Below are 144,179 nucleotides of genomic sequence, written 5' to 3' on the forward strand. Positions count from 1 at the left end.
GCTATACTAAGGAAGGGGTGGTATTCACCAAGCTATGAGGCCATTTTTGACTCTATAAACTCTGTAAAATATACCAATATGTTTTGACGCAAAAGATAGAAGATATGGATTGTAGATTGAGGATAAGATTGAAAATTGAGTTGGGTTAGCATCACTATATATCTATTTATATAAGTTAGAATTGCATTATTACTCTATATATTTACATAAGCTTGCACAAAATTGTAGCTCCTATATTGAGATGGATACACAGGAACATGGCAACTTGGTATGGGTACAATCTTTACTCATCCTGGTGTAAATATATTCTTTTTATTCTATAACTTTCTCTAGAAAGGTTATAAATGTACTTAGCTGGGGCTTAAAATGAGCCAATGCACGTTGGTGATGCTCTTATATATATGAATTATGTAATGATATGAGCTAAAGGTTGACAGAAACAACTTGATGGTTACATCGTTTAACTAAAATGGTCTAATAAACAAAAGCAAAATGAATGCTATTGAAAAATAGACGTGATTTACAGTGACCACAATATACACCCCATTGAGGGTCACTTGACACCTTTAAGTGAGCTATTTCAGTCAATCATGGTTATTCCAGGTAAGGTGATTTTAGGTGGGGATTTTTTTATTATTTTCTCGAGTGTCCAAGGCTAGATTTATCAGTGATCACTCACAGGCAGAATAAACCTAGAATAGCTAAGGTGCTAGATGACTTCCAGAAGAGTTTCAGCCTGGTGAATCCCTTGAAAAACAAATTTCCAGATCAGTAGAAATATGTGTGTGTGCAAGATATGAATCAGCAGCCACGCTAGATTTTTCTTAATATCAATTTAACTCAATATTACCCCCCAGGGTGCCTGGGGTGAGCTGGTCACGTCCCGGCACACGGTTCCTGTGTGCCCTGGATGAGAACAGCTCGTACTGCACCCGGCCTCCCTCCCACACACCCCAGTCGGGGATAGAAGGGGAATCGCAGGACAACCCTTGCTGCAATGACAGACCCGAGAGTGAAAAGGTTTTAGTGCGACCTCAAAGGATGCAGACACATAGAAAAAGTAAAAAACAAGGAGGAATAAAAGTATTCCTCCGTGTTGTGCCATGCTAATGCTACCACTGTAGGGGCGTTAGATTTTGGCACTGCCTCAGCTTTACGAATTCTTATAAATCTGGGGCAGCGTCAAAAGCAATGGGTGTTGTGGTGGAATGCCCACTGCAACACCCATTGCATGCCGCTCTGATGCAGAAAACTGCGTCGGAGGGACCCATATTTACCAGGAGGTGTAAAGTCACAAAAAGTTTGAATATGGAGAAGTTGTTAGCACCACCAGAGCGTCTCAAAAAGTGACCCTCCGGTAGTGCTATGTCCTTGTAAATATGGTCCTTAGTTCTACCCACGTAGATCACACTTTATATAAGAACATTAACAAACTAGACACTAACTTCAAAATGCTTTGTGGCATTCTGGATTATTTACATTTTATCCTTATCTGCTCATTGTTACTGTTTGAGCCAAGGTGTTTTATAAATACACTATTTGCAACATCCCTTTGTAAATTTCCTTGGGGAGAAATTAATTTCAACTCACAACCATGACAGTCATGCAAATTCAAGTGGTATTGGTACAGTGTTTCCTAATGTACCATTTATCAAAATGTTTCCTTAACAATTCTTGTAGGAAATATGCAACCAAATCAATCCTCATATTGATGAGGGATAAAGAAAACAGCTGCCTTTGACCATTATCACTTGCTCAAGTATTTATTTAAAATGCAAAATTTATCACGCCTAAGGTGTCTTTATGTGAGAGATCTTACTTGTTTTTGTCTCAGAAAAGAGTCCTTCAAATCGTGCAGAGTTCTGATCAATATTATTAGTCTAGGTGCTTAAAAAGGCAGATTTTACTATATAAATTAATTGTAAGAGAACCATAAAACCACTTTGTAAAATGGCCTTGTGTTTTAGAATGTACTTTGTCGTAAAATGGCTCCCGATGGAACGCCAATACGCCAATAACCAAATGCCCACAAGATTGTTAATGGTGCTACATAAATATCATTGTAATTTTTGTTGTAAAAGATGGCAGATACAAGATTGTAGTGCAGGGCAGTGGCGTAATAAAGGTACCCGCAGCCCTGTTATGCGGGTGCCCAGAGCTCCATTGGGTCCTCTCTGCACAGTGACCTGAGAGCTCCGAATGAGTTTAGAGGGGGCACCTCCATGTACTTTGCAGGGGGGCCACCTCAAGTTTTTCTACGCCACTGGTCCAGGGGAGGCCGGTGGAATGCTGCTGGGTGTAGGTCAGAGGTTCAAACTTCGCATATACATTGGGTGTGTGAGATGGCACTGGGCCTCTCTTTCTCCTCTCCCACTGGGCTTGTTCTTTGGAGGGCATTGTTGTGTTCCACTCTGGGCTCATTCTGTGGCATGCATGTTTGATGGGAGGTGAGGTTGAACTCCCAATTATAAAGCATGTTGGGGTTGCCCTGGACCTATTCCTCCACAGGGGAAATGCTGTATAAAAATTGTGTTGCTCTGCTGGGCTTGGGGTAAACCTCCATATATTTAGCATATATTGACCTACATCCCCACTTGCGTTACCTTACCGTTTGGGTTGGTGTTGGTTCTGTGCTCCACAATGGGAGTACTTTGTGGTAGATATGGAGTAGTAGTCGTAGTGGGCCTGACAGGGTTGTCGTAGTGTGTTTCTTGGTGAAGCCAAAGGGTTAAATCCAAGGGGTGTTCCATTGCTAGGGTTTCTAGGGTTACCTCTTTTATTGATATTATTATTAGTTATGATTATTAATTTTGTACTTAATACCACTAATACGATTAATGTTACCAAAAGTAATAAATAATAGGAAGAAAAAGAACAAAAAGAAACACTGCATATCCTTCCATAGGTATGTTCTTATATGGCTTTTTACAGCCTACTCATTTTTTACATGATTGTGTGCTCAACATCTCAGACCACAGTTTAATTCAGCATTTGATAATGTGTTCTAGTGTTTGGCGTGTTTCCCATTCTGAGAGAACTGTGACACACAGCTCTGTTTAGGGAATGGTATGAAAACCCCATGTGCACCATGTGTGGGGGCAGGACTATGGCTGTATTCATCAACTACGACTGACCTGCGGGTTGCAGCGGACACGATAGAAGAGCTTAAAACACATGCATGGACAGAGACGGCAAGTGTTCCTGTTGCAGTGTAAGTAGTTCATTTTATATAAGATTCTTTTTTAATTTTGGTATTTATAATGTTGATTTCATGAATGATATGTGATAAACAGGATTAGTTTGAGTGTGTTTGTGTGTGTTGGGGGTTGAAGGGTGTTGTGAAGACGCCATGAGTCAACAGAGCTCTCAAGTTTACATATTTCATGCATGAGCGACTCATCCAGCCCAAGGTTTTTCTTTCCATTCTGTAGCTCTTCATTTATATTTGGATAAAAACGACTACATGTACCAGAATACAAAGAAAAAGCATGAACTGCATAATCATCTCATGCCTGAAAAAGATAAACCTGAAATCTCTACATGTGCAACATGAGACAGTGCTGCAACATGAGACAGTGCTGCCAGGGCTTTGTTCTTAGATTGGAACTTAATTTATGTTGCATAATGCCTGGAAGGCTAGTTGTTCCTACTCGTAAAACCAATAAGTAACAAGTTGTGACTAACCTGTTTTTCCGTGCTTAATTTTTACAATTCAACACAACAAAATCATGGACGGAGTGCTGAAACTTTTCAAACACTCAGCCCCAGTCACAGATGTGGGTTAAGTCCATTGTTATTTTGCTCACCATGCCACCCCAGTTTGGACCAAGCCAGATGCAAATTAGTCTTGAGCCTGTCCCCGATGTGAACAGTCCAACCCGAACTGCAAGGCCAGGTCCCTAGATATCTATATTTTTTAACACTTTAATATCTCTAAAACTACTAAACGGATTTACATCAAAGTACAAAAGGCACAATCTGCACACCAAGATCTAGTTTCCTCAAAATTTGGTGTAATTCAGTTGAGGCTGTAGTCATGTTTAAAGACCCTATGAAAATTATGTTGGGAAATGCACTTTTATTTACAGCCACCTTTTTCTTGGCCCCCGCTTGATGGATTAACGGATCGTGCCAAAACTTTCTAACAAGAGGACACTTTTTTGAAAAAGTTGTGAAGATTCGTCAAATGGTGCCAAAGATATATGCAAGTCAAAAACCACTTTTCATATGGAAACTAAGTCCTAACTAAAACTACTGTGTCCTGGTGGTATAGCTTCACCAAAAAAAAACAAAGATTACAGGGATGTTATAGTTAGGATATTGATTTAAAAACAACTTACAAATTCACTGAAAAAAAGGATACAGGGATGTTATTGTTAGGAAACAAGTTAAACAAACCTTACAAATTCACTAAAATACCAAAGGTTAGAGGGATGTTATAGTTAGGTTCAGATTTTACATGCACACAACCATAGAAATTCAACAGTTATAGTTATACTTATCTCAAGACACTATAACTTCTGCTTTAAGGTAGCTATAACTCGTGCCCCTGCCATGCACAGTTTTCTCATCAAAATTTAATTGCAAATGTTGCAGTGATATTATCAATGATGTCATAGAAGATAACATTACTGATGTAGTTTGTGGGGTAAGTTGCAGTGCATGGCGACGGCGCAAGTTATAGTTACCTTGCAGCAAGAACAGGAGAGATCCCCCTCATGACAGTCATCACAGATGAAATTTAAGGAGGACTGCATGGGATCCTCAATTCCCCTGCAGTCTCATTGCCATTGCACACAGGGAGCAGCATGCAAGTGCAATTGTTTCATCTGTTTTCCTGCCCGCTGTCAAAATAGAGGAAACGTCTGCTCCCAGTGAGCAGGAACAGTTTTCCTGCTCCTGCCCCCACTGGGAGGGTACTTACAGTTTGCTCTCAATTGGCGGGAGCTGTGATAGCTCTCACCAAGTGACAGCAAACTACTATGTCCCGAGGATGGGCACCTCAGGACATATAAAGCCGGCCATGGACGTGCAGCATAATTGATTGATTAATTTATTTTATTGTATGATTGCTTAAAACAATTACAACTTTGTCAAAGCTCGAGATGAAACATGATAAAATAAAAACATGAGTATTAAAATCAATTCATAAAAATTATAAAGGAGAATTAATTTGAAAGTGCAACAAGCAGGATATTTCAGGGCCTAGGTGTGTCATACTACAAATTAGCAAGGTAGTTCAGTGAGTTTACCAGAGCAATAGAAGCAGGAGTAACTGATTTTATGGGCTGGGAATATGTTTATTGAATGCTAGACTGATCCTTATTAAGAGGCCAGGCAGTGGCTGACGGTAGATCTGTGTTTTCCTGAGACTTGCCCTTTAACAGGAAATGGGCCTGAAATATAAATTTCCCAAACTTGGCCATATCGCTAAAGTTTCCAGAGTATTATTGAGCCTCCTCAGCCGGTCGAGTGTCCTGGTGTAAAAAGATTGCCATCAAGAGGGTGCGACGGGCGTGCTTAAGAGCCGGGCAGAAAAATAATATGTGAACCAATTATTCCCTTCTGCGATTGCAGTCCGCAGCAAGTGACTTTTCAATTGTTTTCCAAGCCGGGTTCAGTTCTCTAAATGGAAGTGGCTTTACGCTTGCCCAAAACATTTGATTTAGAAAGTATTTTCCCAAGACCTGGTGAAGGTGTGATATTCATGACTGATTTATTTGAGGTATCCGTAGAGAATCGTGTAGGCCCTTTGCAAGAGTAGCTCCCATATCCAGATCGCGTGAGCGGAGGTGCAGTTGGTTTTTACTGACGTTTTAATAGCTGTGCAGTTAATGGTATTTGGATCCCAGTCCTAATCGGCGAATTGCAGTGTGTCCCTCACGACTATGAGATTAGTGGACAATGAATTGTTCCTGTTTGTGAAGATTGTTTTAAAAACTGCCTTCATAGTATTAGGGTTGTTTAGATAGGCTGTCCAATTTTGTGCAATGCTTGCCTGAAGAGTTTGATTTGGCTGTGTTTGTGTATAGGGAGCCAGTGACGCTCTTTGAGATGTGGTGATATGGGGGTGCTACATGTGGAGTTTAGGATGAGTTTTTCCGGGGTATTCTGGATGGTCTGGAGTCTGTGTAGTTGCTGTTTGGAGATCCCGGCAAAGAGGACGTTGCTGTGGTCAAGTCTACTTGTGATGAGTGATTGTGTGACAGTACGTCTGGTTTTCTGGGGCAACGATTTAATGATCTTGTGTAACATTCATAGGATATGGAAGCAGGAGGAGCTAACTGTGTTGACTTGTGCTGTCATGTTGAGTTTATCATCCAGGCTGATTCCTCGGTTTCTGGTGTGGTCAGTGGGTTTGGGTGTGGATCCTAGCTCTGATGGCCACAAGGTAGAGTTGAAGGAGAGTTCTTGTTTCTGAAGACTGGCACTTCCATCTTGTTTTAGTTGAGCTTCACGTATCTGTTTCTCATTCATTCTGCTAACCTGATCATGCATTGGTGAAGCTGTTTCTGGTGGTGGTTGTCTTGTCTGTCAGAGATTGCATACATTGGGTGTTGTTAGCGTAGGATATGATGGTTATGCCTTGGGATCTGATGATTTTAGCAAAAGACGTCATGTAGATGTTCAATAGGGTGGCACTGAGATATAATCACTGAGGGACTGTTAAGATCAGTTTCTTGGATTCTGATATGTAGGGTCCCTGTGTTCTTCCTGTGAAGAAGGAACCTATCCAGTTTAGGGCTGCCAAGGACAAGCAAGACCGGTGCAGTTGTCTCTCCACATTCCAGTATGGTTTGAATGTCATCTATGGCTGTGATAAATTACATTTGGGTGTTATGGTTCTGAATCCTGATTGGGTGTGGTCCAGGAGGTGGTGTAGTTTCAGATGACTAGTGAGTTGTTTGCTGATGGCCTTCATTATTTGGTTGGGTAGGTCAGTAGTAAGATGGGATGGAAGTTGCTTAGCTCATTTGGGTCATAGGACTTTTTTTAAGGAGGGCATTGATTACTTCATGCCTGCAGTCTTCTGGGAAGTGGCGGATCTGATGGAGATGTTGATGACGTGGGTGAGGGTGTTGCTGATCAGTGATCTTCACATTTTGTAGATGTGGTAGGAGAATGGATCTGTTGGGGCCCCGGAGTAAACCGTTTGCATGATTGCTGCTGTGTCTTCCATTCGGTTAAGTGTCCTCCATGGTTGATAGAGGGTAAGTTGGTGATGAGGTCTCTGGGGTGCAGTTGATGTTTGAATTTATTGTAGATGTTTGCTACTTAGCTGTGGAAGAAGTTTGATAACTTGATGCAGATTTGCTGTGAGGGGAGGATGAATTCAGCTAGTGTTGTTTTTTAGTGTTTCTTAGTTGCTGGTAGCAGTGTCTGAGCACCACCATGTATGGAGTTGTAGCAGTGGTCTTATGGTTGGGTCTCCATATCTTTTCTAGTTGTTTACAGTGATGTTTAGACTCTCAGAGGTTATCTCTGTACTATCTATCATGTTTGTTGGCTATTCTTTGCCTGCTGGTTTTGACGGATGCAAAGCAGTCTGCACAGTTCTTGATCCATTCGTTGACGATGGTAATATCCTCATTGAGGTTACCTGTGATGTTGGGTTGGTCCACGTTGAGGAGGTTGGGCCAGCCTGTATCTGAGATTTTTCCCCAGTTATTGCTTGGTAGGCGGATGCTGGTGGGCTCATTGATTCGTGGAGTGATGATTTGAAGTGGTTTGTAGAGTGTTCTGTTCATGTGAGTGGTGAGGTGGAGTTGTGTATAATCCAGATGCACGTGCGCAAGACTATGGCCCTCATTAAGACATAGGCGGGAAATGCCGTCTACCACCACGGCGACGGCCGCCAAAAGACGTCGCCGTGGCTACCAGCCAACCGCCATGTAATGACCGTAGACAGAATTCTGCCATAAGGCTGTTGGAATTCTGGCTACAGTCATGGCGGCGGATGGCGGTAAGGGGCTCTGCTGCCAGCATCAGTGCACGTCAGTAGATTTCGGCAGACCATATCATGATCCATGATACAGCCTGGTGGTGTTTTGCTGGTGGAAGCTGCTGCTGGCATCAGCCCCCATCCCGTCTCCTGACGGAGGACCCCCTGCAAGCAGGTAAGTTGGGTGCTCCAACAGGGGAGGGGTTGGGGGGCTTGTGTGTGTGTGTGGGTGTGTGTGTGTATGTTTCTGTGTGCGTGCATGCAGGTGTGGGCTGTGTGGAATGCGTGTGTGCATGAATGGATGTGAGTGTGCGTGTATGTTGTATTGTGTGAATGCGTGTGTGCTTGTATGTATGTCAATGTGTGTGGATGTGTGTGCATGGATGTATGCATGCGTGGGTGAATGTCTGTATGTGTGTTTATGCATGTGAATGTCTGTGCGTGTAGGTGTGTGTATGTCGGGGTGTCAGAAGAGGGAGAGGGAGGATGGGGGTGGACTCTGTGGAGGGGGGGAGGAAGGGGGCGGGGGAAACCCGCTATCAGTGCCAGGGAAGAAATTCCCTGGCACTGATAGTGCCTACTGCCATGGTGTTCGTGGCAGTAAGAAAGCCACGGAAACCATGACGGTGGGCGGGGTCATATTCCTGTGGGCGGCCTAGTGACGGTCACCAGGCTTGAGACTGTAGTCTCCAGCCCAGCGGTCATTACCGCTGTGGCGGTCGGGTGGTACAATAGCGGTTTGGCTTTTGCAAACCGCCATTGTCATAATATGACTACCCCCATTATAACACCGACCCCCTATGTCCAGTGTTTGTCCTGTGGTGTTTGTCGGTTATGTGATGAGGTGGCTGAGACTGATATTGTTCAGGCTTTAATGGAAGGGTGTGGAGAAGAGGTCCGTTCAGGTCTCTGGGTAAAAAAATGAGATAGTATGAAGTCTCTAAAGTTGACAGTAGAGGGGGTGTTGAAGTCTGTGATAAGGCTCCTGAAGTTGGATTTCAGTCTAGGTGGTTGGTAGGTGAAGGTTCCCCTAAGAGTCAAGCTGTCACTGACTTGCAGTTTGAAGTACATCCTTTCCATGAAAGGGATGTTGTTCTCTGTGGATGTAGAGCATTTGATGTTGACCTTGTGCATGATGATCAACCTTCTTTGTAGCCTGTGAAGGCTGTTCTGTTGTGTGATCTTGTAGCCCAATGGAATAGCCACAGCAATGTTGGGTGCTGATGTGGGGTTGAGCCACGTTCCTGTAAGGAAGAGAAGATCTGGAGCATTGTTGCTTATGAGATCCCAGATCTTTATGTTATGTTTGCTGAGAGATCATGTGTTGGGAAGCATGCATGCAAGTGGCTGTTGAGGTGCAGGTTTTGCATGTTTAGTGGTGTTAAATTGAGGATGTGTTGGCGTTGTTGGTGCTTGAGGGGTGTGTGCGGGTATGCTTCTGCAGAAAAACTGGCAATGGGTGGTGTTTAAAGCTCCTACTGTGGTGTGTAGCAACAGCAGGAGAAGAGGTACCTCGGACACAGTGATCAAAGGCCCACTGAGAGGAGGGAGGACTGGAGCGCAACAAGAAGGCCTGAACTGAGGAGAGCCACAAGCAGAAACCCAAAAGCTAAGGAATACACAGGACAAGTGCAAAAAATGGTAGGATGGCAAAGGTTGAAAAAGGTGAAAAGCAAAAAAGCAGATGGAGACAAGAGTAAAAGAGTGAAAAGATAGTTGGTGGGAGCACAGTAAAATGAGAGCAAAAAGAAGATGCAGACAAGAGTGAGCGAGTGAAAACAAGCTCAGCTGGAGCAAAGAAAAATGGGAGCAAAGAGCAGATGAAGGCAAGCTTGAGAAAAAGAAAAGAGGTTCAGGGAGGACAAAAGGAAGAGTGAAAATTGGTGAGAGATAAAAAAGCAATCACACGAGAGGCATGAGGGAGAGAAGGAGTAGGAGGCAGGTAAAAGAGCTTGACAGAGGCTAAGAGCAGGAAAGAGAGAGGAGAAAAAATGTGAAGAGAACGAGGCAAGGTGGGAGCCTCAGGCAGGAGGAGTCAGGTACAAACCAGCCCTGAGTGGTCAAAGGGCCAATCACAGTAAGTGGGTGGGGGACTGGGCCTAGGTACCTGCTCAATGGGGTTGCACAGCGAGGGCCATTAAGAAGGTCCTGAGAGTGGGAGGAGCTCCAAGGTGAGGTGGGCAGGGCTGCTAAACAAGGTAAAGAAGAGGTGGGAAGGCTATGTGGGAGGAGCAGGTAAGGAGCCGGGAGGCAGGAAACTGCATGGAATGGAGAGAAGGGCTAAGGGGAGTGGTCCAGAAGACCTGAACAGGGGGGAGAGGCCCAAGCAGAAAGAAACCAAAAAGCTATGAAATGCACAGAACAAGCACAGAAAGCGGTGAGGGATCAGAGGATCAGAAGTGTGAAAAAGCAGATGGAGGCAAGCGTGAAAGCCTAAAAAGAAGCTTATCGGGGGCAGAGAAAAACAGGAGCAAAGAGTGGATGAAGACAACAGTAAGAGAGTGAAAAGGGCGAGAAGGGGGCAAAGAAAATGGGAGCACAGAAAGGATGAAGGTAAGAGTTAAAGACAAAAGAGACTCAGAGGGGGGCAAAAGCAAAGGTGGAAGAGATAAAAAACAGTCACACGAGAGGTATGAAGGAGAGAAGGAGCAGAAAGCAGGGAAAAGAGCTTAGCAGAGACTAAGGACCAGATTTAAGAGGGCCTAGTGCTTTCCTGTCCCACATCAGCGTAACTTTTTTATGTTAATGTGGCCCAACGAGGCCAAAACCACTGCGCCAGATTTACAAAGTGTTACAATGCATGCATTGTGCCAATTTGTAACCCCTTGCGCCACATTCTGCCTGCGCCAGGCATAATGTATGCTACGGGGCTGTCCCTCCATCAAGGGGGCCAAAAAAATGGCACAAAGAAATCTGAAAGATGTCTTTGCGACATTTGTTTCTGGATTTTTAACGCCTGCTCACAGCATGCGTTAAAAGGGGGCACCATTGGTTACAATGGGCTCCTGTGTACTGTTCAGGGTTAGCGGCAACATTTTAGTGCTAACCCTGAACAGTGAATCAATAGCGTCAAAAATGTTGATGCTATTGCTCCCAACTCTGCGCCATGCTGGGCCGTATTTTAAATATGGCGCAACATTGTGGTGGTAGGAGGGTTCTAAGCGGCACAAGAAAAGTGCAGTGCCACTTTTCTTAAATCTGCCTCTAAGAGTGGGAGGGAAGAGAGAGAGGGGAGAGAAAAGAAGCTGGGGAGGAGGCGAGATCGGAGCCTCAGGCAGAAGGAGCTGGGTCCGAATGGGCCTCGACTGGTCATCTCTCTATCTCGCCTTCCTTCACGTCTCCTTCACACTTGTATTCTCTCACCTCATCTGCATTTCTATTCCTGTCTCTTCTTTACTTTCATGGACGCCATTGCCATCTGTGTGGAGCAGCCACTTCAGTCGTTTCCCTCTTAAGGTACCCTTGGCTTGCATGTCACAGAGTTTTATACCTTTTCTATGAGTATCCATTTTTTTTTTATACACTCATTTGCAGAGGGATCAGAATCACAAGTTGCACAGTATTTACCACATCCTCCGCAATTTTCCCCAGATACATTTTGGCAGGTCAAACCTGCTCAAAGTTACTGAGGGAAAATGCCCTGTAATGCAGATTTCTGTTAGGAAAATAGCAGGATTTGAAGGTTACTCCCCATTAGTGGAGGAAAATCTTGTTATACGAGTTATTAGCCCTGATTAATACTGATGGGACGGTATCTATATCTGGGACAATAACCCCTACTGCGAGACTTGGAAGGAGTGCATTAGGGATTTCGAAAGTTTGCCCCATGAGGGTCAGTGCTGTGTCTGAACCACGATTCCAACATGGGTGCTAGTAGTTTGGCAATTGCTGCAGACGTTAAATAAAAAAAGGTACACAAGAATTGATACATGAAGCCTTTAAACTATTCATTCTATACTGCCTGAATGAAACTCGAGAGATTACATAACCGTATGAAAACCAATCATTATCTGTAACGTGTTGCATTTACATGCAATTCATTGACATAGAATGTCAGTTATCGCAACCAAATAATGTAATATCTCCATTGGTCTGCTCCCTCTAACTTCAACCCTCCAGTGTTTCTGCATGCAGAGCCCCAACTCCACGTCGTAGGAATAGTGCCAAGCCATTGGTGAGGCATGAAATCTTGCTCTGCTCAGGCCCATGTGACATCTGCCAGCATGCTCCAGGAAAGCTTGTCCTGCTGATTGTCAGGTGATATATATTTAATATGGATCCTCTTCACAAAGATTTGGTGTGACTTACTTTTCTAGTGCTCCTGGAAGCCGCAGTAAACCGAGAGTGTTCCAGTCTTAATCCTGGAAATGAAAGGTAATCCAGGAGTACTACAACTTTAAGTGACATCTACTCATAGCAGAACCTTAGTTAATTGGACCCTGTCTTCAGCTTTAAAAATATTTTAGCAAAACGAATGTTAAAATTATTGACTTTGGCAATCTTTATTTTTATTTGGCTTTTGTCGTGTACCCTAGAGCCCAGTTTTGCACGTATAGCGCTGCTATCCTTTACTGTGGGCCTTCTCCACTAGTGTAGTTTAGCACGAAAATATTTTACCCACCCAAACTACCCTGGTTATTCCATAACAAAATATTTTTCTTGTTCTGACTTTTCAATATTTATTTTTGTGGGGCGTATGATTTCTTTGTGGACAACATGGGTGTTCCAAAACATTGACCTTTTCTTCTGTATAAATTCATAGAGGTAATCTAAACATTGTATATTAAATTTGTTGCACTACTTCACGCCCATTACGTGTTTTCTGGCAAGAAAAAGATTGTCTCTTCACTACTGCTCTGACTTTAAAATGCTGTAAACATAACACAGATTCCATGGGTTTTGCCATATGCAGTTTATTATGCTGCACACTATTTACAAAACACGTCACGAGTTCTACAGACAGAAGCACAGCCACTGAATGGAAGGAGGAGCTGTTCAGTATAATGATCTCAGACCTGCAGGAAACTAGAGCCGAGATGCACTAAGCCATTGCAGAAAACCATATCGATAGCACACTTACAATTAGCCAGATAACAATAGGAATGTTTTTTCCAACACTTAGTAAATGATCACTAAGGGTTAAAATGAACATCAAGTATTAGTGTACAATTTACTTACTTAGGGGGTCATTACAACCCTGGCGGACGGTGTTAAAGCGGCGGTAAGACCGCCAACAGGCTGGCGTTTTTTTTTAGTATTATGACCATGGTGGTTACCGCCATGGTCATCCGCTGCTTCTCCGTTCCGCCCGCCAGGGCGGAGACGACTGCTGGGCTGGAGACCTGGGTCTCCAGCCCGGTGGCCGTCACAATACCGCCGCCGGTATTTTGACCCGGCTTACCGCCGTGGATTTCCAGCAGTAGGAACCGCCATGAAATCCATGGTGGTAAGCACTATCAGTGCCAGGGAATTCCTTCCCTGGCACTGATAGGGGTCTCCCCCACCCTGACTCCCTCCCCTACCCCCCCCACCACCCCTGCCACCCACCAAAGGTGGCAGGGCCCCCCTCTCCACCCCGACCCCCGACATTACCTTACACATACAAACCCGACACGCACGCAGGCACCACCAACACACATACACGCACACACACCGACATACATGCCAACATCCACACACACAGTCAGACACGTACACCGACATTCACACATTCACGCACACATCCACACAGACATACCTACAGACATACACGCACTCATTCCCAAAACACGCAACACCCCCGCAAGCATACACGCACTCACACACACCCCTACATACACAGACGCACACACCCATGCACCCACACAACACACAACACACAACACCCCCCGCCCCCCTCCCCTAACGGATGATGGACTTACCTGTTCCGTCGATCTGCTGGGAGGGGACGGGAGCCATGGGGGCAGCTCCGCCGACACCACACCGCCAACAGAACACCGCCGGGCAGAATCACAGGACGTGATTAGCTGGGCGGTGTTCTGTTGGTGTGGCGGTGGAGGTGGAGCAACCTCCACTTCCCCGCCGCCTGCAAGTATGGCTGTTGGCAGCTCTCTGTCAGAAAAACGACAGAGGGCAGCCAACGGTCATAATACGCAGAGTGGCAAACCGTCACTACTGGCGGTCTTCCGCACAGCGGTCCCTCGGCGGTCTTGTTAAAAGACCGCCGAGGTTGTAATGACCCCCTTAGTGTACATTTCCTTAAGGCAGTGAACAAATTGTGAATCCCCAATTATTTATGACAAGGTTTCAAAGCATGTCTTAAATTATCCCCTCCAAGCACAAACATCTGTTTGTTCATAGCTTTCATGAAGGCTCACATACCAAAACGCTCCACACTGCGATTTATAAGGCATAGTTGTTGATATCACTGATGACATCTCAAATGGCATCATTGATGACACCACTAATTATATCAGTGATAACACCATAGTCACACACAACATAGATTTACTGAGGACATCAATAATGTAATTTACCCACATCATGGTGAATTTGAATATTGGTTAAAAATCCAACTTTACCAATTCATTGTACTTACGGTAATTATTTTATAAAGTCCAAAGATTACCTCTGTAGCTGTTTCCTATGTGGAGATAGCTAATGTTACATTTATTCCTACATCCTAATGCCTCCTTGTGGAACAGCTAACCCTGCCACATTGAAAACAGCTTGAAGGTTTTTTTCACTGTAAGCACATGTTTAACATTAAAGTTTTGCATGCCCTACTTTTAAATACCATGCACCAAGCCTTATGGGCATTTAATGACATGAAAAAAGGAAGGTCTAGGCCTGTTAAAAAGGATTTTTTTGACAGGTTGAATTTGCAGTTGAAACCTGCACAACCATGCTCCTGTTGGCCCGCCTGCAGTCATGTTTGCATTGCCACTATAGTGGATGGGACAACGAGTTCTGCAGTAAACTTGTGACATGTATCTAACAGGGCCTGAGGACACTTTACTATCATACACATGCCATTTTCATCATGTTGATAGGGGGACCACAGACACTTTCCTCTGGTTATCAGGGGTAAAGTGTACTGAGTTCCACAGCCAGTAAAAACAATCAAGGCAAAAATACAGGATGGCACCAGGCAAGATAGGCATTTCAAACACTTTGATGCAAGTTCCTTTGTTTGCCTCTCTGTCGATTGAAGGGGAAGATACGTGCTTGTTGCACTTGGCAATCAATGTCCCACTCTTAGAGATCAGTAAAAACTCTCTGAACAATAAAACGATGTCGGTCATCCCTTTCAGCACCCCATCCTCTATACTTAATATTGGTAAAATATTGCATCTCATCCGGTTTTCCATATCTTCCATTTTGTAAATCAGACCTTGCCACTGCTTCTGCTGATCGTATTTGATCTCAAATAACTAAAGTAGCATATTCTAGTTTATTTGTTTTCTTCTACCTCAGCAATTTGAGTACCAAACACAGACATTTGAATAGATATCTTCCACACTATGACCTGAGTTTTTAAGTTGATCATGTGCAGGCACACAATAAATCATAGATTGATGCCATTGAAGGTTCCACTGATTTATTGTCCGAATTACTCATGCCAGCAGGTAAGATTTCATCTGGCCTGACCTCTGAGATGGTTTGTGGTTTCATGACATTTGGAGTAGGAGTGAGCTGTTGGGCAGTATTGTTTTATAGCAGAGCATCTTTGCTACTGTTGCATGCATCACTATCACTCTCACTCGACTCACATCCTCCACTGAAGACCCGTCCTGAGATTCCCCCAAGATGCTGCATGTTGAGCAAGACAATCAGTTATGCCTGTATCAGTTTTAGCCTCCAAGTCTGTTTTAAATCCCTAGTCAGAAGCATTGGACACAGTGAAAAGGCACCCCGTGGATCTACCATCTGGGCCTGTGATACCGCAGACCGCTCCAATTCAATTTTTCCATTTCACTCGAAGCTGACTCAAGACTGCTGATAGTATTGTGTTATCAAGTCCATTCATATGATTGGATAATACAGTGGTTTGACTTTGTAACAGCCTTTCACAAAAACCTGTGGATTGATTAGGAATGTTGATACCAATGGGGTTTTCATATAAGAGCGTGGTACTCTACAATTGTATCAGGCACAAAAGTATCTTAAGAGATAATAGGGATGATACCTGTATTAAAAGCAGTGAAGGGAAAAGTGCCAGAGTGTGCAACCTTTTGTGGAACCTCTTGTAAACATTCAAGCTAGAACATAGTGGGAATAACAGAGGTAACATTAAGGCCAGAAGCTCAACCATTATTATCTGTGCACACTATAGTCTCATCTCTCTCACAGTCTAAGTCTCTTCTCTGAATTTCTTTTGTTGTCTGCTTGGTCGTGTAAACAGAAAAGACCGTGGAGACGGTTGTCAAATTGTGCTCATTTCCATTGTCCCATGTAAATTCTGATTCTCAAAGGAAAATGTTTGGGAAAGAGTTTGGTTGAACACAGTCTCTGAATTCTGACCCTGCTGAGGTGCTCTTCACCCTGCGGCTGGAGTGGGCACTTCAGTTGTTCTTAGCCAGTTCTGTTCTGGGAAGAAGTCAATCATAGAGTTCCCTTTGCTGCTCATACATGGCACAGACTATGCTAACTCTGACTGACCAGGCTGGGAAGCATTAGCAAAAGGACAGAGTCATAACACTTGTTTAGATCTAACAAAAGCTGCAGCATCCTGCTCTCTTGGTAGGCAGAATTTGAATGATCCGAGGGGCTCCAGTGGGTTCAGGAGTGATTGCAATCTGGAGGAGTGGAAGGCTTGTAACAGTGAAAATCAAAAGTGGAACCTACATCCAATATGCATTCTATGTCTGAACACAGATCTGAACCCAGACCTGCAGCCTAGTGCACCCCAGACCAGAACACACTCCTCCAACTGAGAACAGCAAGGAAGAGCAGATATGGATGGCCCTAATCAACAACAGCAAATTTCTAACCTACCGGGGATGGTGGACGATTAGCAGGCAAACCGAAGTCCTTCTGTTATGAGGGAAAATGTATGTGAGTTAATCAGCAAAGCACTGTATCTCTCCACTCAGCCATAGCTCCACTAGAATTCTGTGATCTTGCTCATGCATTGGCAGCTCTTGATTAACTACTTAGTCCTAAATTTCTGATGAACCCCTATTTTCTGAAATTTGAGTGCTCTTGTAACTATACTCATGTACAGGTATTGTGGTTTCCTTCTGTATACCCGAGTATAGAGTAGCCCATGGTTCATGTGGCTGTTCTACTTTCTTTCTTCAAATTTAGGCAAAGATGAAAAAATGGCATCTGCAAAAAGGTAAGCTGATTCTAGAAGTGAGGGTCACAGTTTATTTAAAATTTAAATAATTTCCTCAATCAAGGTGTTCGTAAGAATTTGCAGCATTATATTTAAGTCATAAACATCAATATTTGCTTTACAGCCCTGTGGTGCATTAAGAGGTTTCCTGACATAACAAAAATAACCTGAACTAGGACCTGTGCTGAATCAATTAGCATAGGACATATGTATTAGGATTCCACTTCCTTTAAACTAATTTATTGCACTGTAGTACATTGAAAAGGTATTTTCTGGCATTTATATATAAATGCATATTGAACATAGGAATTTTGCCAGTTCTAGTTCTCACCAAGATTCATATGCTATTTTCCATAGAAGGAAAAAATTATAGATTCCAATGGAGAAATTAAAACATTTTCAACAACGATTTTATAGTGTAAATATATTAGTAATAGTACAATAACGCCCTGATTAGGAATGGCCCAGAATGGCATAAGATATTGACAGCACCAAGTAACTACATACACCACAGAATCCGGCCTTTACTTGGACAGTAGCTACCTCATATTTGTAGATTTTCCCTATGCCTTCCTTATAGATTTTGGCAGGTTAGAGTTGTTGAAATGTACCTTGGGGAACCTATACATGTTGTGATGAGCAACCTGATACTCATAATTTCAAAGCAAAACCTAGCCCTCTACACATATTGAGGATCTAAGAGTACAAAAGTCCCTTGTTTGGAATAAATAGCCATTTATTTTTCCAAGTGCTGTATTTTTAGGTGGAAAAACTGTCTGACATCAATTTTGAACTTGAATGGTGACAATTAAGTGAACGAAAATAAAAGTGCTTATGGCGCGGTACTTATGTCTCTAGTGAGTAAAACCCAAAATATTTAATAGATATACATTAAAAACACAATAGCTCACACAGAAAAGATTAATAGAACAATCGTGGTTGTTATATTGGATGTTTGCTGTAATAACAATATGTGGATGTCAATATGCCAGCGTTTCAACCCAACAGGTCAGTAACAGGATGATGTTTTCATTAGGATAGGAAGACAAGACTAACGGATGTCATAATGTTATACAAAGATGTGAATAATAGTGATGGGCCAATGTTTTAATGTTTGATTAATTCGCAGAAAAACTAAAATAAAAAATTAATAATGTTTTGCTGAAACCTGCTAAAAACGTTTATTGGTGCAGACAATAAACAGAAAAAGTAGCAATATGTATTTTCAATAAAATGGCACAGTACAAAAGCAGACATTTAATCTATAAACTGTATCTGATTACAGTTTGTAAGTTTATCATGCTGAATAATTATAGGCCATTTATCCGCCAGTTGATTAATGAAAGCATGCTAGCCAGTCTCCAAACTACCACGATGCTGGTACCCCATAATGGATTTGATCTAATTGAGGTGGATTGACTGGAGATGTTGTCTTCTTAAACACAGATTAAGCATAATTTAATGCCTGGATGGCCAGACTTGAATAGGACTGTGAAGGATTTAAATAATTGTGTTGGCGGTAACATAATTATGTCAGCAGTACAAGACCTGACTACATTGATTGTGCCTAGGATGAATTCATCAGAAGTATTTGATTTTATTTACAACAACACAGCTGTGCCAGAAATTAACGCCCAAGAGTTGGATACTTTTATTGACCAACACCAGTTTTGTATGTTGCAAGAAACCTGGCCTTTGGAGCCGTGCTAAAGCTAGGCTTTATTACATATAGTAATAAAGGGCTTTCATCCAACATGCGCTAAATGAGTCCCTTTTTAAATCTATTTCCTAACTATGACATCCCTGTAACCATTGCTTTTTTCAGTGAATTTCTATGTTTTTTTAAACGTACAGTAATTTTCTTTACTATACGTTAATCCAACCACTGCTGCACACAGCCTTCGGCCATGCGCAGTGGCAGTTGGCTGCAGGGCCTAGCCTGTGGTTAGGCCCTGTGGCCAGCCCCCTATAATTTCAACCTTGAGCTGTGCATGGTCTTTGGCTGCAGCCACCTAACTCTGAGAGAGAGAGAAAGTGAGAGATTGAGAGAGAAAGCACAATTTAGGCTTTGATGAATGATATGCTTAGACTGAGATATGTTTGGACAAAGTGAAAAGAAAAATGTTTTTGTCAATTAAAAAGAGAGCGATCACCTTTCAGTTTGTAACTTAAATATTTATAGGTCAAAAGAAGCTAAAGCAGGTATTGACCACAGACACACCTTGACAAGAACTCTTAATCTTTAGTGTCTATATCTGAGACCTTAACCACTATGCCAGAGGTGACTCCTTACTGTGCAGTGTCCAGACAGCTATGACATTCAACCCAAAGATTTTGAGGGAAAAAGGATTTCAATGTTCCATGACTAGGAAGGTTTAAGAGTGAAAACACTAGAAAATAAACAGACACACTGCTAAGCAATACTAGGATTTGAACCTTCAGCCTACTGAGTTACAGTACAAGACCTTGACCATTAGGCCAGATGTGATTCTGTTATGATTTACATCAAACTTATCAATAACATTCTTATCATACCTCTTGCTAGCTTGAGTCTTTTAATTCATTGTATGAAGAGATCATTGCAATAACATCCTCTTTCCATTATGGGATGAAAGAGAGAGAGAGACACACACACAGAGGAAGTGGGAGATTGAGAGAGAGGGAGAGAAATTAAGAGAAAGAGATTGACAGAGAGAACATGAGAGGGAGAGCAGTTATTTTAGGCTTTGATTAATGATATAAAAAGGATGAGATATTTTAGGACAAATTAAAAAGTGTATTTGTCATTTAAAATGAATGAGATCACCTTTCAGTGCGAACCTTAAACCTTTGAAGTTTAAAAGAAACTAAAGAACCACAGACTCACCTGGAGTAGCACCCTCAACTTTCAGTGTGAGGGTCTGTGAGCTTAATCTTTAGGCTATCGGTGACTCCTTACTGTAATGCTTCCAGACATTCCTATGACAGTCAGCCCACACATGTGACTGGAAAGAAACTTGAATGTTCCATCACTAGGAAGGTTTAACAATCAAAACACTAGTAAATAAAGAAGATATACTAGGATTTAAACCTTCAGCCTACTGAGTGACAGCACAAGACCTTGACCATTAGGCCAGAAGTGACTTTGTTCCACTCCACATCTAAACGTAACTATAACATTTGTACCAAACATCTCGCTAGTCTGACTCTTTGAAGTGATTGTATGGAGAGACCATTGCAATGACAACCTTTTTCTCTCTCTCTTCCATCCCATTATGGAGTCAGAGGGAGAGAGTGACAGGAGCACAGGGAGAGCCTTGAGGTCCGCAGCCAGCTCCCTGAATCCTGCAGCTTCCTGTTTGCAGGAGCAATGTTTTCATCTATGTTCCTGCACGCATAATTGCATGCAGGGAAGCAGATGAAAACTTAACGTTCTGAAAGTGAGAGCTGTTTGACAGCTCTCACTTGCAGAAAATGAAGTGTTTACTCTGACTTGGCGGGAGCTGTCAAAGCCCCCACCAAGTCAGAGCAAACAGGCATGTCCTGAGGTGGGCAGCCTGTGACATAGCAGGAGGTGACCCCAGGACCATCATTGGTTCCAACTTAAATAGCCCCGGGGAGGTGTTGGTCCCCAGGGTCGGAGCTCTCTAATAGACTCCCTTAATTCTTTGAGTTGTGCCCGGGCGGTGGCAGTCCCTGGGGCTGCATGGGGGGCCAGGCAGCCCCCCACAACTGTTGACAATGTGTGCCCTGGGGAGGTGGTGGTCCCCCCGGGCTGTGGGGAGGGGTTAGGCAGCCCCCCAAATCAATTACTTTGAATCTCCTTGGAGGTGGCAGTCCCCAGGGCTGTGTGGGGGCAGGGCAGTCCCTCTGCATTCTTTTACTTTGAAGCTCTAGGGAGGTGGCAGTCCCTGAGGCTGTGGGGGGACCAGGCCCCCTGCATCTATTTCCTTTGAAGCCCTGGGGAGGTGGCAGTCCCTAGGGGCTGTGGGGGGTCCAGGTGTATTGATTTCGTGTAAAACCTCATGAAGGTGGCACTCTCCGGGGCTGCACCCCCCCCCATTCAAAATGTAAATACCCCCAGGACCTGACCCACTTGGGGCTTAACTGAAACAAGTGCTGGAGGTGGTATTTCTTATTATTTTAATTTTCGGCAGATCTGCTGCAGCTCCCACCAAAAAAAATGTTTTAAATGCTTTTTTGCTCTGGGATGGGGGGTGTTCCCTCTGGGATCCCAGCACCAGAGCTAAAGGGTCAGGGTGTCCCTCCCTGGCCCCTTTTCTTTTAAATATCTTTGTTTCTGGGACTCCCAACATGGCTGCCAACACTTCCTTGTTGAGGTATTTGCAGCCAATCAGATATCAGCACGAAATCTGGAAGATTTGTGCGGCCTTAATGACCCTATACATGCAAATGTGTTTAATTTCTCAATAAACTACTGAACGCATTTACACCAAATAACAAAAAGGGCTCTTTCTGGACCAAGAGCTACCTTTCCGCCAAATTTGGTGTAATTTTGTCCAGTGATTCAGGCGCTATTCCTGTTCAAAATCCCTACGGAAAAATGCGTGGCGAAAAAGTGTTTTGGGACCTCCCTTTTTTTTGGCCTCACCTGACAGATCACGCCAAAACTTTCCAGACAGACGGAGAAGTGAGCATCATATTTTCTTGGACAATATTGTGAAGAATCATTAAATGGTGCCAAAGTTAATAGCAAAACAAAAAACACTTTTTCCATAGAAACTAGGTCCTAATTATAACTACCTAGTGGCGACCCCCACTAGCTAATATATATATATATATATAAATATATATATATATATATTTATTATTAAAGCAAAGTGGTCCAAAAGTGATGGGCTCTGTCTGCTGGTGCCAGCGTTAGGACGTGACTAAAGTCCTCAGACATAATTCACCAAAGAGTAAAGACGCTGCACTCTCGTGGAGCTTAGATTCAAGTCGATTTATTCAAAATCATTATTCCATCACCTATGCGTTTCAGCCATTATGGCCTTGTTCACAGTGTCAAGTCTGTATATATATAGGTCGAAACGCGTTCGTGTTAGTTGGTGGGGTGTTCTTTTATGTAATAAAAGAAGATTGACGGAATCCTGTGAGTGCCGCATCTTTAACTTTAGTGTTAAACTGGTGGAAAGAATAATGGGAGCAGGTCCTTCCCTGATGCTGGCACCGACGAGAAACAGAAGCGCGCCTTTCTTGGACCTGTTGGAGTTGATATATATATATATATATATATATATTCTCCACCAAATGACACAAAGTCATATATATATATATATATATACAGGGAGTGCAGAATTATTAGGCAAGTTGTATTTTTGAGGATTAATTTTATTATTGAACAACAACCATGTTCTCAATGAACCCAAAAAACTCATTAATATCAAAGCTGAATATTTTTGGAAGTAGTTTTTAGTTTGTTTTTAGTTTTAGCTATGTTAGGGGGATATCTGTGTGTGCAGGTGACTATTACTGTGCATAATTATTAGGCAACTTAACAAAAAAAAATATATACCCATTTCAATTATTTATTATTACCAGTGAAACCAATATAACATCTCAACATTCACAAATATACATTTCTGACATTCAAAAACAAAACAAAAACAAATCAGTGACCAATATAGCCACCTTTCTTTGCAAGGACACTCAAAAGCCTGCCATCCATGGATTCTGTCAGTGTTTTGATCTGTTCACCATCAACATTGCGTGCAGCAGCAACCACAGCCTCCCAGACACTGTTCAGAGAGGTGTACTGTTTTCCCTCCTTGTAAATCTCACATTTGATGATGGACCACAGGTTCTCAATGGGGTTCAGATTAGGTGAACAAGGAGGCCATGTCATTAGATTTCCTTCTTTTATACCCTTTCTTGCCAGCCACGCTGTGGAGTACTTGGACGCGTGTGATGGAGCATTGTCCTGCATGTTTTTCTTGAAGGATGCAGACTTCTTCCTGTACCACTGCTTGAAGAAGGTGTCTTCCAGGAACTGGCAGTAGGACTGGGAGTTGAGCTTGACTCCATCCTCAACCCAAAAAGGCCCCACAAGCTCATCTTTGATGATACCAGCCCAAACCAGTACTCCACCTCCACCTTGCTGGCGTCTGAGTCGGACTGGAGCTCTCTGCCCTTTACCAATCCAGCCACGGGCCCATCCATCTGGCCCATCAAGACTCACTCTCATTTCATCAGTCCATAAAACCTTAGAAAAATCAGTCTTGAGATATTTCTTGGCCCAGTCTTGATGTTTCAGCTTGTGTGTCTTGTTCAGTGGTGGTCGTCTTTCAGCCTTTCTTACCTTGGCCATGTCTCTGAGTATTGCACACCTTGTGCTTTTGGGCACTCCAGTGATGTTGCAGCTCTGAAATATGGCCAAACTGGTGGCAAGTGGCATCGTGGCAGCTGCACGCTTGACTTTTCTCAGTTCATGGGCAGTTATTTTGCGCCTTGGTTTTTCCACACGCTTCTTGCGACCCTGTTGACTATTTTGAATGAAACGCTTGATTGTTCGATGATCACGCTTCAGAAGCTTTGCAATTTTAAGAGTGCTGCATCCCTCTGCAAGATATCTCACTATTTTTGACTTTTCTGAGCCTGTCAAGTCCTTCTTTTGACCCATTTTGCCAAAGGAAAGGAAGTTGCCTAATAATTATGCACACCTGATATAGGGTGTTGATGTCATTAGACCACACCCCTTCTCATTACAGAGATGCACATCACCTAATATGCTTAATTGGTAGTAGGCTTTCGAGCCTATACAGCTTGGAGTAAGACAACATGCATAAAGAGGATGATGTGGTCAAAATACTCATTTGCCTAATAATTCTGCACTCCCTGTATATACATATATGCATGTATACACAAATATATTTATATTCTTTGCTATTTATTATATCAATTCATATATTCGAATAATTCATATTATTAATAATATTGATGACAATGATAATACTCATTGTGTTTAAAATATGAGTATTGTTATTATCATTGATAATAATAATAATAACAACAATAATAATAATAAACATAGTATCCCTAGATTCTTCTATAGTTCCAAACGCAGTCTTAGGCTGTTTGAAGGCTTGAGGTTATAGAGAATTGGAAGTTTATCAAAGACAGGCTAGCAATAAGAAGTGTGTCTTCAGAGCTTCCCTGAGAGGGAGATGGTTCAATTTTCTTGACAGATAATGGGAAACAGCTTCTACATTTCTGGGGACTCTAATGCCAACATTTCTAATTCAGTTTGATTCTTGGACAGTGTGGTGGAAAGGTTTCAGTACGGGTGGCGTAGTGGTTTGTTCTGTGAGCATCTCAGTTTAACAATCCTGCCAGTACATTGGGCTGTTTAAGTGAACCGCATGATGTCCATTTGAAGTGTTTCAAATTCAATCCGCTTTTGCTAGAAAAGTCAGCAAACGCTGAAACGTTATTTGCATTTGGACTGTGGGCCAGAGACTGAGGAACAATCTCACTGATCAATCTGTCAGGGCCCTTACTAAAAGGAGACATTTCAGAAAGATTCATCATTAAAAAAAACTGTCCCAAATATAGAATAAATATTACAAATTAACACAGTAGTTTTGGCGTCACAAATGAAATCATTGCTTAAGGTATTAATTTCCAGTCTCCTAACAATCATATTATTCTTCTGAAAACTAATAGTCATGACCCTCTTTGATGTTTCAGCGTTATGCTATTCTGCTCAAACGTCTTCTTTCATGTGTAGAAATCGACATAAAAGTATAATAACCCTTTTTCAATGGAAGCATCATTTAGTACCTTACAATGTGTATAAATGTGGCACTTGTACTGCACGAACGTAACAGAAAGACAGTAGACAGTTGTACAGAGTCAAAATCATAAATGCAAACAGAGCGTCGATTTAGGTGGATGGTGCTGGGTTCTGAGAGGAAAGTTGTGTTTACTGTGTTGAAATATAGTGAACTTTAAAGGGGTGTGTCTTCACCTCTTTTCTGATGTGAAGAAGTTTATGGATATGTTACTGTATAGGGCGAGGTTGCATCAGATCCTGGTTATGTGAATGAAGAAGGTCTTTTGCCCATTTATTTGATTTTTTCACTTTTTGTCTCTAGTCTTATGGTGTCACTGCTGCAGGCATGCCAAGTGCCCACGAAGAAGATTACATTGTCAGCTAGAGAGTGAGGGTTCAAGTCATATTGGCTTAGCAGATGACACAGCTAGCCTTGAAGGTGGTGCTTGCGAACAAATGGATTCAGTAAAGTTCTATTATAGTGTGGGATGATGCGGTCATATTTCTTCGGGTCCTTGATGAGGCTTTCTGTGGTGTGCCCTTAGGGGGGTTCATTGTGAAGTCTAGAAGGCCACAGAACACGGTAATGTTATGTATATTTGTAAAGTACACAATCACCCGTGTTAGCGCGTCTGGCCTTATTTTATCTTTTATAATTTATTTATAAGGGGATGCGTTAGGGGTTTGATGAACCTTTTGACTACACGTAGAGTGATTCCACCATGTAAACAATCTTTACTCATCATCGGACCAACAACAACATAACATGTTCAACGAATACATTTTTCAGAAACTTTGAGTCAGTAATCTTTCCCACCATGACCCATATGGTTATGAATAACCACGCCTTTTACTAAAATTAGAAAGTTTATTTCCCTATATTAACATTGCTAATATCATGTAAATTAGTCTCAATACCAAATGATAAGCATATACAAACAACACAGGCTGACCACAGCGTTGAAAGAATCTCAATTTAACTAATGCATTGATATTACACATTCAAGGGTTACCGTACACATTAATAACATCAATAACTGAACAACAGAGATAGCATATATCTAGATTCAACAGATGAATAAAATTATTTTTTTTGTTAATACCATTTGTCAATACATTAGACATATTAACTAACTCTCCAATTAGAATAGCATGTTTGCGCTTCATGTAAAAACAATTTAGCCCAAAGTTAATTTGGAAAACATCTAACAGGGATCTATCAAAATTAGTGGTTGGTACTTAAAACAAAGAACAAAATCTACAACAGAAAAAATTGCATTTCATTATACCTCTCCACAATGGATCAGCAAGCTGCGATTTCTCTTCATCAGTTGGACATCCGCCTGGTCAGCATCAGCAACGGGACAGTGAAAGTGATTGGCTCAGCCATGGTTGGGCTCTAAATTAACAGAACATCTTAGAAAACATTAAACTAAGGAAGCAGCATCACCACAATTACTCTATAGGGATAAAACTATGAAAAAAAACATCTGGAACTGCAGTGCTCCATGGACAGGACTACTAAGGGGTAGAGAATGGGATAGAACAACCAAACTGACTGACAAAAGACAGGGAAAACAATGTAGTCTGGATATACTAAAATCCATAAAGCTTTTTATCAACCCGTCATTGGTCAGAAAATCGTACGTTCACAGAAGGACCAATAGTCTCTAAAATCTAATTCTAAAATATAACTAGACAGTCTTTCACATGTCGATTATAGGCTTCTCTTCTCCCATTCCCATCATCAGGTAACTTTTTAGTTCCAATCCTAACTCCAGTCAGGGTGGCTATTGTCCAGGCCTGGGAATGTAATCCTTTCATGCATCAAATCTACAAAGTATCACCTTCTGGTACAAGATGTTTCAGTAAGCAGTTCTCATGAGAAAAGTTTAAGACACTTGCAAAGGTCAGTTCAGTGTGACCAATGAACAATATTAATTCTCTGCTTTCACAAGACATTTACGAACATTTATTAGGCCATGGAACTTAACATGAATCTTTGTCAAGTAGGCCCAAACCTTGAAATTAATCAAAGCTCAATATTATTTAAGCAAATACATAACATTAATATTAGTATAACCCATTAATACATTTTATTCTACATGTGCACATTATTTAAACTATAAATGTGAATTATTTATTGATTTTGATAAGTTGTATGATGGCCACTCAAGTGGGCACATTCTCTGAGGTACAAATTATTTTATATGTTAGCCTAATTCATGTAAATTTCTTCAGTATTAATCAATGTATATTTATTAGTAATTAATTCAGCTTTCACACCAGCAAGGGTATCCTGCTGCTGAGCAGGTGTGTGTGCCTAGCCCTGGTAGCCTTAAGGTGGTTTGGTTAGTTAGTTCCTGTGGAATTCAAGAAGAGAGGAGGAGATTGTCATTTGGAGTGAGAGGCAGTTTTAACTTTTAGGAGAAATGTAAGAGAATGTCCATCCTCCTGATCTGGTTCTGGGTATGCATGGGGTTTATATGAATAGGAGTCCTGTGAATGGGGGTGTCTCAGTGGTTGGTGGAAAGAGATATTACTGTTCAGGTCTAGGTTGTATAACGCCTTAGATGAGTGAGTGAGGAGTTTGAAATGAGCACCTTTGTGTTTCCGGTGTAAGTGGAGCTCCCTACGGTGTGGTGTGATCCGAGTTCAGTGTGGGAGGTTGAGGAGCAATCTGGCTGCCAAGTTCTGGATGGTTTGCAGTCTTCTAGTGAATTGCTTGGTGACAAAATCTAGAGGGTATTCCTGTAGTCCAACTTGCTGGTGACTAGGGTGTGAGCGACAGTTTTTCTAATGTTGTTTGGGAGCCACCTGAAGATCTTCTTCAGCATCTTCAGGGTGTGGAGGCACATTTTCAGATATAGTAAGGTGGTGATTCATCCAGCTTTGCCAGTACCTCCAACAATGTCAAGTCTCAGCTTTGGATAAATGATGGCAAACCAACTGCCCCCCCTACTGTGGCTGATCCTCCACTGTGTCTGTCAGTCTTAAGCCTTCTACAACCCTCCATGAAAATTGCACCAAACCTCATGAAAAGGTCAGTGTGTTTTCCTCTACAAGCTGGGTCCCTGTCAGACATGTGACTGAATTCATGAAGATTGAAAATGCATTTCCACTTTGTGGTACATACATATACATACATATATAATGCCTTTATTTGGATACATTTGCAGTATATTTTTTCCCTAGAAGTGTTTTCCCAAACCGGTTCCTTCATGGGTGCTACAACATCTGGTGCATAAACCTCTGCTGCCCTTGTAGAAAATATTGTTGAGGACAGATTTGCCTCCATATCTTTGGCAGATGTAATGAAGCCCCGCCAAGGCAGACAGAGTCCACTAGCCAAACAAACTCTACTTTGCAATATAAGAAGATTCTAATTGTCTGTCATATATTTTTGTCACGTTAGACAGACCTTCTCTGTACTTGTTCTTTATCTGGTAATTTTCATCTGACCAGGTATCATGATCCTTCCCTTTCACTTGACTATTCCTGAGTTAGGTTTGCATGGTGGATCTGGAAATGTTACCTGGCATTTTCCTGAACTAACTCTAATACTTTGCACTTTAATTGAATACTTCTGCCTTTTAGCTATTCTGCACTATAACAATACCACATATATACACCTAACACAACACCAGAACAATATAGCTGCCCACCTTTGCTCATAGACATCATCTTCTCCGCCAACCAGTTTTAGACTGTATTCATGCATCTGAGCCTGTACAGAGCTCTGCTGCCTTTTATCTAGGTTCCCATTACACAAATGCCACATATTTAGATACATACATGTATACATACAGGTTGTGTGTTACATTAATTGTAATTCTTCTTCTCCGTAGCACCCTTTCCTCCTTTGAATTTTATGGGGGGATAATTCCCAGCTTGAGAGGTTTTTACTTGATTGTATGCTTCTCCTATGAACTTACTTCAGACGTGCCCAATTTCTTGTTGCAGCTCACTGGGATCATCATATCTATATGTCACCATCTCCTCCAAAACAATTGTTCTCCAAACAGTCATGATGAGTAGTGCAAATGTTCTCCAAGGACATGACATATGACTGCATAGGCAAAACACATCTAATCTGTCAGGAAGTATGAGACCTCATTTTCCTGGGCACTAATCCTTATTTGAGCACAAATGGCAGTGTGTAACCAAAAAAGGATTACATCTAGTGCAAAAATATCAAACTTGTTCCTCAAAGACATTTTGCCAGAAATATTGTGATGGAATTTGGCAGGGACACTTTGTAGCATCCCTAATATTGCAACTCGGAATTTAGGCAAATGTGCAGCACTTCTGCTTTGTCCTCCATTCTACTGTGTGAACCATCGAATCCCCCACCTGTAAATAATGCATTGCGCACTTAGAATGATATCTCTAGCACATAAACTTTTTTCTTGCAGTGTTAAAATTGGTCCTCAGAAAGTGTGGTGGTTAAAAAGCATTCAATTTGTACAATAAAAGACAGATGCATTTATTTGTATATATGTATCATAGACTGCAACCTCCTGCAGGTAAAAGTCTCAGATATCAGAACAAACACCATTTGTTGTAGTGGAAAGTGGAAGGTGGAAGGTTATTTGGTGTTAGACCTATGAGCCTTAGGGTATTCTTTCTTCAACCTTTTTGTCTTCACACTCTTCTGTTGCTAAATTTGTTTTTTATGGCGTTAGGGCTCTGTGCACTTTACCATTGCTAACTAGTGCTAAAGTGCATGTACTCTCTCTCTAAAACATTATAAATTGGCTTACACCTGAGTGGCATACTTAAAAGTCCCTGTTAAAATGGTATGTCATGTAGCCATGGCCTGTAAATTGAATGCTTCTATTGGGCCAGCAGTACCTATTATGCCATCCGCTTAAGTAGCCTCTTAACACATGTCCCAGAGCTGCCATTGTTGCGAGAATGCATTTTTAAGCTGCCAATTCCTCTTGACAATATATCCCCCTTGCCTAGCCTTAAACTCCTCTTCTATTGCATAAATGGCACCCCTAATGTAGGCCCTAGGTAGCCCATAGAGAAGGGCGAATTGTAATGAAAAGATTGGACATGTACATTCAAGTCTTGCATGTTTTTGACTACTGTGAGGCCTACCTGTCCCATAGGATAACCCTGAAGTGCCTTATAAATTTAATAAGTGCTAACCTTTGATTGGGACCAATGAAGCATTTTGTGTTTGGTGTCTGAGAAATTGAATTTAAAAATCCTCTTCAATGGTAAAGTTGGATTGTAACTTACAATTTTGCAGCTTCCACTATTAAAAAGTTTACATGATCTTATCCTAACAATTTGGCACCTATACCTTTTTTCTGGGTCAAACAACTGGGTGTATCTGACAATTGGACTTTGCTTATTCCTCCCAGACAGTCACACAATACAAGGATTACGTGTGCCTGGATGGGTCATTACCTGACAGGATGGGGGGGACGGAACTGGGCACAGCCACACTTGCAACGGAATGTTCTATTCTACTCACTTGTCTTGTAGAGCATATGGCTACCCAAACAGGCTTTCCAATGCTTTTGGTCCTAGCTAGAGTGATGGATGTGCAGGACAAAAGATAGGTTTTCAAATGTTTGCTGAAGCTCATTCTAATCTCTGGCAGGTAGGTCGTGAATTCCAGAGTTTCGGCGTGGAGATATTTGAATGTACAACCTCCGCCTCTAGCTTTCCTAACTCTTAGGACAACAAGAAGACCTAAATTATTTAACCTAAGATCTCTATTCGTCCAGTGGGGAGTGACTAACTGATGAAGACTGCATGGACCCACTTTATATTTTGCTCGATGTGTGATGCATAGTGCCTTGAATTGTATTCTGAGGTTTATTAGCAGCCAGTGAAGGGCTTTGAGTGCTGTATGTGCTGATTAATTTTTAGGAATTCCCAGCACTAGTCAAACCGCACTATTCTGGAGAATTTGAAGTTTTTAATGACAAACATTGGGCTGCCCAGATAAAGGGAGTTGCCATAATTAAGGCAAGAAATAATTATTCCTTGAATCTCTGTCCTTCGGGTCTCCATTGAACTATTTCCGATGCTCTAAGGATACCGAAGCAGCTAGCTGCAGCCTTCCTTGCCTGGGAAGTCATGGAAACCTATTTATCCAGAGAAATTCCCAGATTTTTTACTTCCAACTTGGGGGATGGACGTTCTCCTAGGGACAGAGGCCAGATAAGATGATGCCAAAGTATTGGATTTTTCCCAACTACCAGGACCTCTGTTTTGTCTGTTTGAAACCTTCTTCAAGCAGCTCTTAAGTCTAAGAGAGAAAGGTCCTACATGGGAGAATTGAGAAACAATAGTCTGCGTATCATCTGTGTAAGATACCATGGTAAAACCTAATGAACAAATGATATTGGATAGACGGTGGACATACAGATTAAAGAGCATAGGGCTCAGATAGGAGCCCAGTGGCATCCCACATTTTAGCTGATGACTTGTGGAGAAGAAAGGCCCCTTAATGACCTGGAAGCTCCTCTTGTCCAGAAATGGCACAGCCATTTTAAGGCGCTACCTGTAATACCTACTTCTTCCAAATGACAGCATAGGGCGGGATAAGAGACAGTGGCAAATGCTGCACTTAAGTCAAGTACAATTAGTGCCAGTGATCCACCCTGATCTAAGACCTTTTTCAGATCTTCTGTGGCAATTAGGAGTGCTGTTTCCATGCTATAGCCTGTGCAAAATCCTGTTTGAGTGGGATGGAGTATATTGTTAGCTTTCAGGGATTCTGAGAGATGCCTGTTTATTGTCTTCTCTAAAATTATGCTGACCCATTGAAGTAGAAATATAGGCCTGTAGTTTTCAACAACCTCCAGATCCAGTGTAAGTTTCTTCAATGAGGGATGTATAATGGCATGCTTCCATGCATCAGTGGCACTACAATTATTCAGGGAAGAATTGTAAATATCTGTCAAGGCAGAGAGCATCACATCCCTCCTTTCAATAAAAATATCTCATGGGGCAGGGTAAAGCTGCAAACCTGATTTAACTGTGCTTGCAACAGCAGTAACCTCCTTTTCATCTAACTGAGGGAAGGTGGAAAGCTCATCTTTAGCTTTGTTCAGTGTGGGCTTTTCATCTGTTTTATTATTATAATCTGTTGATCCCAATAGGGCATCATAGATGAGCCTCACTTTCCCAAGAAAGTGCTTAGTCAGTAGTTTGCAGTGTGCCTCTGAGGGAGGAGGACCAGCATCTGCTGTGTTGGATTTTAAAAAAGACTTTACAATAGTGCACATTTATTTAGAGGAGTTAGAGGATTGGTTAATCTTCTCTGCAAAATCATTCATTTGGGCTCTGCGAATGGCATGTTGATATTTTTCAGGGCCTTTTAATAGGTCTGTTTACAAATGTCTTCATAATTGGCCCTCCACTTCCTTTCACATCTTTTACACACATTTTTAGTTGTCTTAGCTGCTGTGAGAACCATTTGATTTTATCCTGCAGCCGTGTTTCTTGCTAATGTTTAATGGGATTAATCTATCTAAGACCGTGCTATTCCATTTCTTAAATTCAGTGTAGAATGTAGAAACATCTCTATCATGAACTAAATTTATCGCTGAATTCCGGAAGACCAGTTCTCAACTGGCTATGTTCAGTTTGGACTATTGTCGCATAAATTGCCTTGGAGGTAGTCTTTCCTCTTTTGGAATGGAAATTGGGATCAAATAATGATCCTTTCAGCTGGATGGCAGAGGGGCATTAACAGCCAAGCTGGTGATGTTCATAAAAGTTAGGTTGAGTAAATGACCCTGGTCAGCTGAAACAAATGCATCACTGAGGAGTCCTGTAAAATAATTGACAGCCTGAGTACATGATATGTCCTCAAAATGAATGTTCAAATCACCTAATAAAGTGAAATTGTCTGTCTGCTGTGTACCATCAGAATGTCCGGCATGGCCTGCACACATTCTGATACTGATCCCGCTGAATGCTAAACAAGCATCCCTGAAAATATGTAGGTTTGAGAGAGAGTTTAATAGAATATAACAGGCTCTCATCACCTGGAATTGTGATTGGAGTGAACTTGCATTCAAGAATCTTTACGATTATGGCAACCCCTCCCCCAACTCTATCAGCCCTGTCACACCTGACGATTGAGTAGCCAGGTGGTATTGCTACTGCTGTGCCTGACCAGCTATCTTCCTTTAGCTAAGTTTCTGTCAGGAAGAGCACTTATGGATGATTTTCTTCTAGAAAAATAAATAACTCTGCCTTATGTTTTGGGAACGATCTGCAATTGACAAGAAACATGTGCCGCTTTGGGTTGGCTGATTTTGCTCTGTTTGGTTACTAATCTTTGAAAATATGGATGGCTCTTCTGGTGCTTTTACCCCTGTCATTTTTTAAATGGATTTACAAATAGGACACTCACCCGGTAGACTATAAGGATCCTTGGAGTAATGACAGGCTTCAGCAGGCACCTTATTAATGAGCATCATGGCGACTGAGGAGTAGCTTATCCTGTCTGTCCTAAAAAGGGCAGGGGTACTGGCCCCAGCTGGACGTGGATGGGCGCACACGGGCTGACCTTTGGCACACCAGTGGGCCGTCCACGCACGGCCCCCAATTTAATACTGCAGCCAGGTGAGAAACTAGACTGCTGCCCAAAATGGTGCCTAGCTTGCAAGGCAAAAGAACTACCAGCATTGAACATGGCCAAGTAGTCAAAAGATGCAAAAAAATGCCCTGAGCATCAGAGTTGCCCCAGTATAATAAATGCACTTCCCCAGGCAGTGTTAAGAGCTGCTGTATGTCAATGCCCAATATTAAGGTGCTGTGTGCAATGAGCCGGAATAACAGTAAAAACACTGTGCAACATGATTAGTCTTCCATAAAACAATCAAAAAACCTACTCACTTTTAGACTAGCTTTCAGACTAGGTTATGCTCTGTCTTCACACAAAAGACTTGTCACCCCTGCATTGTTCATGTGGCCAGATTGGAGACAGGGCATGGGAGTCAGGAAATGTTAAGTACTTTAAGAGGAATCCTCTAGAAACTGTTCCTGCTTCAAAGGAGGCACCTCAGGTAAAAAGATGACCCTCAGAACCACACTTCGGTTTACTTTCTGGACCTGTAGAATGACTCTCAAAAGACTGCCTGCTCTGTGTACTGTTGCACACTTTAGAAGACTGCCTTGCTTCACCTGAAAGGTCTGTGTTGCTGCCTGATGTCTACCTTGAGCCATAAGCGGCCTGTCCTGCTATTTCAGTCCTGGTCTACTGCTGAATGCAGTACGTCCACAGGGTTACATGGCTGGCCTCCTCATCAGAGCCTCAGGGACAGAAAAGGCTCCAACCATTTTGAACTGGTGCCTGGACTCAGTCTGAGTCCTAATTGCCCAAATGGTGCCCCAACCCACCCCACCCCAGACCTGCACCCTTGGGAATAGTACTACAGGTACCCAGATTGCCAGAAACCAAAAATGTGCACAATTGTTGGCTAAAAACTGCTTTGAGAACTGAGAGAAGACCACAACCAAACTGCGTGTCTGGCTGCCCCAGGTGCATCGTCTGTAGGCCTGACTTCATCCTTCATCAAAGGGGTAATCGGCCTCCTGGAACTCTCATCGGCAAGCCTCCAGCTTGGTCCTGGTGAAGATTTTCAACTTCCAAAAAAGTGACTAAGGGCCTGATTTAGAACTTGATGGACGGTTTATTCCGTCACAATGGTGACGGACATCCAGTCTGCCAAAATCTAAATCCCATAGGACATAATCCTGAAGGATATAATGGGATTTAGATTTCGGTGGATGGGCTACCTGGAGTAACCCATCCGCTAAGTTCTAAATCAGGCATAAAGTCTGCATGTACAAATCTTCAGTGTGACTTTGTGCAATTGCTCCTAGATGACAACGCTTCCTCCTCAAGCATTGCCTGCAGCCTTGTTCCTCTAAACGTTATCTTCTCAGAACATTTTCTCAGAGTTTGTTCTAAGTCTGACATTAAGTACTGACAGGCCCAATCTACTTTTTGCATCCATCATGGTAGATCATATTTTTAGACTTTGACCCTGTCTTCCACAATTAGATGTCCATGGTTGGTGCTTTGATCTTTTAGGCACTAGTTTTTACCTTATATTTTCACTTCATAATCACGGTTTTATTGATTGGATTTTTGTTGCTTTGGGGTCAAATAATGGATTTAAATTTACTCTCTGTTTCTAAATTGGTGTGGAACATTCTTGTTTTGTGTTTTCACTTTTTGTACTGTTTGTGCACTGCATAAATACTTTACACATTGCCTCTATAACTATATGCCCATTTCTCTGCTGCCTACTCTGTCTAAATTCTTAGAAAAGCACCTGATTTTACAGTTAATTACATATTTGAAAGAGCATGACTTGTTAGAGCCCTCTCACTTTGGTTTCAGAAGAAACCATGGGGCAGAAACTGCTTTAGTTTCAATTGTGGTTGATGCAGGGAAGGCAGCGCCATTGATCCATTTGGATCTATCCGCAGCCTTTGATGCCATTGATCCTTTTGGATCTATCCACAGCCTTCAATACCATTTCTCCAGCCCTACTTGCTGGCCGGCTGTGGAATCTGGGGATCGCTGGTTCAGCATTGGAACTTTTAACCCCCTTTCTTAAAGATCGGTCACAGACAGTAATTATGAACCAGTTTTAAATCCAGCCCCATTATTTTGCCGTGTGGTGTGCCTCAGTGTTACTCTCTGAGTCTGACACATTTCAATCTCTATGTCTCCCCACTGGCCAAGCTGCTACGGTCCTTTGGACTAGAGGCCCTGTCATATGCCGATGACATGTAAAAAACTGTGTCCGTCTCTAAGGATACGGAGGCCATTGCTGCCATTTTTAAAAAAATGTATGCAGGCAGTTGCCACCTGGATGAGTAGCAACTACCTTAGACTGAGTGGGGACAAGACTGAGGTCCTGGTATTTTGTAACCAACCATCCATCATGAATAATTCCTGATGGCCAGACACATTAGGAGCACTGCCCTCTATGACAGATTTCACTAAATATTCTTTGGGAATGTTAGTTGATACCAAGTTGTTGTTTGATCTTCAGGTTAATCATAATGTATCTACATGTTTTTGGATTATTAGAACATTGAGGAAGGTATTCACTTTTATCCCTCTGCAAGCATGCAAGCAGGTAGTTCCTGCCCTGGTTTCTTCTAGGTTAGACTATTGCAACTCTCTTTATCTGGGGATCAACAAATCAGTTATAGCTAAGCTACAGCTTGTACAGAATGCAGCCGTAAGACTGATACTTGAAATTCCTAACTATCAATCATTCTCAGTGGGAAACTCCAAGTTGCACTGGCTTCCGATTAATAAATGCATCATGTTTAAAGCTTTATGCATTGTTCATCGGGCGGTAGAGAATACCTGGTCCAGAGGACTGACAGCTATGGGCCTGATTTAGAACTTGGCAGAGGGGAATACTCTGTCTGCGGTATTACAATCCCTTTACAACCTATGGGGACTGTAACACAGCAGACAGGATATCCGTCACGTTTGTGACGGAGTATCCCCTTCCACCAAGTTCTAAATCAGGCCCTATGCTTCAGAAGTATGTCCCCTCTAGACAGCCTCGGCCTGCCAGTTACAATCTTGTAATCATTCCCAAATTCCAGAAGACCAGGTGGGGAGGCAGAACCTTTTCTGTGAAGGCAGCAAAATTGTGGAATTCTCTCCCATGATTTATCAGTGATCTGCAGGGTCATAGTGTGTTTTGAAAAGCCTTGAAGACCTGGCCTTTCACCCTTTAATCAATTGCTAGACGTCCTCCTATTCTCCTATTCAGATACGAGAACTTTGCTTTTTAGGTTTCCTCTTTGGAGCACTTCCTTTTTTGCACCTTGATGTCTTGTGGTAGATGTTGTGCTCTTATAACTTTATGTAATTTAATTTTATTTAATTACATTTTGTGTCATTTCATCTCTAAGTTAAGCCTGACTGATTTTGTGCCAAGCTACCAGAGGGTTAAGCAAAGGTTAATTTTGTGACTTTTGTGGTTCACCCTGACAGGGATTGCGGCTGTTGTTTGAACAGGGGTCAACCCCCTTCCACTCAACCAACATCCCATTTTCACACAGTTTGCTTTCCTCAGAGTGGCTGTGCTGTTGATTTATTTCTAGTTTATATAGTTAACATTTATATTAAGAGTATCCCCGAGTGAAACTCAAGAAATTTTCTTTGTGTAATTTGTGCAAATGCCCAAAAATTTCACAAAATTAAGCATTAGTTTGAGAAAGGCTGGTCGAGTACTTGGCTCTATTTTTCAGCATGCAATGCATCTTTAAATCCATTTTGGATGAGACGACACAATTCGCTCTAAACAATAGCTCAGAATTGTGAGTCATGCAAACAACATTTGTTCGTGTTCACTGTTTTACATTTCCCAGTGCTCTTGCCAGAGGACTTTTACCCAAATGAAATCTCAGTTAAATGACATGGTGTTATGGTCCTATAGTATGAACCAAAAATGTTTATATAAAAATGTTAATTTAAATAATGAGCATGTAACATTTCATGGAATATTTTCGATCGTGGCTCAAGCACAGAGGAAATGGAATGCAAGCTATCAATTTAAACAATTCTTGAATATGCCCTTTATGGTCTGGACATCCGAATATTTCAACAGACACAGATAAAACATTGTTTTTAAGTATGTGAAGCCAACATTTCAGGGACTATAGAGCAAACAGGAAAATCCACATAAAACGGGGCAGCTAAGCTTTTAGCTTGTTTCTAAAGCAATAGAAGTTGATTTAGAATTGAGTGGTAATGGAATATCGTCATATTTAAAGAGGAACTGCTAAATCTGGAATGTCCCTTTCTTCTTTGTTGAAGGTACCTGGGATAGCTGCCTTGTGCTGGATTTAATACTACATGAAGACTACAACTAGTTTTGACCAAGTAAATTCGACAAAGTTACAGATAGCCTTGGCCACAGAAAAGCCTGTGAAAGATGCGTAGCATCTTTAATCAAAGCCTTACTTTCCCTCTAGCCAGATTAACCAATGTTTTTTGCACTCACTAGTTTTTAACATGGTAACTTTGTTTTTCTTCGAGAATGTCCCACCACACAAAGCACAACAATCACAAACGTGGAGACTTCTTCGTAACTGTCACAAACTGGGCATCTGTTTTAACATGTATTTGTGTATAACACGAACACGTTAACAACAGGTGGACTGGGACCCTTGGCAGCATCACCCAATGCCCAGATAAAGATAAGAAAAGCACAACATCTACACATATGGTGAAGTCTTCAAATGGGATTCATGTCTCCTATTCCATTCATTATTTAGTGCGGGCGGTCTGTACGGCCTGCTACTTATTCATTTCAGGGAAGAAGAAGAAAAGCATTGCTGGTACTACAACGAGCCCAAGACTTCTACCAGCATTTTTTTTTTTTTTTTTACTATTTTTATTTTTTTTTACCAGTTTTTAACATTGCATCCGCAACACATCAATCATCACAGCCACCTTCCCTGACAGATGGCAGCACATGGAGGTTAGACCCCTTCCTCAAGAAACCCTCCTCTAACCCCACTGATCTAAAAAAATGACCGCTCCATCTCTCTGTTCCCCTTCTTCGCCAAAGTCCTTGAGAAGGCCATCAACCGCTAACTCACCGAACACCTGGAGAGAAACAACCTGCTGGACACCTCTCAATTTGGCTTCCGCACAAAGCACAGAGACTGCACTAATCACCAATGACATCAGAACACTCCTGGATCAGAGGGGTGGGAGGGGGAGCGGCTCTGATCCTCCTTGACCTCTAAGTTGCATTTGACACTGTATCCCACCACACACTAGTGACTCCACCAAATCGGGATCCAAGGAGACGCCCTGAAATACATTGCATCATTCTTCAGGATGAACCCAGAGAATCCGTCTACCACCCTTCACCTCGGCACCCAAGAGCACCATCTGTGGCGTACCTTAAGGGTCATCACTTAGCCACATTCTATTCAACACTTACAAAATGCCCCTAGCCAACATAGTTAGAACCCATGGCCTCAACATAATTTCCTACGCAGACAATACTCAGCTCATCCTCTTGCTCTCAGAAGACCTCATCGCTACGAGGTCCAACTTCCACAACTGCATGACAAGTGTCGCCAACTGGATGAAGGCCAGCTGCCTGAAGCTCAACGTAGACAAAGCTGAAGTACTGATCTTTGGGAATAACACCTCTCCGTGGAATAATGCCTGGTGGCCTTCCAAACTTAGAGCCACACCACAGACTGTGCCTGCAACCTCAGCATTATTCTGGACAGCAATCTCAACATGAAAGGCCAGGTCAATGCAGTCTCCTCCACCTGCTTCCACACCCTCCACCAGCTCCAAAAGATCTTCAAGTGGCCCTGCACCAACATCAGGAAACTGTCACTCAAGCCCTAATTACTAGCCGCCTGGACTACGGAAACTCACTATATGCAGGAATCACCACCCAACTACTGAAGAGACTCCAGTCTATTCAGAACGCAGCTGCTAGACTCATTCTTGACCTCCCCAAATGGACCAACATCACCCCCCCTTCAGGAACCTCCACTGGCTCCCCATTCATTAATGATGCCACTTAAAGATGGTCACACATTTCTACAAGGCCCTTCCAGCAAGCCTCCAGATACCTGCGCTCCACCTCCCTTGCACACACTCCCCGCATCTGCTGCATCTACAGTGGACAAAAATCCTTTTCCTATCTAAAAGCCAAAGCCTGGAATTACCTCCCCTCCACAATCGAACAGCACCATCCCTGCAGGAATCCAGAAAGGGAGTCAAAACGTGGCTTTTTTGCATCTAGTCACGGTTTATTAATCTAGGTTGATTGATTGATTGATTGATAGGAATCATTAAAGTAGAGGATGTTGTAAAATCTGTCAAGATTCACAGTCACGTTCTTGCTTTCTTAACTCACATTCAAAACGAGAGCACTCACATTTTAGTTTTTTGTAACTTGGTCTCTATGACATTGTTGCGTAGCTGCACCGTGGGCAAGGGTGGAGGTGCTGTGCGTGGCAGGAGATGCCAAGGAGATAAATGGAGGTTCCTGTATTTACAAACGTGTATTCTTGAGTCGTTTGTTATTGTTATTCCCCAATGGCTAGAAAAGCATAAAAGAATTGGTTCGTGGAAAACACTTTTACGCTATGTTCTTCATTCTGGTACGTAATATTTATATAAATAAGACCCTTTGATAAAGTAATGATATGACAAAAAGACCGGGAGACCTAGATGAAAGCGAAAGATAACTATTCCTGAGATGTTCGAGCAATAGCATACAAATATGAATTGCTCACTATTGAGAAATCGATGAGAACACATACTTTTAATTTTTTTAAGTTCCTGTTTTTTTCAGTACTGGTGTGCAGGAGGAACCAGATGTGAGTCAAACAAGCGGCCCTGTCCCTAATAGTACATGACTGTTGTGTAATTACGTTTTCGGTGAGTCATCTGTTTAACACCCTAGGTTGTTTTACAGGGGTAACATCTGGTCACCATGTGCACAGTGGTTACTCTGCTGAGATTGTCCTCTAAGTTTCCCCTAATAAAGTCAGGGTGTTGCAGATGGGAGGCGCAGCCCTCTTCCTTTGAATGCCGGCAAAAGCAGAGCCCTTTTTGGACCAACATGCTGAAACCTGCCCTCCAAGTCAATCCACAAATTCCTCTCACTCTCCATCCCCATAACTCTAAAAGGTGCCGAATATTAAACGTTCATGTGTGAAAAGTAAATTCAGAAAGTGACTGGAGTTTGGGATTATATTAATAAAACATTGATTCAGAATATTGGAATCTAGTCACAAAAAGTAGTCCTTTGCGAATCACTGACATATCCCTTTTACTTACAAAAAGAAAATATATGAAAATGTTTGATTTGTGTCCGGAAGGCTATCCCTAAAACGATGCTTTCCCGATTGCTGAATATCTGCCGGTAAATGGTTATGCTTGAAGAGCAAATGCATCTTGTATCTCTTTTTTTCAATTTTTTTGCACGTGAAAATTATTTTCCGCATGCACAAATGCACCTTACTGTGGAAGTTTACTTGAGTCGATGCGTGGAGGGGCATAGATGCCCAAACTGGGTTAAAACACACATGGGCAGTTTGTGACTGTCTCTGTTGACTACTTTCACTCTGCTAGCACCCTGACCCCACAAGCCCGGAAGTAAGGACTTGTAGAAAGTCTGCGGCCTTTCAGAATGTGTGCTGTTGTGAATTCCCTCTGCTGGCGTAAATGTACAATCGGTACAAGACCTGCGCTCTGGCTGATGAAGCGTATTGAAGGTGCAAGCATCCATGATGCACAAAATGTATTTTGCTTTGAAGAAACAGACAATGCAAAATATGCAAGTTATTATGAATGAAAAACATATTCTGTTTGTCTTTCGAGTCTCACAATATTAAATATGCGGGTAGAATTTAAACTTGTCATCATAGTATTTTTTGAACTGTTCAAACCTTTAACTTCGACCAGCATCTTCAAAGTTGTTTCAGTTTTGCTACTTTTGCTGTCTGTTTCTTTTTCATTTATTAACAAAACACACCACTTACCCATCTCCTCAGGTGTGGTCACGAACCTCCCGTTTAATGTGGCACATTTAGTAAATCTACACTGTGGCCTCCTGGGCGCTGCCCGGGGAATTTTATAATGTGGTTACATGCCCTGTTACCCATAACGTAACTACCTTACTTTTGGTGTTTTCATACTTCTGGTACAGCCAGGTTGCTGATTGTTCCACGCTACTAAAACTAGCTGGAGCGTTGAATAAATATGACACACATTCCAGTTGGCCAGTACACTGTAACGTTATAAATGAATTCAGTTTATGCACACAGCTCGTTCTGCTGTTGCATGGAAAATGTGCAATCACCATGATGGCATATCGAAGAGGCACTGAGGCTTTTTCAACAGTGGTATACCACCTTTTATTGCAGTTTCATGGAGACATTAAAGCTTGAATTCAAAAAGTTGAAATAGGTATTTCCGTTGATTCCACTTAGCCGTCTCAAGTGACATCAGCCTTGTTGATTGCAGCTATCTGTTGAAACAATGGAAAGCCAAAATATGTGAGCTGGGCGAACTCGTTTTCTCTTAGTTCTGCAAATCAAAAATGTTCAATTTTATAGCAACCCAGTTTGAACAAATATGGTTCTCACTACTCAAGCGCACTTTTGTAAAACTTGTCTGAAAACAGGTAGGTATCTCACGGAACGGAATTCTGCTGCCCAGATTAAAAGGATTCAACACGCAATCCATATCAATAAACATCCAGGTCAACAAGGGGGGTTCCTCGTGTCAAAGGTCAACGTGCGATCTTGCACAGTTTACTACACTGGGATCCAAGTTCCTAAAGCTTGAGACAGAGCAACACTCATCTGTGCACACAATATTTAAGTGCCCAAGAACAGCAAAATATTATGGAGAGTTATTTACTAAGGATCGCTTATTCACCAAACTAGCACAAAGTGACTCAAATCATTGCATTGAGTTACTTACTATTTTGTGAGTCTGCATGCGCAGTGGAAAACTGAGATCCTGTGCAACCCTTATAGACCTGTGTTTTCTCAGCATCAAAATTATGCGCCTTCGCCCACACCACAGACTGCGCTGGCAAGCTAATGCCATTTAGCTTTTCCTGGTGCTCGTCAGGGCACTTTGGGCACGCAACACTAAAGTGGTAAATAGACTTATCAGATTGGAGTTTGTAAATGACCATCAGACAACTAATAGCGTGGGATTTCAAAACAGTATGTCGAAAGCTCCAAAAATTCCATTCAACAGGTTCCATACTCCTAAGAGCCAACTTAGGTGGTGATTCAACAAAAGCACAGGAACGTACACTTCTCCATTAAGTTGTGTGCTGTCAGAACTTGGTATCCAGCCTCACAACCAATATATATTCGCATCCAGTACCTCTGCAAAGGAAGTAGATCTGGGAATGTGAAGATGTGACCCATACAGATAAGAGAAAAGAGAGCAAAACCTCAAGCATCCATTATTATTGCACAGTGGTAATGCATGATTGAGATGTCAATGGTGTGCAACTCATTAAACACTGATCGTATTCAGAGATGACACACTTCTTTAAAAAAAAAATGAAAAACTCGCTGTGTTTCACCCCATTTCCGTGGAATACCCTTACATTTTTATCCACTGCAAACCAGGACCCTTCTAAAAGGCACATCAAAACAGACATAGATGCATATGCTCCAGTCCAGGCAGCCGTAGCAATATAGTAGCAGACAATATTAATATAACCTCTACTATCCTTATATGTCCATACTGTAACTACATATTAAAGAGCATTGTAAATCAATGTAAGCAACTCCATAATAAAGATTAGGATAAATCAATCTGGTACCCATACCTGACTGTTCTTCAGACTGTATGAAAATAATGTAATAAAATTACCATGGTCTATAATATAGATGCTCACCGTGGTCTGCTTGGTGGCACACCTTTAACACGGTGTTCTATGATCAGATCTGGTCAGTACACCATATCAGAATGAACATGCTGCTCCAACCATGTGACTGTTCTCTGGGCTGTTCATTAGTGAAAGGCGAACTGGCTGATTACAGTACCAAGTCAAGCTTTCACAGTGTAAACAGTGTAGGAAAGTACCATCTTGCCTGGCATGTTACCCCCATTTTTCACTGTATATATGTTGTTTTAGTTGTATGTGTCACTGGGACCCTGCCAGCCAGGGCCCCAGTGCTCATAAGTGTGCCTGAATGTGTTACCTGTGTTATGACTAACTGTCTCACTGAGGCTCTGCTAATCAGAACCTCAGTGGTTATGCTCTCTCATTTCTTTCAAATTGTCACTAACAGGCTAGTGACCAATTTTACCAATTTACATTGGCTTACTGGAACACCCTTATAATTCCCTAGTATATGGTACTGAGGTACCCAGGGTATTGGGGTTCCAGGAGATCCCTATGGGCTGCAGCATTTCTTTTGCCACCCATAGGGAGCTCTGACAATTCTTACACAGGTCTGCCACTGCAGCCTGAGTGAAATAACGTCCACGTTATTTCACAGCCATTTTACACTGCACTTAAGTAACTTATAAGTCACCTATATGTCTAACCTTTACCTGGTAAAGGTTGGGTGCTAAGTTACTTAGTGTGTGGCCACCCTGGCACTAGCCAAGGTGCCCCCACATTGTTCAGGGCCAATTCCCCGGACTTTGTGAGTGCGGGGACACCATTACACGCGTGCACTAAATATAGGTCACTACCTATATGTAGCTTCACAATGGTAACTCCGAATATGGCCATGTAACATGTCTATGATCATGGAATTGCCCCCTCTATACCATCCTGGCATAGTTGGCACAATCCCATGATCCCAGTGGTCTGTAGCACAGACCCTGGTACTGCCAAACTGCCTTTCTCGGGGTTTCACTGCAGCTGCTGCTGCTGCCAACCCCTCAGACAGGCTTCTGCCCTCCTGGGGTCCAGCCAGGCCTGGCCCAGGATGGCAGAACAAAGGACTTCCTCTGAGAGAGGGTGTTACACCCTCTCCCTTTGGAAAATGGTGTGAAGGCAGGGGAGGAGTAGCCTCCCCCAGCCTCTGGAAATGCTTTCATGGGCACACATGGTGCCCATTTCTGCATAAGCCAGTCTACACCGGTTCAGGGACCCCTTAGCCCTGCTCTGGCGCGAAACTGGACAAAGGAAAGGGGAGTGACCACTCCCCTGACCTGTACCTCCCCTGGGAGGTGCCCAGAGCTCCTCCAGTGTGCTCCAGACCTCTGCCATCTTGGAAACAGAGGTGCTGCTGGCACACTGGACTGTTCTGAGTGGCCAGTGCCATCAGGTGACGTCAGAGACTCCTTCTGATAGGCTCCTTCAGGTGTTGCTAGCCTATCCTCTCTCCTAGGTAGCCAAACCCTCTTTTCTGGCTATTTAGGGTCTCTGTCTCTTGGGATTCCTTAGATAACGAATGCAAGAGCTCATCCGAGTTCCTCTGCATCTCTCTCTTCACCTTCTGCCAAGGAATCGACTGCTGACCGCGCTGGAAGCCTGCAAAACTGCAACAAAGTAGCAAAGACGACTACTGCAACTCTGTAACGCTGATCCTGCCGCCTTCTCGACTGTTTTCCTGGTGGTGCATGCTGTGGGGGTAGTCTGCCTCCTCTCTGCACTAGAAGCTTCGAAAAAATCTCCCGTGGGTCGACGGAATCGTCCCCCTGCAACCGCAGGCACCAAAGAACTGCATCACCGTTCCCCTGGGTCTCCTCTCAGCACAACGAGCGAGGTCCCTTGAATCCAGCAACTCTGTCCAAGTGACTCCCACAGTCCAGTGACTCTTCAGTCCAAGTTTGGTGGAGGTAAGTCCTTGCCTCCCCACGCCAGACTGCATTGCTGGGAACCGCAACTTTTGCAGCTACTCCAGCCTCCGTGCACTTCCGGCGGAAATCCTTTGTGCACATTCCAGCCTAGGTCCACGGCACTCTAACCTGCATTGCACGACCTCCTAAGTTGTTCTCCGGCGACGTGGGACTCCTTTGTGCGACTTCGGGTGAGCACTGTTTCACACATCCTTGTTGTGCCTGTTTCTGGCACTTCTGCGGGTCCTGCCTGCTGCTGAGAGGGCTCCTTGTCTTGCTCGACGGCCCCTCTGTCCCCTGACGCAATTGGCGACATGCTGGTCCCTCCTGGGCCACAGAATCATCCAAAAACACTAACCACATGATTTGCAGCTAGCAAGGCTTGTTGGCAGTCTTTTGGCGGGAAAATACTTCTGCACGACTCTCCACGGCGTGTGGGATCTGTTCTCCAAAGGGGAAGTCTCTAGCCCTTGTCGTTCCTGCAGAAACCTAAGCTTCTACTGTCCAGTAGCAGCTTCCTTGCACCCACAGCTGGCATTTCCTGGGCATCTGCCCATCTCCGACTTGCTTGTGACTTTTGGACTTGGTCCCCTTGTTCCACAGATACCCTCGACTGGAAATCCATCGTTGTTGCATTGTTGGTTTGTGTCTTTCCTGCAGAATTCACCTATCACGACTTCTATGTCCTTTGGGGAACTTAAGTACACTTTGCACTCACTTTTCAGTGTCTTGGGGTGGGCTATTTTTCTAACCCTTACTATTTTCTAATAGTCCCAGCGACCCTCTATAAGGTCACATAGGTTTGGGGTCCATTCGTGGTTCGCATTCCACTTTTGGAGTATATGGTTTGTGTTGCCCCTATCCCTATGTGTCCCCATTGCATCCTATTGTAACTATACATTGTTTGCACTGTTTTCTAATACTATTACTGCATATTTTGGTATTGTGTACATATATCTTGTGTATATTTGCTATCCTCATACTGAGGGTACACTCTGAGATACTTTGGCATATTGTCATAAAAATAAAGTACCTTTATTTTTAGTATATCTGTGTATTGTGTTTTCTTATGATATTGTGCATATGACACTAGTGGTACTGTAGGAGCTTCACTCGTCTCCTAGTTCAGCCTAAGCTGCTCTGCTAAGCTACCATTATCTATCAGCCTATGCTGCTAGACACCCTATACACTAATAAGGGATAACTGGGCCTGGTGCAAGGTGTAAGTACCCCTTGGTACTCACTACAAGCCAGTCCAGCCTCCTACATTGGTTGTGCAGCGGTGGGATAAGTGCTTTGAGACTACTTACCATTTTTGTCATTGTACTTTTCATAAGAGAAAAATATACAAAACAAGTTCAGTGTATGTACACCTAACCAAAAAGTTTTGCATTTCTTTTCTCACCTCTTTTCTAAAGTGCTGAAATGTACCTCTAAACTTTCTAAAAGTTCTTAAAAGTTTAAAAAGTTTTTTTTTCTGTCTTTCTAAAAGTTCTGAAAACTTTTTTCTCTTTTTCTATCAATTAAACTCCCTTTCTAAAAATGTCTGGCACAGGCCAAAATGTTGATCTGTCCAAACTTGCATATGACCACCTTAGCTGGAAAGGAGCAAGGAGTATCTGCATAGAGAGAGGTTTGAGTGTAGGGAAGAATCCTTCCTTGGAATTATTGCTTAACATGCTTAGAGAACAAGATAAGGCCAAAAGGGCCCCATCTGTTGAAAAAGTAGCTAATGGTTCCCAATCTGATCCAGGGACCCCCCTAGGAAAAGATTCAGGAAAGAAACTTCATAGCCTGCCCATTACTAGACAGTCTAGCATAGTTGGTACTGAGGTTGAGTCACACCATACAGATAGTGTTGTCTCACATCATAGCAAGAGCATTCATTCTCACCACAGTAGAAGTGATGTTTCTGTTAACCAAGCTGTTAGGGTGCCTTCTGTAAGGGACAGGTCTCCTTCTGTCCATTCTCATCATACTTCTGTTTCAAGGCATGTCCCTCCCACCCACCCTGATGACAGATTGTTAGAAAGGGAGCTCAATAGATTGAGAGTGGAACAAACCAGACTGAAGCTCAAGAAGCAACAGCTGGATTTGGATAGACAGACCTTAGAAGTAGAGAAGGAAAGACAGAAGTTGGGTTTAGAAACCCATGGTGGCAGCAGCAGTATTCCCCATAGTCATCCTGCAAAAGAGCATGATTCTAGGAATCTGCATAAGATAGTTCCCCCTTATAAGGAGGGGGATGACATTAACAAGTGGTTTGCTGCACTTGAGAGGGCCTGTGCTGTACAGGATGTCCCTCAAAGGCAGTGGGCTGCTATCCTATGGCTATCATTTAGTGGAAAAGGTAGGGATAGGCTCCTTACTGTGAAAGAAAGTGAAGCCAATGATTACAAAGTTCTTAAGAATGCACTCCTGGATGGTTATGGCTTAACCACTGAACAATACAGGATAAAGTTCAGAGAGACCAAAAAGGAGTCTTCACAAGACTGGGTTGATTTCATTGACCATTCAGTGAAGGCCTTGGAGGGGTGGTTACATGGCAGTAAAGTTACTGATTATGACAGCCTGTATAACTTGATCCTGAGAGAGCATATTCTTAATAATTGTGTGTCTGATTTGTTGCACCAGTACCTGGTGGACTCTGATCTGACCTCTCCCCAAGAATTGGGAAAGAAGGCAGACAAATGGGTCAGAACAAGGGTGAACAGAAAAGTTCATACAGGGGGTGACAAAGATGGCAACAAGAAGAAGGATGGTAAGTCTTCTGACAAGGGTGGGGACAAATCTAAAAATGAGTCTTCATCAGGCCCACAAAAACACTCTGGTGGGGGTGGGGGTGGTGGGCCCAAATCCTCTTCTAATCAAAACAAAGAAAATAAACCATGGTGCTATTTATGTAAAATAAAAGGCCATTGGACAACAGATCCCAGTTGTCCAAAGAAAAGCACCAAGCCTCCTACCACTACAACCCCTACTGCTACACCTAGTGTCCCTACTAATAGCAGTGGTGGTGGGAGCAAACCTACTAATAGCCAATCCAAGGGAGTAGCTGGGCTCACTTTTGGTAACTTAGTTGGGGTTGGTCTTGTTAGGGAGACCACAGAGGCTGTGTTAGACTCTGAGGGGGCTATTGATTTAGCCACCTTAGTTGCTTGTCCCCTTAACATGGATAAGTACAAGCAGCTACCCCTAATAAAGGGTGTTGAGGTTCAGGCCTACAGGGACACTGGTGCCAGTGTGACTATGGTCATAGAGAAACTGGTCCACCCTGAACAACACCTACTTGGTCACCAGTACCAAGTAACCGATGCTCACAACAACACACTTAGCCACCCCATGGCTGTTGTAAATCTCAACTGGGGGGGGGGGTTACTGGTCCAAAGAAAGTTGTGGTAGCCTCAGATTTACCTGTAGACTGTCTACTAGGAAATGATTTGGAGACATCAGCTTGGTCAGATGTGGAGTTGGAGGCCCATGCAGCAATGCTGGGCATCCCAGGGCATATTTTTGCTTTAACCAGGGCTCAGGCCAAAAAGCAAAAAGGACAGGGAAACTTGGATCCTGGAACAATGGACCAAGTGCTCACTAAAGCTAGGGCTAGTAGAAGTAAAGCACTTCCTACTATCCCTCCCTCTACAGTGGATTCTACTTCTGAGGAAGAAGAATTTCCACCCTGTGCAGAACCTACACCAGAGGAGCTGGAAGCAGACACTGCTGAGCTTTTGGGTGAAGGGGGGCCTGCCAGGGAGGAGCTGAGTGTGGCACAGCAAACCTGTCCCACACTAGAGGGTCTAAGACAGCAAGCTGTCAAACAAGCTAATGGGGATGTCAGTGACTCTCACAGAGTTTACTGGGAGGACAACCTCTTGTACACTGAAGCAAGGGATCCTAAACCTGGAACTGCCAGGAGGTTAGTGATTCCTCAGGAGTACAGAAAGTTCCTCCTAACTCTAGCCCACGACATTCCCCTAGCTGGACATCTGGGACAAATGAAAACTTGGGACAGGCTTGTTCCCTTGTTTCATTGGCCTAGAATGTCTGAGGACACAAAAGAGTTTTGTAAGTCCTGTGAAACCTGTCAAGCCAGTGGCAAGACAGGTGGCACCCCAAAGGCACCCCTTATTCCACTGCCTGTGGTTGGAGTTCCCTTTGAAAGGGTAGGGGTTGACATAGTTGGCCCCCTTGACCCTCCTACTGCTTCAGGCAATAGGTTTATCTTAGTGGTAGTGGACCATGCCACAAGATATCCTGAAGCAATTCCTTTAAGGACCACTACAGCACCTGCAGTGGCAAAGGCCCTCCTGGGAATATTTTCTAGGGTGGGCTTCCCAAAGGAAGTAGTATCAGACAGAGGAAGCAATTTCATGTCTGGTTACTTAAAGGCCATGTGGAAGGAGTGTGGTGTGACTTACAAGTTCACTACACCCTATCATCCACAAACAAATGGACTGGTGGAGAGATTTAACAAAACTCTCAAAGGCATGATTATGGGTCTCCCTGAAAAACTCCGCAGGAGATGGGATATCCTGTTACCATGCCTACTTTTTGCCTACAGGGAGGTACCCCAGAAAGGAGTGGGCTTCAGCCCCTTTGAACTCCTCTTTGGACACCCTGTTAGGGGTCCACTAACACTTGTCAAGGAGGGTTGGGAACAACCTTTAAAAGCTCCAAAGCAAGATATTGTGTATTATGTACTTGGCCTCAGATCAAGGATGGCTGAGTACATGAAAAAGGCCAGCAAAAACCTTCAGGCCAGCCAAGAGCTCCAAAAGCAATGGCATGACCAGAAGGCTGTTTTGGTTCAGTACAAACCAGGGCAGAAAGTGTGGGTCTTGGAGCCTGTGGCCCCAAGAGCACTCCAAGATAAATGGAGTGGACCCCACACAATTGTTGAAAAAAAAGGGTGAAATCATCTACTTAGTTGACTTAGGCACTGCCAGGAGTCCCCTTAGGGTGCTCCATGTCAATCGCCTTAAACCCTACTATGACAGGGCTGATCTCACCCTGCTCATGGCAACTGATGAGGGACAGGAAGAAGACAGTGATCCTCTACCTGATCTCTTCTCTTCCACAGAACAAGATGCTCTGGTGGAAGGTGTAGTTTTGGCTGATTGTCTTACTGCTGAGCAGAAAGACCATTGCATAAATCTCCTGGGTCAGTTTTCTGAACTCTTCTCTACTGTGCCAGGTACCACGTCTTGGTGTGAGCACACTATAGATACTGGAGACAGCTTGCCTGTCAAAAGGGACCATGTCAGGGACTGCATAAAGCAAGAGGTTCAGAAAATGTTAGAACTGGGAGTGGTTGAGCACTCTGAAAGTCCATGGGCCTCTCCTGTGGTACTTGTACCAAAACCTCATTCCAAGGATGGAAAGAAAGAAATGCAGTTTTGTGATGACTACAGAGGTCTCAACCAGGTAACGAAAACTGATGCTCACCCTATACACAGGGCAGATGAGCTCATAGATATTCTGGCATCTGCCAAGTATCTAAGCACTTTTGATTTGACTGCAGGGTATTGGCAGATCAAATTATCAGAAGATGCTAAACCTAAAACTGCATTTTCAACCATTGGAGGCCATTACCAATTCACAGTAATGCCTTTTGGATTGAAAAATGCACCTGCCACTTTTCAGAGGTTGGTGAACACAGTTCTGCAAGGGCTGGAAGCTTTTAGTGCAGCATATTTGGACGATATAGCTGTCTTTAGCTCCAGTTGAGATGATCACCTGGTCCACCTATGGAAAGTTTTAGAGGCCCTGCAAAAGGCAGGCCTCACTATCAAGGCTTCAAAGTGCCAGATAGGGCAGGGGAAAGTGGTTTATCTGGGACACCTTGTTGGTGGGGAACAGATTGCACCACTTCAGGGGAAAATCCAAACTATTATAGATTGGGTTCCCCCTACTACTCAGACTCAGGTGAGAGCCTTCCTAGGCCTCACTGGGTATTACAGGAGGTTCATTAAGAACTATGGCTCCATTGCAGCCCCTCTTAATGACCTCACATCCAAGAAAATGCCTAAAAAGGTATTATGGACAGCAAACTGTCAGAAAGCTTTTGAGGAGCTGAAGCAGGCCATGTGCTCTGCACCTGTCCTGAAAAGCCCTTGTTACTTAAAAAAATTCTATGTCCAAACTGATGCATCTGAATTAGGAGTAGGGGCAGTCCTATCACAACTTAATCCTGAGGGCCAGGATCAACCTGTTGCTTTTATTAGTAGGAGGTTGACCCCTAGAGAAAAGCGTTGGTCTGCCATTGAGAGGGAGGCCTTTGCTGTGGTCTGGGCACTGAAGAAGTTGAGGCCATACCTGTTTGGCACTCACTTCATTGTTCAGACAGACCACAAACCTCTACTTTGGCTAAAACAAATGAAAGGTGAAAATCCTAAATTGTTGAGGTGGTCCATATCCCTACAGGGAATGGACTATATAGTGGAACATAGACCTGGGAGTAGCCACTCCAATGCAGATGGACTCTCCAGATATTTCCACTTAGACAATGAAGACTCATCAGGTCATGGCTAGTCTTATTGTCCTTCGTTTGGGGGGGGGTTGTGTAGGAAAGTACCATCTTGCCTGGCATGTTACCCCCATTTTTCACTGTATATATGTTGTTTTAGTTGTATGTGTCACTGGGACCCTGCCAGCCAGGGCCCCAGTGCTTATAAGTGTGCCTGAATGTGTTACCTGTGTTATGACTAACTGTCTCACTGAGGCTCTGCTAATCAGAACCTCAGTGGTTATGCTCTCTAATTTCTTTCAAATTGTCACTAACAGGCTAGTGACCAATTTTACCAATTTACATTGGCTTACTGGAACACCCTTATAATTCCCTAGTATATGGTACTGAGGTACCCAGGGTATTGGGGTTCCAGGAGATCCCTATGAGCTGCAGTATTTCTTTTGCCACCCATAGGGAGCTCTGACAATTCTTACACAGGCCTGCCACTGCAGCCTGAGTGAAATAACGTCCACGTTATTTCACAGCCATTTTACACTGCATTTAAGTAACTTATAAGTCACCTATATGTCTAACCTTTACCTGGTAAAGGTTGGGTGCTAAGTTACTTAGTGTGTGGGCACCCTGGCACTAGCCAAGGTGCCCCCACATTGTTCAGGGCCAATTCCCCGGACTTTGTGAGTGCGGGGACACCATTACACGCGTGCACTACATATAGGTCACTACCTATATGTAGCTTCACAATGGTAACTCCGAATATGGCCATGTAACATGTCTATGATCATGGAATTGCCCCCTCTATACCATCCTGGCATAGTTGACACAATCCCATGATCCCAGTGGTCTGTAGCACAGACCCTGGTACTGCCAAACTGCCTTTCTCGGGGTTTCACTGCAGCTGCTGCTGTTGCCAACCCCTCAGACAGGCTTCTGCCCTCCTGGGGTCCAGCCAGGCCTGGCCCAGGATGGCAGAACAAAGGACTTCCTCTGAGAGAGGGTGTTACACCCTCTCCCTTTGGAAAATGGTGTGAAGGCAGGGGAGGAGTAGCCTCCCCCAGCCTCTGGAAATGCTTTCATGGGCACACATGGTGCCCATTTCTGCATAAGCCAGTCTACACCGGTTCAGGGACCCCTTAGCCCTGCTCTGGCGCGAAACTGGACAAAGGAAAGGGGAGTGACCACTCCCCTGACCTGTACCTCCCCTGGGAGGTGCCCAGAGCTCCTCCAGTGTGCTCCAGACCTCTGCCATCTTGGAAACAGAGGTGCTGCTGGCACACTGGACTGCTCTGAGTGGCCAGTGCCATCAGGTGACGTCAGAGACTCCTTCTGATAGGCTCCTTCAGGTGTTGCTAGCCTAATCTCTCTCCTAGGTAGCCAAACCCTCTTTTCTGGCTATTTAGGGTCTCTGTCTCTTGGGATTCCTTAGATAACGAATGCAAGAGCTCATCCGAGTTCCTCTGCATCTCTCTCTTCACCTTCTGCCAAGGAATCGACTGCTGACCGCGCTGGAAGCCTGCAAAACTGCAACAAAGTAGCAAAGACGACTACTGCAACTCTGTAACGCTGATCCTGCCGCCTTCTCGACTGTTTTCCTGGTGGTGCATGCTGTGGGGGTAGTCTGCCTCCTCTCTGCACTAGAAGCTCCGAAGAAATCTCCCGTGGGTCGACGGAATCGTCCCCCTGCAACCGCAGGCACCAAAGAACTGCATCACCGTTCCCCTGGGTCTCCTCTCAGCACGACGAGCGAGGTCCCTTGAATCCAGCAACTCTGTCCAAGTGACTCCCGCAGTCCAGTGACTCTTCAGTCCAATTTTGGTGGAGGTAAGTCCTTGCCTCCCCACGCCAGACTGCATTGCTGGGAACCGCAACTTTTGCAGCTACTCCGGCCTCCTTGCACTTCCGGCAGAAATCCTTTGTGCACGTTCCAGCCTAGGTCCACGGCACTCTAACCTGCATTGCACGACCTCCTAAGTTGTTCTCCGGCGACGTGGGACTCCTTTGTGCGACTTCGGGTGAGCACTGTTTCACACATCCTTGTTGTGCCTGTTTCTGGCACTTCTGCGGGTGCTGCCTGCTGCTGAGAGGGCTCCTTGTCTTGCTCGACGGCCCCTCTGTCCCCTGACGCAATTGGCAACATCCTGGTCCCTCCTGGGCCACAGCATCATCCAAAAACACTAACCACACGATTTGCAGCTAGCAAGGCTTGTTGGCAGTCTTTTGGCGGGAAAATACTTCTGCACGACTCTCCACGGCGTGTGGGATCTGTTCTCCAAAGGGGAAGTCTTTAGCCCTTGTCGTTCTTGCAGAAACCTAAGCTTCTACTGTCCAGTAGCAGCTTCCTTGCACCCACAGCTGGCATTTCCTGGGCATCTGCCCATCTCCGACTTGCTTGTGACTTTTGGACTTGGTCCCCTTGTTCCACAGATACCCTCGACTGGAAATCCATCGTTGTTGCATTGTTGGTTTGTGTCTTTCCTGCAGAATTCAACTATCACGACTTCTATGTCCTTTGGAGAACTTAAGTGCACTTTGCACTCACTTTTCAGGGTCTTGGGGTGGGCTATTTTTCTAACCCTTACTATTTTCTAATAGTCCCAGCGACCCTCTACAAGGTCACATAGGTTTGGGGTCCATTCGTGGTTCGCATTCCACTTTTGGAGTATATGGTTTGTGTTGCCCCTATCCCTATGTGTCCCCATTGCATCCTATTGTAACTATACATTGTTTGCACTGTTTTCTAATACTATTACTGCATATTTTGGTATTGTGTACATATATCTTGTGTATATTTGCTATCCTCATACTGAGGGTACACTCTGAGATACTTTGGCATATTGTCATAAAAATAAAGTACCTTTATTTTTAGTATATCTGTGTATTGTGTTTTCTTATGATATTGTGCATATGACACTAGTGGTACTGTAGGAGCTTCACTCGTCTCCTAGTTCAGCCTAAGCTGCTCCGCTAAGCTACCATTATCTATCAGCCTATGCTGCTAGACACCCTATACACTAATAAGGGATAACTGGGCCTGGTGCAAGGTGTAAGTACCCCTTGGTACTCACTACAAGCCAGTCCAGCCTCCTACATTGGTTGTGCAGCGGTGGGATAAGTGCTTTGAGACTACTTACCACTTTTGTGATTGTACTTTTCATAAGAGAAAAATATACAAAACAAGTTCAGTGTATGTACACCTAACCAAAAAGTTCTGCATTTCTTTTCTCACCTCTTTTCTAAAGTGCTGAAAAGTACCTCTAAACTTTCTAAAAGTTCTTAAAAGTTTAAAAAGTTTTTTTTTCTGTCTTTCTAAAAGTTCTGAAAACTTTTTTCTCTTTTTCTAACACTTAAACTCCCTTTCTAAAAATGTCTGGCACAGGCCAAAATGTTGATCTGTCCAAACTTGCATATGACCACCTTAGCTGGAAAGGAGCAAGGAGTCTCTGCATAGAGAGAGGTTTGAGTGTAGGGAAGAATCCTTCCTTGGAATTATTGCTTAACATGCTTAGAGAACAAGATAAGGCCAAAAGGGCCCCATCTGTTGAAAAAGTAGCTAATGGTTCCCAATCTGATCAAGGGACCCCCCTAGGAAAAGATTCAGGAAAGAAACTTCATAGCCTGCCCATTACTAGACAGTCTAGCATAGTTGGTACTGAGGTTGAGTCACACCATACAGATAGTGTTGTCTCACATCATAGCAAGAGCATTCATTCTCACCACAGTAGAAGTGATGTTTCTGTTAACCAAGCTGTTAGGGTGCCTTCTGTAAGGGACAGGTCTCCTTCTGTCCATTCTCATCATACTTCTGTTTCAAGGCATGTCCCTCCCACCCACCCTGATGACAGATTGTTAGAAAGGGAGCTCAATAGATTGAGAGTGGAACAAACCAGACTGAAGCTCAAGAAGCAACAGCTGGATTTGGATAGACAGACCTTAGAAGTAGAGAAGGAAAGACAGAAGTTGGGTTTAGAAACCCATGGTGGCAGCAGCAGTATTCCCCATAGTCATCCTGCAAAAGAGCATGATTCTAGGAATCTGCATAAGATAGTTCCCCCTTATAAGGAGGGGGATGACATTAACAAGTGGTTTGCTGCACTTGAGAGGGCCTGTGCTGTACAGGATGTCCCTCAAAGGCAGTGGGCTGCTATCCTATGGCTATCATTTAGTGGAAAAGGTAGGGATAGGCTCCTTACTGTGAAAGAAAGTGAAGCCAATGATTACAAAGTTCTTAAGAATGCACTCCTGGATGGTTATGGCTTAACCACTGAACAATACAGGATAAAGTTCAGAGAGACCAAAAAGGAGTCTTCACAAGACTGGGTTGATTTCATTGACCATTCAGTGAAGGCCTTGGAGGGGTGGTTACATGGCAGTAAAGTTACTGATTATGACAGCCTGTATAACTTGATCCTGAGAGAGCATATTCTTAATAATTGTGTGTCTGATTTGTTGCACCAGTACCTGGTGGACTCTGATCTGACCTCTCCCCAAGAATTGGGAAAGAAGGCAGACAAATGGGTCAGAACAAGGGTAAACAGAAAAGTTCATACAGGGGGTGACAAAGATGGCAACAAGAAGAAGGATGGTAAGTCTTCTGACAAGGGTGGGGACAAATCTAAAAATGAGTCTTCATCAGGCCCACAAAAACACTCTGGTGGGGGTGGTGGGCCCAAATCCTCTTCTAATCAAAACAAAGAAAAGAAACCATGGTGCTATTTATGTAAAATAAAAGGCCATTGGACAACAGATCCCAGTTGTCCAAAGAAAAGCACCAAGCCTCCTACCACTACAACCCCTACTGCTACACCTAGTGTCCCTACTAATAGCAGTGGTGGTGGGAGCAAACCTACTAATAGCCAATCCAAGGGAGTAGCTGGGCTCACTTTTGGTAACTTAGTTGGGGTTGGTCTTGTTAGGGAGACCACAGAGGCTGTGTTAGTCTCTGAGGGGGCTATTGATTTAGCCACCTTAGTTGCTTGTCCCCTTAACATGGATAAGTACAAGCAGCTACCTCTAATAAATGGTGTTGAGGTTCAGGCCTACAGGGACACTGGTGCCAGTGTGACTATGGTCATAGAGAAACTGGTCCACCCTGAACAACACCTACTTGGTCACCAGTACCAAGTAACCGATGCTCACAACAACACACTTAGCCACCCCATGGCTGTTGTAAATCTCAACTGGGGGGGGGGGTTACTGGTCCAAAGAAAGTTGTGGTAGCCTCAGATTTACCTGTAGATTGTCTACTAGGAAATGATTTGGAGACATCAGCTTGGTCAGATGTGGAGTTGGAGGCCCATGCAGCAATGCTGGGCATCCCAGGGCATATTTTTGCTTTAACCAGGGCTCAGGCCAAAAAGCAAAAAGGACAGGGAAACTTGGATCCTGGAACAATGGACCAAGTGCTCCCTAAAGCTAGGGCTAGTAGAAGTAAAGCACTTCCTACTATCCCTCCCTCTACAGTGGATTCTACTTCTGAGGAAGAAGAATTTCCACCCTGTGCAGAACCTACACCAGAGGAGCTGGAAGCAGACACTGCTGAGCTTTTGGGTGAAGGGGGGCCTGCCAGGGAGGAGCTGAGTGTGGCACAGCAAACCTGTCCCACACTAGAGGGTCTAAGACAGCAAGCTGTCAAACAAGCTAATGGGGATGTCAGTGACTCTCACAGAGTTTACTGGGAGGACAACCTCTTGTACACTGAAGCAAGGGATCCTAAACCTGGAACTGCCAGGAGGTTAGTGATTCCTCAGGAGTACAGAAAGTTCCTCCTAACTCTAGCCCACGACATTCCCCTAGCTGGACATCTGGGACAAATGAAAACTTGGGACAGGCTTGTTCCCTTGTTTCATTGGCCTAGTATGTCTGAGGACACAAAAGAGTTTTGTAAGTCCTGTGAAACCTGTCAAGCCAATGGCAAGACAGGTGGCACCCCAAAGGCACCCCTTATTCCACTGCCTGTGGTTGGAGTTCCCTTTGAAAGGGTAGCGGTTGACATAGTTGGCCCCCTTGACCCTCCTACTGCTTCAGGCAATAGGTTTATCTTAGTGGTAGTGGACCATGCCACAAGATATCCTGAAGCAATTCCTTTAAGGACCACTACAGCACCTGCAGTGGCAAAGGCCCTCCTGGGAATATTTTCTAGGGTGGGCTTCCCAAAGGAAGTAGTATCAGAGAGAGGAAGCAATTTCATGTCTGCTTACTTAAAGGCCATGTGGAAGGAGTGTGGTGTGACTTACAAGTTCACTACACCCTATCATCCACAAACAAATGGACTGGTGGAGAGATTTAACAAAACTCTCAAAGGCATGATTATGGGTCTCCCTGTAAAACTCCGCAGGAGATGGGATATCCTGTTACCATGCCTACTTTTTGCCTACAGGGAGGTACCCCAGAAAGGAGTGGGCTTCAGCCCCTTTGAACTCCTCTTTGGACACCCTGTTAGGGGTCCACTAACACTTGTCAAGGAGGGTTGGGAACAATCTTTAAAAGCTCCAAAGCAAGATATTGTGTATTATGTACTTGGCCTCAGATCAAGGATGGCTGAGTACATGAAAAAGGCCAGCAAAAACCTTCAGGCCAGCCAAGAGCTCCAAAAGCAATGGCATGACCAGAAGGCTGTTTTGGTTCAGTACAAACCAGGGCAGAAAGTGTGGGTCTTGGAGCCTGTGTCCCCAAGAGCACTCCAAGATAAATGGAGTGGACCCCACACAATTGTTGAGAAAAAGGGTGTAGTCACCTACTTAGTTGACTTAGGCACTGCCAGGAGTCCCCTTAGGGTGCTCCATGTCAATCGCCTTAAACCCTACTATGACAGGGCTGATCTCACCCTGCTCATGGCAACTGACGAGGGACAGGAAGAAGACAGTGATCCTCTACCTGATCTCTTCTCTTCCACAGAACAAGATGCTCTGGTGGAAGGTGTAGTTTTGGCTGATTGTCTTACTGCTGAGCAGAAAGACCATTGCATAAATCTCCTGGGTCAGTTTTCTGAACTCTTCTCTACTGTGCCAGGTACCACGTCTTGGTGTGAGCACACTATAGATACTGGAGACAGCTTGCCTGTCAAAAGGGACCATGTCAGGGACTGCATAAAGCAAGAGGTTCAGAAAATGTTAGAACTGGGAGTGGTTGAGCACTCTGAAAGTCCATGGGCCTCTCCTGTAGTACTTGTACCAAAACCTCATTCCAAGGATGGAAAGAAAGAAATGCGGTTTTGTGATGACTACAGAGGTCTCAACCAGGTAACCAAAACTGATGCTCACCCTATACACAGGGCAGATGAGCTCATAGATATTCTGGCATCTGCCAAGTATCTAAGCACTTTTGATTTGACTGCAGGGTATTGGCAGATCAAATTATCAGAAGATGCTAAACCTAAAACTGCATTTTCAACCATTGGAGGCCATTACCAATTCACAGTAATGCCTTTTGGATTGAAAAATGCACCTGCCACTTTTCAGAGGTTGGTGAACACAGTCCTGCAAGGGCTGGAAGCTTTTAGTGCAGCATATTTGGACGATATAGCTGTCTTTAGCTCCAGTTGAGATGATCACCTGGTCCACCTATGGAAAGTTTTAGAGGCCCTGCAAAAGGCAGGCCTCACTATCAAGGCTTCAAAGTGCCAGATAGGGCAGGGGAAAGTGGTTTATCTGGGACACCTTGTTGGTGGGGAACAGATTGCACCACTTCAGGGGAAAATCCAAACTATTATAGATTGGGTTCCCCCTACTACTCAGACTCAGGTGAGAGCCTTCCTAGGCCTCACTGGGTATTACAGGAGGTTCATTAAGAACTATGGCTCCATTGCAGCCCCTCTTAATGACCTCACATCCAAGAAAATGCCTAAAAAGGTATTATGGACAGCAAACTGTCAGAAAGCTTTTGAGGAGCTGAAGCAGGCCATGTGCTCTGCACCTGTCCTGAAAAGCCCTTGTTACTCTAAAAAATTCTATGTCCAAACTGATGCATCTGAATTAGGAGTAGGGGCAGTCCTATCACAACTTAATCCTGAGGGCCAGGATCAACCTGTTGCTTTTATTAGTAGGAGGTTGACCCCTAGAGAAAAGCGTTGGTCTGCCATTGAGAGGGAGGCCTTTGCTGTGGTCTGGACACTGAAGAAGTTGAGGCCATACCTGTTTGGCACTCACTTAATTGTTCAGACAGACCACAAACCTCTACTTTGGCTAAAACAAATGAAAGGTGAAAATCCTAAATTGTTGAGGTGGTCCATATCCCTACAGGGAATGGACTATATAGTGGAACATAGACCTGGGAGTAGCCACTCCAATGCAGGTGGACTCTCCAGATATTTCCACTTAGACAATGAAGACTCATCAGGTCATGGCTAGTCTTATTGTCCTTCGTTTGGGGGGGGGGTTGTGTAGGAAAGTACCATCTTGCCTGGCATGTTACCCCCATTTTTCACTGTATATATGTTGTTTTAGTTGTATGTGTCACTGGGACCCTGCCAGCCAGGGCCCCAGTGCTTATAAGTGTGCCTGAATGTGTTACCTGTGTTATGACTAACTGTCTCACTGAGGCTCTGCTAATCAGAACCTCAGTGGTTATGCTCTCTCATTTCTTTCAAATTGTCACTAACAGGCTAGTGACCAATTTTACCAATTTACATTGGCTTACTGGAACACCCTTATAATTCCCTAGTATATGGTACTGAGGTACCCAGGGTATTGGGGTTCCAGGAGATCCCTATGAGCTGCAGTATTTCTTTTGCCACCCATAGGGAGCTCTGACAATTCTTACACAGGCCTGCCACTGCAGCCTGAGTGAAATAACGTCCACGTTATTTCACAGCCATTTTACACTGCATTTAAGTAACTTATAAGTCACCTATATGTCTAACCTTTACCTGGTAAAGGTTGGGTGCTAAGTTACTTAGTGTGTGGGCACCCTGGCACTAGCCAAGGTGCCCCCACATTGTTCAGGGCCAATTCCCCGGACTTTGTGAGTGCGGGGACACCATTACACGCGTGCACTACATATAGGTCACTACCTATATGTAGCTTCACAATGGTAACTCCGAATATGGCCATGTAACATGTCTATGATCATGGAATTGCCCCCTCTATACCATCCTGGCATAGTTGGCACAATCCCATGATCCCAGTGGTCTGTAGCACAGACCCTGGTACTGCCAAACTGCCTTTCTCGGGGTTTCACTGCAGCTGCTGCTGTTGCCAACCCCTCAGACAGGCTTCTGCCCTCCTGGGGTCCAGCCAGGTCTGGCCCAGGATGGCAGAACAAAGGACTTCCTCTGAGAGAGGGTGTTACACCCTCTCCCTTTGGAAAATTGTGTGAAGGCAGGGGAGGAGTAGCCTCCCCCAGCCTCTGGAAATGCTTTCATGGGCACACATGGTGCCCATTTCTGCATAAGCCAGTCTACACCGGTTCAGGGACCCCTTATCCCTGCTCTGGCGCGAAACTGGACAAAGGAAAGGGGAGTGACCACTCCCCTGACCTGTACCTCCCCTGGGAGGTGCCCAGAGCTCCTCCAGTGTGCTCCAGACCTCTGCCATCTTGGAAACAGAGGTGCTGCTGGCACACTGGACTGCTCTGAGTGGCCAGTGCCATCAGGTGACGTCAGAGACTCCTTCTGATAGGCTCCTTCAGGTGTTGCTAGCCTATCCTCTCTCCTAGGTAGCCAAACCCTCTTTTCTGGCTATTTAGGGTCTCTGTCTCTTGGGATTCCTTAGATAACGAATGCAAGAGCTCATCCGAGTTCCTCTGCATCTCTCTCTTCACCTTCTGCCAAGGAATCGAATGCTGACCGCGCTGGAAGCCTGCAAAACTGCAACAAAGTAGCAAAGACGACTACTGCAACTCTGTAACGCTGATCCTGCCGCCTTCTCGACTGTTTTCCTGGTGGTGCATGCTGTGGGGGTAGTATGCCTCGTCTATGCACTAGAAGCTCCGAAGAAATCTCCCGTGGGTCGACGGAATCGTCCACCTGCAACCACAGGCACCAAAGAACTGCATCACCATTCCCCTGGGTCTCCTCTCAGCACGACGAGCGAGGTCCCTTGAATCCAGCAACTCTGTCCAAGTGACTCCCACAGTCCAGTGACTCTTCAGTCCAAGTTTGGTGGAGGTAAGTCCTTGCCTCCCCACGCCAGACTGCATTGCTGGGAACCGCAACTTTTGCAGCTACTGCGGCCTCCTTGCACTTCCGGCAGAAATCCTTTGTGCACATTCCAGCCTAGGTCCACGGCACTCTAACCTGCATTGCACGACCTCCTAAGTTGTTCTCCGGCGACGTGGGACTCCTTTGTGCGACTTCGGGTGAGCACTGTTTCACACATCCTTGTTGTGCCTGTTTCTGGCACTTCTGCGGGTGCTGCCTGCTGCTGAGAGGGCTCCTTGTCTTGCTCGACGGCCCCTCTGTCCCCTGACGCAATTGGTGACATCCTGGTCCCTCCTGGGCCACAGCATCATCCAAAAACACTAACCACACGATTTGCAGCTAGCAAGGCTTGTTGGCAGTCTTTTGGCGGGAAAATACTTCTGCACGACTCTCCACGGCGTGTGGGATCTGTTCTCCAAAGGGGAAGTCTTTAGCCCTTGTCGTTCCTGCAGAAACCTAAGCTTCTACTGTCCAGTAGCAGCTTCCTTGCACCCACAGCTGGCATTTCCTGGGCATCTGCCCATCTCCGACTTGCTTGTGACTTTTGGACTTGGTCCCCTTGTTCCACAGATACCCTCGACTGGAAATCCATCATTGTTGCATTGTTGGTTTGTGTCTTTCCTGCAGAATTCACCTATCACGACTTCTATGTCCTTTGGGGAACTTAAGTGCACTTTGCACTCACTTTTCAGGGTCTTGGGGTGGGCTATTTTTCTAACCCTTACTATTTTCTAATAGTCCCAGCGACCCTATACAAGGTCACATAGGTTTGGGGTCCATTCGTGGTTCGCATTCCACTTTTGGAGTATATGGTTTGTGTTGCCCCTATCCCTATGTGTTCCCATTGCATCCTATTGTAACTATACATTGTTTGCACTGTTTTCTAATACTATTACTGCATATTTTGGTATTGTGTACATATATCTTGTGTATATTTGCTATCCTCATACTGAGGGTACACTCTGAGATACTTTGGCATATTGTCATAAAAATAAAGTACCTTTATTTTTAGTATATCTGTGTATTGGGTTTTCTTATGATATTGTGCATATGACACTAGTGGTACTGTAGGAGCTTCACTCGTCTCCTAGTTCAGCCTAAGCTGCTCTGCTAAGCTACCATTATCTATCAGCCTATGCTGCTAGACACCCTATACACTAATAAGGGATAACTGGGCCTGGTGCAAGGTGTAAGTACCCCTTGGTACTCACTACAAGCCAGTCCAGCCTCCTACATTGGTTGTGCAGCGGTGGGATAAGTGCTTTGAGACTACTTACCACTTTTGTGATTGTACTTTTCATAAGAGAAAAATATACAAAACAAGTTCAGTGTATGTACACCTAACCAAAAAGTTTTGCATTTCTTTTCTCACCTCTTTTCTAAAGTGCTGAAAAGTACCTCTAAACTTTCTAAAAGTTCTTAAAAGTTAAAAAAGTTTTTTTTTCTGTCTTTCTAAAAGTTCTGAAAACTTTTTTCTCTTTTTCTAACACTTAAACTCCCTTTCTAAAAATGTCTGGCACAGGCCAAAATGTTGATCTGTCCAAACTTGCATATGACCACCTTAGCTGGAAAGGAGCAAGGAGTCTCTGCATAGAGAGAGGTTTGAGTGTAGGGAAGAATCCTTCCTTGGAATTATTGCTTAACATGCTTAGAGAACAAGATAAGGCCAAAAGGGCCCCATCTGTTGAAAAAGTAGCTAATGGTTCCCAATCTGATCCAGGGACCCCCCTAGGAAAAGATTAAGGAAAGAAACTTCATAGCCTGCCCATTACTAGACAGTCTAGCATAGTTGGTACTGAGGTTGAGTCACACCATACAGATAGTGTTGGCTCACATCATAGCAAGAACATTCATTCTCACCACAGTAGAAGTGATGTTTCTGTTAACCAAGCTGTTAGGGTGCCTTCTGTAAGGGACAGGTCTCCTTCTGTCCATTCTCATCATACTTCTGTTTCAAGGCATGTCCCTCCCACCCACCCTGATGACAGATTGTTAGAAAGGGAGCTCAATAGATTGAGAGTGGAACAAACCAGACTGAAGCTCAAGAAGCAACAGCTGGATTTGGATAGACAGACCTTAGAAGTAGAGAAGGAAAGACAGAAGTTGGGTTTAGAAACCCATGGTGGCAGCAGCAGTATTCCCCATAGTCATCCTGCAAAAGAGCATGATTCCAGGAATCTGCATAAGATAGTTCCCCCTTATAAGGAGGGGGATGACATTAACAAGTGGTTTGCTGCACTTGAGAGGGCCTGTGCTGTACAGGATGTCCCTCAAAGGCAGTGGGCTGCTATCCTATGGCTATCATTTAGTGGAAAAGGTAGGGATAGGCTCCTTACTGTGAAAGAAAGTGAAGCCAATGATTACAAAGTTCTTAAGAATGCACTCCTGGATGGTTATGGCTTAACCACTGAACAATACAGGATAAAGTTCAGAGAGACCAAAAAGGAGTCTTCACAAGACTGGGTTGATTTCATTGACCATTCAGTGAAGGCCTTGGAGGGGTGGTTACATGGCAGTAAAGTTACTGATTATGACAGCCTGTATAACTTGATCCTGAGAGAGCATATTCTTAATAATTGTGTGTCTGATTTGTTGCACCAGTACCTGGTGGACTCCGATCTGACCTCTCCCCAAGAATTGGGAGAGAAGGCAGACAAATGGGTCAGAACAAGGGTAAACAGAAAAGTTCATACAGGGGGTGACAAAGATGGCAACAAGAAGAAGGATGGTAAGTCTTCTGACAAGGGTGGGGACAAATCTAAAAATGAGTCTTCATCAGGCCCACAAAAACACTCTGGTGGGGGTGGTGGGCCCAAATCCTCTTCTAATCAAAACAAAGAAAAGAAACCATGGTGCTATTTATGTAAAATAAAAGGCCATTGGACAACAGATCCCAGTTGTCCAAAGAAAAGCACCAAGCCTCCTACCACTACAACCCCTACTGCTACACCTAGTGTCCCTACTAATAGCAGTGGTGGTGGGAGCAAACCTACTAATAGCCAATCCAAGGGAGTAGCTGGGCTCACTTTTGGTAACTTATTTGGGGTTGGTCTTGTTAGGGAGACCACAGAGGCTGTGTTAGTCTCTGAGGGGGCTATTGATTTAGCCACCTTAGTTGCTTGTCCCCTTAACATGGATAAGTACAAGCAGCTACCTCTAATAAATGGTGTTGAGGTTCAGGCCTACAGGGACACTGGTGCCAGTGTGACTATGGTCATAGAGAAACTGGTCCACCCTGAACAACACCTACTTGGTCACCAGTACCAAGTAACCGATGCTCACAACAACACACTTAGCCACCCCATGGCTGTTGTAAATCTCAACTGGGGGGGGGGTTACTGGTCCAAAGAAAGTAGTGGTAGCCTCAGATTTACCTGTAGACTGTCTACTAGGAAATGATTTGGAGACATCAGCTTGGTCAGATGTGGAGTTGGAGGCCCATGCAGCAATGCTGGGCATCCCAGGGCATATTTTTGCTTTAACCAGGGCTCAGGCCAAAAAGCAAAAAGGACAGGGAAACTTGGATCCTGGAACAATGGACCAAGTGCTCCCTAGAGCTAGGGCTAGTAGAAGTAAAGCACTTCCTACTATCCCTCCCTCTACAGTGGATTCTACTTCTGAGGAAGAAGAATTTCCACCCTGTGCAGAACCTACACCAGAGGAGCTGGAAGCAGACACTGCTTTGCTTTTGGGTGAAGGGGGGCCTGCCAGGGAGGAGCTGAGTGTGGCACAGCAAACCTGTCCCACACTAGAGGGTCTAAGACAGCAAGCTGTCAAACAAGCTAATGGGGATGTCAGTGACTCTCACCGAGTTTACTGGGAGGACAACCTCTTGTACACTGAAGCAAGGGATCCTAAACCTGGAACTGCCAGGAGGTTAGTGATTCCTCAGGAGTACAGAAAGTTCCTCCTAACTCTAGCCCACGACATTCCCCTAGCTGGACATCTGGGACAAATGAAAACTTGGGACAGGCTTGTTCCCTTGTTTCATTGGCCTAGAATGTCTGAGGACACAAAAGAGTTTTGTAAGTCCTGTGAAACCTGTCAAGCCAGTGGCAAGACAGGTGGCACCCCAAAGGCACCCCTTATTCCACTGCCTGTGGTTGGAGTTCCCTTTGAAAGGGTAGGGGTTGACATAGGTGGCCCCCTTGACCCTCCTACTGCTTCAGGCAATAGGTTTATCTTAGTGGTAGTGGACCATGCCACAAGATATCCTGAAGCAATTCCTTTAAGGACCACTACAGCACCTGCAGTGGCAAAGGCCCTCCTGGGAATATTTTCTAGGGTGGGCTTCCCAAAGGAAGTAGTATCAGACAGAGGAAGCAATTTCATGTCTGCTTACTTAAAGGCCATGTGGAAGGAGTGTGGTGTGACTTAAAAGTTCACTACACCCTATCATCCACAAACAAATGGACTGGTGGAGAGATTTAACAAAACTCTCAAAGGCATGATTATGGGTCTCCCTGAAAAACTCCGCAGGAGATGGGATATCCTGTTACCATGCCTACTTTTTGCCTACAGGGAGGTACCCCAGAAAGGAGTGGGCTTCAGCCCCTTTGAACTCCTCTTTGGACACCCTGTTAGGGGTCCACTAACACTTGTCAAGGAGGGTTGGGAACAACCTTTAAAAGCTCCAAAGCAAGATATTGTGTATTATGTACTTGGCCTCAGATCAAGGATGGCTGAGTACATGAAAAAGGCCAGCAAAAACCTTCAGGCCAGCCAAGAGCTCCAAAAGCAATGGCATGACCAGAAGGCTGTTTTGGTTTAGTACAAACCAGGGCAGAAAGTGTGGGTCTTGGAGCCTGTGGCCCCAAGAGCACTCCAAGATAAATGGAGTGGACCCCACACAATTGTTGAGAAAAAGGGTGAAGTCATCTACTTAGTTGACTTAGGCACTGCCAGGAGTCCCCTTAGGGTGCTCCATGTCAATCGCCTTAAACCCTACTATGACAGGGCTGATCTCACCCTGCTCATGGCAACTGATGAGGGACAGGAAGAAGACAGTGATCCTCTACCTGATCTCTTCTCTTCCACAGAACAAGATGCTCTGGTGGAAGGTGTAGTTTTGGCTGATTGTCTTACTGCTGAGCAGAAAGACCATTGCATAAATCTCCTGGGTCAGTTTTCTGAACTCTTCTCTACTGTGCCAGGTACCACTTCTTGGTGTGAGCACACTATAGATACTGGAGACAGCTTGCCTGTCAAAAGTAAAATCTATAGGTAGCCTGACCATGTCAGGGACTGCATAAAGCAAGAGGTTCAGAAAATGTTAGAACTGGGAGTGGTTGAGCACTCTGAAAGTCCATGGGCCTCTCCTGTGGTACTTGTACCAAAACCTCATTCCAAGGATGGAAAGAAAGAAATGCGGTTTTGTGTTGACTACAGAGGTCTCAACCAGGTAACCAAAACTGATGCTCACCCTATACCCAGGGCAGATGAGCTCATAGATACACTGGCATCTGCCAAGTATCTAAGCACTTTTGGTTTGACTGCAGGGTATTGGCAGATCAAATTATCAGAAGATGCTAAACCTAAAACTGCATTTTCAACCATTGGAGGCCATTACCAATTCACAGTAATGCCTTTTGGATTGAAAAATGCACCTGCCACTTTTCAGAGGTTGGTGAACACAGTCCTGCAAGGGCTGGAAGCTTTTAGTGCAGCATATCTGGACGATATAGCTGTCTTTAGCTCCAGTTGGGATGATCACCTGGTCCACCTATGGAAAGTTTTAGAGGCCCTGCAAAAGGCAGGCCTCACTATCAAGGCTTCAAAGTGCCAGATAGGGCAGGGGAAAGTGGTTTATCTGGGACACCTTGTTGGTGGGGAACAGATTGCACCACTTCAGGGGAAAATCCAAACTATTATAGATTGGGTTCCCCCTACTACTCAGACTCAGGTGAGAGCCTTCCTAGGCCTCACTGGGTATTACAGGAGGTTCATTAAGAACTATGGCTCCATTGCAGCCCCTCTTAATGACCTCACATCCAAGAAAATGCCTAAAAAGGTATTATGGACAGCAAACTGTCAGAAAGCTTTTGAGGAGCTGAAGCAGACCATGTGCTCTGCACCTGTCCTGAAAAGCCCTTGTTACTCTAAAAAATTATATGTCCAAACTGATGCATCTGAATTAGGAGTAGGGGCAGTCCTATCACAACTTAATCCTGAGGGCCAGGATCAACCTGTTGCTTTTATTAGTAGGAGGTTGACCCCTAGAGAAAAGCGTTGGTCTGCCATTGAGAGGGAGGCCTTTGCTGTGGTCTGGGCACTGAAGAAGTTGAGGCCATACCTGTTTGGCACTCACTTCATTGTTCAGACAGACCACAAACCTCTACTTTGGCTAAAACAAATGAAAGGTGAAAATCCTAAATTGTTGAGGTGGTCCATATCCCTACAGGGAATGGACTATACAGTGGAACATAGACCTAGGAGTAGCCACTCCAATGCAGATTGACTCTCCAGATATTTCCACTTAGACAATGAAGACTCATCAGGTCATGGCTAGTCTTATTGTCCTTCATTTGGGGGGGGGGGGTTGTGTAGGAAAGTACCATCTTGCCTGGCATGTTACCCCCATTTTTCACTGTATATATGTTGTTTTAGTTGTATGTGTCACTGGGACCCTGCCAGCCAGGGCCCCACTGCTCATAAGTGTGCCTGAATGTGTTACCTGTGTTATGACTAACTGTCTCACTGAGGCTCTGCTAATCAGAACCTCAGTGGTTATGCTCTCTCATTTCTTTCAAATTGTCACTAACAGGCTAGTGACCAATTTTACCAATTTACATTGGCTTACTGGAACACCCTTATAATTCCCTAGTATATGGTACTGAGGTACCCAGGGTATTGGGGTTCCAGGAGATCCCTATGGGCTGCAGCATTTCTTTTGCCACCCATAGGGAGCTCTGACAATTCTTACACAGGCCTGCCACTGCAGCCTGAGTGAAATAACGTCCACGTTATTTCAAAGCCATTTTACACTGCACTTAAGTAACTTATAAGTCACCTATATGTCTAACCTTTACCTGGTAAAGGTTGGGTGCTAAGTTACTTAGTGTGTGGGCACCCTGGCACTAGCCAAGGTGCCCCCACATTGTTCAGGGCCAATTCCCCGGACTTTGTGAGTGCGGGGACACCATTACACGTGTGCACTACATATAGGTCACTACCTATATGTAGCTTCACAATGGTAACTCCGAATATGGCCATGTAACATGTCTATGATCATGGAATTGCCCCCTCTATACCATCCTGGCATAGTTGGCACAATCCCATGATCCCAGTGGTCTGTAGCACAGACCCTGGTACTGCCAAATTGCCTTTCCCGGGGTTTCACCTCAGCTGCTGCTGCTGCCAACCCCTCAGACAGGCTTCTGCCCTCCTGGGGTCCAGCCAGGCCTGGCCCAATATGGCAGAACAAAGGACTTCCTCTGAGAGAGGGTGTTACACCCTCTCCCTTTGGAAAATGGTGTGAAGGCAGGGGAGGAGTAGCCTCCCCCAGCCTCTGGAAATGCTTTCATGGGCACACATGGTGCCCATTTCTGCATAAGCCAGTCTACACTGGTTCAGGGACCCCTTAGCCCTGCTCTGGCGCGAAACTGGACAAAGGAAAGGGGAGTGACCACTCCCCTGACCTGTACCTCCCCTGGGAGGTGCCCAGAGCTCCTCCAGTGTGCTCCAGACCTCTGCCATCTTGGAAACAGAGGTGCTGCTGGCACACTGGACTGCTCTGAGTGGCCAGTGCCATCAGGTGACGTCAGAGACTCCTTCTGATAGGCTCCTTCAGGTGTTGCTAGCCTATCCTCTCTCCTAGGTAGCCAAACCCTCTTTTCTGGCTATTTAGGGTCTCTGTCTCTTGGGATTCCTTAGATAACGAATGCAAGAGCTCATCCGAGTTCCTCTGCATCTCTCTCTTCACCTTCTGCCAAGGAATCGACTGCTGACCGCGCTGGAAGACTGCAAAACTGCAACAAAGTAGCAAAGACGACTACTGCAACTCTGTAACGCTGATCCTGCTGCCTTCTCGACTGTTTTCCTGGTGGTGCATGCTGTGGGGGTAGTCTGCCTCCTCTCTGCACTAGAAGCTCCGAAGAAATCTCCCGTGGGTCGACGGAATCTTCCCCTGCAACCGCAGGCACCAAAGAACTGCATCACCGGTCCCCTGGGTCTCCTCTCAGCACGACGAGCGAGGTCCCTTGAATCCAGCAACTCTGTCCAAGTGACTCCCACAGTCCAGTGACTCTTCAGTCCAAGTTTGGTGGAGGTAAGTCCTTGCCTCCCCACGCCAGACTGCATTGCTGGGAACCGCGACTTTTGCAGCTACTCCGGCCTCCGTGCACTTCCGGCAGAAATCCTTTGTGCACAGTCCAGCCTAGGTCCACTGCACTCTAACCTGCATTGCACGACCTCCTAAGTTGTTCTCCGGCGACTCCTTTGTGCGACTTCGGGTGAGCACTGTTTCATACATCCTTGTAGTGCCTGTTTCTGGCACTTCTGCGGATGCTGACTGCTGCTGAGAGGGCTCCTTGTCTTGCTCGACGCCCCCTCTGTCCCCTGACGCAATTGGCGACATCCTGGTCCCTCCTGGGCCACAGCAGCATCCAAAAACACTAACCGCACGATTTGCAGATAGCAAGGCTTGTTGGTGGTCTTTCGGCGGGAAAACACTTCTGCACGACTCTCCACGGCGTGATAGATCCATGCTCCAAAGGAGAAGTCTCTAGCCCTTGTCGTTCCTGCAGAAACCTAAGCTTCTACTGTCCAGTAGCAGCTTCCTTGCACCCACAGCTGGCATTTCCTGGGCATCTGCCCATCTCCGACTTGCTTGTGACTTTTGGACTTGGTCCCCTTATTCCACAGGTACCCTCGACTGGAAATCCATTGTTGTTGCATTGTTGGTTTGTGTCTTTCCTGCAGAATTCCCCTATCACGACTTCTATGTCCTTTGGGGAACTTTAGTGCACTTTGCACTCACTTTTCAGGGTCTTGGGGTGGGCTATTTTTCTAACCCTTACTATTTTCTAATAGTCCCAGTGACCCTCTACAAGGTCACATAGGTTTGGGGTCCATTCGTTGTTCGCATTCCACTTTTGGAGTATATGGTTTGTGTTGCCCCTATCCCTATGTGTCCCCATTGCATCCTATTATAACTATACATTGTTTGCACTGTTTTCTAATACTATTACTGCATATTTTGGTATTGTGTACATATATCTTGTGTATATTTGCTATCCTCATACTGAGGGTACACTCTGAGATGCTTTGGCATATTGTCATAAAAATAAAGTACCTTTATTTTTAGTATATCTGTGTATTGTGTTTTCTTATGATATTGTGCATATGACACTAGTGGTACTGTAGGAGCTTCACTCGTCTCCTAGTTCAGCCTAAGCTGCTCTGCTAAGCTACCATTATCTATCAGCCTATGCTGCTAGACACCCTATACACTAATAAGGGATAACTGGGCCTGGTGCAAGGTGTAAGTACCCCTTGGTACTCACTACAAGCCAGTCCAGCCTCCTACAAACAGCAGCCTGGCCTTCTTTTTAAAGGGGGCTGAGATCACCTGTAGGTGGGTGCAGTAAGTGACTGCACCGGGCTGCAGATGGCTGTTTGGGGCTTCTATGAGACCCCCTCTGGTCCCCTTTCAAAGTATATCCACTGCGCCCAATGGTTGCTCCTTTGCTTCTGCACCATCATTTATGACATGCCACCGGTTAAAAGACAAAATGTTTCCTGATTTGCATGGCATATGTCCCCATGCAAATGAGTGAATACCCCTTGACATTGCAACAACACTGAATGTGAACTGGTCCAATGTGCATTACAGAAGGGGTTTACACAATGCCCTTTATATATATTACCAGGAATTACTTTAAACAAGCATGGTGATCACATATAAAGGTCATATTAGATTGAAACAGTGTTCCAAATCTCTTGTCCCCTTGAAGGGGATCGCAAAAATGGATGTCATAGCATTGATACGAAACACACGTATTTTAATGTCTCTAGTATGGTTCCATTTTTATCATGTGATATTTGCTTCAGATTAATAGTGTTTCACTAAATTTCATTTTCCAATACTAAGTATGTGTACTTGCTGTCCTTCAGTAATCAAAGTTTAATCAGTGCTGTCTGATTCAGGTAAATAAGGTATGTTTGGGCACTAGTCTCGATTTGTGGGCAACTTCTCTTTGTACACGAATACACAAATTGGGATTATGACACAGATGCAAATTACGCCCACTGATGGTTTCTGTTAGAAATGGGGTCTTTGGTTGACAGTCAGGTTACCCCCTGTTCAAGCAAGGACCCTCACTCTAGTTAGGGTAAAAGAGAATCACCCTCAGCTAACCCCTGCTTACCCCCTGGGTAGCTTGGCAGAGCAGTAGGCTTAACTTCAGAGTGCTAGGTGTAAAGTATTTGTACCAACAAACACAGTAACTCTATGAAAACACTACAAAATGACACAACACAGGTTTAGAAAAATAGGAAATATTTATCTAAACAAAACAAGACCAAAGTGACAAAAATCCACAATACACAAGTCAAGTTATCAATTAGAAAGCAAAAAGAGTCTTTATGTAGTTCAAAACACACACTAACACTGTTAGCGTGAAAATGTACCTCCGGTGCGTCAAAAATAACCACACACGGGCAAGTGTGCATCAAAAAGGGCTTGCGATGCGTCGATTCCACTCACAAGCGGGACCTTGAGTCGTTCCTCCTTTCGTCAGGTCGGGCGCGTTGTTTCTTCTCTCCGCAGGAAAGCGAGGCTTCGATCTGGTCAGCACTCTCGGGTCCGGGCAGGCCTTGCGTTGTTTTTACATGCCCAGCGGTACTTGCGTCAAAAATCCAGTCACACGATGATTTAAAAAACACGCAGCACGGGTTTCGATCTCCGAGTCTCCGTCCGCGATGCTGCGCGGCGTTTCTTCAGCTCCGTGCGTCAATTCTTCGGTCGCGTTTCTGGCGAGTGTCGATTTTCAGCCACAAAGCCGGCGGTGCCTCGTTTCTTCAGCCGCAGGTCGGAGTCGCGTCGATCCTTTCCCCGCACGGGGCTCTCTACGTGGATTTCCTCCCCTTAGGCTGCCAGCTTCTCCTTTCAGGGTCCCAAGAACTGGATGGGCACCACAGGGCAGAGGAGGAGTCTCTCCAGAGACTCCAGGTGCTGGCATAGAGAAGTCTTTGCTGTCCCTGAGACTTCAAACAACAATCAAAACTAAATCAAGCCCTTGAAGATTTCTTCTCAAGATGGAAGGCACACAGCCCTTTCAGGTGTGAGTGACCACTCCTCACCTCCTTCCTAGCACAGATGGCTCATCAGGAAATGCAGACTACACCCCAGCTCCCTTTGTGTCACTGTCTAGTGTGAGGTGCAGCCAGCCCAACTGTAAAACTGACCCAGACAGGAAATCCACAAACAGGCAGAGTCACAGAAATGGTATAAGCAAGAAAATGCTCACTTTCTATGTAAAAGTGGCATTTTCAAACACACAATCTTAAAATCAACTTTACTAAAAGATGTATTTTTAAATTGTGAGCTCAGAGAGCCCAAACTCCACATGTCCATCTGCTCCCAAAGGGAATCTACACTTTAATTATATTTAAAGGTAGCCCCCATGTTAACCTGTGAGAGGGACAGGCCTTGCCACACTGAAAAACACATTTAGCAATATTTCCCTTTTAGGACATATAAAACACATTACTATATGTCCTACCTTAACCATACACTGCACCCTGACTTTGGGGCTACCAAGGGCCTATCTTAGGGGTGTCTTACGTGTACGAAAAGGGAAGGTTTAGGCCTGGCAAGTAGGTGCACCTGCCAAGTCGAATTTACAGTTAAAAACTGCATACACAGACACTGCAGTGGCAGGTCTGAGACATGATTACAGAGCTACTTATGTGGGTGGCACAATCAGTGCTGCAGGCCCAATAGTAGCATTTGATGTACAGGCCCTGGCCCCTCTAGTGCACTTTACTAGGGACTTACTAGTAAACCAAATATGCCAATCATGGATAAGCCAATTACATACACATCTTGTAAAGGAGCACTTTCACTTTAGCACTGGTTAGCAGTGGTAAAGTACCTAGAGTAACAAAACCAGTAAAATCAGAGTCCAGCATACATCAACAACCTGAGGAACAGAGGCAAAAGGTTAAGGGAGACCACACCAAGGATGAAAAGTCTAACAGTTTCTGTCTGCATGATTTTTGCAAAACTAAAACCTGGTGCAAACTGTGTGGTTAACAGCACAGATTACATGTATATGCATCTCTGATTAAAGAATAACTGCATATTTCACTCATTAGCCTACATGCCATGGTCAGGATGAGAGCATAAGTGTTTTAATCAAAGTATGTGAGAAATCCTACTCATGGAAACATCAGAAAACGACTTGCTAACCCTTTACCACACCTTAGGGTAAGCCTTCTCCACTTGCTATCACTATTATGGGAGAGTCAAGTGTGAAAAAGAAGTTACTTCTTTATTGTATGGAATGAAATAGAATTGCACAATGTGAAACCAGAAAACCTAGACTGAATCCCCGCTTCCTGTCTTGACCAAATTGTGTGACCCTTGGCAATTGTATTATTTCACTTTGCCTTCTTTTTCATCACTATCACATGTAATAGCACCTTGAAACACATGTGTTCACCATATCCACTGTACAAATGCTTCTCTAGTGTCTAATTTAATGACCTCTAATGTTGTTCATGTAAAATAACATCCCAGGCTCCCAGAGAGTTGGACTGACAATTTACTTGACTCTTAGTTAACTATCGGTATTGCTGTCAGGGTGAAAGGAGTAACGAATATTTCTACGTCATTTTTTAAGGCTATCACTTTTAAAATATACTTCTCAATGCACTGATATAATCGGATATACTAAGGTGAAATACTGCATGAAAACAAATGGTCCCATTTTAAACGTTTGTTGAAAGATATCTTGAAAGTAAATGTTTCTAAAGGTATGTGGTGCAGGATAGCTTACTTGCTTCTTTTCTTTTACTTCAGTAGCTTGTAAATAAATGCTTGCTTATTTATTTAACATACTTCTGAATGTTAGTACACTCTCAAGTAAAACGCAGGCGACGTCCGGGCTGTACTGAGTATCACTGGTCCAGATGGAGACCTGGAGAGATACCACACCACGAGTTTCAAGACACTGTATTTTTTTTGCCTTTAAATCGTATTTGGCTCCAAGATTAAAAGACAAGCAGGTGTATTTTGGACAACTAGACCAATATACGTGTGAATATAAGGTTTCAGTACAGCTCTGGGAATGAAACACAATAAAATTTAGAAGAACAAGTGAGAGACTCATGGCTAATGCTTGAGTTCAGAACATCCTCTCCGTGAAAATAATTTAAAAGAGGGCATACGTTTTATGAGTCTCATATCTTCAGGTTTATTTCTTCCTGTTCTTCAGTAATAAGGCTCTAAAAATATGTAAGACAAAATCATTGCACAACAGTAAAGTCTTTCTGAATGAGCTGCTTCTGAAAGTGTCACATCAGAGCAACACATCTTTCTAATTCACTATAACTTTAAGTAAGTCGGCTTGATTGCCACAGTTTATGCTCCCCAAAATGATCAAACAATCAAGGCATTGTAATGGTTGTCTAACAGTTCATCCAAGAACATTACTAATTATGTAGTCTGCACAGGAAACTGTGTGCAACCACCACACTTTCTGTTCCGCAGCTCACTACTCTTCTGCACCCACAAGGCATAGTGGGCTCAGATTTATGAAAAAGTTTAACGTTAGCTACTATCATTCCCTAGCGCCATCAGTGCGCCATATTTAAAAAATGATGCATGATGGTGCTAAGGAATGGTTAGCGCCAAAAAAATGATGCCAACCATTGCGACATGCCATAAGAAAAAATAATGCTAATGCCCCAAAAGTGGTGCTAGACCGTTTTGCAGGACGTATTTTTGACACAAAACAGGTTAGCAACATATTTAACTGCATTAGCGTAAATAAAAATGGACAAGCAAGAAATAAACATTTGGGAAGACAAGATGGAGAATACAGGCCAGGAGAGACACCAGGGAGACGCCAATCACCTAAGTACCAGCCAGGAGGGTCCAGCAAGTCCCAGGAGAAGGAGACGAGGAAGTGGAAGTGTCGCTTTAGTGAGGAGGAGCATGACATCTTGGTCAGAGAGATGACGGAGCACCAACACCAGTTCTGTGTCTTCTCCAAATTGCCAATAGGTAGGAGAGAGGGCATAAGGCAGGCAATTGTAAGCAAAGTCAACAGTGTGGCAGAGGTGAGGAGGACTGTCACCGATGCAAGAAGCCCTCTCACTAGTGCAAGTGCAGGACTAGGGAGAAATGGCCAGGAACCGAAAGGCAGCTCTGCAGGCTGGAGGTGGAAGTCCTGCACCACAGGAGGACCTGGATGAGCTGGAGGAGATGGTCGCAGTGGTGATCCCGGAGGCTCTGGTCACTGGGATTGCAGGACAGCGGAGACTACCAAGAACTACCACAAATGCAGGGTAAATTGCAGCAGGGACTATCTGGAATCTCACAAAAGGCAGACGTGGGAGGCACAGAGAGCACACTCAATCCATGCTAAAGGGTTTCATCGGGACACATAGGTCCTGAATCAAAATGCCCCATCGCCACCCAAGCCACACTTTTATTGACGCTCTGGTTGCGCAATGCACTCCGACATATACACAATGTTGAGATAAGCCACTTACTTTGGTTTTACACCACTATGTAAATATGCAGCACATTGCCTGGAAGGGTCGTGCAATTAGTGTGGTTGTGGCTGTGCCACACCAACACCCATTGCAAATTGTCATTGCCCCAGATCAAACACAACCTGTACATCAGAGACCGGGGCTGAAGTCAATACCTCCACAAGGGTGGTGTCAGGATGGGGTAACAAGGCAAAATGCTTTCCTTCCCCCTTGTGTCATTGCCTTTCCCATGTGTGCTGCATCCTGCAGCACACTTTGAAATGCCACCTTGCCATAATAGCTTGTGCATGTGCAGGGAGGGACACCTCCCTGCACATAAACAATCTATCCCCTCAACACAGGCACCCCTTCATCATGGTGCAACAATGCCTGCATCGGTGCAGGGAGAACAAATCTGCACAGGTTCAGGTGGAATCGCAGGGGTGTGCCATATTCCAGTAAGCATGGCACATCCCTGCATTTCTAAACTGGCACAGTGACGTGCAACAAATATTGCTGCTGCACTGAGCTGTGCCACTTGAGAACACATCAGGTCTTAAGTGTATAACCTGTGGAATGCAAACTGCACAGGGTGGACCAACAACAGCTCTCACACAACTTCATGTGCCATTTGGGAATGGCCACAAAAGTAAACTCATACAACACATGGGGCATGTCTGTGAACATCATTTGTGCAGCTGTACAAGTAGCTGCAATCTCACCATCTAATATGATTGAGTGTGTTGTGTGAATGGATGGGACATTTAACATGTGTAAGAACTGGCACAAGTGGCATCAAAGTTGCACTACCAGCACAATGTCTCTAGCCCGTAATGCAACTGTGTCATCATACAAATATTTGCCCATGTGAATCCAAGCTGCACGTTCCCCTTGTGCCACATCTATAAAGTCTCAAAATGCATGCATTGATTCACATTCTACATCCTTCCACCAACATATGCCTAGGGCAGTTATGCTGTATGTAAGGAAATGTTCCAAATTTAGGGAGGGGAAAACTAATGGGGCAGACAGTCTATAATAGTTGCACTGTCCCTTCCAATTAGCACATGTATGGTGCCGGCTACAGGCAGATGAGAATGTAAATCAAGCATTGTACGCAATGGACCTACCTGTGCTATGCTGCACTAGTGCCATCATTCATGGTGCCAATGCATTATAGCACCAAAAGAGTGACAGCACACATTACACTACTGTGGGAATGTCAACCATGGTGAATAGGAAAGCAAATTACGTTCCACCATGGTGTCAGTGGCAGAGGCAAGGAGCCTGCAAGGAAGTAGGTGGTGTGGGATCAAAGCACAAAATACCTTGTAAGGTTGCCGCATGTGTGATGCACAATGCTATACATTATATACAACTACAACCTTGGGTCTGTAATATGTCACTGTCCCTCCATTAGCAAGTAAATTATGTGCTATGTCAACAGCCACCACAATCAAAGATTGACATATCACTATCTAGTTGCAGAGGATGATCCCTTACCTCCTGCTGACCTGCCTGTCCTGGATTTTACAGATGACAATTGATGACCAGCTGCCAACCATCAATAAAGGGACTCTCCAGAATGTCCTAGGTTCCCTCCAGACACCACCTCCAGTTGCAGGGAGGACACCCAGCGTTGTGGGGTCTCCACATGAACCACCCAGCTACCAACACACAGCACCAGCCAGTCATGAAACAGCCCTGGACTCTGAGGACCCAGACATAACCTTCCAGAGGACAGTGGTAGGAATCCAGCAGGAGCTGGCCAAGCAGGTGCGGGTGAGGATGGAGACCACGGCAGGCAGCCTACAGGGAGTAGAGAGGTTACTCAGTCCAATTAAGGACAACTCAACTTCCATCAGAGGCACCCACTCCCCACTACGTGGACTCCATCAGTCACTGGCCGACATAGCTGCTGTCATGAGGCAGAGGCTTCTTCAACAAGTGCCCTCCCAAAGTGGCAGTAGCATGATGGACAACATGCTGGAGCTATACAGGATGACCTGTACTCCGTACAGCGGGAAGTGGCCTCCCTCTGGGAAAACATGGCTGCCTACCACCATGATCTTGCTTCAGTATTGAGAAATCAGCAGTTCCTCTTTGCTGCAGTGATGCCTTATGTGTTCCCAGAAATGGCAGCTGCTGGGACCTTTGACTCCACATCTCTATCCCCCGATGTGTGTGTGGCACCCTCAACCTCAACAACAGCACCACCCATGGCGCAAGAGGCACCACACACATCAGAGGAGGAAGATGAGGAAAGAACAACATTCAGAAGGGAAACCATCCAGTAGCACCAGTCTGTGCCACATGGACAGTACCTCGTTAGTTCTGCACTTAAGATCATGCAAGTGTTAGGACAGCAGGCAATGTGCCCTCTTCGCTCAACCACTGTTGACTTCTCTAGTAAGTACTGTTAGTGTCTCAAATCTTACCTATTGGCAATTTGGACACTTCATTGCTAATGCACACGTCTCCTAACCATGTCTCTTGACATGTCCCTCACCCCTGGACTCTGTACAACAAATGGCTTTGGATCTCTCATGGGGTCTGTGAACTGGACATTGTATAGCATTGGAAAATACACTTGCACCTGTAAATAAATCACCCTGTTCACATGTAACATTTCAATGTTTCAACATAATTACAGGTGTGCATAACTGCCAGACACAAGGCCACACACTAGGATCCTAACATAAAAAAGGTGAATGGTGGTGTTGTGGGCTACAACCAACTTACAGAGCCTTAAATTCATGTATTGAACAGATATCCAGGGAAGTTGACATATGGCATGGATGGGTCTGAGCCAAGTGTTCGGTAATTTACCCTGATGTGAGCACCAGTACAACTAATATGTGTGGTTCAGAAGAGGGGAATCTAATCAGTGACGGGCAGCTATCAACGTAGCAGGATACAGGCACAAATATGACTAATGTCTTATGTGCCACACTTTCCAGCAAAATACTGCCACACCCCAGCAATGATAGTTTAAGGTCCATACTTACCTGTCCAATATATTGTTTACATACACAATTTGAATGGTTGGAACTGTGGATGACAAATGTTTGGACTAGCTGATGTCATTTAGCAGCCAATCTGACAGGTCCTTGGTCATAGGGTTTTCACATGGTCATCCATAGAAGTAAAGACAGAAAGCATACCCTAAGCTATTCCTCCTACTTGGTCAGTGCACACATGAGAACACCCAGACACTCAATCAACATGGAGAGATAATTGTCTAATGCTAACAGGATTTATTTAAACATATTAAAAACATCATATCAAAACCTATCTTATACACTACCCTACACTAAACTAACCTAAACTAAGTTAAGTTAACTTACATCTACACCTATCTATCCTATTCTAAACTAATCTTACACTTGTAACGCCATGCTCTAAACATTGTCCCCACAGCCCTTTAAGTGACAAGGCATGAGTATGACAACATAAACCAAGGCTACACATCTACTAACCTAAACTATTACCTAAAGAAATATATATGTTTTTGTATTTTTTAGATTTATTTTTTATATAAACATAGAAACTCCAACATAACCCCCCACCCAATCACCCAAAATAAAAAATGGACTAAAACCCACCCCCCAACTATACTTACACTAACCTACACCTAAAGTACACTATTTTACTATCCTAACAGTACCCACCTAAAACCTACGTATAATTTGACATCAGTAAAAGGGAGAGGGAGAAACTGGGAGGCTGTGACATACTTTCTATTACAACTTCTCTAGTTTTTTTCTTGCAGTACTTTCGAAGTTTATAATTACTGGCATTGCCTCTCTCCAACTTCTCCAGCCTTACCATCATGGCTGCCATGTCCCGTCTCATGTCTGATTCGAATGTAGAGCTTGTGGCTAGAGCAGGTGGCTGTTTGGGTGCCTGGCTGTGGATTGGTGCTATTGAAGTGGAGGAGGTAGGGCCAGCAGAGGACCTCTGCTCCCAGATGTCTTCCCCAATGTGGCCTGACGAGTTGTGGGTTGTAGCGGAGGTCCCCCATTTGAAAATGCACGCCAAGTCCCAGTCGATTCCTCCTTCCTATGTCTCTTCTCCATCCTTTGTTACCCAGCCTGTACTGCCATTATGTCTCGGTACCTGGCAGCCCTCTTCTCAAAGGCGTGTTTTTGCTGCTGGGGTCATATTGGCAGCTGAAACATGAGGAGAACATGTTATTAAATACAGCATTGGGTGGAAGTAGAACAGACATGCAATGTACAAAGCATCCTCAAATTACACATGATGTCCACCACACATTCCACAACACTGACAACCTCCAAATCAATACAAACTTCATACCAGCCATCTATGGTATCATGTACATTACAAATGGTGTAACGGCTATCCACTGCTGACCATCAGGGCCCAGAGGTAAGTGGAGTACTGTGTCCTTGCTCCACATTTTTGTCATCAGAGTAGTGTGGTTCAAGTGGCCCTACAATTCCAGAATTCCTGTGCCATGTCAATAATTGGCACAAAGTATGGAATCCACCACTTTGAGACCCCTAGTGCTACATCAGACCTTGGCCAGGCATCATGAATGCAAGGTGGGGGTCATCTGATAGGGGGACAGGAAACTTCTCACTTGCAATGCTAAGGTTTGGCAAAGCATCATTCATGTGTCCTTAGATTAACATCTGCTCAGAGTATGCATTACAAGGGGGCACACCATTGCTCACAATGGGCCCACATGTGCAGTTCAGGCTTAGTGCCCATATAGTTTGGCCAAAGCATGAAAAGTGCATCTATGTTGTCTAAAGCATTGGTACATTTTGCCCACTACCCTGCGCTATGTTGTACAAATTGGGTAATGCGGCACACACATGGTGGCTGTATGGGTGCCCTCAGGGGCACAGTAAGATTCGCAGTGCACAGGGTACAGCTACAGTAGTCCTATATATTGAACAACATGTGCACATGCATGTCAGAAATCTTCTATGTACCAGGTACACACTCAGCATTCACAGTTTATGCACACGTGATGTGACCAAGATCATTCACAAATATCATAATGGGAAGACCATGTTGGTAAATCTGCACACATCTTACCTTCTATATACTGTAGACATGTCCCACAACCTACTTAAACAGAGTTGTATTCTTATTGTGTACTCAACTGACTGTTGCCTAGCACAATAAGACCCCTTTCACAGCCGCTGCCTTACTCAAAATCTGAAAGCTAGTGAGGCACAGGTGTTGCTAGTGTTGCCTACATAAACCCCCTACAGGCCTCTAAACATGTATATCATCTTACCGTTCCCTGAGTAACTGAAAGCTAAGTCTGGCACACAGTGCTAACAAACGTGCAGTGACAGACATGCTGGCAACGTGCATGCTACTCAGATAAACAGCAGCTCAGACACATATCATGATTGACATCAATCTATATGTCACCATGCATTCCTATTCTTATTACCCATAATACCATAGCTACACATGTTGCCATTTATGCAAAAATCAACTAATTTTCCATCCTCAACATAGAATCAGACATGATGTCCATATCCTAACACAGATGATGTCATCTCATTGGTCACGCATTACATTTCATCATTGCATGGCACACATAAGACCCTCTCACACAAAACCCAGGAATTACACCTGACGCAGAAGGTAAGACTTACTGGCTGCATTTGGGTCTTCAAATTGGGACACTTCTACAGTGGTGTATGGTGGAGGCCTACCTGCAATACATGACTGGAAAACATAGCATAGTGAAATTTGAACATTTCTTTGCATTGACAACAGTTTGAGAATCAACTTGTTAAGCTGAGTAAGCAAGTCAACTTAGTAGTAGGTCAGAACAACTGCCAAACATTTATAATCTGTCTGTGAGATGAAGGGCCAGATAATGGAGACCCTGACGCTCCTGTGGTGCAATTCACTGCACCATATACACATGGTTTTGTCATGCGGCTGTTTATTAGCATTACACCGCCATGTCCATATGGGGCAGCATGACACAGTATCCTGCATCAGAGGGGAATGCAATGGTTGTTGCAGTGGCCATCCCATTGTAACACCTATTGCTTGCAACCCTTCCCCAGATGTTGAAGACATCTTAGTCATTAATAGCGCTACAAAATCTATCAACTGCGCAGGGGTGGTGTAACCATAACAACATGTTGAGGAACACATTGATACATCCTTGTTTCTTGTCACACTAGAGCTAGAATGCCATAGTAGTTTCCTCATGTTCACGTACTTGTCCCTTCTTGCACATTAACTGAATAACATTACTGATTTCTTGCCAATACTGTGTGGGCAGCCATTGTCACCATAGTAGACCATATATGTCCAGGAAGGGATGCCAACATGCGCGTATACACTCCCCTCAACATAGACACACTTGCACAGTGTAGTACAAGTATGCCTGTGTTGGTGCTGACTACTGAGTAATGTGCTAGTGCTGCCGCAGATGCAGGCCTGCCCCATACTGTCTGTAAAACGGGGCAGGCCTGTGGTACAAAATCTGCACATGTGTCAGATTTAATAACATTATGGGGTGTATGTGATACGCAATGTACACAAAGAGGAATGTGCAAGTAGTCCAGACTCGGTGCCTAGCTAAGCTCCCTTAAGTGCCGTTGGTCAAAGACACAAAGGGGTTGAATCAAGGAAAGTGGTGCTGCACATAATGCCTCGCAACTGTCCTTGCGGCCCTTGGCACCCCTCTTCCCCCACCATGTGTGCGTCATATGTATTATATGGTGCACCATGCAGCAGGGTAGGGAGCAATTGTGTTATTATATATAGATGCAAAATATGTACTCTGCAGGAGTGGCACCAACAATTTTGCACTACTCCTGCAGAGTACACAGAGGACCATCATATATAAAGGTACACCCCCTTTTAATGCCTGCTTTGAGCAGGCATTCAAAGTGGTGGACAAATTGGCCCTAGGATATATAACGATATTCCCTGCCCCATTTATTTTGACCCCCTTACAGCAGTAGGCTCCCCTTCCATACATGATCCCTGGCGCAGCCATCATGTTGTGCAAGACTTAACAAGCATTCATTGGACCTCTTTTTTATTATGACACAGGGAAAATGGCACTTTCAGCTTGGCTTAGCGTCATTTGTGAATTTCACAATGGCAGTGCTAAGGTGGCGCTAGGGGCTCTTAAAGCTGTCCTGACCCTTGACAAAACATGCTGCACTCAACCTTATATCCGCCTTTCATGCACATGCAAATAAGAATGTAGCTATGCAAATGGGTTACTTACCAACTGGTCCACAAATCTGTATCCCAAGGTGATCCAGTACATCCTGCTCCCATGCTATCAGGTCAGCCCAACAATGCTTCAACTGGTGGTCTGTGCGCACTACTTTATATATTCTGCACCAACCAAATGAACCCTTCCAGTTCATCAGCTACCATCTTGGTTGCCCTCCCTTTCCCTGACATTCTGCAGTATGTACAAACTGCAAATATGCCAACCAAAAAAATAATAATTAACAAACTACCCCACCCAACCCCAATTACCCTAACAAACTATCCTACCCACGGACAAACACCCAATAATACAATAAAAATACACTACACTACTAAAGACTGAGGAAAAATACAAAAAGCACACAACAGCAACAGGACACAGCACAAAACTCTCAAGCAACACCAATCCTCCACCAGCACCAGCTCCACACACCCTAACACAGTCACAGACTAAAAGAGTGTGAAGTGAAAGTGACTGCTTTGTACTATGTATGCAGCCAGGAAGCTCAGTTTCATCACTTCCTGGCCCTGTGCATCATGTTTTCTGATATGTATTTTTTTTTTTGATGCATGAGGGTCATGCGTCGATTTTCCCCCATTGAGGATGACAAGGGCTCAAGACTTGCGATTGATGCACAGGTGCCAGGCGTACTTTTTTCCTTAGCAAAGTTTGTAGGATTTGCATTTACGTTGAAATTTTGGATGCATGACAGTCATGCGTTGTATTCCTTCCCATTAAGCCTGACAAGGCCTGTGGACTTGAGATTGACGAGCAGAGGCAGGTATCATATATTGTGCATAGCAGAGTATTGGATATTGCTGCTTGCATCAAAATGTTTGACAGTATAACAGGAATGCGTGAATGTTGGAAAGGCTGACAGTGCACCCAGATTCACATACCATGTCGCAGGGGTATGATATGGCTACCTGTGTGTGCATGTTAGTACAGATCTTAATGGTAACGTCCGCATGTGTTACCATTGTGTTTGTATGTGTGTACAATGCATGTGATGTCTGATACCGTTTGCATATATGCATGTGTTGCTAGACTTTGTATACATACATGTCACTACATGTGCACTAGGATTGTACATATGTGATCTAACACATATATGTGGGTCTACCACATTGTAATGTCTGATTTCCAATTGTACATATGACTACAACACAGTAGATATGATGGGCTATGCCCAATACATGCTAATGTATGTGATACCCTTGACAAATCGTACTCTGAGGGTGCAGTGCACAACGGCTAGGTTGATTTCATGTTGCACCTGGCAACGTGAGTGCCTGTGTGTCCATGCTGAGGTTTGTAGTGAGGTTCAGCTTCATGATGCTCCGCTACACATGTGACATATAGTTCCCTATGCATCTATGATGTACTTACATGTGTCAATGAAGGTTGGTATGAGCTGTGTGGCTTGGAAGACGTGTGTAGTGCCATATGTGCCAATTTTACCACAGAGGTATATTCATGGGATATGAAACCTCACATATCTACCTTCCTGCATGGACACATGTTGGGCTTTGTTAAATGGCTATGTAGTCATATCAGTCCCACCTATGTTTCCATATGTTGGAACACATTTGATGGTCATTTAAGTATGTCAATGATCATGTGATGTAAATGCATTTTTCATTAGTGGAAAGGTGACTTTTGTGCAGACTCCAACACACAATACCAGGCCTGTGCCATTTAAGTGGTACATGTGTGCTGAGATATCAGACATATGTGTACAAGTGACAAACAACTTACAAACAACCACAACATGTTTGTTATGACTGTCACACACAATGGCATACAACTGTGTAGCAGTGTTGCAGTCAGGCAGTGATGGCAGCCTTGTGATCCTTTGTACTGTGTACTTAGTACTGTGTGGCTATTAATGCCCACACAGACACATGGCCGCGTGTTTTGGCGCAGCTTTACCGTGTGCCACCCTTCTCAGTCCACTGTGCACATGCATCAGGCGCCTGACTGTGTCTAGTGTCAATGTAGCCTCAGCATTGGGGCAGGGGGTATTGGGAGGGGATCTAGCCTCCACATGATAGCTCTTCAGCAGAGCAATGTGCAGTCCTCTGCAGACTGACTATGTACATTTGTGATCAAATGGCCTGGGATTTTAATTTTCCTTTGGGGTATCATGTACAGAGGACTGGCTACTTAACTATCCTGTACATGGAGGACTTGTCTCATCATTTGGCATGGTCTGACAGGCATGATAATACATTCTTTGTAATTTCCATTTGCAGCTTGGTTAGGGCCTGTATCTCTAGTGTAAATATTAATTTTTGTACAACCCAGGGGATAGATGTTGTCATTTGTCGCTGCCTTCTGTCAGAATAGTATGCAATGGGCAACTACAATGTTCTTGTTGTAGCAAACATGAGTGGGTTATGTACTGACCTAGCTATCTTCTCTGTACATATGTTGGGTGATCACGTGGTGACATTGTTGTGTTGCACAGTCAGTAGTGGTCTATGTGTGTACCTCCCCAATCATTTACAGCCTATCTTGTTCGGAATAGATTAGATCCTACATTGCTGGCATTCTTTAGGTTGCTTACACTTTGTACACATCTTCTACTGCAACACTGTCTGGTCATACATGGTCAGGATGCAAGTGTGACTTGTGTAATTTGGAGATGCACACATCTTCTACTACTGGCTACATGATAGTTTCCCTCCCATTTCCAGGCTTTGCGAGATTACATGACTTCCACACACACATGACAGTACACCTGCCACAGCACTTGTGTAATCTCCAGTGTCCTCCCCATGTTGTATCTCCAAGTTTCTGTGGGATTCTCTCAGCTGTCCTTCCACATCCTTTGGGGTACATGGGTTTGCACTAAATTCTGCATCCCACAACCTATGTCAGTGTCACTATGAATGTATGTTGTTAGTGACTGAAATCATCTCAGTGCTGTATTACTTCCTGGCTACATGCAACATATCTGTCTCCTTCTTCTGACATACATTTTAGGATGGGTCTGTGACATTTGTGGACATTGCTAAACATTCTTACACATCCTACACCTGAGTATGCCAAATGTCTAGGTTGGAGACCTAGACATTTTAAGGAATTTTGTCAGTGTTGGTAACTTTCTCTTGGTCAGGCATGTGTGTGTGAAAGAAATAGGTGTTTTTATATGTGTTGTGTCATGGTATCCTACAGACTATACTGTGTAACCTTCCTGACACATGTCAACCATTGTAGGTAATTGCAAACGCTTTCCTACCTAGGCCATACACCCGTACATCAGTCTGCACATGTATATTCGGATTAGCTGGATGCATCTGTCAAGACAGCAGATTTATGTGACAAGTGTGTTATAATGTACATAGGGAGTGGGACAGACTCCGCCTACATTCCACCCAGACATTAATTTGGTGGTATATTCTCCCATTTTATAGTTAAATCCTGGCTATGGGCCATATGTATGGAGAGTGTATCAGCACTCATTGCTGCTTCACTTGTCTAGAAACCCATAGCGCACTCCAAAGCCAACGTGTGTGTGTTATATCTGAGGTACAGCTCACCATGTGGCTGGGTTGAGTGCAATGGCGGTGCCGGACTGAACACCATTGATATATGGTGCAGGCTTAAGGTCAAACTTTGGTTCCTAACTCTGAACAGTCAAGGAAGGTCCAATGATACCAATGATCTCCCCCTTGTAACACATGCTCAGTACTGGCATAGCAGCTATCCACCTGAGATGTGACACAGTTCCGTACCTATTTTTCTAATGCACCATTTGGAAACAGCCCCTACCTTATGTACGCCCCCCTTGCATCCATCTTGCCAGGCATGGGGATGATGTGGGGAAAGGGGTAGGTATTGGTACAATGGCCACTTGATGCCACATATTTTTGTGGTGGGTGGATCTAGGTCTATGAGAGCCACATGGCCTTGAATTATGTGACACTGATGTGTGGCATAGAGGTGCTATACTCTCTTACATTTACCAACCATCTTTGTTACTGTTGTGTTCCTTTCCTGCTCTCTGAGATATGAGGAACATTCCAGTGGTATATGTAGTGGTGCTTGAGTAGAACATGGACATTCAGGTGGAAAATGCTTTTTTGGTGATAATCACAAAGTGATATTTGCACAGTGACTAAGGGCCAGATGTAGCAAAATGCGATTTTGCGAATCGGAAATTGTGAGTCGGTGTGACTCGCAATTTCCGATTTGCAAAATTGTATGCAGAATGGTGTCTCAGACACATTCTGCGAATCTCAAAGGGGTCGCAAAGACCCACCTCATTAATATTAATGAGATGGGTCGCAATTTGTAGGAGGCTGGCCTGGCTTGTAGTGGGTACCAGAGGTACTTACACCTTGTGCCAGGTCCAGTTATCCCTTATTAGTGTAGAAGAGGTGTTTCTAGCAGCTTAGGCTGATAGAAGGTAGCTATGGCAAAGCAGCTTAGGCTAAACTAGGAGACATGTAAAGCTCCTACTATATCACTGGTGTCATATGCACAATATCGTAAGAAAACACAATACACAGAAGTACTAAAAATAAAGGTACTTTATTTTTATGACAATATGCCAAAAGTATCTCAGTGAGTACCCTCAGTATGAGGATAAGTTATATACACAAGATATATGTACACAAACCAAAATTATGCAGGTAATAGCAAGAAAAGTAATGCAAGCAGTGTAAAGTTCCAATAGATTGCAATAGGAGCACATAGGTATAGGAGCAACACAAACCATATACTCCAAAAGTGGAATGCGAACCACGAATGGATCCCAAACCTATGTGAGCTTGTAGAGGGTCGCTGGGACTGTAAGAAAACAGTGAGGGTTAGAAAAATAGCCCACCCCAAGACCCTGAAAGGTAGGTGTAAAGTGCACCTACTACCCCCAGAGAGCACAGAAGTCGTGATAGGGGGATTCTGCAGGGAGAACAAACACCAGCAATGCAACAACAGTGGATTTCCAGATCTGAGTACCTGTAAGACAAGGGGACCAAGTCCAATAGTCGCGACAGTGTCGAGAGTGGGCAGGAGCCCAGGAAATGCCAGCTGAGGGTGCAAGGAAGCTGCCACCTGTTGGAAGAAGCTTGGAGTTCTGCAAGAAAGAAGAGGACTAGGAACTTCCCCTTTGGAGGATGGATGTCCCACGTTGCGATGAAGCTTGCAGAGGTGTTCCCACACAGAAATACCACAAACAAGCCTTGCTAGCTGCAAGGGTTGCAGTTCGGGTTTTTGGATGCTGCTGTGGCCCAGGAGGGACCAGGATGTCGCCACTTAGATGAGGTACGCAGGGAGCCCTCACAGAAGCAGGCAGAACCTGCAGAAGTACCTGAACAGGCACATTGAAGAAAAGTGAACCATAATCCACCCGAAGTCACAAAAGGGAGTCCCACGATGCCGAAGGACAACTCAGAAGGTTGTGCACTGCAGGTTAGAGTGTCGGGGACCCAGGCTTGGCTGTGCACGAAGGAAATCCTGGAAGAGTGCACAGGAGCCGGAGCAGATGCAAATCATGCTGTACCCAGCAATGCAGTCTAGCGTGGGGAGGCAAGGACTTACCTCCACCAAACTTGGACTGAAGAGTCACTGGACTGTGGTAGTCACTTGGACAGAGTTGCTGAGTTCCAGGGACCATGCTCGTCGTGCTGAGAGGGGACCCAGAGGACCAGTGATGCAGTCTTTTGTTGCCTGCGGTTGCAGGGGGAAGATTCCGTCGACCCACAGTAGATTTCTTCAGAGCTCCTGGTGCAGAGAGGAGGCAGGCTACCCCCAGAGCATGCACCACCTGGAAACAGTCGAGAAAGCCAGCAGGATGAAGCGATACAAGGTTGCTAGTAGTCGTCTTGCTACTTTGTTGCGGTTTTGCAGGCATCCTGAGCAGTCAGTGGTCGATCCTTTGGCAGAAGGTGAAGAGGGAGATGCAGAGGAAATCTGGTGAGCTCTTGCATTTGTTATCTGGTGAGATCCCCAAAGCAGAGACCCTAAATAGCCAGAAAAGGAGGTTTGGCTACCTAGGAAGGAGGATTGGCTACCAAGAGAGGTAAGAGCCTATCAGAAGGAGCCTCTGACGTCACCTGCTGGCACTGGCCACTCAGAGCAGTCCAGTGTGCCACAAACACCTCTGTTTCCAAGATGGCAGAGGTCTGGGACACACTGGAGGAGCTCCGGGCACCTCCCCTGGGAGGTGCAGGTCAGGGGAGTGGTCACTCCCCTTTCCTTTGTCCAGTTTCGCACCAGAGCAGGGCTGGGGGATCCCTGAACCAGTGTAGACTGGCTTATGCAGAGATGGGCACCATGTGTGCCCATCAAAGCATTTCCAAAGGCTGGGGGAGGCTACTCCTCCCCAGCCCATCACACCTATTTCCAAAGGGAGAGGGTGTAACACCCTCTCTCAGAGGAAATCCTTTGTTCTGCCTTCCTGGGCCAGGGCTGCCTGGACCCCAGGGGGGCAGAAACCTGTCTGAGGGGTTGGCAGCAGCAGCAGCTGCAGTGCAAACCCTGAAAAGGCAGTTTGGCAGTACCCGGGTTCTGTGCTAGAGACCCGGGGGATCATGGAATTGTCCCCCCAATGCCAGAACGGCATTGGGGTGACAATTCCATGATCTTAGACATGTTACATGGCCATGTTCGGAGTTACCATTGTGACGCTGTACATGGATAGTGGCCTCTGTACAGTGCACTTGTGTAATGGTGTCCCTGCACTCACAAAGTCTGGGGAATTTTCCATGAATGATGTGGGGGCACCTTGGCTAGTGCCAGGGTGCCCACACACTAAGTAACTTTGCACCCAACCTTCACCAGGTGAAGGTTAGACATATAGGTGACTTATAAGTTACTTAAGTGCAGTGGTAAATGGCTGTGAAATAACGTGGACGTTATTTCACGCAGGCTGCAGTGGCAGGCCTGTGTAAGAATTGTCAGAGCTCCCTACGGGTGGCAAAAGAAATGCTGCAGCCCATAGGGATCTCCTGGAACCCCAATACCTTGGGTACCTCAGCACCATATACTAGGGAATTATATGGGTGTACCAGTATGCCAATGTGAATTGGTAAATTTAGTCACTAGCCTGTTAGTGACAAATTTGGAAAGCAGAGAGAGCATAACCACTGAGGTTCTGGTTAGCAGAGCCTCAGTGAGACAGTTAGGCATCACACAGGGAACACATACATATAGGCCACAAACTTATGAGCACTGGGGTCCTGGCTAGCAGGGTCCCAGTGACACATAACAAACATACTGACAACATAGGGTTTTCACTATGAGCACTGGGCCCTAACTAGCAGGATCCCAGTGAGACAGTGAAAACACCCTGACATATACTCACAAACAGGCCAAAAGTGGGGGAAACAAGGCTAGAAAGAGGCTACTTTCTCACACAATTTGCGACCCCCTTGAGATTCCATGCACTCACAGGGATGGTGGCCTGCTGGAGACAGCGGACCTCCATGTCTGTGACTGCTTTTTCAATAAAGCAGTTTTTTTTGTAATGCAGCCCGTTTTCCTTAAAGGAAAACGAGTTGCATTACAAAAGAAAAAATGAAACCATTTGGTTTCGTTTTTTCCGAGTAGGTCCATTGGACCACTGCCTGCTCTGAAAAAATATTTTGTGCGACATTCACAAAAGGGAAAGGGCCCCATGGGGACCTCTTCCCTTTTGCGAATGAGTTAGCACCCACTTCAAGTGTGGCCTAACTGCGAATTGCTTTGCGACCACTTTCGCGGTTACAAAGCAATTCTGCATCGCAGTGCGTGTCGCAAATAGGAAGGGAACACCCCTTCCTATTTGCGTGTCGCATTCCCATTTTGCGAGTCGGTACCGACTCGCAAAATGGGAATGTGAATCACGATGGCAGTTTTGCATGGCGCAAACTGCGATTTTCGCAGTTTGCGCCATGCAAAACGGTTCGTACATCTAGCCCTAGATGTAGAAAATCTGTACAATTATTTGTCTCCTGCAAACTCCAGCAGCAGTGTCTTGTTGTCCCCCCTCCAACTGTGCTGCACCATTGTCTTTCTCCTCCTCATTGGGGACATCTACCAGTTCATCCCAGGGAACATTGGTCCCTATACATATGTTATCCAAGATTGCAACATACAAGTATCATCTTGCATGCCAGCGGTGGTGCTTACAACAGGCTTCCTCCTGCAGGGCCAGGCATCTGTACCTTGACTTCAGGAGCCCAAATGTCCTCTCCACCACATTTCATGTCTTTCTGTGCCCTTCATTGTATGCCCGCTCTTCCACTGTTATCGGGTTGCCAAAAGGAGTCATTACCCATGGCTGTATGCCGTAACCTTGCTTGGCTGCAAAGCAATGAGAGAACATGTGTTCGTAATGTATATTTGTGGTTTTGTATGTTCCACGGCAGATGTTACTTTTAGGTGGAGTGGTGACTCCAGCTTGCTTCTGGTATTGTGTGTATTTCTTTTTTGTAGTATGGTTCCATTGGTTTGAGTTGATGGACATTACTATCATGGGTTGTGGCTCAGGGACCTGGTAATTGTCAAATTAATCCAAACTGACACTTCAACCATGCCAAACATATATTGTGTTGTCCATATTTGAGGCTGTATCCTATTTTTAGAGGGCCCTTCCACCTCTTTGCACCTCAATAGTGTCATTTGTTTTGGCATCACAGTAGCCCTACAAAACCAAACTCAGACCTCCATGTTACCATGTGGCACTATGCATGCAGTGCAACACTTTGTGATTCTTTGTGGCAGATGCCAGCCATCATGTGTACAAGGGTGTGTTTCACACAATTGGAGAAGTAGCAAAATACGTGCAGTGGAATCTTCAAGGTTCCTATACATGATTTCTCACAGACACTTTCAACACATGCACAGTGCAGGCGTTGGGAAGGGGAACACTATATTTTTGCATGGGTCCCTATGAACAGTGCAGGAAAGGTCAGGCATGTTCTCAATACTCCTACAGAGTCCTATTATGGCATCCATTATCTTTACAGTATTGCACCTACTGTGCACCATGGTGACCCGTTAATTGTAAACGGTGCACACATGGTGGGGTTACGGGATGCTAAGGTGTGCATGTGAAGTGGCACTGTACTAGGTGCTGAACCACTTCTCATTTATCTGTCCCATGGTCCTTCGTGGCAGGTGATGTGGTATTCCTATGTGTGATCCACAATGCAGAAGACAGGTGAAGGTGCTCACTACAGGTACGTCAGGTATGTGTAGGTGATTTGTAGTTGGTCATGCCAACACTTGAGTGGCATTTGATATTGGTGCCACCAGAGGCTTGTACATAATGAAAAATGTGGGGCTGTGCCTTTGTGTGACTTTCTTTACATTGACGTGGCCTATGCCACTCACATGGCTGAGCTATTCATTGTTTGGTGTTATGTGTGTGGGATCAGCATTTAGTTGTCAACCAGTGGACACTTGTAGTAGTTTGGGCCCAGCTACTGTTCGCCAAGGGGACATAGCTCCACCTTTCCTTCACGTGGTATGCCAGTCAGGCTGTGGCTGCATTACGTACATATGTGTGTATATATGTCTGCTGTGCAATGAATATGGTGTAGTGTGGCATGTGGCATATGTGTTGTTGTCTGTACATCTGTGTTCCCCTGCCAATGTGTGTTTAGTGTGATGTATGTCTTGTTTGCCCTACAAGGTTGGTGTGTTGTCTGTGTACTGCTTGGTATGGTGACTTACCTATGTGTAGGCCATTGCTATATTGCCCATCCTGGAACCGCTCGTCGATGGTGGAATGCCAGAATATGTAGGCATCATGGACGCTGCCGGGATGTTTGGCTAGGATGTTTGAGAACAGTACATGGTGGTCCACAATGGCCTGCACATTTATTGAATGGGTGTGTTTGAGGTTCCTGTAGAGGTGTTCCATTGCAGCAGGTGGCACAAGTTGAACATGGGTGCAGTCCATTGCTACCAGCACATTAGGAAACCCAGCAATTTGGTAGAAACCTTGGTTGGTCTCCTGCTGCAGTTGCTAGGTGTTGGGGAAACAGATGTGGTGGGGTGTGAGGTGCAAGATTGCATCCAGAACCTTTGGTAGGAAGGCCTAGAAGGATGGCTGGGAGATACCAGCCACTTGTGCACCCATTGTCTGAAATGATCCTGACACCAGCATATGGAGGACTGCGAGGAGTTTGGTCATGTGTGTTATATTAGCTGGAGTTTCCACCCTTGCATTGATGTCTGGCGCTATGTGGCGCAGCAGTCGTACATTGGATACCCATTTCAGATGATGGGTTCTGAGCCCAAGGATGGTTGTTCGCTGTTGGGATATCCTCTCCCCCCGTCTGAGCTGCCATTGTGGCTGCAGTGGTGGTGTTTGGGGTTGCTGTGGTGGTGCTGGAGGGAGCTGTTGTCACTGATGTTGTCAACACATACTTGACAGATCACTTCGAACTGCAAACATGGGCCACTTTTGTATCTATCTTGTCCTGTAATGGAGGCCACTTTTATTTTTGAGCTCAAGCCTATTTTCTGTCCTAGTCCGGCCCTGCACACTCATCCACTTTCACATTCCCACTATCAGAACAAAAACCTTCAAAACACAAACAAGCATTGGCAAAGCCAATAGGTCCGGCAATGGCCGCCAGCGTTATGACAATTCTTGTTTTGTTTTGAAAAACTTTATTGTTTGGGAATATGCCCATCCCTCCTCAATCTAAAAAAAAATGCTACAGGAAAAGCAAGTTATTTTGGTCTTTAAAGACACATACCACATTAACATAGTACTACCTGACATTGAAGGGAAAACTTTGTGCGTGGATGTGTTCCTTGTGAAAGGGCGGCATGCTGTAACTCAAAGTGAAGTTAGCCAATGCCTCTTAATTCATGCTAGAATGGGTGGAAGGAAATTATGAATGGCACTGACCTCAAACTAATGGACGAAATCTGGCTAAAATCATTATAAGTAACTATGGTATTCAAATAATTTTAGCAAAATCAAAAGGTGTGGCTAGCACAGACTTCAAAATGTCAACCAGTCTGGCATTGGATCCAAGCCTCTTGCCTTTGGAGTTAGAAAGAAAGAAAGAAGACATGAATGATGAAAGCGAAAGGAAGAAGAAAGAAAGAAAGAAAGAAAAGAGAGAGAAAGAAAGAGAGAGAAATAAAGAAGGAAGGCAAGAAATAAAGAAGGCAGGAAGAAAGGCATGAACAATGAAAGAGAAAGAAAAGGAAGGAAAGTAGGAAGGAAGTAAGGAAGAAAGAAAGCAAGAAAAAGAAAGAAAGAAACAAACAAAGAAAGAAAGAAAAGAAGAAAGAAAGAAAGAAAGAAAGAAGGAAAGAAAGAAACAAAAGAAGAGGATAACTTAATACAGAATCTGATATGCTGTGGAATAGCAGCAAACAGAAAAGTAATACACTCCAAAAGGAATTTACAATAGCATTGGCAGGAGATGGGATCTGATGCAAAGCTAATGTCTGGTAGAGCTTTATAGTGTTGATGCCTTATATTGTAACATTTATATCTACTAAACATATGTTCAGAGTCTACAGCCACAGTCCAGTGGTGTCTCGTATTCTGCCCTGTGAGGCCTGAGCCTGACAGATTAGTGTCATAGCTTTTCACAAAATATTTGGACATTTTCTGATGGTATGAGGGGGCCAAAATTCCTTAAAAGAAAACAAAAAAAAAGCAGAAAAGGAATTGCCAACATTTTTGTGCTATATGGAAAAAAGGAATTCAATAAAAGACCTTTTGGTGATCAAGGAGTGAGATGTACCTTGACACTAAACATAAAATTTGAAAAAAAGGGCCAATTAAGTGGATGGCCTTGTGTTCAATGATCAGTAAGCCTGTGTAATCTTGTTAAAATAGGACAGCAAGGCTGTTAATAGTCAGGGTTAAACACAAAAAACGCAAGACATGAAGTGGATTTCTGTAGTCTCTTAACCCCCTTAGCTGCTGAGCCTTCACCCTGCCCTAACGTGCTGAGCCCTTTTTTGGCTATTTGGGATAGTTCGAGCTTAGGCCTTCATAACCTTTTGTCCACATAAGCTATCCACGCAAAATGTGGGTTCTTTTTTCCCAACATCATAGGGAGTCCAAAGGTACCCAGAGTTTGTGGGTTCCTCTGGAGGAGACCAAGAAATTTGCCAAAATACAGAAAAGTTAGTTTTTTTCTGAAAAATTGGAATAAGGGCTGCAGATGAAAGCATGTGTTTTTTCCCCCTTGGAAATGGCATCAACAAAGGGTTTGAAGTGCTAAAATCACCATGTTCCCAGCTTTCAGGAACAGACAGACTTGAATCAGAAAACCACATTTTCCAAAACAATTTGGCATTTTACTGGGACATACCCTGTTTTTACTATTTTATGTGCTTTCAGCCTCCTTCCAGTTAGTGACAGATATGGGTTTGAAACAAATGCTGGATCCTGGACAGCTAAACATTTCTGAAAAGTAGACACAATTCCGAATTCAGCAAGGGGTGATTTGTGTAGATCCTGCAATGTTTTCCTACTGAAAGTAACAGCTAAAATAAAATAAAAATTTAAATTGAGGTGAAAAAAGAGCCATTTCTGTCCACGTTTTCTGCTATAACTTTTTCCAGCTATGGCAGATTTTTTCATTCAATATATTGTTAAGTCTGCTGGACTCTTCTGGTTGCAGAAATATATAGGGCTTGTAGGTTCATCAAAAACCCTAGGTACACAGAGCCAATAAATGAGCTGCACCTTGCAATGGGTTTTTATTGCATATCGGGTATAATTAATTTGGTAAAAAATAGGTATCAAGGAAACCTTTGCATTTCCGAAATAAGCATAATATAAGGTGTTGAGAAGCAGTGGTTATTTGCACATCTCTGAATTCTGGGGTCCCCATACTAGCATGTGAATTACAGGTCATTTCTCAAATAGACATCTTTTTTACACTCTTTTTTACATTTGGAAGAAACAAAATGTAGAGAAAGACAAGAGGCAATAACACTTGTTCTATTCTGTGTTCCCCTCAGTCTCCTGATAAAAATGGTACCTCACTTGTGTGGATAGGCCTACTGCCCACAACAGGAAACGTAACTTGGACGCATCACATTTTTACATTGAAATCTGTTGTGTTTTTTGTTAAGTGCCTAGCTGTGGATTTTGGCTTCTAGCTCAGTCGGCACCTAGAGAAACCTGCCAAACCTGTGTATTTTTCAAAACTGGACACCTAGGGGAATCCAGGATGGGGTGACTTGTGGGGCTCTCACTAGGTTATGTTACCCAGAATCCTTTGCAAACCTCAAAATTTGGCAAACAAACACTTTTCCCTCAGATTTCGGTGCTACAAAGTTCTGAAACCTGAGAGGAGCCGCCACAAACTTCCTTCTGCTCAGCATTCCCCCAAGTCTACCAATAACAATGGTACCTCATTTGTGTGGGTAGGCCTAGTCCCCACAGCAGGAAATGCCCCAAAACACAACGTGGACACATCACATTTTCCCAAAGAAAACTGAAGTGTTTTTTGCAAAGTGCCTAGCTGTGGTCTTTGGCCTCTAGCTCAGCCGGCACCTAGGGAAAGCTAGCAACTATATACATTTTTGAAAACTAGACATCTAGGTGACTTTATAATGGGGTGACTTGTGGGGCTCTCACCAGGTTCTGTTACCCAGAATCCTTTGCAAACCTCAACATTTGGCAAAAAAAACACATTTTCCTCACATTTCGGTGATAGAAAGTTCTGAAATCTGAGAGGAACCACAAATTACCTTCCACCCAGCACTCCTACAAGTCTCCAGATAAAAATGGTACCTCACTTGTATGGGTAGGCTTAGTGCCCGTGTCATGAATGGATCACACAACGGTCGATGTTAATGCTTACATGAGGGCAACTGTTGACCCTGGGGTGATCCATTCCTGACATAGGCACTAGGTACAGGCACTCAAGTGGGGTAGCATTTTTTTAGGACAGGTGGGGAAACACTGGGTGGTAGGAATTTTGTGGATCTCAGCACATTCCTGTAGTTTGAATAACAGAAATGCTAGAAAAAGTAGAGTTTTTATTCAACATTTCACCTCTGCAGGGTATTCTGGGTAAGTAAACTTTGAGGAATCCACATAAGTCACACCTCAGTGGACTCCCCCGGGTGTCTAGTTTCCAGAATGTCCTGGGTTTGGTACGTTTCATTATATGGCCGCCTTGCCCGGGACCAAAAACGTAGGAACCTGCCTTACAAAACCAGGTTGTTTTGTGATAGACAATGTTGATGTCTCCACAATACGATTTGGGTGGTGGAATTTGGGGCTGAACTAAATTGGGGAGCTCCCAAGAGAGCACTCTCTCTGTGCTTGCCGCCACACGCACCTGCTTTCTGGGTTAGGCTAACCCGCTATTGTCCCGCTGCACAGACTGTGCTTGCGAAGGGACTGTCCTCATCACCTCCATCATAATCACTGGAAGTGGAGTTGTCAGAAAAATCACTCCCAGAGTCTGCGCCATTGTCCTATCCCTCGGATGCTGTCTGAGTATATGCTGTCTCAGTCTCTGATCCTACGTCAGAGCTGTCCTCTATAACCCAAGTTAGGGCTTGAGCAGCAGTCATCCAACGACACACCATCTCTGCTACTGGCTAAACTCTCACTCTAAAACACTAGCATATGTAGACAGTCACAAAATTGCCGGTGGGTGTGTGTGTGATGTGTGCAACAGTAAAGATCAGTCACCTTACCTTCGCTTCTTCCCTCAATCACACGTTCTCTCAAGACACTAAAAAAAACAAAAATGACACACTATTACTTCACCTTGTCACATACCAATCGTCACAGTCTTTAGCGCCTCTGGTGCCCAATCCAACAATCATTATTAGTGCTACCAGTCCCATGACCTCCTCCTTGGATTCCCTCACTACCACCCAGCAAAAGTGTCCTTCATCTCTTCATAGCCCCCCTTGCACATACATTTCATTTGTATTGTAGCACAGGTAATGGATGGCTTTATTAATCCACTCAGCTATTTACATAAAATACAGATTTGATCTTTGCTGTAGGCATATAAAACTTCTGTGCTGCTTTATGGCATCAAAACTGCCACTAGACAAAAGTCAGATCCTTTTGTAGCAAAAACATATAATCACAAGAGTTACTTGACTTTTTTATTGCTGCCAAAATGCTACAGTTGAAACACGTCAGTTGAAGTATTTGCTTTGAAAATACAAGCTGCAACTGCAAGAGAACTATATAAAAAGAGATCAATTTTATATGTGGGTGTGGTTTTCCTGGGGGCCAATCGCAGCCCCTAGGGAAACCACACACGCATTGACAAAAGTGATCTCTCTCTCTCTCTATATATCTATATATAGATTATATATCTATATAAATATATCTATATCTAGATTTATACATATATATAGATCTATATGTTTTTTTAATAGCTGTATGGTTTCCCTGGGGGCCATAGAAAAATAATTGCCCCCACAGGGGGTCATCCAGCTTAAGAGGGACCCCCTGTCAATTTCATTTTTTTTAAATATATATTTTTCAACCCCTGGGGGGGTCGCGATCGTGTCTCCCAATGGGTGATAAAATAAAATAAAAATCCTCCGGTGCAATGGAGTATTTTTAACCCCTTCTCTGGTGTTGCCCACTGGTCGTGACCAGTGCCAGGGAGGTAGTGCTCGACGCCCACACTCAAGAGGTTAATTGATTGTGTGATAAGGCAGAGCAAATAATGAGATATTTAAAATCAAAGTGTAAAGAATTTAAGTATTAGGTCATAGTAGATTGCAGGGACCCTGAAAGCAAGGGGAATATTGTTTAAATAATTTAGAGCTGATAAAGTCACTATTTGGAAATAGCCTAAATATCTGCTCATCGTATAAGCCCATCACTAAGCATGATTTCACAATTATATATCACTTGGAATGGTATGGTTAGCAGTAATGTATAGTACTAAGAGGTTTAATAAATAAAACAGCACTAGTCCCACTTGCAGCAAGGTGTAGCTCAGTTAATAGGATGGTGTAGCCCAGTTAATAGATGAAAAAAGCAGACACTGTAGGTCATTTAGAGGTTGCCAGAATGGAGCACTTTAGACAGTATCATAGGTAACCTGCTAGTGCCACAGGTGCCCTTCAAAACTCTATGATTGCAGTCGCTTAGCATCACTGCATATAAATGATTAATTACATAAGCATGTTCAAGGAACAGCTGTCATATAAAAGTGTTTTCTAAAATGATATCCTCCTTTAAGACAGACAGGTTATTGCTAAAATTCCTATAGAAGAGTGATATTTCTTTTTTAGTTTCAAAGATTTCAGACCGCGCAAAACCCTTTACTGAGTTCCCCTCACACCTCATCAGCCGAGATCCCCACGCCTTGCCCTGCATGTAAATGCTTGTTAATCCAAACTCTAATATTAAAGTGCGTGCTACTACCAAGGATTTAAATTGCATAACTTCTGCACAATTTTGTCTTCCATTTTCTCTGATAAATACCACTTTACAAAATCAATTATCTCTATAGCAAACAATAGTGTTGGGGGAATTTTTGCCTGATACACAGATAATAAATGTACAAAATGTCTACAACCCTCTGGAAATAATTTTCCCTAGATAGGTGTATGATTTCACTACCTCTGGATTCTCCATAATAAGGAACCAGCAATAACAGCAAAACTCACCAGGTTCATTCCCCTTAAGAATCAAGACTTTACTTTGGAGACCTTAATTTTGAAAAAGTGAGGGTCAACAACTGCTGTAAAGATGATAAACAATCACTCAAACCCTTGGGCTGACCATACAGAGGATTGAGGCAGAAGACTGAGTTCTCTTATAAGGTCTTGGAACTCTGAAGTGACTTGCAATATTCTTTTAACGTATGCAGAGAATATTTTATTCCTTGTAGTACATGATCGTACCACCATTCTTTCTGCAAGCCACCTACATCTTTGGACCCAGATTTATGCTAAAGTGGCACAGCGTGGTGCTGCGCCAAAAATAGCACCACCATGATGCGCCACTTTAGAAACACAGGGGTGCACCGTATTTAGAGAAATATGGTGCACTCTTGCGTTTCCCCCTGCGCTGGTGCTGAATTAAGCTGCCTAGCGCCAATGCAGACATCCTTGCACGACAGTGCAAGGCTGTCTGCATTGAGAGGTTAGATTGTTTATATGCTCGAAGGTGTCCCTTCCTGCACTTAAACAATCTATAATGGCAATTTGGCACTTCTATGTGTGCTGTAAAATGCAGTACACATCGAAGTACCAAAGCGTAATTTTGAATGATTGTTTATGTGCTGGAAGGTATCCCTTCCTGGATGCAAACAATCATCCATGGCATCTTCTATGCGTGCTGCAAAATGAAGCACACATAGGAAAAGCAAAAAACGAGGAGGAATAAAAGCATTCCTCCTTATTTTGCCATGCTATCACCAACCCTGGGGTGGCGTTAGTTTTTGGCGCAGCCTCAGGTTTACAACAACTGGTAAATCTGATGCAGCGTCAAAAGCAAAAGATGTTGCAGTGGAACACCCACTGCAACACCCATTGCACACGCCTCTGACGCAGAAAACTGCATTCGTTGGGCCCATATTTACAAGGAGGTGCAACACCACATAAAAGTGGCATTACACCTCCTTCTACATATGGAAAAGTGCTTAGGGCCACCATAGTATCACAAAAAGTGAAGCTCCATTGGCGGTAGGGGCTCATAAATATGCCTCTAGGTGTTTTGATCTTTCATGTTCATTCTCGGCAAGAAGAAAAAAGGACAATCTGTATTGAAAAATTAAATACACCTGCACAATTAGTGATGTTTAAAAGAAAACAATAAAAGATATTAGAGTCAGATTAATGTAAGTCAGGCTAGAAATGCTGTGGCTTATATTATGTAGAAACATGCAGATATTTCACCTTTCCAACAATGATCTATAGCAGTGGTTCCCAACCTTTTTACTTCTGTGGACCCCCACTTTGTCAGTATTGGAACCTGGGGACCCCCATTGAATCATTATTGGAATCCAAGGACCCCCCCAATGAGTCATTACTGAAAGCTGGGGACCTAATCTGTTAATATTATTACATTTTCTAAGCAGTCACGGACCCCCTGAGGAGGCTCAAGCCCTGGGACATCAGGAGTTAAAGGCCACAACCCTCATGGTTGGGTCCACTATCTTTTGCTTGTCCCATGACCTTCGGAAAGGGGTTCTGACAGCACTCAAGTAGAATAACTTGTTACAGTTTAACAGCTACATCATTTCTTTATGACAGGTGACAAGAGATGTCACAGTGCACCTTTTACAAGGAATTAGAGACTGACTTTGTGTAAAGATCCAATAACTCATTAAATAGAGAGATCTAAATTGACAGGTTAACTCCTACAAGAAGGAGGTTTATTCCACAAAGCACTCCAGTCACAGCTACAACTCCCAACGGATCCCTTGCATCTTCTAAAGTCCACTTCCATTTCATGTCTACCTGCTCCATGACATGCTAGATCCCAACGGGAAATCCAACAGTAATCCACTCCAGAATACCACACATCTTCTTTTCTATATACAACAAAGTAATCTGGAGAAGTCCCACACACATAAGTACTGAATTACCTCACCAAGAGAGAAATATATACATAAAACCTATGCATTCAAAACAAAAGTCACTTACATAACATAAAATCTCTCAATCTTTCCAGCCTTCTGATACTCATACTACATCTACTTGGTGACCTCCTTGTGGATTTTTCTGTCTCCTCTCACTGCACTGCCCTTCCACTTTTAACTACATCCTTGACTTTTAGAGCTCAGTTCAAATACCAGATGCAATTATTTTCTGTCTTCGCTGCATTTTTGAAACTTTGATGTTCATGGCTCACAGGAGCTTTCACCTTTACAACATCTCCCACTTCAATAATGAGATTCTTTTCAGCTTTTTCTTTTATCCAAAAATATCTTCCTTTTGACCACATTTCTTTCCTCCTTACATCTCCACTCAACATCCTCATCACTCTTCCCTTCATTCATAATTTGGTATTGGCTTTCTTCCCTCTGAATAGTTCAAATGGTACCCTTTCTGTGACACCAGGTGGACTAACTTTATAAGCTTCTAACCACTACTTAATTTATGAGGAGGTCTATTCCATAAAGCACTCCAGTCACAGCTCCACCTCCCAATGGCTCCTTTGCATCTTCTAAAGTCCACTTCCATTCCATGCCTACTAACACCATGATATGCTTGAGCACAACAGGAATTCCACCCTAGTATTCCACCCCAGAGTATCACTTATTTAAAAGGGATTCCATACTTCCATGTACTATATAAATATTTATGCTTTATTTTCCTGTCTTCCTCTACAAAGAACATGGTGCAAAACAGGTTGGTAAAAGGATGTGTGAGATTTTGAAAAATCTACAAACGATGAGCTCCAATGATGGAGAGACGTATTTAAGGTATGTTTGATGGTCCACTGATTTTTCAGGTCCAAGGAACATTTCCCTCTGCTCCAATTGGGAAAACTACCTTCAATACTTAGAGATCTTTACCTTGCAAGCATGGTCTCAGTGCCTTCAGCACAGAAGCTTTGCAGGGCTGGCACCCTGTTTAATTTGCACATTATTGAGTACTTTTCAAAAACAAACTCCCAAAGTGCAATTGGTTATTCAAAGAATTAAGCAATGATCTTGACACATCAGGAGTTTCCTTGTAGCACTGAAAGGTAATTTCTTGTCTGATGCAAAGACAGCCTCAATTACGTCATACAATCTGTTATATATTAATCGGGCCAGTGGCATATGAGTGGTCAATCAAAGGTTTCTGCTGGTGCTTTCTCTGAATCTACATAGAGAAGAGGATCTGTGAGTCTGTCATGTGGAACATCCGCCACGTTTTGGTGGATTTTGTGTAACCATTATTCTCTAAATGAGCCTATAAATCATTTAAACATTGACTATATGTTTGTGTTTTCAATTTCAGTTATGAAAGAGATACATAGAGGTATATAATAATGTTCCCTGATGAAGAGGTGATAGTAAAACTGGAAATTAAAAAAATCACATTCCCTCTGAGACCATCTGTTTTTACAAGTATTTCTCTATGATGATGAACTATTCTACCAGGAAAGGTGTATGTGACCTCATAGCTTCATTACTTTATTTTGCTCTGGCAATTTCATTCTGTTTCTCATGCCGATGTCATATTTCCATGGACAGCCTCATTGATCTACATGTAGGAATCAGATGTCGGAATGAAATTTCATTTCAGTTTCAGTTCCTAGTTAACTTAAGTTTACAACTCACTTTACCTCCTTCCATTGGCTTTTACTCAGAAGCACTTTCAGCAAAACACAGTAATAACAAGCATTGGCAAAGCCAATAGGTCTCACCTACACAAGACCAATTGGCTTTGGAAATGTGTTTTTGCCATGTTGTACAACAGTATGGCTGCCGTTCAGCATGGCCAAAGGATTGGTGGCATGGAACGTTGTAGAGTAGAGTGTCATGAGTCGATTTGTTGGTGTAGAGTGTCATAGAGTGAATTAGGCGGAGTAGAGTGTCATAGAGTTAAGTAGAGTTAAGTGGTTCAGTGGCAATGAGTGTCATAGACTGCAGTGTTGTAGAGTAGAGTGGAGTGGAGTGGCGTATACTGGAGTGGGGTGGTGTTGGGTGAAGTGGATTGAGGTGGATTGGATTGGAGTGGGGTGGACTGAATTGGGGTAGAGTGGGGTGGACTGAGTGGAGTGGAATGAATGGGGTGGATTGGAGTAGGTGGACTGGATAGGGTGGACTGGATTTGAGTGGAGTGGATTGAAATTGGGTGAGGTGGACTGGATTAGGGTGGACTTGAGTCGGATGGATTGGAGTGGGATGGATGAAATTGGATTGGGGTGAGTGGATTGGATTTGAGTGATAGGACTGGGGTGGGGTGGATTGGATTGGGGTGGATTGGATTGAAGGGGGAGGACTGGATTGGAGAGGGGTGGATTGGAGTAGGGTGACTGAATGGGGTGGATTGGATAGGGTGTATTGGACTGGAGTGGGGTGAATTGGACTATAGTAGATTGGATTTGACTGGAGGAGGAAGGATTGGATTAGATTGCAGAGGGGTGGATTGGACTGGAGTGGGGTGAACTGGGATACAGTAGGGTGCATTGGACTAGAGTGGGGTGGACTATACTAAAGTAGACTGGAGTAGGGTGGATCAGAGTGGATCAAGGTGGGGTGGGTTGGATTAAAGTGGGATGGATTGTATTGGAGTGTGGTAGATTGGATTGGAGTGGGGTGGATTGGAGTGTGATGGGATGGATGGACTGGATTGAGTGGGGTAGACTGAACTGGGGTGAGGTGGATTGGAGGGGGGTGGACTGAAATGCGGTGGGGTGATTGGACTGGAGTGGGATAGACTGGAGTGGGATGGGGTGGGGTGGGATGGAGTAGTTTGGATTACATTGGAGTGTGAAGGACTAGATAAGGGTGAAGTGGAGGGGGTGGATTTGATTGGAGGGGTTGCGGTGAGGTGAGGTGGATTAGGGAGGATTGGATTGCAGTGAGGTGGATTTGATTGAGTAGGGTGGATTGGAGTTGATCGGATTGGGGTAGATTGGATTGGGTGTCGGTAGGGTGCATTGGATTAGGGTGGGTTGGAGTGGAATGGATAGGGATGGTGTGGATTGGATTGAGGTGGGAGAATAGAGTGGAGTGGGGTGGATTGGATTGGGATGGATTTGATGGTGGTGGATTCCATTTGGTGAATTTCATTGGGGGACTGGATTGAGGTGGAGGGGACTGGATTTGAGTGTACTGGATTTGAATGGGGTGGATTATGGTGGATTGGATGGCAGTGGAGTGTGGTGGATTCGCGGGAGAGGGGTGGATTAAGGTTGTTTAGAGTGGGGTGAAATGGAGTGGGGTGGATTAAGGTGGACACAGATTGGACTGGAGTGTGATAGATGCTTGTGAGTGTGGATTGGAGTGGGTTGACTGGAGTGGGGGATAGATTGGACTGATGAGGGGTAGATTGGGTTACAGTGGATTGGACTGGAGTGGGGTAGAATGGATCTGAGTGACTGGGTTAGGTTTGATTTGTTTGGTGGGATAGACTTGAGTGGGGCAGATTGGAATGGGGTGGATTGATTTAGATTTGAGTGGGACAAATTGGAGTGGGGTGAATTGGTTTGGATTGGAGTGGGGGTCAGATTGCAGTGGGACAGACTGTTTTGGATTTGAGTGGGGCAGATTGGAGTAGGGTAGATTGGAGTGGGATAGACTGTTTCAGACTGGAGTGGGGGAGATTGTTTTGGATTGGAATGGGGTAGATTGATTTGAACTGGAGTGGGTCAGATTGTTTTGTACTGGAGTGTAGCAGTTTGGAGGGGGTCGGATTGTTTTGTATTGGAGTGAGCAGACTGGAGTGAGACAGATTGTTTTGGATTGGAGTGGGGTAGATTAGAGAGGGGCAGATTGTGTTGGCCTGGAGTGGGGCAGACTCGACTGGGCCAGATTGCTTTTGACTGGAGAGGGGAAGATTGCTTTGGATTGGAGTTGGGCAGACAGGGCTGGGGCAGATTAAAGTGGAGCAGATTGCTTTAAAATGGAGTGGGACAGATTGGAGTGGGCAGATTGCTTTGGATTGGAATGAGGCAAATTGTTTTAGAATGGAGTAGGCAGATTACTTGGATTGAAGTGGGGCAGATTAGAGTGTGGCAGATTGTTTTGGATTGGACTGGAGCTGACTGGAGTGAGGCCAATTGTTTTGGATTGGAGTGGGCAGATTGTTTTGGATTTAAGGTAGACAAATTAGAGTGGGTCAATTGTTTTGCATTGACATGTGGAAGGTTGGAGTGGGACAGACTGTTTTGGATTGGAGTGGAGCAGATTAGAGTAGGGTAGATTGGAGTGGGATAGACTGTTTCAGAATGGACTGGGGGAGATTGTTTTGGATTGGAGTGGGGCAGATTGTTTTGAATTGGAGTGGGACAGATTGTTTGCATTGGTGTGGGGCAGATTGTTTTGGATTGGAGTGTGGCAGTTCGGAGTGGGGCAGATTGTTTTGGATTGGAGTGGGGCAGACTGGAGTGAGACTGATTGTTTTGGATTGGAGTGGGGCGGTTTGGAGTAGGGCAGGTTGGAGTGGGGCAGATTGCTTTTGACTGGAGTGGGGCAGATTGCTTTGGATTGGAGTGGGACAGATTGGAGTGAGGCAGATTGTTTTGGATTGGAGTGAGGCAAATTGTTTTGAAATAGAGTGGGCTGATTCCTTGGATTGAAGTGGGGCAGATTGGAGTGTGACAGATTGTTTTGGATTGGAGTGGGGCCGACTGGAGTGGGGCAGATTGTTTTGGATTGGAGTGGGGCAGAAAGGCATGGGGCAGATTGTTTTGGATTTCAGTGAGACAAATTGGAGTGGGTGAATTGATTAGCATTGAAGTGTGGCAGGTTGGAGTGGGACAGACTGTTTTGGATTGGAGTGGAGCAGATTGGAGTTGGGTAGATTGGAGTGGGATAGACTGTTTCAGATTGGAGTGGGGAAGATTGTTTTGGATTGGAGTGGTGCAGATTGTTTTGAATTGGAGTGGGGCAGATTGTTTTGGATTGGAGTGTGGCAGTTTGGAGTGGGGCAGATTGTTTTGGATTGGAGTGGGACAGACTGGAGTGGGGCAGACTGTTTTGGATTGGAGTGGGCAGATTATATTGGATCAGAGTGGGATAGATTAAAGAGGCACAGATTGTTTTGGACTAAAGTGGGGTGCATTGGAGTTTGACAGACTAGTGTGGGGCAAATTGTTTTGAGTGGAGTGGGGCAGAATGTTTTGGATTGGAGTGGGGCAGACTGGAGTTGGGCAGACTAAAGTGGGACAGATTGTTTTGGATTGGAGTGGGGCAGACTGGAGTGTGGCAGATTGTTTTGTATTGGAGTGGAGCAGATTGGAGTGGGGCAGATTACTTTGGATTGGAGTGGGGTAGATTGTTTTGAACTGGAGTGGACAGATTCCTTTGGATTGGACTAGTGCAGATTGGAGTGTGGCAGATTGTTTTGTATTGGAGTGGGGCAGATTGGAATGGGACAAATGTTTTGGACTAGAGTGGGGCAGATTGGAGTAGGGCAGTTTGGAGTGGGACTAATTGATTTGGATTGGAGTGGGGCAGACCGGAGTGGGGCTGATTGTTTTGGATTGGAGTAAGGCAGATTGTTTTGCATTGGAGTGGGGCAGATCATTTTGGATTGGATTACGAAATATTGGGTCAGATTGGAGAGGGGCAGATTGTTTTGGATTGGAGTGGGGCAGACTTTAGTGGGGCAGATTGTTTTGGATTGGAGTGGGACCGATTGGAGTGAGGAAGAATGTTTTGAATTGGAGTGGGGCAGATTGTTTTGGATTCAAGTGGGCAGACTGTTTTTGATTGAAGTCAGGTTTATTGGAGAGAAGCAGATTTTTGTGGATTGGAGTGGTGCCAGATTGGAGTGGGGGCAGACAGGATTGGGGCCAATTGATTTGGACAGGAGTGGAGCTGTTTGTTTTGGATTGGAGTCTGGCAGATTGGGGTGGTGCAGATTAGAGTGCGGCAGATTGTTTTGGATTGGAGTGGGGCACATTGAAGTGGGACAAATTGTTTTGGATTGGAGTAGGGCAGATTGTTTTTGATTGAGTGGGCAGATTGCTCTAGTTCAGAGTGGGGAAGACTGGAGTGTGTCAGATTGTTTTGGATTAGAGTGGGACAGATTGGAGTGGGACAGATTGTTTTGGACTGGAGAGGGAAGTTGTTTTGAATTGCAGTGGGGCACACTGGAGTGGGGCAGATTGTTTTGAGTCAGAGTGGAAGAGATTGTTTTGGATTGGAGTGGGGCAGATTATTTCTAATTAGAGTGTGGCAGATTGTTTTGGATTGGAGTAGGTCAGATTGTTTTAGATTGGAGTGGGGCACATTGTTTTGGAGTGGACTGGCGTTGATTGGAGTGGAGTGAATTGGGGTGTACTGCACGACTATCTGTTGAATTGCATTTTCGTAAATTACACTTAACAAAGAAGCAATGTTGCTTTGCAATATTTAGAACAAGATAATCTTCATCATTTGAGAGCAGTGTCCACGAGCAAAAACAATACAAAAGATGAGTGCAAAGTGAGAAAAGAAGACTTGGCAAAAAAAAAAGAAAGTTAACTATAGAAAACAAAACTTTGCAATTTCTTTGTCCTGCTGGGCAAATTTTTGCCAGTCACAGGCTTTCTGTTTGAATCAATTAGTGTTTGGTCCCTGCTCCACACAGAGGAACGAAAATGATGCCAGGACTGCAGTGATGAATTATGAGGCTGTAAGGAAGAGGGCCAAGCAAGCCAACAAACGGTAAGCAATGGGTGGGCTCCAAGTCTTTTTTTGTTAACATAAGTGTCTCGGAAGAGAGACACATGCACTAGGGAATTCTCTTGCAGGTTTTACCCTGAAAATGGCCAGTCTCTTGCAATCCATCTTGCTGTCAGCTCATCTTGAAAGTATACTTCTCCTACATACAGGTATTTATGCTCATTTCCTTGTGTCCCGACTAAAGGAAACCTTTCAATTTAAATACTGTTAAATTTGCGTTGATTTAAAGTAGTACAGAGCAGGAAAAAGATCAATGCATTACAGTACACTTTGCACACTTGGTTGTCAACATGACAACAACCAATTTCACCTTTGAGCAGTTATAAGGGCTAGGAGCATAAAGAAAATGATGGTGGTAATGACACTTAAAACATACATCCCCATGCAAATTCTGCTAATATTTTGCTTCTTTTCTTCTGGTCTTGATTCTAAACAATAATTCTGCCTTACAGTGGATACAATGTTTAAATTGAGCCTGAAAAATTAACGCATGGAATCAGTGATTTAAAGATGTTTGTTCAGCAAATACGTTGTTAGTTGATGCATCAGCTTGGTGATTACGGTAATCAGGATAACTCACCTTGCCCTTTAGAATTGAAATAAGATGTTGCTGTTTGGTGGCTTGTTCCGGGTAATAGAAGCTACAAGTGTGCCCTGAAGGTAAACATTCCACAATTTAGCTCCTGTCTCATTATTTATTTATACTAATGTATTAATGAGGAGTTTAATGGAGCACTATAATGCTCATTGATACATGGTAGTGAACAGCATGTTGGGATATCTGTTCTGCACCTGTTTATTACTATATTTGGCTGAAGCATAAAAGGCAGGGAAAAGATATCTTTATTACTTACGTGACATGGAAGCACTGGAGAGTTAGTGGACCATCATCATATGAGCACAAAAAAGGAAATATGTAGAATGGGCGCTCTGCCAACCTACCTATGTACAAAAAGAATAAGCTGTTATGCATACACTAATTTGATGCTGAAGGATTAAAAAAATGTTTGACTAGAAAAGGCTTTGGTGCAGTGGGACGAAAGCGGGTGTGGCTCTTCCACTAGGGTGGAGGAGCGTCACCCCCCCAGCAGCAGCTGCAAACAAGTTATTATAACATGATAAGAAACTATGGGCCTGATTCTAACTTTGGAGGACGGTGTTAAACCGTCCCAAAAGTGGCGGATATACCACCTACCGTATTACGAGTTCCATAGGATATAATGGACTCGTAATACGGTAGGTGGTATATCCGCCACTTTTGGGACGGTTTAACACCGTCCTCCAAAGTTAGAATCAGGCCCTATGTTTATTATTGTTTTATAGTACAAGGGGTGAGGTCACAGGCTACGACGAGGGGGAGGAGGAGTGCACAGCTCTCCCACTCAGTGCGCATGTATGTTTGGCCAGCTGTCTCAGGCCGCACAAACACACATGTGCACTGGGCTCTCTCCAACCCGGGTTGTAGAGAGTAGGCAGAGACTTTCACTCTGCCCTGGAGTGCCCTGGATGGGTGCTCCGGCCAATCTGAACGCTGCTGCCATGCTGCCAGCTGTGAGCCTGTGCCTGCAGCTGCAGCAGAGGAGCGGCACTGTGGCGGCGGCGATGAAGGTAAGTGTTTTTTTTAAATTGTATATGCACCCCCCCCCCTGCACGTGCAGCCCCACCCCTTCAAAGTGACACATGCCACTCCTGGACAAAAGAGAGCTCTAGAGACTTAGGTGGTCATTACGTCCCTGGCGGATTACTTCCGCCAGGGCCGCGGGACGCGGTGGCACCGCCGACAGGCCGGCGGTGCCCCGCGGGGCATTCTGACCGCGGCGGCTTAGCCGCAGTCAGAGAAGGGAAACCGGCGGTCTCCCGCCGGTTTCCCGCTGCCCCCAAGGAATCCTCCAAGCCGGCGCAGCTTGCTGCGCCGGCTTGGGGATTCCGACTCCCCCTCCCGCCATCCAGTTCCTGGCGGTTCTCCCGCCGGGAACCGGATGGCGGGAGGGGGAGTCGCGGGGCGCCCGTAAGAGGGCCCCAAAATGTATTTCACTGTCTGCATAGCAGACAGTGAAATACGCGACGGGTGCAGTAGCACCCGTCGCACCTTCCCACTCCGCCGGCACGATTACGAGCCGGCTTCATGGTGGGAAGGTCGTTTTCCCCTGGGCTGGCGGGCGGCCGCCCGCCAGCCCAGGGGAAAACTTGGAATACCCTCCGCGGTCTCTGGACCGCGGAGCGGTATTCCTGACGCGCAACATTGACGGGCGGCCTCCGCCGCCCGTCAATGTTGGAATGAGGGCCTTAGACTTTCTAAAGCAATCCATCTTTTTGGACTGTACCCCTTAATGTCTTGATTTTAGGACTCTGGCTAGCTTGGGTTTAAATCTCGGGCAGTAAGGATCTGCTTAATAGTTCTAAACTACGTACAGCTCTCAATAGAACATAACAATAGTTTTGGCCTTTAAGGTGGTATATTTCACATTTTTAGTCAGGTGTAAAGTGCACACAAATGACACAAGTTGTCTAAATATCATATTCAAAATGTGAACCTATGGAAACGTGATCTTAGGAACAGCCATGTTTCACTCCTGGCTAGCCCTGAATATCAGCAGTAAGAAATGAAATTGTTGTTACTTTTGAAATGCTAGATTTATTGCTGTGTAGTTCGCATGTAACTGTTCCTCCAAAAGACTAGGGAGAGATGCATAGTTCTTAATTCTGAAAAATGAGGTGTGCAGACACACATAATAACGGCAACATCAGCTTAACTCCCTTTTTATAAGTAGGCTACTGGAATTTTGTAGTGAAGGACCATGTTATGCAGCAATAGTGAGTCCATAAAAACAGATGCAAAATATTTTTGATTTTCTGAAAATCTGGTGAAAAAATGCAGCTTTGAGAGCAGGGTGTGAAAGATGAACATGAATGTCAAGAATTTTTCTTTTTCTCAAATTCTTTAAAAGGGTATGCTTACAGTCTTTGAGCAAAGATATCACCTTTTTAAAGGCTAATAGATAGCTCTCTGCAGCTGAAGCTGACTAGTTAACTTTGGTAACTTTTCTAAGGTGTATGGAAAAGTCTTCCTCTTACCTGCACTACTGGGACTCTAATTTCAAAAACACTACAAACATTACAAAGCAGCAGGACTGGAGAGGGACCGGACTGGCCGTAGCGAGCATCAGGCGTTTCCCTGGGAGGCTCAAGGTGTGGGGAACTGTTTTGCTATTGGGAGTCGGTTTTGTAATGGTGCTGTAACATCGGCCCACGGTAACAAAAGCAGCAATCCAGCATGATACACACACACTCACTTCCAGCCTCCGTGTAGGCACAGGGGTGACAAAATTGCCAGGGCTTCTTTGGGTTTCCACTCCGGCTCTGGAAAACAGCATAATGGAGAGAAGGCAACACACTAAATACAAGAGGACGGGTATTTACACCTTGCGTCAGAAGCTTTATGAAACAACACACATGTTTTGCCAACCCCCCCAGTTACAGGCAACAGACAGCTACAAAAGCCCAGCGTGCCCTCAGCTTCACAAGAACTGTAATTAGTGTGTCGTAATGATCAGCCAATGGGTATGAAGAGGAGACAAAACAACCCCTGCACCATATTACTGGCATCTATGGGGTTCCCTGTTTGGTTTAGGAGCTAGTACTAACAAGATGGTGTCCCAGCTTGTGATTGACATTGACTTTCCAACTTGGAATTGTAAAATACATAATTTTCCACCTGAGGTCATTTATTGAGTTCTGTCTTCCAGGTTTGTAGCGGCGGGGGTAGACACGATTACCTGTGTATCGCTTTTGGAAGAATAAATGTTAGATCAATGAACAACTGTAAACTTGGTCTGCCTTTGGATGCTGCATTAAACCCAGTAGGCCTGCTCTTCATGTGATGGTATTGTAATGTACTGCCAGTGATGTAACTGATAAGACATGTAGTGAGGACACACCATGAGGTAGACGGGTGTCCCACTTATATTGTGGTGCAGACCCATATACCACGTGGGTATGATCAATAAATGTTGGCGTGGACAGGCGGGGTCAGGGGAGACTGCAGGTCACGCAGCCAAGCAATGTACCATCCCCGACTCCAGTGCCTTGATTTCTGTGTCCTCTGTTACTGTGCGACAGCCGCACAGGTATCATCGGCCAGTAGAATCCCAAATTGCCACTTACTTACATACAGCATGTCAAAGGGGTCGTAGTGTAGCGCATGACTACGTGAAATAGAAAGAAATTGTGTCATCAGCGTCACACCTGGGATAAGATACGTGTGATGAATGTAATTGAACTGCAATAGTTTGAAACATGCTTTTCTGTGATTCCATGTAGCCCTATGGGCAGTCAAAGATTGGTCTAAGCCCTTCCTAAGGGTGCAATACAGTCTTGTTACCTTATGGTGCCTACAGATTCATGTCAATGTCTGAAATACTGCATCAGTCTCTGGCTACATATCTTATGCTCCACAGGTGTCCTACATCTCCCACTTTAGACCCATATGCATCATGAACTGACCCACTTGTTGATGAGAAGACTTCCATAGTTCAGAAAACATGAGCAACAAATCTGAGACATTCAAATGTCCGACGGACGTGAATAATGCATTTGCCCATTTAGTCATGTTGACCCATAGTCTCGCCCTAGAAAGCCTGGGTTCACACCAGTGTACCTTGTGACTAGACAACTTTTTGCCATGTTCCACATTGTATGAAGATGTTGTCTCCAGTAATAGTCAGCCGCCTGCACTCTCTCCCAGGGAGAATCACCTAATTTGTGCATCAGTGTAAGCAGGCTATGTATAATGCTTTAGATAGCTGATCTCTGGAGGCATTCTAAATGCAATCCAGGTCATGATCCACAGAAGCTGCGCAGCTAGGTGATATGACTCATATTCGGGTACTCCAAACCACTAGACTGTAGTGGGAACAATTATCAAGAGCAATTCTACGCCTGCCTGGTCTCTTCACCAGTTCAGTGATCCATCCATTACATTTGAGGAACATAGGTTGATCAATATCAGGGGTACCTTTGCAAAGAAAAGCAGAAAGCGCAGTAATGCCATAATTGTTGCTAGTGCTATGAATCCCAGATGGCCTGTATAACTGTACACCTAGGCATCTGAATGTCTACAGAGCCACCGTCACTACAGAAGAGCTTGTGTCCTCAAGATTGAGTGCATATCTATCAGAGAGTGGGAACATGCAGGATTTAGTCCTATTGACTGTTAATCCTGATAGCACACATGAGTCTTCTATAATGCACAGTACCAGGCCCATTCCCATCGCAAAATCTGCCAAATAAATTTGGACATCATAGGTTTAGAGAGAGATGTAGTGTGTATAAACCACTACATTCAAACCGCAGTCTGATCCCTCTTGCGGTATAGCCATAGCAAGTGGCTCCATCATGCAAAAAGCAGGGGTGACAATGGGCTCCCCAATCCAGTGCCCTTCTTTATTTCCCACAACTCCAAAAACTTGTTTCCTGTTTTAACTTGTGCCACTGGATCAGGATACACAACTCTGATCCAAGTCATTAACTCCTTTCCTAAATCCATCTGACGCAGCACAGTGAACAGATAATCACATCAAAGGCTATCAAACACCTTCTCTTTGTCTATGGACAGAGCCCTGGCACACGATAAATCAGCAGTCACCCCATCCATGGCTTCAAACAGTCAACAGATATTAGCTGTTGTGCTCCTGCCCATAATGAGTTCCCCGGGATGCACTAAGAGTTGCAACCTGGGGAAAATTACATGCACAAGCACCTTGCCCAGCATTTTACAGTCCAAATCCAGCATGGAAAATGGGTAATGTGAACCTCTGTTGGGGGAGTAACCTCCTGTTTTAGAGATCATGACTATCAATGCCTCCCAAGATAGCAGAGGTAGTCTGCCACAATCCCAGGTTGCCATGTATACTGTCACAAGGTGCCTTATAAGATCTGTTGATGATGCTTGGAAAACCCCAAAGGAAGGCCATCTCTGCTGGGGTTTTTCCCCAATGCAAATTGTTTAATCATGAGAGCTATCCCGCATTCCATGATCTGGCCTTCCATGTCAAACCTCTGTTCCTTAGAAAGCAACAGCAGTCGAGTTGATGCCAGGAACAATTCAGTGAGTGCAACATCAGCAAGCTTGAGGTGGTATACAGTTGCTTATAGTATCTGCTGAAGAGTGATATTTATATGCATATAGATATAATGTCCAATAGGGTGTCTAATGGACATAATAGCAGCCTGACACTTTTCCACCTTTACCAGGAGATACAAATGGCTCTAGAGAGGATTGCTATACTCATAATGCACCACACTCTGGAACCCCTTAACTTTGTGCCCTTGCATTAACGCTGTTTAAAAAGCTAAAAAAGCTACCTTTTCTGCTTTGTGTGTGAACCTGTTTAAATCTTTTTTTTGTACTTCTCAATTATCTCCTCCCCATCACTTGCACCATGGGCACTTCATAGCAACTAATTATGTATCCGCACTTGACAAGAACAACAAATATAACATGAAAATATCACTAGGCATAGCAGCAAGTTCCCAGTCACAGCCATAAAATGTATTGTCACTTCCAAATCATTCTCTGGATTAGCTTCAGGTTATGCATCCTCTCCCTAAAATGCAAATATATTTCTTTAAATACCCAGCAACAGCGTTAAATGGCCAGACAAAACCTTTAATTGCAAGATGGAGCTATCATATGCCCAAGTCTAGAGGGAAATGCCGCCAATAGACAGTCACTAATGCAAAGGGACTGTGTGAAATCATGTTCTCAGACTAACTTGAAATAATCAGGAAGAACTGTAAATGCCCAAACACTACAGTCACAATTCTAGGCATTGCTTCAATTGCCCTAGCGTATATTCAACCAGCAAATTACAGTCTCTTTTACTTAAGTAGAGCACTATTTGCAAAGGCACAGTCTTCACATATCCAGACACAGATTCAATACCCCAACTTAACCTCAAATGCCCATTCACTGCCATTATATGCTGAGGTAAAGGCGCACATGTACAGGCATGGCCTCATATACTAAAGTATGAACTCAAATACTCTTATAGTGCACAATATGCAGGTGTGCCCTCAAATAATCAGTACAGTTAGATCATATTTGGGTATATCATCAAATGCATGTATAAACTCAGTTGTCAATTTATCCTTACAAGGGACATGAACAGTTACAAAAGCCAAGTATGACTTTGTAATGCACAGATGTACTTTCGAATTGGCAATCCCACCTCTAGTAGCCAAACATGCAAAACCTTTTTTTTACCTTTACAAAAGGTCTGATTTGTAGAATCGGGCTGTTTGCAACCACAAAAAGTTGGTATATATGAAACCCAAATTGCCATTCAGTAACACGTCACCGAACAGCAGTTTGGATTATGACAATATTCTGAATTTATATTTAGAAGGGGCCTTTATAGGTCACCCTTTCCAAATACCAATTCAGAATGTGTGTATTAATGTTTTGTAATCAAAATCTAGTTACAAAACAACAGTGGTTTACCGACTACACAAATGTAGTGGTAAGCCATTCTCAAATGGGTGGGATTCCCATGAAGAATGATTAATAAGAAAACAATACTTTTTAAGAGTAAGCAATGGCCCCACTGATCATTGCCCACTCTGAAATTTTTTTAGTTACAGTTTTCATTTTTTGAAACACATTCTCTTTTCCTTTTAAGAAAAAGCACTGCATTTTTTTAATTGCTTTATTTAAAAGCAATCATAGACCTCGTGGTCATTGACCTCAACAGGCCACCATCGTTGTGGATAGTAGTCTGCAGGCTTCCTTATTAATATTCATGAGGCAGGTAGAATTGCGACCCACAACAAATCAGGTCTTCTTGAACCTACCTATTAGTACATAGGTTGGTTTGCAAAAACAAACTAGATTTAGTAAAATCTGTGTGAGCCCCCTTTTACTTAATCGATTCTATATCTGACCCTATATGTGCAGATATAGCCCATTATGGGTAATACAGTCTCACTCTTTGGTTGTACAGCCTCAGATGCCTAACATATCTTCACAATGTGCAGATCTAGATCTACATGCCCAGGTCATTCTCTCAATATTCACATGTACGTCTAAATCCAGAGTGCTCACTTGTGTTGCTGGGGCATAGACTGATATCTACAGTGCTGCCTCACTATCTGCAGTTGAGAGCTGAAATGTAAAGTCTGTTCTCAAAAAGCACAGGTGTGACAACAGATGCCTAGCACAATCTAACAATGTGAAGCCTGGCAATGAGAAGGAAAATCTCAAATGTCTTTGCAGTATTTTAGTGCACAACTATAGCCACAAATCCCCATTACATCCCTACACTGTACAAGTGTGGCTGCAACTGTGCAAGACATTCTTGCAATGGACTAGCCCTTGGAGTCACTTCTAAAGTCCGGGGTGCAAATAAAGATAAGGGGCTCCATAGGAGGGCTGGCCTCTGAAGGTTCAAGGCTGGCTCCAGGCAGCAAAGCAGTCCTTACAGGTACAGCAGGAGTCTGGAAAAATGCACAGCAGGTCACAGCAGTATGCAGTCCTCTGAGAGTCCTTCTACAGGTCCAGTAGTGTACTGAGGAGTAGGTGTGAGAGCCCTATTATTATACCCTGCTCTTAAAAGTTGAGAGAAGTTTCCTGAAGGGTTCTTTAAAGTTCCAGTAGTTCCCTGCCTCCCCTGCCCTGGCTCCTAGCTGGCTGCATTGACAACACAGGGTTGTTAAGCCTATTGTGTGGTGGCAGAGCCCAGTCTATTCAGGTGTAAGTGAGGCTATGTAAAAAAGAACAGATGATGGACGACATGCTGAACAATGCAAACATTCACCCCCAGTCACAGATCTGGGTTTAATCCATAATTTTTTTGATGGCCATGCCACCCCAGCTTTGACCCATTCATATGCAACTCAGTTTTGACCCTGCTCCTCATGGGAACATTCCAGCCTGAACTGCCAGGCCAGTTTCCCGCTTAACAGGAAACAAGGATCCTTGGACCTTCTTTGGGGTATCACGCCTCATCAGCCAAGCTAGATTGAACCCAGTGGCGGCACAGTGAGTATGGGACTGACGTCTGGGCATACCCTTTCACTTAGGGTGAGAAAAGCAAAAGGAACAGATGATGGACGGAATGCTGAACAATGCAAACATTCACCCCCAGTCACAGATCTGGGTTTAATCCATAATGTTTTTGATGGCCATGCCACCCCAGCTTTGACCCATTCATATGCAACTCAGTTTTGACCCTGCTCCTCATGGGAACATTCCAGCCTGAACTGCCAGGCCAGTTTCCCGCTTAACAGGAAACAAGGATCCTTGGACCTTCTTTGGGGTATCACGCCTCATCAGCCAAGCTAGATTGAACCCAGTGGCGGCACAGTGAGTATGGGACTGACGTCTGGGCATACCCTTTCACTTAGGGTGAGAAAAGGAAAAAGAACAGATGATGGACGGAATGCTGAACAATGCAAACATTCACCCCCAGTCACAGATCTGGGTTTAATCCATTGTTTTTTTTGCTCCCCATGCCACCCTAGCTTGAAACCAGCCATATGCAAGTCAGTCTTGACCCTGTTCCCCATGGGAACAGTCTAGCCAAAATGCCAGAACAGGTCCTGCGTGGACTGGAAACAAGCATCCTGGGACCATTTTTGGGGTATTACCACTCATCAGCCAGGCAGGCTGTGTTCTGCTCCACCCCTACATCTTACCAGTGGAGAGGCCATTCAGGCCCTGCTAATCCCACTATTGTGTGACTGTCTGGGGTGAATTCACAAAGGCTCAACTGTCAGTTACACCCAGTCAAGTGACTTAAGGCAGGCTGCAGGCACAAACGGCTAAGGGTAGGATATTGCCAACTTTCTAAAAGTGGCATTTGTAATGATAAATCGTACTTGCCATTAAAGAGGGTTTAAGGGTTTATCATTACAAGTTCATAGATACCAAACATGAGATATCCATCACCTCTGGTTTAGGAATTACAGCATATTAATTATGATAAGGAATCCTCAATGTTGTCCTATGGGAGGGTTAAGCCTCACAGTAATGAAAAATGCCCTGGGGAGTTTTTTCACTACAAAGACATGCTAAACATAAATGTACATATCCTATCTTTTAATTACACAGCGCCATGTTCTATGGGCTACCTAGTGCCTACCTTAGAGGTGACCTATACATAATAAAAGGGGAGGTTAAGATTTGACAAGGGGTTTTTAATGACACATCAACCTGGGACACTGCCTTGAGGCACAAATGGCAGGCCAGGGACAGGTTTTAAGGTGCTACGTAAGTGGATGGGACAATAAGTGCTGCAAGGCCATTAGTAACATTTAATTTACAGGCCCTGAGTATTTGAGTTACTCTACAAGAGACTTACATGTAAATTAAATATGCCAATCAGGTACATGCCAATAAAACCATGTTTAGGGGAGTGAGCACAAGCACTTTAGCACTGGTCAGCATTGGTAAAGTGCACAGAGTACTAAGGCTAACATGCAAAAATCCAGAAAAGATGGGGTCAAGCATGCAAAACATTTGCAGGAAGACCACCATAAGGCTGACAGGACTAACAATCATACACAATCAGAAGACATGACATGCACCCCTCTGTCAAATAAAAAATACAAGTTTGTACAACATGTACACATTTAAACTCTTCAATGAGCCTTCTTGGAGCTTTGATGACTTCTCCAGATTGTGTCTTTGGAATCTGGTAATCAGTAATCAGAGTGTCCATGATCTGCTTTGGTGATGTAGGACCACTGGCAGTCTGGGATCCTCCAGTTATTCTCTAAGAGCCAGTCTCTACATTGACATTAGTGTCCAACGAGTGTTGAGCCACATGTTTGAAGTGTGAGGAATTTTGTGTTACAGACTTTCCTAGATATAGGGCAGTCACCATGTGCCCTTTGCTGGTTACAACATGAAATGGCTTGGCATCAAAAGGAGCATCAGATTTATGTCTTCGTAGCTGACAAATGAGCACTCGAGCTCCTTGTGTGAAGATAATGTTCTTTGCATATTGCCATTTGTCAGCCTAGGCCTTCATTTTCCATTTATTACTCAAGTTTGTTGTACATGTCTCTGTATCAGTCCTCGATCTGGTGTTGGTGATCATGGCTCTCCTGAACAACAGCATTGCAGGGCTTTCACCTGTTGTCGAGTGAGGAGTTGAACAGTAAGATAGTAGAGTAGAATTCAAACAGTCTTGAGATTCAGCTTCTCTAATGCAGCACGCTGAACAGCTTTCTTTAACATACTCATGAAACGCTCAACAAGTCTGTTAGCCTGTGGCCAAAAAGGTGTGCCCTTCTGATGCTTCACGTTAGGCACATTAAGGAAGTCTCAAATTCTCTTCTATTAAAAAGTAGGCCATTGTCTTTTTTTCGAAATTGTAGGAATGCCCCATGTCGCAAAGATGCCATCTAATCTCTCAATAAGTCTGTCATGAGTGGTAGACAAGCGATTTTCAACTAATGGGAAGCAAGGGTATTTTTCCACCTTCACCATCAGGTGATGTCCATTGTCAAGTGGTCTAAAAAAGTAAACAGCAATCCATTCCCAGGCAAGATTCAGCAACTCTGCACATTCAAGGGGTGTTGAGTAGTTTTTGATGACAGTTGCATAGATTACAGGTCTTCAACTCTTGTTCAACCCATTAATCAAGATGAGGAAACCAGACTAAATCTCAGAGAGCTTGTTTAGTGGGAATGATTCCACAATGTCCTACATGGACCACTTCAATCACTTGTTATTGCAGACTCTCCGGAATGACAATTCTAAAACACCTGAGGATAATTCCTTCTTGTGTCACAGACAGTTCTTCTTTGACATTGTTGTATTTCTGATACTCGCTGTTACTGGTAAGAGGTTGAGCATGTTGATTGCATGACTGATGTGTAATGGCTTTTAAATTTAACGTCGCCAACTTGACTCATTGCAGTAACAATTTGTTCCAACAAAATGGCAACTGGTGTGTTTGACTTCACAATGAAGTTTATAGAGGCTTCAGCAGTCTTAGATGGGGTGCCTTGACATTGTATAGGCACTCTTGAGAAGGGTTTTGATCCTTCTCTGGATGATGAACAATTGTGTAGTTGTACTCTTGCACTCATAGAACCAAACTTTTTCTTCTGTGGAGACATTTTGGCTTCTGGATTGCCAAAGATAGTCAGCAATGCTTGATGATCTGTCACAAGCATGAAAGGTTTTCTGTACAGGAACACATGGAATGCTCATAAGCCCACACTACTCTTTTTTTCAGGTTGTGAATAAGCACTTTCAGTCTGTGACAAACGTTTACTTGCATACACCACAATATGTCTTTGAGCAGTTGGATGTCCACTGTGTTATGCAAGGATTGTGCCTAACCCAACTGGGCTAGCATCATAAATTCAGTATGTAGCTTTGAATCAGCTCAATGGAGCATTCACTGTACCAAATGTTTATATATATATATATATATATATATATATATATATATATATATATATATATATATATATATATATCAAACCAAGGCCCTTTCAGGGTTAGAGTGATGCATAAATTATGCAAAAAACCAAGGAGAACTCTGGGAAGTTCCTCTAGTAAGGAGCACTCTGCAGCACCAGCGACACTCTAGATTTGCTCACCTCAAATGTCTGCACAGTGCTATCCTCGCCGAGCTAGATAGTGGCAAAGTCTTTTGCCATTTGTACAGCAAAATCTTTAAGCATAGGATTGACACAGTGTCATCCTCGCCGAGCTGTAAAATGACAAAAGCCATTTACCACTCCAGGCACAGTATTACAGCTTTGGACTGGTCAAATACCGTCCAAGCCAAACTGGAATGAGTAAAGCAACCCCTGACACGTGTTTCGCTCTCATTAGAGCTCTTCAGAGGGGTATAGCTTTGTCCAGACACAAGGGAGCACCCAGTATAAGTCAAACCTTTCAGGGTTAGAGTGACGCATAAATTATGCAAAAAACAAAGGAGAACTCTGGGAAGTTCCCAATTTTAGGTGGAGAGCTGCTCTAGTAAGGAGCACTCTGCAACACCAGCGACACTCTAGATTTCCTCACCTCAAATGTCTGCTTATCTAGCAAAGTTTTTAAGCATAGGATCAGCACAGTGCTATCCTCGCCGAGCTAGATAGTGACAAAGGGGCATACCAAAACTTAGGCCCTCATTCTGACATTGGCGGTAAGTCCCGCTTACCGCCATGCCGACTGCCGCCAATATACCGCCGCGGCCGCCGTTTGCCTCTACCCATATTATGACCCACACATAGCAATCTGTCACTATACAGCTACACACACAAGTCCGCCAGCCCAAAGGTCGGTGATATCCACACCGTTATGCCAACAGAACTATGCCAACAGCATTATAACCTGGACATTCAACAGCGGTAAACCATTGGCGGTACATATCAGTGCACTCAAAATACAAACACACTAACAAAACAACACTACATTGTACAATTCAAACTACACACACCTGACACATATACACACACCACACCCACACACCCAAAACGCTATAAAACACACACTACCCACAACCCTTTCCAACTCAAATAAATTGACAACAGAGGGAGAGAGAGACAACAAGAGCACCCACAGAACCAGAGCCACAGAACACCATCACCCATACACCATCCACGCACAATACAGCACACACCCCAACACATCACACCACACACCCTCACACACACCACACACACTACACCCATGGCACCACAAAGTTCTCAGAGGAGAAGCTAAGGGTCATGGTGGCGGAACAGCCAAAGCTATTCGGATCACAGGTGCAGCAGACATCCATTGCTAGGAAGATGGAGCTACAGCGGAGAATCTTGGACAGGGTCAACTCATGACATCAGGAAAAGGTGTAATGACCTATGGGGGAAGGTGCGTTCTGTGGTTGCAAGATACCAGCTATCTGTACAGAGGACTGGCGGTGGACCCCTGCCTCCTCTCCCAGAACTAACAACATGGGAAGAGCAAGTCTTGGCAATACTGCATCCTGAAGGCCTGGCAGTAGTAGCAGGAGGACTGGACTCTGGTAAGTCAAATCTCTATTACTATCGCCCCCCCCTAGCTGTATGCCATCACATACCCCCACCCCTACCCTCACCCCATCACTCCACCACCTCACATACACCCCACCATCACAACCCACCCATCCCAATACAAAGCCCTGAATGCAACACCAATGCATGGACATCACTCACAGCCCTGCATGAACACCCATCACTAAAGCATGCACATTAGAGAGAATCACCTAGCCCCCAAAATCACTACTCACACAAGGCAAAGCTGACAGGGAAATCACAACCATACAGGGCAACACACACATGCACAAGATGTCAAATGCAGAAACAATAACACTTCATTTACATCCCCACAGGTCCCCCACACAATATCATCGGAGAGGAGGTGCCAGCAAAATCCAGTCCCCCCACAGAAGAGGCCCACAGTGATGACAGCAGCTCTGGATGCCTGGATCTGGATGACCAACCTGGCCCATCAGGAAATCTCCAGACAGTCGGTTACTCAAACACAGTTCCATACCACCACAGAGACTACTCCCTCAGGAAACACCACCACAGTACCCACCCAGCGGACCCATGCCTCTATCCCCAGGACACGGCAATCAGCAGTGTGTCCACCACTACAGGGACCCCGGGCAACCCCACAAACTCAGGACAATCAGGGACCTGGGGTCAGTGGCAGTGGGCACACGGTTCAGGGGACAGAGGCACAGGACAACAGGGAAGCTGGGAGGACTGCTGTGCGACAGGGGGAGGACAGGCCCAGGGAACCGACTTTCCAGGAGGCACTCACCAACATCATGGGAGTATACCCCCATTCCCAGGAGACGATGTGCCAAATACTGGACAAGTTGTAGGAGACCCAGTGGCTGCAGGAGGGACAATACCTGGGGATCAGGGAGGACCTGAAGGACATCCACACCATTAGATCACCATTGCAGGGGTGCTGGCAGACCTGGCCAACACCATGAGGGAGGCAGTGGCACGCCACCGGGCCCCTGACACTAGCCACACCGATGAACAGTCCTCCACTTCTGCTGCCGCTAGTGGACAGGAGGCCCTGCCACAGGACCAACCGGCCACCAGCTATCCTCCCCCTGCAGAAGGAGAACCACTCAGCAAACGGTCCCTGCGATCCAGGCAAAAGCCAGAGAACATTGCCAAGACCCCGCCAGGAAATAATACTCTCCTGATTGTCACCCTTGTGTCCCACTGTGTCACCCTGTCCACCTTGAACTGCCATTGCGCCACTTCCTATGTCCCCCTTGGACAATGCACCTGTGATACCAATAGACTGGACTCTATCCTGGACTTTCCTCCACCATCAACCCAGCCCATTCCACTACCCCCTCTACTTCTTATCACTTAAATAAACACCATTTAAAAAATACAAGTATGGAGTCTATCAAATGATTGAACAAAGTATTCGTTTAACAAGCTTTAAACACTGCAATACAACTGTACAGAAATAAATACATAGGAATGACCTGTAGTAGGCTGCAGTCAACACACCAGGTGCCAGAGTGGGGCACAGATATCTGAAAATAGAAATGCCAAAGGGTACAGTAAGTGGCCATAGAATTGGGAGAATCTGCCTGCCATGTACAATGTCAAATACAAAACTGTCAATGCAAAGTGAAGTTACAGTGTCTTACCTATGTATTACGGGAAGCACTACCGTAAATTAGCTGTTCTGTTGTCCTCATCCTCATCCTCTGCCTCCTCATCTTCACTGTCCACAGGGTCCACTACTGCCACACGCCCATCTCCAGCCTCATCCTCCTGCAGAAAAGGCACCTGGCATCTCAAGGCAAGGTTATGCAACATGCAGCATGCCACGATGATCTGGCACACCTTCTGGGGTGAGTAGTACAGGGAACCACCTGGTAAATGGAGGCAACAAAACCTGGCCTTCAGGAGGCCGAATGTCATCTCTATTATTGTTCTTGTTCGCCCATGTGCCTCATTGTAACATTCCTCTGCCCTTGTCCTGGGATTCCTCACATGGGTCAGCAACCAAGAGCGGTTGGGGTAACCAGAGTCACCTGAAACTATCGAGGGATACTTGTTAGCCAAACACTAACCCTTATGGCCAACATCATAACCATAAACCAACATATACTGGGTGGGAACCATGGGCTCACCTATTAGCCTCTGGAGTTGAGCCATCATATATGGGATGCTGCTATTCCTCAGGATATAGGCATCATGCACTGACCCAGGATACCTTGCATTGACATGGGGGATGTACTGATCCGCCAGGCACACTATCTGCACATTCATCGAGTAAAAGCTCTTTCGATTTCTGAACACCTGTTCATTTCTCCGGGTGGTGACAAATGCAATTGTACCATCAATAGCCCCAATATTGTTGGGGATATGTCCCATTGCATGGAAGTCAGCTTTCACTGTGGCCAAATCCTCCACATGGGAGAAAACAATGTAGCTGCGCATGTGTTTAATCAGGGCAGACAACACTCTGGTCAGCACTATTGAGAACATTGGCTGAGACATTCCTGCTGCCAAGACCGATGTCACTTGGAAGGAGCCACTTGCCAAGAAATGGAGCACTGATAGGACTTGCACCAGAGGGGGGGAATCCCAGTGGGGTGACGGATAGCAGATATCAGGTCAGGCTCCAATTGGGCACAGAGCTCTGTGATGTGGCCCTGTCCAGTCTATAGGTGAGGATAATGTGCATGTCCTCCATTGTTTCCAATTACATCAGGGGTCTGTACATGGGGGATGTCTGCATCTCCTATTCATCTGCAGCGGTTGTAATCTAGGGGGCAAAACAGTGAACAGCTGGTCACTCTTCCACATTTCAAAACACTACACTACATTGCATGTTGTGACTGTAACAGTTGGATAGGCCCAAATGGTGCCTATGTGTACTGTGACACAGTTAGGTGCCATGGCCTGCTCCCTCCCTTAAATGGTATCTGCCTGTACTGTGTGGATGGACAGGTGGAAATGAGGTAATGCTGCTGACGTTGTGCGCCGTTGTGGGAGGCGGTCGAGTACCGTTGGGCAACTCCTCATTGGGCCCTATGGGTTACAGTGGCCAATGGTGATATACGCCGGCGGTGACGGTACACACCGCCGCAGATGTGACTGACATTTTCTCTCTGTTCACTCACTTGCTACCTGAGCTTCAACAGGAGAGGACCTACACTGCAAGTGCTGCTGTGACCTGTATCTGGAACCGACCATGGCTCGTGTCACTAGGGAAAGGGCCTCTGCCTTCATGGCTGCGGAGTTGGAGAGACTGGTGGATGGGGTCCGTATGGGCCCCCAGACCAACAGGTGAGTACACTGTGAGCGTGATGCATGGGGCATGAATGCATGGAGTACTGTGTGTGAGGGTCACGTGTAGGGGCTTTTGGTGTAAGGGTTCTGGGCAGCTTGATGCATGTATGGTGGGCAATGTCTGTGCATAAGGGGATGTGAGGGCTATGGTGGCCATGAGTGTAACAGGCCGGACGGTATGACTGATACCTTTTTCTATGTTTCTTTTTCTGCAGGTTAGCACCCATCAGAAAAAGGGTATATGGCGTGCCATCGCCAAGGACGTGTGGACCCTGGGGGTCTACGGCAGGCAGAGCACCCACTGTCACAAACTAACGGTGGGAGGACCTGAGACACAGGGCAAGGAAGACGGCGGAGGCCCAGCTGGGGGTGGCCTCCCAACGAGGAAGGGGTGCCCGTCGAACCCTGACCCCCCTGATGGCCTGCATACTGGCTGTGGCCTATCCGGAGCTAGATGGGTGCTTGAGGGCATCTCAGAAGCCACAAGGGGGTGAGTACAGTTTCCCAATATACAACTTGCACGTGGTGGGGTGGTCACCGGGTGGGGTATGTGGGCCTGTGGGTGCCCCTAGGCCAGGCCGGACATTGCAGGTTAGGTCCCGTGTTGGGCAGGATTCTGATGTAAAATACCTCCAACCAAGCTAGTAAGCATCCACTAGTGGGCAGGGGTCTGTGGGTCTGAGGTATGCTGCTATTGGCGTTAGGTATTCCTGTCCATGGGCTGGTGACTAGCATTGTGACTGGTAGTGCATTGCCTAGGGTGTAGGGCTGTTCCCTGTGTGTGTGTGTGTGTGTGTGTGTGTTGTGTATGACAACTGTGGTGGTGTTGCTGTCATAGACCAAGTGTATCCTTTGTTTCTTCCCCCCTTTTTGTTTTGTCACCCTGTCCTTATGGCATTAGCATCATCTGGCGGAAGAGCAGAGGCACCGGCGAGTGAGGGAGCTGCATCCCATAGGGCCCAGGAGGCCGAATCCACCGACAGTGAGGGCACCAGTGGGATAGAGGGCGAGGGGAGCACCATGGCGGAGACAGGTGGGGACAGTTCGGACAGTGATACCTCCTCCAATGGAAGCTCCCTACTGGTGGAGGACACCTCTGTGCCAACCCCAACTACAGGAACAGCTGCCACCCCAGTACCAGCACCGCCCTCCCAGCATCCCCTCAGCGAGTTTACCGTGCCTGCTCACCCAGGAGGGTAGGCATCTCCTGCGCCCCAGGCACCTCAGGCCCTGCCCCAGTTAGCCCTGCTGCCCTGAGTGAGAAGGCTATTGACCTCCAGCGTGGACCCAAGACAACACACAGGAGTGGCTCAGGCAAACACAAGCACCACACATCATCCCACAGGCACTCACACAATCACCATCCAGATGCAGATATAACAACATCCACTGCCTCCCCTGTGTCCCCCTTCTACTCGTCCTCCACCACCCTCCCAGTAGTGTCCCCAACTCACACGTGCATGCACTACATCCTCATCCACTACCCCCATCACCATCACGCCTATCACTACACACCCCTCACTGGCAGTCACCACCCCCACATCCATGCACACATTCCCTTTGTCCTCTCCCACTGTGTCTGTGCACCCTCCTCCCAAAGTACACAAACGCAAGCACTCAGACACCCAACAGACATCCACCTCACAGCAGCATCCAGCCCATGCACCTGCACCCAAACACAGCAGACAGACACCTCCTATAATCACTCCCTCTTCCTCCATTCCCCAAACCTTCACCCTGTTCCCACCCCAGTGTCCCTAAGAAGCTTTTCCTCTCTGCCGTTGACCTCTTCCCTACCCCTAGCCCCGTCCTTCACGTCGGGCCATAGTGGTCAGAACCCAGGCGAGCACCTCAGCCACCCAGTCCATGGCCACAGTATTGTCGGCAGCTACTGCAGGTGGGAGAGGCTCAAGGGAACCAGCCATCAGCACTGACAGTGTACCTGCACCAGCTGCCTAAGGGAAGGGCAAGGAGGCACCACCAGCTGCCAAGGGGAAGGGCAAGGAGGTACCACCAGCTGCCAAGGGGAAGGGCAAGGAGGCACCACCAGCTGCGAAAGGAAAGGGAAGGGGCCTGCAGGCAGGAAGGACAGGAGGCCTGGTGCTGGGACTGATTCTGAGCCCCCACCACCAATCATGGCGGTTCAGCCATCCGAGGCTGCAGGGGAAGGGTTGGAGCCTCCCCCACCACTGGCATCCCCGCCACAAGCACCCCCACCAGCACCGCCACTAGCACCGCCACCAGCACGACTGCCAGCAGCAGCAGTCCCAGTGGGCAGCCGTCCAAGGTTGCAGGGGAAGGGCTGGAGCATCCCCCACCACTGCCTGCACCGCCAGCAGCACCACTGCCAGCAGCAGCAGCCCCAGTGGGCAGCCGTCCGAGGCTGCAGGGGAAGGGCTGGAGCCCCCCCCCCACCACTGGCATCCCTGACACCAGCACCGCCACTGCCACTACTGAGCAGCCATCTCCGACGGTGGGCAAGTGTGTAGGCCTGCCTCCATGGGCTGTAGTGTGTCCTGGACCCTGCAAATCCTGTAGGTGTGACACTCCCCAGGACATCGCACAGGGCATGTTGCCCCCTCCAGGGCCAGTGGTGTTGTACCATCTTCTGGCTGAGGTGGCCCTCGTTCCCCGTCCCACTGAGGAGCCTGTGTATTTTTGACCTGATGCCCCTGATGTGTTCTCTCCATGTTGTTGCAGGAGTCAAGTGGGGCCTTGGCCTCTGTGTAGTGGCCCTGTGGCCCACGGAAGTTGAGGACTGGGCAGTGTCCCTCCATTTGTATATATGTATATACTGTTTTGATTTTAAAGCACAAATTTCTACTATTTTATCTTATTACACTCACTTTCATCTATTCCTTTTGTCCTTCCATTATTCCTCAGGTGTACGAGGTAGATATGTGATGTTATTGCATCTGTTTGTGTGTATGGTGTTGGGAGTGGGGGTGTTGCGTGTTGCGTGTGTGTGTTACTCTCTTTTGCCTCCCCCCTCCCTTGTGTGCTAGGTGGCAGTGCTCACCGTGGTCGTCTTCACCGGCTTTACTGTTCGTAATGCATGAAGAGGTATACAATCGTGGTGAAGATGTGCAACTCGAGCTCCATGACATCGTGGTTGTTCCCTGAGTCCTTTGCCTTCTGTGTACTGTTTCTGCTGTGCTTTTGACGTCGTTGGTACCACCCCAGAAAAGGTGGTGGATAGGCCTGTTGTAATAATGTGGCCGGTACATTGTCTTCTGCCTCGCTGTTGGTGTTACCGCCGCAGTGCTTGTTGCTACTGCTGTGGCGGGCGGTGTGTTAAAGTGGCTGTCTGTGTTGGTGGTTTCCGCCATGGTCATAATTCCTTTTTTTTTACCGCTGGCCTGTTGGCAGTATTACCGCCGCTTTATCACCGACCGCCAGGGTTGTAATGAGGGCCTTAGTCTTTTGTATCAAAACAAACCAATATGTGTAGAAAAGGTTGTAATTTACCTGCAATTCTCCTTGAATATCAACCAATATCCTTTTTTTTTAAATCAAGGTGAGAGAAGAATTTCACAACATTAAATTGTCTAATCATGTCAGCAATGTGCGGACTTGGAAGTCGTTCTCTTTCAATTTCCTTGTTAACTTGATGCTTATCCACGCAAATGCGTACAGCTCCTTTACCGTCCTTTTTGTGCCCTGCCACTATAGGACAAACCCATGGCATCAGACCAGTAGAACGCTCAATGATATCATGCTTAAGTAATGATTCGAGTTCCTTTTCAACAGCTCCTTGTAAATTGAAAGCAATTCTTCTGTGTCTTTGAGCAGTGGCATAAACACTCTCATTGATATGCAATTGTATTTCATAGTCTTAAGTTTTCCTAACCCAGGAAATAATGAAGGCAAATAACTTACTATTTCATGATGAGCATTCATATTGCAGTTCACTGTTATCAGTCCCATGTCAGCAGCTCTGCTGAAGCTAAGCAGACAGGCACTTGACGTGGTACCGTGAGGTATGTGAATGGGCAATTGAACCTTTATTTTCTTGTTTCTCATTGTCGCTACAAATGGACCTTCACTTTTCAAAGGTGCTGATGTAGGCCATGTGTATACTTTTTTTTCTGATAGTGTCAGCCTGGGTAATGGATATAGTTCATTATATTTCTCCTTAGGCATAATATTTATCGATGCACCATTGCCTATGATGAAAGGTATTGCACAACCATTTATTTTCAGTGTAACTTCACTCAGTGTTTGAATGACTTGGGTATTTTCTCATGTCGACTTTTTTTTTTACAGGTATTTCTCTTCATATTGGGCCAGTCCAACGTGTGCACATTTCTCTGAGGTAAACATTGACATTGCACAATCATTTTCTTCACCTTCACTTAATACCGATTTTGACACAATGATTTAGATGACAACTGACTTTGTTTAGTGTTGATTTTGTCTTAACTGATGTTGTCTCTTGGCCTTGGCATGGATGCACGTCGAACATCGCTTCTGGAATGTCCGGTTGATCATTTTGTCTTCTTGCCATGACACACTTACTTATTTATTCACCTTGCAAACCATTACAAAATGGTTCTCCTCACCCCAGCCTTTGAATATCTGTCCAATGGTGGGACATTTACCTTCATGTAGAAATGACAATCCACATCTGAAACACAACTTCTTTTTCCATTGAGACATCATCTTGATTCCTTCAGCTTTGTGTTTCTGCTTTCTTTTGATGTTCATGACTGACTTTCACCACCGGCATCCAAGTCAGCAGCTTGTCGATCAGCATGCTGCTCAGCTCTGGCAGCCTTGAGAACTCATTCCAGACTAGGGGTTTCTCTCAGCATTTGTTGTCTGAATTACTCTGACAGGCATCTGTCAATAACTCTGAGACGTATTGCTTCTTCCTCATTAAATTAATTGAATCTGCAGTGTTTTATGACAGTGAATTAATTTATGGTTTCACCAACTCTTTGTCATTCTTGACTGAAAATGTGCCTCTTGTAATCTACATTCAGCACTGGCTTGAACTTCAGATTCAAGGCTTCTTTAATTTGACTGCACGTAACTTCATCAGCTCACAGCATTTTCTTTATGACATCTTTACACCAACACCAGCAAGATTCTTGAAGTGTTTGATCATCTGTATGTTATCTGTCTCTTCTAGTACATCAATGAAATTATCAAATGTCTCTATCCAAACAGTCCATCAATTGACAATATTTCACTTTTTGGCAGTATCGAAGGATGGAGGTGGAATGCAGCAGCATTGTAACTGTTCATAGGATGGGCTGACACAGCAACTGGAGCTCTCTCTGATTTCACATGGTGGTCTTGGTGAATTGCTTTATGCACACCATTTTTGAGGACTTGGAACATGCTGGCCTCTGGATCATCTTTAACAGTCTGTGGAACTGTGACCTCTTTCTTTCTCTCAATTGGAGCCCTTCACTTTCTGGAGACATCTGGAGTTGTGTTGAACCGCCACCTAGCTGCTTTGGTGGTGTGCGGCTTCAATATGGAACAGCTGAGTAACCACAAAACCTGTACTTCTTCTTTGGTCTCCTTGCCTGCCATTGAAGTTGTAAAGCTCTTCTTTTCGAACCTCAGGTAAGGGTAACCACAATATTCTTTGTTATCTACCAGTCTGTTCGCTAGCACTCTGTTCTGCATTTGTTTGTGGCTGCCTTTAGCATTATCACTCCATACACTGTGTAGGTTTACATTGCATAGGAGCGCAGTACCTTTCTGTATGGCCTTAATTCGTTGTTTCTTGACCAATGAGGCATAGACTTCTCAGTGAAGTTTTCTTTATAATCAAATGCTTCACACCGGCTGAAGTTGCGTTTTGACTCCCCATATGTAAACTATGAATTCAGTACTTTGATGAAGGCACAAATGGCACGCAAAAGCAGTTTGCTTGGACCACGGCAAACTCTCTAGGAGAGCACTGTTGATCTTCAGGTTACTTCTGCCCTATGTCATCATCAGTTGTAGCATCCTCCCCAGCCTGGGTACCCGCCAATGTATACGGCACACACAGAGCTATGTACTACACATCTTTATTGTTCAGCGTGAAACCACAAACTCAACATTCTAAACCTGCATTCACTTGACCATGTTCTAACACTTACATCATCATCCAACGGAGTCTTTCAGGATCCAAAAAGGTTCTATCATACACACTCACAAGAACTGACAGATAGCAACAAATGTCTTGCAATGCTAATTATAAAAATGTTTAGTGCATCCACACACTAGGGAGATACAGTATAAAATGCTCAGTACAACCTCGTAAAAGGGAGGTATATCATCAAATTCCAAATGAAGTCTAATAGCGCATAGCGATAGCCTTGTATAGGTAAAGTTAGCATGTAGTGACCATATGCTACAACCTCAAACTGAGTAGGATGGTTTCAAATACACAGTGCAGCCTGATGGTAAGCAGGCTTAGCATTGAAGCACAAGTGCAGCCTCACTGTGCTCAGGTACAGCATCGAAATTTCAGCACAGTCTTACAACACACAACATATTAATATGTTCAGTTCTGCCTCTCAAAGAACTTGAAGAGCATCAAGTACACAACACAGTCACACGGTGTGGTGCTGTACAGAAACACCAAATGGAGCCTTGCAATGCACACAGACAGTCTGCAAGTGGACCTGTACGGGTAGGTTTCTGCTATCTGTTGTGTAAGTGAGTCAGTATGTGTGTATGTGTGTGGATTGGCAGGTTGAGGTAGAAGGGCCTGGAGTGGATGATGTGGTTGTGTCTGTATGTGTGTAACTTGCATGTGTGTAACTTTCATGTGAGACTGATATTGTTTTGTATGTTGTGTTGCTATGTGCAACATTTAGGTTAGTGTTGTTGTGTTGCAGATGTTGTTGTGATGTGTGTAGTTGTGCCTGTGTGAGTGTGTTTGTGTAGCTGAGGGTATAGTTATGCTGGTTGTTGTGGTTGTGTCATGTGTGAATGCAGTGTCAATGGTGTGTATATGTTGTGTCATGGATGTCCGCCAACTTGTGTTTGCGGCATGTACCTGTTGAGGTGGAATAGCAATGGATAAGGGGGATTATGTGGTATATTTTGTCGTGTGTGGGACGGGGCACACATGTGGCAAAGGTAGAGTGTGTGTGAGTGACTTACCTGTATTCCGTTGCCACTTCTATTGTCCGCTGTGCATTGGATCCCACAATGTCCTCCCTCTCTCGGCGAACTGCCGCCAGTACACCGCCTGCCGATTTGTAACACTTAAATCCTGCAGGCAGTGCGACCACCAAGATCTAAATCAGATCCTAGGTCACATAAGTCCACATTGACCCTGCCAATGAGGCACTGATATGCTGGACTGGTCCCAAAACTGTACAGCAGATAGTGATCAGTCAGCCAATGAACATCTGATGCTACAACATCATGACGTTACCCAAATGGCTCACTCTTCCCTAAAGAGTGCAGAGAATAAAGAAAATATGCAGAATATAGTACCTCCTCACCCCATTACCTTTGCTAACTGTGTGCATTGCCTATTTCCCACCAGCCAAGCCATGCACCTCAAGGACTCATTGTTAAGTTGCCAGAGACTATTTAACTGAACTGCCCTGACAACATTACTAATTACTTTACAACATGTCTAAAAATGTGCGTGGTTGAGAATTTTTAAATGCCAGACAAACAACAAAATAGCCCTACAGAAGAACCTATAAATGGATGAAAAGTAGGCAAGATACTTCAAGCCATAGTGTGATCAGATCCCTTGGAGGGATTCCACCCTCTATATGAGTGTCTATGGTTTTTGTTGCCACTTTCCCCACTTAACATACATTTCTGGTGCTGGGTATTTCAGTGAAGACCAACAGTAGCTGAGCTTTGTGCTCTGAGCTAAAGAGGCAGAGAGAAGGAATTCAAGATGGTCCTAGCAATTCATTCCTGATCTGTCAGTGGGTGATGTTTGCACCACTGCTCTACTTTCTGTATGTTTCTGCTGAAAATGCCTCCGTAGCTGCTGCCTGTGCTGCACCTGTACAGTGTCTGAGATGATTGAACTGTTGTTCACATGCTATACCTACCGTGTGTTCAAGTTAAGCTTACAATGCAGCCATGTTGTTGTTAGAGAGGAGTCTCAGAATAAAATCTCAGTTTTATCCTGGGCAATGGACACTGGAGGTATGTGAGGAGGGCAAAGCTGCAAATCAAAACATCAATAATTCTCAATTTGTCAATGACATTTCTTTAAATTTTAGTACCTCATCCTTATTGCCAGAAGCAAATTTTATAATCAAAGATCAATAGAACAATACAAAAAAGCACGTTCCATACAATTAATTTACCTAGTCTAATCTAAATAATGGTTTTGTAAAGGGAAAATAATCATCAGTCAATTAGAAGAATCCATAAAGAATTTGTAAATCAGAAGAGCTTCACAGCAAAATCAGGGCCTGATTTAGATTTCGGTGGAGGGGTTACTCCATCACAACTGTGACAGATAGTCCATCTGCTGAAACTGAAATCCCTTAGGAAACAATGGGATTTAGATTTCAGAGGAAGGGATATCCGTCACCATTGTGACAGAGTAGCCCCTCTGCCGAATCCTAAATCAGGCCCTATGTTTCAGGCAAAGAGTCTCAGAATTAATCTATAGGGCATATTTATACTTGTTTTGCACCGCATGTGCTTCATTTTGTTTACGTAAATTCAGTGCAAAACTAACTCCATATTTATACTTTGGCGCTAGACCCGTCTAGCGCCAAAGTTATAGAGTTAAAGTATTTTTTGGGACATGGAAACCTACCTTGCGTCAATGAGATGCACGGTAGGCGTGCCCGTGCAAAAAATGACTCTATGGCCTTAGCGCCATATTTATCCCCTGGTGCTAAAATCACACACGGGGAGGAGGGGACAAATAATGGTGCACAGCTTGGTTTACACAATTATTTAAAGCCTAGGTCAGGGCAGGCGTTAGGGGACCTGTGGGCCTATTTCAATGGTGGAACACCATGGAATAAGCTCACAGGTGTCCTCCCCAGGGACACCCCCACCGACACCAGAGGGACGGCGGAGGATGGGGGAACCCCTCCCAGGTAAATATAGGAAAGTACAGGTAAGTATTTTTAAGTGCTATTGGAGGCCCTGAAATGGGCCTCCCTACATGGCACTGGGTGCAATGGCCATGCCCAGGGGACCCTGGTCCCCTGTGCTGGTCTTTGGGGTGGTGGGCATGACTCCTATCTTTTCTAAGACAGGAGTCATGTGGTATGGATGGTTTTGCATCAGAAAATGACGCTAGGCTGGTTAAAGTCATTTTTTTACTCTAACCTGCCTAGCGCCGTTTTTTGTTGCAAAACCCCCTTCTCCCATACTGCCACCCCCACCCGGCTAACATCATTATTTTTACACTAGCCTACCCTTTGCGCCAGCTTGCACTGTTCCATAAATATGACGCTCAAGAATGGTGCAAGCCGGTGCAAAACTTTTGATGCAAAACTGTGTTAGTGCAGTTTTGCACCAAAAAGTATAAATATGCCCCTAAGTGTTACGTTTAGATGAGCTCAAAGTGAGTCTGAGAAAGTGTCTCAGAGAGTATCTGCAAGAAGTCTGAAAAGCCAATTTTATGCCAAGTTAATATTGTAACTTATAACTTCTTTTTTGTCAACAACACTAGTTCAACCAATCAGGTATCGATGTCGTCATTGGAAGAGGGCAGCTTCTGTTGACTAATCTTTCTAAACAAAGGAGCTATAACATTTTTTACTTATCATATTCTAACATTGCAAATAATCTACTTACTGGATGCTGGTTCAAACTGTTGCAAAGAATAGAAGAGAAAAAGTTCATGGTTAGTGTAATGCATATTTGTAAATCACATTTCCATTCCCATATGCAATTTTCTATCCAACGTATTCATAAACAAACAGATTTTGTGATTTCAAACTAACCATTTTAATAATGTAATGAACTTATGAATGTGTGAAGGTCAAAATAATATATTTTTCTACATAGTACGATTGTTAAAGTTTTCTAGCAAGTAAACAGCAGGAAGGGTGGCGGGGCTCACACTTAAATTTCAAAGGACAGTGGCCTGCCCTCACACAAAGGACTGATAACCCCCCAACAGGGATCCTGGCAGGCATGATTGGGCTGAAAGGGGAACTTGTGCACTTCAAAACCACTCTTTGAAGTTTCCCCCACTTCAAAGGCATCTTTGGGTGTATAAACTGGGTCTCTGAGCCCACAAAATCAGACATTTCTGGACTTACACCTGCACTCCGTCAGAGAAACAGCATGGCTGCCCAAAGGACTCATCTGTACTTCTTTGCTGAGAAAGACTGCTGCCCTGCTTGTTGCCTTGCTACACTGATGACCTCTGACTTTGCTGGAAGGACTCTACCTTCCCCAAAAGTGCTCTGCAAGGGTTTGAATTGAGCTTGCCTTCTGTTTTGAAGTCTCGGGGACAACAAAGACTTCACCAACTACCTTTTAGCTAGTTTTCCAACTTCAGTGACGTCAACACCAACGCATTGGACTGCTCCTGTTCCATGGACATCTCTGCACGCAATGACCATGGCCTGTAATGCAAGTCCAACGTTGCCGCAATGCCTCTGACGTCACGCAGGGTAATCACAAAACTGCAAAGTCGACACATCACCTCTTCACCGACTGGATCCATCAACCCCGCTGGGTCACAAGGAACTGAAGCATTGCCACCCTAGCTGTCCCTGCAATTGGACAGAACCGATGCCTCACCTCCACTGCCTCGCAGTACAGAACAGGCGCCTAAGCTCCCCGGACACCATAAGGGACTGACACTGCTCCGGCCCTAGCGACACCTCATCTCCCTGACTCTGTGCAATGTCTTTGTTTCTTCGCTTTCAAAAGACACTGTACCTGGGGGTCTGTGCAACTCTGTGACCGGCGCCTGTGGTGTCAGATTATTTGGAATGGCTCAGTCAACAATGCTGTGATAGCCCCACTTGAAGCTATTGTGTTTCTAAGTGCTTTAGTAGGATTTAATCTTTAAAAATGCATAAATGCTTGTGTACAGAGGATTTTCATTGTTTCAACCTTGTTTTATTCAGCTAATATTATCTGTTTTTCTAAACCTGTTTGGTGTATTTTTCTGGTGTTTTCACTGTGTTACTGTACAGTTTATTGCCCAAATACTTTACACACTGCCTTCTAAGTTAAGTGTGACTGCTCAGTGCCAAGCTACCAGAGGGGGGTCACAGGATAATTTGGATTGTGTTGTGACTTACCCTGACTAGGATTGTGGTCCCTACTTGGACAAGGGTGTATACCTCTGCTAACTAGAGACCCCATTTCTAACAGTTGATTTATTTGGATACAAATTGCAGAACTCAGATGGTGAAAAGACACCTACTCAGAACCTATGTGATAGTTTTGCTTTATGTGTGGTAAAACAATTTCAAGTTCACAAGCCTACTGTGACTAAATGGCTTGCTTAGTCATCCAAAGGCAAAAAGCTGCTGGTTAAGAAGCTCAGACAGGCAAGCGGTTTGCTTATAACAAAGTAAAGAGCAAGCTCTGTAAATAACAGGAAAATCCTAATGTGGGAGAAAGAACATTGGTTGACTAGTGATCTTGAGGTGAAAAAGTGAGATATGCACCCCGTTGCAGGTACAACAGAGAACGGGGTAAGTCTGTACAAACATGATCTTACTAGCACTCTGGCAGTGATAGCATAGACACATACCGCTCTGATAGTTGTGTCCGGTTGGCCAACTCTTAAAGATATGTTGAAAAAATAGGTATTATTTCAACACTGCTCACTTCAAACAAAGCAAATTATAATGTAATATGATCCATATGTGTTGCTCTCAGATCATACTGTGGCTTCTGAGATCAAAATTTGCACACCATACCAAAATATGCCACCTAACTCCAATCTGCCCACTCCCATCCAAAACAATCTGCCCAATCCAAATCTCTCCAGTCCAATCCAAAACAATTGGCCGCACTCCAAACCATCCTACTCAAATCTGCCCCACTCTAATCCAAAGCAATCTACCCACTCCAATCTGCACAACTCCAATCTACCCCACTCAAATCTTCCCCACTCCAATCCACAATTCACCCCACTCCAATCCACCACAAGCCACCCCACTCCAATCCAATCCAATCCACCCTACCCCAATCCAATTCACTCAACTCCAGCCCACACCAATCTATCCCACTCCAATCCAATCCACCTCACTCCAATCCAGTTCATCCAATCCACCCCAGTACACCCCAGTCCAACCCAGCCCATCTGAATCCAAATCACCTGACTCTAGTCCACCCCACCACTATCCAATCCACCTCATCCCACCCCATTTCAATCCACCCCACTCCAATCTAATTCACCCCATCCAGTCCACCCAACTTCAATCCACCCAACTTCAATCCTCCCTGATACACTACAATCCAATCCACCCCACTCTATTCCAATCCACCCCACTCCACCCCAATCCAATCCATCCCACCCCAGTCCACTCCACTCAATCCATCCAGCCCACCACACTCCAATCCACCATACTCTGATCCAATCCACCCCATTCTAATTCACCCCACTCCATTCAACCCTACTCCAATGCAACCCACTTAAATCCAATCCATCCCAGTCTATTCCACTCCACCCCACTCTACCCCAATCCAAACCATCCCACCCCAGTCCACTCCACTCAAACCATCCAGCCCACCACACTCCAATTCACCATACTCTGATCCAATCCACCCCATTCTAATTCACCCCACTCCATTCGACCCCACTCCAATGCAACCCACTTCAATCCAATCCAATCCACCCCACACAATCCAATCCACCACAGTCCAAACCACCCCACTCCAGTTCTTTCACTGACACTCCAATCCACCCCACTCAACTCCATTCCACCCTACTCCAATCTAATACACCCCCTCCAGGCCAATACTCCCCACTCCAGTCCAGTCTAATCCACCCCACTCCACTCCAGTTAACCCCATTCCAATCCACTCCACCCTATTCAACCCCACTCCACTCTATGACATTCCTTGCCCTTACTCCAGTCTATGACACTCTACTCCAACAAATCTAGTCTACTTCCTCACTCCACTCTATGACGCTCCGCACCACTAAGTTTTGGCCATGCTGAAAAGCAGCCACACTGATGTACAAAATAGCAAAAACACATTTCCAAAGCCAATGGCTCTTGTATGGGGGGGCCTATTGACTTTGCGTGTTTCTCTCCAGGTGCTGCTACTGAAGGAAAAGCCACTCTCCTTTCCTTTCTAATGGATGCTGGCTCCACTCAATGCCTTGCTGAAAGCAGGTCTGATCAACCACAAAAGTAGAGAACAATGTTTACGTACTTTTCTCTACTTCTTGGCTTGTTTTCAGTAAGGCAATAAGTGGCAGATCTAGGGAAGGGAGTGTGGATTTTCCTTCTGTGGCAGCACCAAGATTGAGATGGGAGCTGCCTAGAAAAGAAGTGACTAGCTCCCTCGCCAAATGCCCTCCAGGACAAGGCTGAAGCAGCCCACTGGAAGGATCTTGGGTTAGGGCAGCCACAGGTTCCTTCCTGATCAGCCCTATAACAGTAACTACAGCTTACAAAGGAAGCATTCTGATTGGATGGCCTCTCCAAATCCAGGAACTAATGGAACTTATCAAATTTCCTTTCTGAAGATTATTTTAAACCTGGTCTATGTGCAATTAGCTCTTCATATATTATTGTCTCTAGGGCACTCACTGGCCAGCCTTTTACAGACCCTCATTGTGGGACAGACAATACCGTTCATAAATTATCACTTAGTCAGATTTACCTCTTCCATGTGAAGTAATGTTTGTGATATTGGTATTTGTTTTACCTCATGTACATGGCATAACCACTGGTCCTAAAAGAAGCAGATGGTAGTTACTGTATGCTAGACAAATAGCACTATTTAAATAAATTATTTTTCTTAGGCAGGAGTTTTTTTTTACTCAGTAGTCAAAATCCAGCAAAGTAGAACATCAATAATAGCATTTTTCACCTCCTGGAAAGGCCGGTGTTTTACTCCTAAAGGGATTTCCTGTATGTGGCCTCTTTGAGAATGTAATTTATTCACATTGATTCACGTATCTTGTGTTAGTGAGTTTACTGGTGTTCAGATATGATTACTTATCTGTAGTTCCACTATTTGGAAACCGTTTTTAGGGGCGAGCGCAAAGCGCTCCGTCACTCTTTTAACCCCTCATTAGGGGGATTTTAACCAGGCCCATGTTACGTCAGTCACTATCACTGGTTCATGGGCTTGCCTTTTAAAATCCACTTGTTTTCATTTGTGAAAGGCATGCATACATCATGCCTTTTCTGGTGTTTAGCCCACTACGAGAGCACCAGTAAACTACTGGAAACATACGAGGCTCCATGTTTTCCATATGGTTTCTGGACTACTTTTTCTCTTTATTTCACAGCACGATCGCGCTGTGTTTTATACAGTGTGATTGTGCTTGTTTTTTTCTGTTCTCATTTAATGTGGCAAGAAAAGTCTGGTTAGGCATTTACAAAGCTAATAGCTCTAACTCAACGTAATGCGAGACCTGTTGCATTGCAAATGCTTGTTTGGATACTGAAGTTGTCAAATACTTAAGTGATACTGATGGAAATTCAAATCCATCATCATAAAAATCCACCCTTTTCATGATTTTTCAATATTTAAAGTGGTTATTAGACCCTGACGACAACTAAAAGACTACATTAGGAATAGCACCTTAGAAGACTTAAACCAGCCACATGCTAGAGGAGGAAATAGCACCCAACCTGAATTCTTTCGGTCTCTAAATCAAAATAATTGCCTCACATCTTTGGTTAGCTGGCGCGAGCAGACAATTAGTGCTTTGGTGGAAAAAACAGTACCATTTCAAGAATGTTTGCCACTGCCTTGTGCTTCTTGTGTGAAAGGTAAGTCAATTCAAAACATGTTTGATTATCAAAGACTTCAAAGACAAGGCAAATAATGTTAGTATCAGATACACTAACCTACCCTGCTCCTGACCTCAAGGCAACACACTATTTTGCTTTCCTAGGAAGCGGCTGATTCTATTGGGCAGCCTCAGCGACACCTGCAATACAGGTTCAGAGTTCGAGTAATACTGGCAAAGTTGAGCCTATGAGCAAGTACCGTGCAAGAGCATGGCGCCTATCAAACTAAAGTGGATTTAATGAGGACACTTGTGTTATTTTTTTTAATTTGCTTTATTAATTTGTTGATTTTAAGATTTTAGGAGGTGAATGCCTTATTAGAATTGTACTTGGGAAACTCGACCTCTCCTAGAGGACGAGAGGAGATACATGACAGTCAACGGGCCTTCTTAAACTGATTCAAAGATTGGTGGCCTGAGTCAGACTGACCATATTCTCTTAATCACAATGGAACTGACTTTTCACTCGATGAAATACAGCCTTTCAAAAACGCACAGCAGAGTGTCTAGAAAGTGTAAAAGCTTAGCTATGCAACCTCCCTGTACAAGAAGAGGGTGCATGCCGGCGTGTGCGCGCCGTTGAGACGACTGACCACAAGGTCCGTTACCCAGATATTGCAAAAGCGGCACTTTCTAAACTTTTCTAAACGGCAGAACAAGAATGGACGTGTAACAAGTGTAGACTTGTTTTTCCCTGCACGCTCAAACAACGCTGTGTTTAAAGACGGGACTTGAAAGTAACTGCATTATGCAGGCCTGAAATTGTTTTATCCCTGCATATTTTAGATTTCTGACTGGGCTATCACCCACCGGCACTCATTTAAGTTTGTGGTATGTACACCACGTGTAAAAGATATCAACATCTGTCCAAACCTCTGGCAGCATGTACCTCATTGACTACTCACTCAGAATCACTATATGTGCAGCGAACCCCACATTTCCACCTCTTCATCAGACATTTGATTAGGTTCGTTGTGGAAAAGGTGATACAAAACTCTTTCTAACCACCAGCGGCGAATGCCAGTAGTGTGGCAGCTCAGGAGGTGCAGTGGCACCAGGGCCCAGAAGTGTGAGGAGCCAATCGAGTGTTTACGATTGGACTGACCACTGATTGTTGTGAACTATTGCGATACATGCCAGTTGGCTGTCTTGTTGCTTTTATCATGCCTTCTTTACTTTTCTTTCCGTTTGCCTGTCAATGCCGATTCACCATTGTGTCCAGTATATTGAGGCAAAGACAAAGATGGCTTCGTGCTTTTGTACCAGTCTTGATTTGTTGTCGTCGTTTGCATTATCCAGAGTGTGCTGAGGCCTACTACTTCATGCATTGTACGTATCATTAAAAAGCTACATTTGATTTAAAAATACACTGAAAAAAACACAAAACGTAACACTATGCTCCTCTCAGCTGACGTTTGTGACTTCAGTGCAATAATAAATAAAGTGCATCTGTGTCAACTTGTTCTGTTTACCTTCAACACGCTCCACTCTGGGGCAGGCGGCGCCGTTGGCTTCAGACACTGCAAAGGTAAACTTGTTCTTGTTGATTGGAGGGCTGCATCTCTTCTTAGTCTTTGGTTGTACAGCTGCTTGTGTGTGTGTCAGAGGGAAAGGCTGTTCTTGGGCTCCATTTGACAGGCACACCAGGCATGTGTGCTGCCAAAAGCCATGGGATGGGCTTCCGCTCCCAGTCATGATAATCCCCTACAAAGTAGGGAGTTTCTTGTCTTGGCACCCACATGATTATCCACAACCTGAGTTGCAGTCTGACTCAATATTTCGGTGATGCTGCGTGAACACAAGATGGCCGCTGGTCAAAACTAGCACCTGCGACCTTTTTCACAGAACAAGTAGTCTAGTTCGCCTTTTACTTAGGGATGAATGAAGAATGGCAGTACGTGGTTTATATGAGCTAATCTGTACGGAAAAAAGTACCTCCGTGTTGGCAATGTTGCCTCTGACGGGCCTGGCAAGCAATTCAAAATGTAATGAATTGGTTTAGCCTGTTGCCGCGTAAGACATTTGTACATAAAGTGCATTCACTTTTTGTGGTTCATGGCTTGTGCGATTCCAGCAAAATGAACGCTAAAAAGTCCCTTTAACAAAGGAAACAGATATTTACTCATACGTTTATAGTGGCATTAAATGGCTGTGCTCATCAACTATTCGGTTGCAACTTTCTGTTTTGCTTAAAATGATGGGTGGAACCACTGCAAAGTAAGACGTATGGTTTTTACTCTGGAGTTCAGTGCCACCTACTCACAGTATGGTGATGCCGAATTCGTCCAATAAATTGTTCACGAACCTTGGCGAGGTTTACGTTTTTTTATGAGGCCAACAAAAATACCTAATTCTATGTTCATTTTATTTCTCATTCAAGGAACCTGGGCCAGAATGGAACATACTGCATAAAATGCTTTGACATCAGTATTTATTCCAAAATATAAACCCAGCCCTTGAGTGCATATTTGAAAAGTGAATATTCTTTTACTCTCTGTAGCTTGTCCCAAGTTCCCTTGAGTGTTCTCAAAACATAAAATAGTGTCACGGCTTACCCTGGCAGGGCGCAGGCCTCTTTACAGGGACACAGAGTGCTGAGAGATTTTGTTCCCTGACTCATTTCTGCAGAAATTCACTTTATATGGAATATGTAACAAATGCAATATATTTCAATATTAGTAAAATGCCTGACATTCCTATGTGAGCAATTTGTAGTGTTTTTAGTGAGACTCACACCAGTCACATTTTAGTGGAAAGTGTAGATATGTAGGTAGATCGACAATTCTTTATT

This window comes from Pleurodeles waltl, chromosome 1_1 (genome assembly GCF_031143425.1).
Source record: "Pleurodeles waltl isolate 20211129_DDA chromosome 1_1, aPleWal1.hap1.20221129, whole genome shotgun sequence".
Classification (NCBI taxonomy): domain Eukaryota; kingdom Metazoa; phylum Chordata; class Amphibia; order Caudata; family Salamandridae; genus Pleurodeles; species Pleurodeles waltl.